The sequence below is a fragment of the Tripterygium wilfordii genome, chromosome 22, assembly GCF_013401445.1.
Source record: "Tripterygium wilfordii isolate XIE 37 chromosome 22, ASM1340144v1, whole genome shotgun sequence".
NCBI lineage: Eukaryota > Viridiplantae > Streptophyta > Magnoliopsida > Celastrales > Celastraceae > Tripterygium > Tripterygium wilfordii.
This window is the reverse complement of record NC_052253.1, coordinates 2876127-2979780: the sequence shown is the minus strand read 5'-3', so window position 1 is coordinate 2979780 and position 103654 is coordinate 2876127. Positions and strand designations below refer to the sequence as shown.

At 37.1% G+C, this 103654-nt stretch overlaps 11 protein-coding genes and 1 pseudogene across 19 annotated transcripts; 8 read left to right on the top strand and 4 right to left on the bottom strand.

The window, feature by feature from the left end:
* The first annotated feature begins 255 nt into the window (after nucleotides 1-255).
* Nucleotides 256-16278, top strand: LOC119990718 (phospholipid-transporting ATPase 3-like). 2 transcript variants are annotated; one of them, XM_038836788.1, is made up of 27 exons: nucleotides 256-679; nucleotides 1708-1773; nucleotides 3158-3219; nucleotides 3984-4065; nucleotides 4277-4387; nucleotides 5390-5467; nucleotides 5594-5690; nucleotides 7274-7380; nucleotides 7793-7858; nucleotides 8181-8302; nucleotides 8416-8500; nucleotides 8587-8664; nucleotides 8770-8886; nucleotides 9135-9284; nucleotides 9387-9491; nucleotides 11036-11178; nucleotides 11713-11814; nucleotides 11910-11973; nucleotides 12065-12277; nucleotides 13022-13187; nucleotides 13288-13367; nucleotides 13479-13718; nucleotides 14092-14313; nucleotides 14390-14557; nucleotides 14712-15074; nucleotides 15164-15270; nucleotides 15731-16278. In XM_038836788.1, the coding sequence occupies exons 1-27, from the start codon at nucleotides 500-502 to the stop codon at nucleotides 16035-16037; spliced, it is 3681 nt and encodes a 1226-aa protein (XP_038692716.1). In that variant the 5' UTR covers nucleotides 256-499; the 3' UTR covers nucleotides 16038-16278. The 2 variants fall into 2 exon arrangements, with proteins under 2 accessions (XP_038692716.1, XP_038692717.1); XM_038836789.1 differs by lacking the exons at nucleotides 256-679; nucleotides 3984-4065 and having other exon boundaries at nucleotides 1721-1773.
* A 112-nt stretch (nucleotides 16279-16390) lies between these two features.
* On the bottom strand, nucleotides 16391-20089 carry LOC119990720 (5-formyltetrahydrofolate cyclo-ligase, mitochondrial). Of its 2 annotated transcripts, none has more exons than XM_038836790.1 (7): nucleotides 19786-20089; nucleotides 19423-19560; nucleotides 18268-18432; nucleotides 17417-17458; nucleotides 17264-17309; nucleotides 16786-16856; nucleotides 16391-16694 (listed from the first exon to the last, which is right to left on the bottom strand). In XM_038836790.1, the coding sequence occupies exons 1-7, from the start codon at nucleotides 20051-20053 to the stop codon at nucleotides 16558-16560; spliced, it is 867 nt and encodes a 288-aa protein (XP_038692718.1). In that variant the 5' UTR covers nucleotides 20054-20089; the 3' UTR covers nucleotides 16391-16557. The 2 variants fall into 2 exon arrangements, with proteins under 2 accessions (XP_038692718.1, XP_038692719.1); XM_038836791.1 differs by having other exon boundaries at nucleotides 18268-18418; nucleotides 19442-19560.
* Nucleotides 20090-30168: 10079 nt separating this feature from the next.
* LOC119992237 lies at nucleotides 30169-31768 on the top strand. Its single transcript, XM_038838923.1, has 2 exons — nucleotides 30169-30572; nucleotides 31737-31768. Exons 1-2 carry the CDS (start codon nucleotides 30277-30279, stop codon nucleotides 31759-31761), a joined length of 321 nt encoding a protein of 106 aa, XP_038694851.1. The 5' UTR covers nucleotides 30169-30276; the 3' UTR covers nucleotides 31762-31768.
* Nucleotides 31769-37251: 5483 nt separating this feature from the next.
* On the bottom strand, nucleotides 37252-39421 carry LOC119991803 (glycosyltransferase family 92 protein RCOM_0530710-like). The gene has a single exon (XM_038838278.1). It carries the CDS (start codon nucleotides 39197-39199, stop codon nucleotides 37451-37453), a length of 1749 nt encoding a protein of 582 aa, XP_038694206.1. The 5' UTR covers nucleotides 39200-39421; the 3' UTR covers nucleotides 37252-37450.
* A 2384-nt stretch (nucleotides 39422-41805) lies between these two features.
* LOC119992166 (TORTIFOLIA1-like protein 4) lies at nucleotides 41806-46517 on the bottom strand. Its single transcript, XM_038838830.1, has 5 exons — nucleotides 45562-46517; nucleotides 45208-45325; nucleotides 44274-44845; nucleotides 42935-43422; nucleotides 41806-42294 (listed from the first exon to the last, which is right to left on the bottom strand). The coding sequence occupies exons 1-4, from the start codon at nucleotides 46372-46374 to the stop codon at nucleotides 42949-42951; spliced, it is 1977 nt and encodes a 658-aa protein (XP_038694758.1). The 5' UTR covers nucleotides 46375-46517; the 3' UTR covers nucleotides 41806-42294; nucleotides 42935-42948.
* A 7531-nt stretch (nucleotides 46518-54048) lies between these two features.
* LOC119991130 (paired amphipathic helix protein Sin3-like 4) lies at nucleotides 54049-63313 on the top strand. 3 transcript variants are annotated; one of them, XM_038837360.1, is made up of 24 exons: nucleotides 54049-54380; nucleotides 54553-54718; nucleotides 55209-55391; nucleotides 55496-55679; nucleotides 55766-55864; nucleotides 55950-56096; nucleotides 56198-56465; nucleotides 56697-56833; nucleotides 57111-57186; nucleotides 57268-57297; nucleotides 57784-58052; nucleotides 58153-58307; nucleotides 58664-58791; nucleotides 58921-59175; nucleotides 59432-60109; nucleotides 60254-60339; nucleotides 60670-61311; nucleotides 61412-61512; nucleotides 61616-61754; nucleotides 61865-62017; nucleotides 62126-62289; nucleotides 62377-62488; nucleotides 62598-62773; nucleotides 62961-63313. In XM_038837360.1, exons 2-23 carry the CDS (start codon nucleotides 54639-54641, stop codon nucleotides 62748-62750), a joined length of 4239 nt encoding a protein of 1412 aa, XP_038693288.1. In that variant the 5' UTR covers nucleotides 54049-54380; nucleotides 54553-54638; the 3' UTR covers nucleotides 62751-62773; nucleotides 62961-63313. The 3 variants fall into 3 exon arrangements, with proteins under 3 accessions (XP_038693288.1, XP_038693286.1, XP_038693287.1); XM_038837358.1 differs by having other exon boundaries at nucleotides 54050-54380; nucleotides 54555-54718; nucleotides 55950-56108; XM_038837359.1 differs by having other exon boundaries at nucleotides 54051-54380; nucleotides 55950-56108; nucleotides 60673-61311.
* An 806-nt stretch (nucleotides 63314-64119) lies between these two features.
* On the top strand, nucleotides 64120-70052 carry LOC119991878 (pyruvate dehydrogenase E1 component subunit alpha-2, mitochondrial-like). Its single transcript, XM_038838391.1, has 8 exons — nucleotides 64120-64932; nucleotides 65023-65102; nucleotides 66610-66687; nucleotides 68273-68368; nucleotides 68464-68535; nucleotides 68616-68669; nucleotides 68801-68866; nucleotides 69558-70052. Exons 1-8 carry the CDS (start codon nucleotides 64230-64232, stop codon nucleotides 69600-69602), a joined length of 1194 nt encoding a protein of 397 aa, XP_038694319.1. The 5' UTR covers nucleotides 64120-64229; the 3' UTR covers nucleotides 69603-70052.
* A 1946-nt stretch (nucleotides 70053-71998) lies between these two features.
* Nucleotides 71999-78223, top strand: LOC119991709 (protein WVD2-like 7). 5 transcript variants are annotated; one of them, XM_038838123.1, is made up of 10 exons: nucleotides 71999-72152; nucleotides 72716-72846; nucleotides 72923-73668; nucleotides 73812-74360; nucleotides 74464-74528; nucleotides 75687-75783; nucleotides 76066-76137; nucleotides 76235-76284; nucleotides 76345-76372; nucleotides 76440-76550. In XM_038838123.1, exons 3-9 carry the CDS (start codon nucleotides 72994-72996, stop codon nucleotides 76367-76369), a joined length of 1533 nt encoding a protein of 510 aa, XP_038694051.1. In that variant the 5' UTR covers nucleotides 71999-72152; nucleotides 72716-72846; nucleotides 72923-72993; the 3' UTR covers nucleotides 76370-76372; nucleotides 76440-76550. The 5 variants fall into 5 exon arrangements, with proteins under 5 accessions (XP_038694051.1, XP_038694048.1, XP_038694049.1 ...); XM_038838120.1 differs by lacking the exons at nucleotides 76235-76284; nucleotides 76345-76372 and adding an exon at nucleotides 77717-78223 and having other exon boundaries at nucleotides 72734-72846; XM_038838119.1 differs by lacking the exons at nucleotides 76235-76284; nucleotides 76345-76372 and adding an exon at nucleotides 77717-78223 and having other exon boundaries at nucleotides 72000-72152.
* A 1007-nt stretch (nucleotides 78224-79230) lies between these two features.
* LOC119991043 (formin-like protein 4) lies at nucleotides 79231-82069 on the bottom strand. Its single transcript, XM_038837225.1, has 2 exons — nucleotides 80830-82069; nucleotides 79231-80731 (listed from the first exon to the last, which is right to left on the bottom strand). Exons 1-2 carry the CDS (start codon nucleotides 81927-81929, stop codon nucleotides 79426-79428), a joined length of 2406 nt encoding a protein of 801 aa, XP_038693153.1. The 5' UTR covers nucleotides 81930-82069; the 3' UTR covers nucleotides 79231-79425.
* Nucleotides 82070-84928: 2859 nt separating this feature from the next.
* Nucleotides 84929-89387, top strand: LOC119991154. Its single transcript, XM_038837388.1, has 7 exons — nucleotides 84929-85463; nucleotides 86396-86536; nucleotides 86618-86983; nucleotides 87157-87399; nucleotides 87817-87909; nucleotides 88644-88844; nucleotides 88957-89387. The coding sequence occupies exons 1-7, from the start codon at nucleotides 85143-85145 to the stop codon at nucleotides 89167-89169; spliced, it is 1578 nt and encodes a 525-aa protein (XP_038693316.1). The 5' UTR covers nucleotides 84929-85142; the 3' UTR covers nucleotides 89170-89387.
* A 1143-nt stretch (nucleotides 89388-90530) lies between these two features.
* On the top strand, nucleotides 90531-92010 carry LOC119991157 (metalloendoproteinase 2-MMP-like). The gene has a single exon (XM_038837389.1). It carries the CDS (start codon nucleotides 90793-90795, stop codon nucleotides 91882-91884), a length of 1092 nt encoding a protein of 363 aa, XP_038693317.1. The 5' UTR covers nucleotides 90531-90792; the 3' UTR covers nucleotides 91885-92010.
* A 131-nt stretch (nucleotides 92011-92141) lies between these two features.
* Nucleotides 92142-94860, top strand: LOC119991156 (annotated as a pseudogene).
* The last annotated feature ends 8794 nt before the right edge of the window (nucleotides 94861-103654 follow it).

The window sequence follows — 103654 nt, the reverse complement described above, 5'->3', positions numbered from 1 at the left end:
AAAAATATCAGTGCACCAAAGTTTCAGGTTGCTAATAAAGACGTCATCAATGTTCATTTGACTATAAAGGCTCTATCGTGGCCCACGTGGGCAGACTAAAATTCACGCGCCTTGGTGCAAGTGGTAAGATCGTCGCGAATCACGTCAGTCAATGTATCTAATAATTGGTTAAGGCAAGCACAAAAGAGGAACGCCGGGTTAAACGAATAAAATTATAAAAAAGAGCACGAGGAAAAAAATGGACGTTACTGCCAAAACAAATTGAAAAATAGTAAAGGAAAAAAAAGGAAAGGTGAGTCGAAGCAGAGACGAGGTCCTCTCTCTCTGTTTCATTGTCCGTACCATCGAAGTTTCTCAAACCAACCGCAAACGAGGAGACGCTGTACCAGGCAGAGAACAAAAAAACCGATCCAATATTCTGTCGTCAATTGCTTGGATTCGCTGATTTCCGTTTGTGTTGTTGTGGTGGTGGTCGTGTTGTCGATAGAAGAGGAGGAAGATGAGTGGTGGATGGGATAGGGTTAGGACATCGAGATCGAGACTGGGCGGCAGTCCTACAGAGCCGGACCGGACCGGATCATCTCGGACGGTTCGACTAGGCAGAGTCCAGCCTCAGGCGCCCGGTTATCGGACCGTCTACTGCAATGATCGCGAGGCCAATCTCCCCGTCAGATTCAAGGTTAGTTTATAGGTGTATATAGACACACAAAAGCACAAACTCATACGTAAAAATTACCTAATTCTTGAAAGAGGAATTAAATAGTCACGTGAATTATTGGTTTCTGACAAGCAAAGATAGCCCTTTACATGAATATTATCTGTTATTAGGTTGATAGTTTATGGTTAGTTTATGGAGTTGTGAAGTTATTTGATATTGTTTGTATATAATTTCCCCATTGCATGACTTTAGGTGGAGTCCCTTTAATTACAATTTAGGCTGCTTCCTCCATCTACAATTGCCTTCTTAGGCTTGAAATTTTAAAGGCAACTATCAGTAGTCCATTTGAATTGTACCATAGGAAATAGGCATGGAGGAAGGAAGAAGTAAGTGATTGCTGGTTCAGTTTTTGTGTAACAGGGGACACAATGAAGAAGTTTGTTCCACTTTTGACATCACTAAATTTTTTGGATACTGCTGGAGAGGCAGAAAAATGCAACTTTGATGAGCTTAGGTGACATGTTTGGAGAGAAGGAAAGCCAAGAACGAGGAGAAAATTGGAGCTTCAATATTGCTGTCAAAATATGTGCGTCTGTTGTCTTTCTCCATGAGATGTAAAAGATGCCCTTTTATTAAATCCTAATAGGCTACTGGCCGCCAAGGCCCAAAGCTATAAAAAATATGCGCAAAATAAAATTTCTCAGAAGTAGTGATTCTAAGAACAACAGAATAACAAAATAAAATAAATTGTGGTCAATCATCCAGCCGCAAAGTAAGTGGTTGGGCCATCTTTCTTCGTTGTCCTTAAACATACGCAAGTGGTCTCAATCTTCCATCCACACCAAATATTATGCCGTTTAACCACTTGTAGAGAAATATTGAGATCTTTTTATTTGTTAATTACTAGTGTAAAAAAGCATTTGATTGATGGATATGCTTAATGTTGTTTACCATATGCTTACTGTTGCATTGGCATTTGTGTAATTCGTTTGTATTTGTTTCCAGTCACTTGATGCTGATTTTAGTTGGTGTGGGTTTAATTGTTTCAGGGAAACTCAATATCGACAACGAAGTACAACTTTTTTACTTTTATACCCAAAGGGCTGTTTGAACAGGTAAATTTTCTTATCGATATATTTGATAGCCTTGGAAACAATGTGCATTAATTTCTTTTCACCTAATTCACCTGAATTCTTAGTTAGAAGCTAATGTATAACTGTCGGGCGTGGATGACCCGAACTTGCGCACAAGTTGCTATCTCATATCAATTATGGAACGGACAGTGAAGTTTGTGAGAATGAGAAAAGTTAGAAACATCATAGGGGATGTAGATAATTGCGTTTTGATTGAAATTTCAAAGGTGGATATTTGGTATCCTCAATTTTATTTTGTAGAAAAAGCACTTCTATGTAGAAAATGATTAATTGGATTGACGAACTATTTGTGTATTGGAATTGTTGTAACTGTTCTTGTTTCGCTTAGTTCAAAAATGTTCTGTGTTCCTGGAAAGGGCTCCATCCCCTACATTTTTATTTTCTTTCTAATAGCTTCTGCAGGCTCTATGTCCATTCTTTTATTCTTGTGACACTAACTGCTGTCTGTAGCACTGCTTTTCACTGACCTTGTTTCTAAGGGTTCTTGCAAAGGATTTTAAGCAATTAAGGTCAAATCAAAGATATGGGATGACTAGGGTGTTAGGAACTCAATATTAGGGCTATAACGCAGTAGGAACATATCTGGGATCGCTGGAAAAATAAAGAAAATGAAGAAAAGAAAAGATAGATTACCTGAGCATCACCCCCAGGGTTCCTTGGCATCACACAATTGAAAAGCAAATAACTTGCTGGAAAATAATCATAATTTTATTCATCCATGATAGTTGAGAGATTAGTCCTTATTCTTTAAGGATTTTGTACTCCTAAAGCTACTATAACTCCTAGAAAGTAAACCTAATTCTATTCCAACCATGACATATTAAAATAACAGGGTAAAAGAATAATAAAATACTTATTAGTAATAAATTCCAGTGTACTTAGAAAATTCCGACAATACACCTACTTAAGAAAACATTACAAACTCTGATAAACAACTAAGTTAAGAAAATGTAAAACATAAAATGTAAAAATAAGAATTAATCCTAGAGTAGGATGTATAAACTCAAGGAACTCTTTAGCTCCCATGTCATTTCAAGTTGTTGAATATTTGCAACTTTTTGAAACTGCAAGAAACAAGCTTCATAGATTATCAAAAAAAAAAAAATGACGACCAAATGGAGCTTTGTTGATTTACTATTGTAAATCCAAATATCCAATGCATGCTTAATCTTTTTCCCCTTAAATGGGTTGTAAAAACTTTATTGTCAATGGTTGTTTAGGGAAGTAGTCTGCATTTGTTCTAGGATTTTGAAATTAGCTACTGTCAGCTATATGCATTTGGTCTGAAATGTGATTTATCTTGGTTATTTCTGTTCCTGAAGGAATTAATTGTTTACTCTGACAGTTCCGGCGAGTGGCCAACCTCTACTTTCTTACAATCTCAATTTTGTCATTTACTCCTGTGAGGTATGTTAACAAAGTGCTGTTAACTTTTTTTTTTCCCAAGCATGAGTGGGTAGGACAGGGAAAATGTGCTCTGTAGTTTGATTGGACGCTTCTTGTTGTCTACTGGATATGTCTAGCATGGTTTTGCAACTAACACACTTAGTGTTTGATTAGCTCGTTGATTATTTGGATCTATGTTCTTGTTTTGTTATTATGTAATTTTTTCTCATTTAAGTTATGCTGTACCGAAGTTTTGACAAAATGGTTAATCCTATTGTTTGATGTAGATATTAGGTGTGTGAGCATTATAAACAATATGAGAATTGCTATTTACACTATTACTCCTAACAAGGCCTTGTGTTTCACGCATTAAATATTTCTTGCTTCTCTAGCATTCTGGTGTCTGGAAAAGTGGACTTCCATCCCTTTTTTATTCGACATTTTTATTCTTAATAAATTTTAGTTACATCAGAAGCTCTTTCCATAGTTTTTAAGATTTTCCAAATTCAAAATGAAGATTTAGATAGTTCTGAGGGTTTTGGTTATTCTTCTTAGGGCTTTTTAAATTAATGCTCTTTAGGTGTATATGAGTAACATACTAGGTATTCCTGTGCATTTATATACATTTTCAACTGCGCTCTTTGGTGCTTATTTGTTCATTAGCTTCGAACTTGCACCTGCATATGGAGTCTTGACGCTTTGCTGCCCGGTTAATGATAATATTGCATTTTGATAAATGAATGGGTAAATGAGTTTAAATTGTACAATTTTTTTTGATCACGCAGTCCTGTGAATCCTGTTACGAATGTGGTTCCTCTGAGTCTGGTGCTTTTTGCCTCTCTTGTTAAGGAGGCATTTGAGGATTGGGTGAGTAATATAGTGTATTTTTTGTGTACCATTCGCTTTATGTTTTACCTTTGTTCCTTCCATTAATGGCTGATGTATAAGGCATACTCAGTACCTCATCCCCTTCCCCTCAGTTTTTCCTCGGTTAGCTTGAGGTGTAGCTTTATGTGTTTTGGAAAATGAAGTAGTTGACTAATTGCAAGTGCTAACATGTACTTCTATCATTACACAGAAGCGTTTTCAGAATGATATGGTGATAAATAATAGCCCTGTAGAAGTGCTCCAAGATCAAAAGTGGGAGACCATCCCCTGGAAAAGGTTGCAGGTTGGAGATATTGTGCGAGTGAGTATGCTGCTCTGTCATATTTTTGTTTGTGGGATCTTTGATATGTTATGCTTTACTAAATATTTTTCAGTAAACTCTTCTTTCTGCTAAAAAAGACTAAATATATTGTTTTTCTTGTTGTTGAAGAATTGGTTTTGAATATGTGGTAGATTACAGTGGGCACATTGTGATTTATCTTTAGCTTTGTGGTTCCATCATATTGTTATGTAATAAATGAACATACTACTATATTATTCACCATTTTTACTTTGCAAACCTTTCTAACTTATCAGCTTCTGCAACATTGCTTTGTGTGAGTGTGTGTGTGTGTTGGGGGGGGGGGGGGGGGGGGGGGTCGGTGTGAATAGGTGGTATTATACATTTCTGTAAATTATGACTTGTTCTCGTCTTCAAATTCATGATTAAATTGGAACGGTATTGACTATTGAGAAGGACTCATCAAACATATCTTAATTTTGTCGTTGCCATGTTCAGGTAAAACCAGATTTGCTTTGATGTTTGCACTAATGTACTACAAACCTGGTTGAGTTGGAATCCGTGCTCCTCTTACCTTTTCATTCGTGTGGTGGAGATAGTTGTTTACGTTTATTGCATTATTTGTCTTGATGCTCATTTTTTAACTTTTGATTGAAGGTTCATGTCTAACATTATCCAATCCTTTATGTCGTTGCTATTGTGTATGCATATATATGTCCTTGAGAGTGTAGTTATTTGTTGATCCTTTTTCTTTTGATTCTAATTGGTTTTATACTTTTATCCTGCATGGCTAGATAACTAGGTGGGAGCCATGAATGGGGCAATTAACTGTATACTACTAGAAAGAACTTTCCAGTAACTTTTATGGATATTGTTGCTTCATTTGGCTTTTGTCAAGGGTTTTTGATAGAGGATTAAATAAGAATAATGAAAATGGATGATAGTGTTTTGTCTTAGTCGATTAATGATATTGAATACTCTCAGAAAGCATTACTCAGGTGCTGAATTATATATTGGCTGTAGATTAAGCAGGATGGAAGCTTTCCTGCAGATCTAGTTTTCCTTGCCAGTACAAACCCTGATGGTGTTTGTTACATTGAGGTATCATGCGCCTTCTCATTTCTTGAATTCTTTTCCTAGAAAGAGCTAGAGTTGTTGTTTGATAGTGTTATTTAATCATTCATAGTTTCTACTTTCTAATATTCATTTTCCTTTTTTTTTTGTCAGACTGCAAATTTGGATGGGGAAACTAATTTGAAGATCAGAAAGGCATTGGAAAAGACTTGGGATTACTTGACCCCGGAGAAAGCTGCTGAATTTAAAGGTTCAGCGTTTTCTTTGATTTATTCGTCAGTTTCAGTGTCTTTTTCTACAATGGTTTATGTATAGACAGACCCTGCACCACATTAATATCATATTAAGGTTAAGTAAGTAGAAGCTAATAACGACTTGAATACAGTGTCTTTGGTCCTTTGCTTTCCTTGGCCATTTTTCAAGGCATTTAATGTCTGTTGAAGAAGTTGGTGGTTTGCATACTGTCTAGCAACTTCTGTGTGGTACATGTGTTCTCATACATTTCTTGTATGCTGCATGCATGGAATCATTTGATTGGCTTTTCCTTTTATTTTAGGCCTGATGATAATTATGGGCTCACAAACTGAATACTGTCTCCCATTTTGATATGTTAACTGTGATACTGTAGTCCATAAGACAATCTTATTATAGTTCATGATGGTTAGAGAATATGAGAGAAGCACTAGCACATACTTTGGGGGCATCTCGTTTACTAAGAACCAAGCCTGAGTGGCACAAGACGGCTGAAGTGATTTTCTTTCTTACTTGAGGATTTAGTTTATTATTTCTGGGAAAAACAGTAATAGATATTTTGTGTTTCTTTTGGGTTAATGGTTGGCAATTTTGGTGGTGAAATAAAGTGAGAAAAATTGGAATTTGGGGCTATGAAAAGTAACCTGTAAACACTATTGGGAAATTGGGGATTTCAGGCTTATTGAAGTTCAGGATTTTTGTCTATTCGGTTTCAGCATAGGAGAATCCAGTACATACAGTGGATTAAAATTAATTTCTCTTATGGATTCACTTTCATCTATCCCGTCTTCCGTCATATTTGAACCTAAACCATGTGCCTTCTCTCCAATTTAGGTTTCTTTGCCCTTGATAAAACAACTGTGTTTTGTTGTTTCACGAGTGTGTCCTAGTTGCTACTTACTACCAAGTGCTAGCCACTGCGTTCTGTGATCTGTGATTCTATGTACTTGTAGTTTTCATGTACTATCTAATGTGTCACGAAATATTTTACTAGAGTTTGATCTTTTATAATAATTATTTTTTTTCAGGGATGCTATATCTTTTTCATTTTATTTTTTATTCCAATAGTCTTTTTTTTTTTTTAAATACCACAGAGAATTACGCTTATGATAGGAATCGATTCCAATAGTCTTTTACCAAAATAGCAACCATCATTTGTTCAATGTGGTAATCGTTTTTTACCTATCCGGAAATCTACTTTGAAACATGTTTATGGTAAACGTTGATTTAAGTCCAGCAAGTGAGCATACATTTGTAATTTTCCTCTTCGGGTTTCTTCGTAAATCTTATATGCATGCTATTTCCTGTAAGACCCTCAAATGCATACAGTCAACTAAGACTGTGTCGGGTTTTATTTTACCTGTAGCATTAGGACTGTTTGGGCTACATTCAATATTGTGATCTTCTATCTAGTCTTTATTCTTTGCCTTGCGGTGGTGCCATTGATTACTTACATAGACAGCACAAATATGTTATTGATCTTTGCTTGATGAGTTGTAAATTTGTAATTCATATGATGCATACAACTATGAGAATTACTTTTATGTTGTACTATTACAAGCATTTCTTGTACTTTTGCAGGCGAGCTGCAATGTGAACAACCAAATAATTCCTTGTATACTTTTACTGGCAATCTTATAATTCAAAAGCAAACGTTGCCTCTGACTCCCAACCAAATTCTTTTGCGAGTATGCTCTCTCTCTCTCTCTTCTGTTCTTTTGTTTTTCCCCTTTCTTTCTTTCTTTCTTTATTTGTCCTGTGCTTTTACTATCAGTTCGGTTTGCATGTTCTCAGCCTCGTTTGTGTGGATGCCTTCTCTTAAAACTTTACGCGTTCCTTATTAGCATGCAACTTTAGCTCCTTGAATATCTGCTAGGAATCTGATAAAAGTTGATTGGCCCAAGATTTTATTTTGTTTCTGGGGTGATTGTAGTTTATACCTCTTTCTGTAGAAACTATTGTCTCTCCTCTCAAGCCTTTCTTTATATTCTTTTGCTCGCTGATATTCAGTTATCTGTCATCCGATTTGGTTAGTGTCTACTCCCAACTGATCAAACTACTCTGGTATATTCTTATGGACATTAGCTCTGTGTTTTCCAGGGTTGTAGTCTCAGGAACACTGCGTACATTGTTGGGGCTGTTATTTTTACAGGTCAAGAAACAAAGGTTTGTCTTCACAATGGCAGTCTTTTTTTATATCATTGATGTCTACACCTTCCTCGATGTTCTTGTTTGCATCTAATGTGCAATGGAAGTGATGGGTATAGTTTCTTCCGTGTTAAAAAATATTCTGGAATTTTATAGGAAACTGATGTCATCCCTAGCTTAATTTTTACATCCTGATTGTTATCTTATTTTGATGTAACAGATGGATGTCTTGATTTGACTTATGCCTTTTTTTGTGCATTAAGTAGACTGTTCTCTTGCCATTTAACAGTTATTTTTCCTTTATCTACTCGGTGGTCTATGTGTGGTTGATTAACTGCAGGTTATGATGAATGCCATGAACGTTCCTTCTAAAAGGAGTACATTAGAGAGGAAGCTTGACAAGCTTATACTCACTCTTTTTGGCACTCTCTTTTTCATGAGTCTAATTGGAGCCATCGGCAGGTTTGAGAAACACTATTATATCACTCCAAACATTCTCTCTTTTCAAAAATTATTAGACATTTCTTCATGAACTTTCATGGGGATAATATTTAGTGCTATGTGGAAATCTGCAGTGGTGTATTCATAAATCGCAAGCACTATTACTTAGGTCTTGATGAACACGTGGAAGATCAGTTCAATCCTAACAATCGATTTCTGGTACTATTTGCATACTACAGTTACGCTTTTGGTTTTATCGTTTCCTTTCTTTTTCCTATGCTGATGCCTATTTTTGGTTACTGCAGGTTGCTATCTTGACCATGTTTACCCTCATTACTCTTTTCTCAACTATAATTCCTATCTCTTTATATGTTTCCATTGAGGTATGCATCCTAGCGTAATATAGTTGTTTTTGTCCGCTATGTACTGCATACATAGTTTTGCTGCATATTTTTGTTCTGCGAATAACTTATCAAGTACTGTTTCAGATGATCAAATTTATCCAATGTGCTCAATTTATCAACAAGGACCTACACATGTACCATACTGAAACAAATACCCCTGCGTTGGCCAGGACATCGAATTTAAATGAGGAACTTGGGCAGGTGGGGTTGATACTATATCATGTTTATTGAGTGTAATGCGAGAAGTGTTATTCATTGTACATGGTCATTATCATAATTATTGCATGTTGTATCAGCTATTTAACAATCAAGGCCGTGTCTTTCTGTTTATTTTATTTGATCTTTTGATTGGTTAGTTAATTTTTGTAATTGCCCTTCAGAATCTTGAGTATGTCCCATTCAAAATCTTGAATTTGTCATTTTATAATTTATATTGTTTCTATGGTCAGGTGGAGTATATATTTTCTGATAAAACCGGAACTTTAACCAGAAATTTAATGGAGTTTTTTAAGTGCTCTATTGGAGGAGAGATATATGGATCCGGAATTACTGAAATAGAGCTTGGAGGAGCGCAGCGGAAAGGAATGAACGTCCAAGAGGCATGTATTGCATTTTGCATAGCACTGTACTAAAGATCTCTTTTGATGGAATTAAACTCTTTACATGTGAAATCAGGATTAGTTTCACTCGATTTGTTACAGGCGCAAAAACCAGCTAATGTTGCATGGGAGAAAGGTTTCAATTTTGATGATGCCAGGATTATGCGAGGGGCTTGGAGGAATGAGCCTAATCCTGATATTTGCAAGGTAGTATCTTACTTTAGTCTATCTGGAAAGAGTGCTATCTAGTTGTTTCATTTCTCTTGAAGTCAGGTTATTGACTTGTGCTTTATTTGAATCAGTTTTGACAATGGTGATACTTTTCTTGATTGTCATTATTACTTCTTATGCTGTCTTGGTCAAGTTGTTATTAAATGCAGTATGAAATTTCTACCAACTGGTGACATTTTCACTTTATTTATGACTTCTCAAAAAATTCTCTTTTCTAAAAGCGTTTTCTGCATTTAAGAATGTATGTGAAATACATTCTTGTCTTCCCCAACCATTCTTCCACTCCGTGTGGCTATTTCGTTGCCCTCTTGGTGATTTAGGACAGAACAAAGAGACAAACTAACATGCATAAAATACACAGGGGTTTGATTTTGTTTTTATTTTTTAACTTTACAACTAATTTATAGAATAATCTCTCTGTGATGAGCCCTTGTTGGAACTGGGTCATATGTCTGAATAAATGAGTTTTCATAATTAGTTCTAGATACTGATTTATACTTGAGCTTTTGAAGGTTCTTTTATGCGGTTATGAGTAGCTAAATAAGAGATTGTGAAGAGTAGTTCATTTCCTAAATTTGTGGCATGTTTTTCAGGGGTTAGAAATGGATTTTTTTTTGGATAAATTGTGGGGTTATGTGATGATTGGGGAAGAAATATCGGAGCTGTAGGATTTTTTGAGTTATGGTTCATCCAAACTTATAAACTATTTTCGAGTTAGGTTTAGATCTTCTTTAACGTTTATTTGAGTTAGTATTATTGTTGGGTCAGTCTTATAGGGTTTTATTTAAGTTTTAGAAGCAAGACTATTGTCTTAATTTCTAGATTAGTTAGAAATTCGAAATTAATTATTTATTAGTATTTTATTCGGATATTTTAGGAAGTCTATTGCTTGTTCAACCAGTAATGTCTTTTCGGAGTAAGGCATTTAGTAGGAAAGTTATGATTTAATTAGGGTGTTCAAGAGTTTATTAACCTAATACAAATAGGGCTGTTAAGACTTTTTGTTAACAGTTTTTTTTAAAAATTTATTATTATTATTTTATTTTTTTTATCAACGATAATAAAAAAATTTCTGTGGGTTTAAATCCTAGAGACTACATTGAGTCGATTATTATCTGTCCCTTCTTCTAATCTACATGCTCCTATTCTCGATTTGGCTATCCTTATTGTCGTCTATCGTTTTTCCTGCATCATTATGTTATTATTTTTTTTGAGGGAGGGGGAATCGAAACTTGATTTCATACAAGTTATAAGGAGCAGACCTCCACAAGGCCCACTATTGCTCCTTAAAAATGTATGGAATTTACTAGCTTTATTTTTATTTGTGTCCGTTCTACCTTTGCGTGGGTAGAGAAGGAACCTTTATGCCTGGTATTTGTTGGGGAACGTATTAGCCTTTTGTTAATATTACACTATCTGTTAAAGCCAGAAGTGACTGCATTAAGCTTTATTTCTGTGGTTTGTGTTGTTCCGAGCTGTATACTAATTTTCAAGTAGTCTTAATGTTACTATTTGTGTAGGAATTTTTCAGATGCCTTGCCATATGCCACACTGTACTTCCTGAAGGTGAAGAGTCCCCTGAAAAAATTAGATATCAAGCTGCATCACCAGATGAGGCTGCTCTAGTTACTGCTGCAAAGAACTTTGGTTTCTTCTTTTATAGGTATGCAATCTTCAAATTTCATTTTTATGCCTGGTTGAAGAAAGATGATTGATATTACTGGATTTTTTTTTCTTTTTCTTCATTTTCTTTGAGTTACAAAATAGGGTTGATTTGTTGCTGTTGCTGATGAGGCAGTTTGCTTAATCCCTGGAAAATACTTTTTCCCATGCTGGTCGCAGTTTTCTACGCTGCTGAAATATGGTGTCAGTAAATTTTCTTTTGTTTTAGAGGACTGATAGATTATCTTGGAGGAGGGTAATGTTGCTTGGAATGCCATCAAATACCCCATCTATAGGTGTTGTGGTGAGAGGTGAATTGTAGAGCTTTTGTTGCAACCGGCAATCTCCTCTATTGCAGTTCTCACTCCTTTTTGAACTTTATTCAGGGTCTTATACTCTGGAATTCACCGCATTGGGAGTTTTTTATATGCCATTTGTGTTGGGAAGTGACTTGTTCATCAATGTTAAATTTTTGTATGGTTGTTAGTTTTTTGTATTCCTGTTTGCTTTGAGGTTGATAAAATTGTTTGTGTAGGCGTACACCTACCATGATATATGTTCGTGAATCTCACTTGGAGAGGATTGGCAATATCCAAGATGTGGCTTATGAAATTCTAAATGTTTTGGAGTTCAACAGGTGACTTTTCTTATCTTTTTTTTTTTTTGCTGCCAGGGATTCATATAAGTACATTGGTGATGGCACTAACTTCAGATTTCTTGTTGAATATATAGCACAAGGAAACGCCAATCCGTTGTGTGCCGGTACCCTGATGGGAGGCTTGTTCTGTACTGCAAGGTTAACCTTTTTCCACTTCTTATCTTGGTCGAAATTGGCAAAACACAGCTGGTATGCGAGATGACTGAACCAAAAACTTTTTTTGTTTCAGGGAGCTGATACTGTAATATATGAGAGATTGGCTGCTGAAAGTGATAGTATAAAGAAAGTAACCAGGGAACACTTGGAACGGTTTGGAGCTGCTGGATTACGTACCCTTTGCCTAGCCTATAGAGATTTACATCCTGATTTTTACGAAAGCTGGAATGAAAAGTTTATCCAGGCTAAATCATCTCTTAGAGATCGTGAAAAGAAGTTGGATGAGGTATATGTTCTTATGTTCTGTAAGAGCATCTGCCCTTTGTGGGTTTTCCTTTCTTTCTAAGCCCTTTTTAATTACTTGTGAAGGTGTTGTTGCTGACGCTGTGCTCTTGATTTTCTTATTCATTCATCTGCCTTTCTTTTTAGTGGAACATTGTGTTTTATATCCATGGAAAAAGTTCATTTCTGTGCTATTTGGATTTTGGTTTCTTATGATTCCTTACCTGTAACACAACTCCTCCTTCTTGGTTGCTGTTTAGCCCTTGTTTTTGGTGGCATATATTTGTCTCTGTAGAGAGACATGGCATGGCATATCCTTTCTGCTCATATTTGACAGAACTTTTCTTCAAAAGATTTATGCTGATTCCCTTTCTCTTTTAAAAATAATTGATACACACAAAAACTTCTATACCTATTAACATTTGTTAGTGCCAAACTAGTGAACCAGATGCTACTTCACCGATGTGATTGCCAGTATGGATGACTTATCATTTATCTTTGTATGTCTGTGTATTTTAATGTTCTTTTTAATATGTGAAATCTGTTAATGCTTAAGTTTCAAAGTACCTGGCATTTATAAGCAGTTGAGGTTTTGTTTAGTTATTAATATTATTATCTCTGAGTTGAAAATTCCTCATCAATTTTATTTTTGAATGAGTAAGCTTAATTAGTGTACAGGTGTTTTCTTTATCCTTTATTAGGATATCAGTCGATTCATCAGCTGATATACATTACGAAACTTATGCAGGTGGCAGAACTCATAGAAAAGGATCTTGTTTTGATTGGGTGTACTGCTATAGAAGACAAGCTTCAGGAAGGAGTACCGGCTTGTATAGAGACTCTTTCTAGAGCAGGGATTAAGATTTGGGTTCTAACTGGTGACAAGATGGAAACAGCGATAAACATAGCTTACGGTGAGTCAGTTCCATGTTTTTTTTTTCCCTTTACCAAGATCAATTCTTATGTGCCTTTTTATTGAGCGTTTTTTTTAATTCTCTCTTCAATTTCTTGCAGCATGCAATTTAATTAACAATGACATGAAGCAATTCATAATCACTTCAGAAACTGATGCAATTAGAGAAGTAGAGGATAGGGTGAGAATCATTTGTAGCCATTTTGTTTTTGCGGCTTACATTCATGTATTGTAATTATACCTATTTTGATCACATTAATTAATATTGAATTAATTGACTTATTGTCATCAGGGTGACCAAGTGGAAATTGCACGCTTTATCAGGGAAGAAGTCCAGAAACAACTGAAGAAGTGTCTCGATGAGGCACAGCATTATTTACACTCTTTATCTGGAACGAAGTTATCGCTTGTGATTGATGGAAAATGTTTAATGTATGCATTAGACCCAAGTTTGAGGGTGATGCTTCTCAATTTGAGCTTGAATTGTAGCTCAGTTGTCTGCTGTCGAGTTTCTCCTTTACAGAAAGCACAGGTTAAGCTAATATTTCTTGTTTCTATGAGCAGTTCTTATCTGAGTATAAAACGTCAAAATGTGCAAGTATGTTGGAGTTTGATGCTACTACTGTTGATAAAATATGGGAGTTTTTCATCTGGCACTGAATTTTGCTTGAGTTGGTAGAGTTGACATTCACATTTTCTGCGCATGCAAATTTTCCCTATACAAGTCCATGTCACTGTGTTAGAATAATAGATTATCTTTAGGATTATTGTGACTATGATCTGGAATGGTGTCGTCAAATTGTTTAAATATCTTATAGACAAAATGAAACCATGAGTGAGAGTTGACAAGAATTGTGTTTGAAAAGTTGGAAGTCATAGCTATGTAAGCATTTCCTTGTCTGCAGGTGACGAGTCTAGTCAAGAAAGGTGCACGAAAAATAACTCTTAGTATTGGAGATGGTGCAAATGATGTTAGCATGATTCAAGCTGCTCATATTGGCGTTGGAATAAGTGGTCTGGAAGGGATGCAAGCGGTTATGGCCAGTGATTTTGCAATTGCCCAGTTTCGATTCCTCACGGATTTACTTCTTGTGCATGGGCGCTGGTCATATCTTAGAATATGCAAGGTCCAAGTTTTCTCCAACTGCAAAATCTTTGTTAATTGTATCTTTCTGCAACTCTCATGACAACACATCAGTGCAGGTTGTGACTTACTTCTTTTACAAGAATCTTACGTTCACCTTGACCCAATTTTGGTTCAACTTTCGTACTGGATTTTCTGGGCAAAGATTCTATGATGATTGGTTCCAGTCATTGTATAATGTCCTGTTTACAGCCCTGCCTGTGATCATTGTTGGGCTTTTTGACAAGGTAGGCACTTTTTAAAACCTTTTATAGCAGGAATAAATGCAAATGCTTTATTGTTTTTTGGTGAATGTGTCTAGAGGCACTATTTCAATTTTTAGACCCATCGGTACTTTTGTGCAGATGAAAACACGCTTTATTGTTTACTGTTTGTTTCCAGGACGTCAGTGCTTCCCTTTCGAAGAAGTACCCTGAGCTATACAGGGAGGGAATAAGGAATATGTTTTTCAAATGGAGAGTTGTAGGAATATGGGCTTTCTTTTCTGCCTTTCAATCCCTGGTCTTCTATCACTTTGTGACCACCTCCAGTTCTACTGGAATGAATTCGTCTGGCAAGATGTTTGGTCTATGGGATGTTAGCACAATGGCCTTCACTTGTGTTGTGGTAACTGTAAACTTGCGTCTCTTACTGATGTGCAATTCGATAACTAGGTGGCATTATATTAGTGTTGGAGGAAGCATTTTATTATGGTTCATATTCGCCTTTGTATACTCAGCTATTAGGACCCCATACGATCGGCAGGTCAGTCATTTTAAGCAGTTGGTGTCATTTGCTCATGACAATATTGTTTATCTAGATGCTGACTTGCTAATTATTTACTTTGGCTGCAGGAGAACCTTTATTTGGTCATATACGTATTGATGAGTACATTCTATTTCTACATCACACTCCTCCTTGTCCCTGTGGTTGCTCTTTTTGGCGACTTTGTCTACCAAGGGTAAGGTTTAAAGGTGTAACTTGAGCTACATCATGCATTTTTCAGATAGAAAATGACTATCTTATTCTGATGCTTAGTTTAAGTTTTATATTTCATTAGTTCGTTGCAGATACTACTTAAGCACCTTAGTCCAAGAGTCGTTTTAACATTTCAATGCAACTGGCTGGAAGAGGAGAGGTCTTTCTTTAAGAGTACTCATGATGTAGTTTTTAAAATCATGATGTAGTTTCATTCAAAAAAATACTGATGTAAACTTCGTTTAGGATTGAGCAAACCAGAAACCCTAGACCCCAACTTAATCCCAAAATCAAGAATCCTAGGACATAAGAGTACTCATGATGTAGGTTGTTGCTCTTATGCAATTTTATTTTCAATAAATCATTTGCTTGCTTTGTTTTGTGAAGATACACGAGAGGAGAACATGGCTACGTTGATTTTAACTTTTCTTATCTGGATGCAGGATTCAAAGATGGTTCTTCCCCTATGATTATCAGATTGTTCAGGAAATGCACAGGGATGATCCTGATGATAATAGCATGGCAGAAACGCTGGAGATGGGGAACCTGCTCACTCCAGCAGAGGCAAGGAGCTATGCCATATCTCAACTCCCAAGAGAATTATCAAAGCATACTGGCTTTGCATTCGACTCTCCTGGGTACGAGTCATTTTTCGCTGCACAGCTGGGTATATATGCTCCACAGAAGGCATGGGATGTCGCCCGCAGAGCTAGCATGAAGTCACGGCCAATGGTACCCAAAAAGAATTAATCACCGAAAGTGAGTTACTGTACATTCTTCTTTTTTATACAGAGTTTAGAAAAATATGTAAAATTAGGTGTATTATTTTGTTTTCGTTGTTTCCCCCCTTTTTTCCCTTCCAATTTTTTGAACTCCATCTTATTCCGCCCGAGGAATCAGTGGTTTTTAGGCTTGTTACGAATGTACAGATACTTTATCAATTTAAAACGTACATGACAAAAAATTCTATCATGGCAAGTCAGTTTAGTTCTTCAGATGGCAGATGTTTGATCGTTGATTTCTAAATGATTAAACGAAATCATTAAATGATATCTTATTTATATTTCCTTCAAAAGTTAAATCTTGCTATCATAGGCCAAAAATCCAATTGAAAACCTGGTTATTAAAATGGATTTCCAATCATCCCACACTAATCCAAAGATACAACAGACAAGTAACAATACTTTCGGCACTATATTTCGATAAAGCCAGCATCCATTTTAAGAAATGAGAAACCTTTAATGAATGGTGGAAACAGAGATGGAGTCATTCAGCGATTCCACTCCAGTGCTGCGGGGCTGATGGGCATGAAACCAGCTGGGGATACAAGAGCATCCACAGGTACATCAGAGGGAGTAACTGGTATGGCTTCTTCCTCCAAGATCTGAAGAGAATATGATACTGCAACTGCATCCAGATAACACGAGTAAAATCTCGGTGCTGAAAGTTCTGATTATAGAGAAATAGAACTATTAACAGTGCATATATATATATATACCAAGCAGAGGCTGCTTCCATTTCTGCTGCGTCGCCAGCTCTTGGTATTTCTTCAGGAACATATCATAGTAACTTCATATTCCACCATGCAACAAAAACAATGTCGTAACATTAAATCACAATCTTGTAAAAGATGCAGTCAAATAAGCAAACAGATCAATTCTACATCTATATTTCAAGATGGAAAGTTCCACCATGACACCATTCCATGTCCAACCTGCAGAAACATATTTATTTCTATAACATATTTATTTCTATTCGTAATGTATTTTTTTTAAAATTTTTATTCACTAAATTGATTCATATGGTGCCTTCCTAGATAATTTGTTTTTCTATAATAAATATCCCTCCATTATAAGATTTCAACAAAGTTGGGAGAAACAAAACTAATAAGCATCACAAACGATATAATAGCAGCAATGATGCCAAGATCTTCAACAATGTCATAAATCCAATAAGCTAGATATGCACCAACTCACCCCCCACCACGGCCCAAACGCCTTCCAGATTTGTCAAATGCAAGACCTGGCAGGACAAGACACATTCCAAAACATTATGTGGTCAGCAGGATAATCGAGATACATAGCTTCCCGAATGAGTAGGTGAGCAAGAAAAAGGTGGAATACAATTACCTGGTACGATGATCAAGTCAACTGGATCTTCTGCCTGCATTACTGCACAAAAATGTCCATAAATAACAACCTTTCCAGCTCCAAAGTAACATGGATCAAAACTATGAAAGCATGACGTATTTCCTTAATATTATGTACAGTGCAAATTTAAAGGAAAATATGTCAAGCACGAGCACAAACTAATATCAGAGGACATCACCACCACATTTCATTGTACATCAATACTATGAACCTATACTCTGGATATTATCCAAATCCTGTATCAGTTCAAGTCGGATAAGTTCAAAAACATTTTGTTTTTAACATTCTACCAAAAAACCCAACATAAATGTTACTCCAACAATTTCTGCCTTTCAAATTTGAATTGCCTGAAAATATAATGGACAGAAATCGAGAAATGTTGCAATTTTTTAAGGTAGAAAATGGTTCTTGTGATCCAAATGTTGCTATTCTATCAAAATGGAAAATGTGCATGGGACTAACACACCACCTAAGAGCCAAGCCTCAATGTGAGTTTACTAACTTCTGATAGGCAACTATCAAGGGACACACTTATTGAAATTAAAAATAGTACTTATAAATGAAGTCGTGGCAGTTAGACGAATGCCTACCTGATTTAGAACTTTATTTATAACTTGTTGACTTAAATATATAACATCGCAAAAGTCTATATTGGATAAACTAATATCAAAGGCATTATTGACCAGGACTTATGCAGCCAACACATAGTGGGAACAAATAGAAGCTTAGATGATGACAAAAGAAGATGGGTATAGCTAACATCTCAAATCAGGGAAAGCAAAATAGACTTAACAATAGCTACAAGCTGAAACTTCAAATTAAAAACCTACCATCTTCGCGTTGATTCCCTTGGAAATCTACCAAAGCTGGCTCCAAAATGTTCATGGAGTTTGCAATGAGATCTTCAAGACTTGATATTTTGAGCATTCTCATGTTGCTGTTTCTGTCCTCCACTCGTGGAACATAAAGCTTTCTCTTGGTCTGAGCATCACAATCTTGAGTTGAAAGTTAGCTATAAGGACCTCCAAATGTAGATGAAATTACCCATTACAAGAATTTTTTGTCATAAGTAAAATTTTGGAAAGGTGTCTCATAAACAACAGGTGAAGTTTCAAGGATGTTTTCTAACATAATTGTGGTCATTACAAAGGCCGAGCAAAGGAAACACAGAGTCATCTACAAAGTTGACATTAACACCATGATTCCATTCGACTTGAAGAAGGGAGAGTGACATAGTACAGCGAAAACTATGGTTTTTCCAAAGCTGTTTGTTATAGGAAGTGTAAGAAGTGCATTGGGTTTAAAGTGCCCATTGTACAAGTAATTTTGCTCTTAATAGGAAACCAATAAGGCTGAATTTAATTAGGTTTACCTTGGAAAATAATGAAAAAATATAACTGCATTTGGTTTGTACCATCTTGGATCCCTGCTAATAAATTTTCATTTTTGTAAGATAAACAGCTCTTGTGCACAAGGCTCTCGCAATGGGCGGGGTTATGGACATGTAGGATGTATGTAGACCTTACCCCACATAATATGTGGAGAGGTTGTTTCCAGAAAGAAAATAAAAATAACTATTTAACATATAGTAAGTTAGTAACTCCAAAAAAAAACTTAAGATTATTTATGGCAGACTATATGATCTCAAATAGAGAAACCAAATGCAGACCCAATATTTTGAGCACTTATATCTAAATCGCTCTCCCATGGCTGGAGAAACTTGACCTCTAGATTTGCAGCAAAAAGAGTAACGAGATTCGTGTTTCCACGAAATAGCTGAGCAAGTCCACGATTGATGCGACTTTGCACTCTTGATTATGATTATGAATATTCAAACAGCCTAATATTTCATAAACAATCAGGCAATTTATTGCAAAGATATCCATAAGATTATGTGACATAATCATTCCAACAGGTGTGGTTTAGAATTTTAACGCAGGAGATTAACGGGCTGTATAGCTTGCGGGAATGTGGAAAGAACACACCTTTGGGATCTGACAATACCTCTGACACAATTCTAGATGTATCAACCTCCCTCAAAGAAGCACAACTTATATATGCGCACATGCTCTCACTAGCTCTGAACCATGGAGCTTCCAGAACAATATTCTGAATTGCATTATCTGAGAAAAAAAATTAAATGCAAAAATCGTATTCCTCATTAACCACTCTTTAGCATTAATGATGCAAATCCTAATTAAACCTTTTGAATTCATAATCAGCAACCAATTTGTGGCATATTTTTATCCAACAAAGATTTTCATTGCCAGAAGTACTAAAATGACTATAACCAATGCTTTCAGAGCAAATAAAACATCAAACGCCTTAAGGAAAACTAAAACAGCTACCTTCTTGAGATCTCTGAATAGGATCCATGTTCTTGAGCTGTTTCCTTAATCTGGATCTGAGAGAACGCTTCTGTTGAAACAAGGCATCGAGAACGCGGGGATCAAGTGTGTGCTCGCTCATGGCTGCGATATTACGCACGCTAATGGAGTGAGGTGGGAGGAAGGAGTGAGCAACTTTGGACGATACTGGCGTGCTCGGGTAAGCAATCGGCGGCACTAACCCCGTCGCCTTACTTAACAGCATACGAGCTTTACAGCGACGGAGCATCCTCCGCGCTTCCTTTTTCTATGCGATGTTGGGCTAGAAATTATTTCTTTATTAAAATAATAATAAAATATTATAAAAGAAATTAGTTTTTGAGCTCAGGCCTTGGCGTTTGCTAATGGGCTTTTCTATGGACTTTGTTGTATGGGTAGTAATAAAGTGTCATATTTTACCTAAATAAATAAATGTATTGTGTATAAGTTATGGTTAATCTTTTTTCGAGAACCACGAGTAACTCAGATGACACTCATGTGTTTAGTATCTAATAAAAGTCTCGAGTTCAAGTCTCCTCATCCTCTTTCCTTGTAATAAAAAAAATTAATCTTTCTTCTCTTTAAAAGTATAGGTTTTGAGAAAAATCTCTATTATTTTAACAAGCATAGTTCTTAAGTAAAAGTATAGACTTTTAAAAAAGTCTTTAATATTTTCACAAATATATTTTTTGAGTGTATAAACAATTCACGAACATAAAGTTATATTTCTACACCTACTAATTCCAATTTAAAAATAATCAAATACATAAACTGTAAATGATATTATTGAAATAAATATTATATTAAAAACAATAGACAAGTTTTTGAATATAATTTTTTAATTTTTAGCAAAAGAACCAATATTGGAGAAACTAAAATATCATCTTATTCAAGAATCATCCTAGAAGTACCTTATGTTAACCAAACTAGCCGTGAACCCATGCAATATATAATGTACAGGATTTTATATACTAATTCATTTAATTTTAATTATATTTGATTTGGATTAATTTGTCTCCCATTGTTCTTTGTTTTTAATTATTTAATTAGTTATTTCCCCCCTTATAATATGAATATCCTGCTAGAATTTTATAATAAAATTCTTCTGTCAATGAGTTAAAAGGGCATGCTTCACTATTTTTAACTTTTTTTGAAATTATTTTCTAATTCTTTTTAAAGAAATGCAATAAAGAATTGATAAAAATTATAGTTGTAAAAAATTTCAATTAATACTAAAATTTGAAATATGATTCTATCATCTTATAATATGCTTTTTAGAAAATTCATTTTTTATTTTTTTGAAAAGTATTACACTAAAAAGAAAGCAAGAAGACTTGTCCCATAAAAAGGTATCCGAGGGAACATGTCTTAAGGGCCAAAGGAACTTGTCTATAGCATAGTTGATAGGAAAAAAAAATAATTGCATATATATAATCTATTGGTTCATATAGTACAGAATCAGCACCCAAATTTGTTAGCTTATGCAAAGTTAGTTTCTTTGCACCCAAATTAGTGCGACCTTTCCCATACTTGTTGTGTACGACTCTATAAAAGAAGATTCTATCTAATACACTTATATTGAATGATAAAATAACTCTCATGTACAAGGTTCACGGCGTGGGCAGCGGGTCGGATCAGATATGTGCACAATCCTAAACCCCACATTATATATAATCATATATACTTTTTGTTGACCATCTACATAAACAAGATCATAGAACATGCAATATATAGCTAGTAATCTTATAATATACCCCTTTATATATTCAGTCAATTCTTGTGTTACAAGAGCAATATGTAGGAAGACTTCGAGGAACAAATGTAATTAAAAAGAATATTATAGAAAAAGAAAATCCAATCAGATTGACAAGACCATCACAATCCTGTTCCTAGTACTGCTGGGGATGGTTGCCAACTGGGCAACTGATATAAGTCATGATCAATTCCTGATTGGATTTGATTCTAAACTAACTTTTCATCTATATATAGATAACATTTTCTTATATGGGACAGGTCTTTTCAGGACAAACTGAGGAGAGACAACAGAAACTAAGTAGAAGAAAGATTAGCAAAAGTATTAACAACAGAACCCCGTCAACATATCGTCAAGCCACCTCCTAACCTCGTCCTGATTCATCAATGGCATAACACCAGACCATCTACAAGTTAAAGCCAAACCAGCCAATTTATGAGCCCATGTATTAGCCTCTCTGTACGTAGATATGAAGAGCCTCACAACATTTCTTAGTATTAATAAATACAAGTGCATATATTTTAATGATTCCATGTCGCGGATAAGGATAATACTTGAATTCCTAAAATACTTTTATCTTAAAATTGAATAAGGAGATATGATATACACATCTTCTTCCTCTTTTTTGTTCTTTTTAATAGGATAATCGCGTGCATGCATTTGTTTTAATGATTCTATTGTTGGGGTATCACATGTTCCAAATCAAATGGTGAAAATATAGTTCCGCTATTTAAGTCCATATAAGAGAATTTATAATATATATATAGTCAAACTTGATTCTCTCAATGAGAGCCTTATTCTCAGCCAACTTTGGCTACCCGAGAGTAGTTATCATTGTTGAGAAAAGTTTTACATCGTTAAAATATATATTTGATGGATAGTATATAAGCACATGTTTTCTTTAACTTACTAAAACGTGTTTTAAAAACATGAAACTAGAAGGTCCAATTGTAAACCTTATTATGGGTTGAGCTTGGACATGAACTTGAGAAATTTGAGTAAGGGAGTCTAGTGGTGTTTCCTAACAATGATCATTATTTTTTGATATTAAAATTGAAGAATATTTATCTATAGAAATAATATGTTAAACAAGAACTATTGTGGCCTAGTGATAGCAAACTTTTTTTATATATATATACTTACTGATTGTACAAGGTATAAAGTTGGATTCTCATTTCTCAGTAAATAAAATTATAACCTCATATATAATTTATAAAAAAAATAAATCATCGAACAACATAAGGCGGCGCATCTCAAATACTAAAATTATATTTAATACCATAATAATGGAGCTATGACATGTGTACTTAGATAGGCAAAAATCTGAGAGTAAAAGTTGTTGAATGGATTACCAAATCATGATCATTTACCTTGAACATGAAGCTATTACAGAGACTAAGCATCGATGCTTCCAACACTAATCTTCTTTTATGTGTATATATAGATATAGTACTGTATATATATGTGTGTGCGCCCGAGATTCAGAGGTCGTGGATGAGACAAAATGTGCCTTATTCTTTGGCAATCAAAAGCAAAACCACCAGCTTCTGTCTCCATCTCTATATTCTATATATATATAAAAATCATTTTTGTGTGTTCATATAAATCCTAATTAAATACGTAAAAGAGAGTACATATATTGCCGCTACTAAAGAGTGGTTGAAGTGTTGAAGTGATTACAGCATATATATTATGTGGACCATACATACATACTGAAGATTTAATATATTTATCAAACTTAACCTCTCAATACAATGTTGTCTTATTTATATAACCTAAGGACAGCTGGTGTCCAGTTATATCAAAGCCTAAGGACAGCTGGTGTCCAATGATATCAAAGTATATTAGTTACAAAAATACCCACTGAATACATATATAGATATATGTCTAATACGCCCCGTCAATCTGGACGTGGTGGAACAATGGACAGATTGGTCCGGAGAGAGATAAAACGAGATGAAGCAAGGCCTTTGGTGAAAACATCTGCAAGTTGATCCCGGGAGGGAACATATCGAACAACAATATCACGTTGCAACACTCGTTCACGAACAAAATGGTAGTCAACACTAATGTGTTTGGTGCGTTCATGCAAGATAGGATTGGCTGTGAGATAAGTGGCACTGATATTGTCACACAAAACCTTGACGGGTTGGGGAAGAGAAACCCCTAAATCACGTAGAAGATGGCGTATCCAGATCGTCTCAGCCACAGCATAAGCTAATGCTCGGTATTCAGACTCAGTAGATGATCTGGACACGGTGGGTTGCTTATTTGCTCTCCAGGAGATGAGATTTGGACCAAAAAATATGGCATACCCACTGGTTGAGCGCCTACTATCTTGACACCCAGCCCAATCCGCATCAGTGTAGGCTGTGAGAGAAGGAGTTTTGAAAGTGCGCAAGTATAAACCATGATGTTGGGTGCCTTTGAGATAGCGAAAAATTCGCTTGACTGCCTGCATGTGAGCTGATCTTGGAGCATGCATAAACTGAGAAACAACATTAACTGAATAAGCAATGTCAGGTCTGGTCATGGTTAAGTATTGAAGAGCTCCAACCATACTTCTATATTCAGTAAGCTCACAAAGTAACTCACCATCCAAAAAAGATAAAGGAAGTTTACTAAACATGGGAGTTTTGACTGCCTTAGAAGAAGCTAGAGAAAAACGATCAAGGAGATTAGAGAGGTACTTTTGTTGACACAAAAAAATACCATCAGACTTACGAGTGGCTTGAATGCCAAGAAAGAAGTGAAGATCACCAAGATCTTTCATGGAGAAGTGAGTGGAGAGAGTGATAATGAAGGTCTGAATAAGTGTAGAATTATTACCAGTTAAGATAATGTCATCCACGTACAATAGAAGCACAAGAACATCTTTGGAAGATCGAAAAATGAACATAGATGTGTCTGATGTGCTACAAGTAAAGCCATGAGAAATGAGAAATGTGCTAAACCGGTGAAACCAAGCTCGAGGAGCCTGTTTAAGACCATAGATGGCTTTTTGTAATTTACACAGATGATTGGGAAATGTGGGATTTAGAAAGCCAGGAGGTTGTTTCATGTAAACATCCTCAGAAAGATGACCATGTAAGAAGGCATTTTTGACATCTAATTGACGAATGATCCAATTTGCCGATAAGGCAAGTGAGAGGACAAGTCGTATGGTTGTAGGTTTGACAACCGGGCTAAAAGTGTCATGAAAATCAATGCCAGGACGCTGATGGAAACCTTGAGCGACCAAACGAGCCTTGTATCTCTCAATGGAGCCATCGGAGTTATATTTAATTCGAAAAATCCACTTACATCCCACAATATTTTTAGTGGCATCAAATGGAACAAGAGACCAAGTGTCATTAGCTAGCAAGGCATTAAATTCCTCAACCATAGCTTTATGCCACTGTGGATCCTTAACTGCTTGACTATAACAAGTTGGCTCAACACTATTGATAGTGGCAGCAAGAGAGGGAAGATGTTTTGATTTGGAAATTCCAGATTTAGAACGAGTGATCATTGGATGACCAGATGATGGTGGTGGATTGGGTGGCAGCACCAAAGGAAGAGAAGAATGTGTAGAATTAGGAGGAATTGTAGGTGCTGAGGGAGTGGTCGTTGTTTTAGTCATAGCGGTAGTATGATGAAGAGAGGAGGTGGGACTAGGAGAGGATAGTGGATGTGATGGAGAGGGATTGGTAGGGGGAAACAAGGCCTGGTTGGTATTAGGCAAGGATGGAACAAATGAAGAATAAGTGGAGGTGAGACATGGGGAATCAGACCGGGAAGAGGAAGAAGTAGAGTGTGTGATGGTAGAGTAGGGAAATTCATTTTCATGAAAGACAACATGACGACTGATATAGACCCGACGTGTGAGAGGATCCCAGCAACGGTAACCTTTGTAATTTGTAGCATACCCCAAAAAAATGCATGGAAGAGATCTAGGAGATAATTTGTGTGGGGTAGTAGTACTCAGGTTAGGAAAACAAGCACAACCAAAAGTTTTGAGGAAAAGATAGTTGGGCTGTTTGTGAAAAAGCTGTTGAAAAGGGGAAATTTTGTGAAGAATTGGAGTGGGCAGACGATTGATTAAATAGATAGAGGTAGAGACAGCATCGGCCCAAAATTGAGGTGGTAAGTTGGAGTCAATAAGTAGTGTTCTTGCCATTTCAATGATATGACGATGTTTCCATTCGGCCCTGCCATTTTGCTGAGGGGTGTGAGGACATGATTTTTGGAATTGAATTCCAATGGAGGCAAAATAAGTATGAAAGGCACTGTTGTCAAATTCCTTTCCTCCATCACTTTGAAAAGTTTGAATTTTACGACTGAAAAGATTTTCAACTAAGAGCTGAAAAGTACGAAAGCATTGAAACACTTCAGACTTAAATTTCATAAAATAAAGCCAGGAGTAACGAGAATAGTCATCCACAAAAATTACATAATACCGATAGCCTACAAAAGAGGAAACAGGAGACTGCCAAACATCTGAATGAATGAGTTCTAATGGGGCAGTAATACAATGGTTAGTTGCTTGAAAAGGGAGGCGTTTAGATTTTCCCATACAACAAGATGTACATGAAGCCAAAAACTTTGGAATTTTCAAAGCTGAGCATGTTTGCCGAAGAGTATCTAGGACAGCAGAATTTGGGTGTCCAAGTCGGCGATGCCAAGTCGAACAGGAAGGAGCAAGAGAAGAGGTAGCAGCAAGAGCAGAATCAAAAGGTTGAACAAGTCTAGAGCTGATAGGGTAGAGGTCGCCATTACTGGTGCACTTGAGGAGAGGGATCCCTGTTGTCTTGTCCTTAATACAAAACATAGAACCATCAAAAGAGACAACACAGTTATTATCTTGGCAAAGTCTTTTGATTGAAAGAAGATTATAGGAAAGACTAGGCACATGATAAACATTGTGAAGAAGCAAAGGTTTGACAGGAGTGTGAAGAGTTGTTGTGCCAACTTTATTTATATCAAGCAATTGTCCATTGCCAACTAAAACTTTTTGAGAACCAGTATAAGAAGATGAGTTCTGAAAAATACCTTCATTGGGAGTCATATGAGTGGAAGCACCAGAATCAGGATACCAGACAGAGTCAACAGAGTCACCAAAAGACATAGCCGCAAACGAGCGAGGAAGTTCCGTGGAGGTGTAGGCAGAGTTATAACGATGATGACACTGAATAGCTTTATGACCAGGAATCTCACAGATTTGACAAACATCAATACGAGGGGAGGGTCCAAGAATACCAGCTGGGAAAGATGAGTTTCCTGAGTGTCGCTGAAACTGAGAAGTAGAACCATAACCTGAATTTCCTGGACCAGAATTGTAAGAGCCCGGATGTCTGCCACCAGAGACATTGGTGCGACCAGAATAGGCGGGATTATAGCCTCTGCCACGGCGTCCGCGTCCACCGCGGCGATAATTGCCACGACCTCGATAAGAGGGTTGTTGATCCGATGAGGTGTTGGTGGCAGCAAGGGCTTTTTGATCCAGAGAAGAAGAAGAAGTAATATCCTCCATGCGCAAGCGCCGATCTTCATAAGCAATGAGCCGACGTCGGAAGTCTTCATATAAAATATCACTATCAAGATTAGAGATCATTGTCACAAAATCTTTGTAATCAAGGGTCAAACCAGCCAAGCCTTGAGCAATAAGATCAGTATCTGTGACAGAGAGATCAAGCTCACGGAGTTGATCAGCAAGAAATTTGAGTTCTCGACAGTAGACTTCAGCAGATTTGGTGTCTTTACGAAAATTATGGAATTTTTGTCGAAGCTCCAGTTTCCGAGCCATAGAGATATCACGATATCGACGATGGAGGACAGTCCATAAATCTCGTGCTGTTGTGAGCATGTGAACATCAGCAAGCACCGAACGAGAGAGTGTAGCATGAATCCAGTTGCGAACTGTCTGGTCTGTGCGCTGCCAAAGAGAATGAGAAGGGTTTGGCACAACTTGGTGGTTGATAGAAGTCAAAGTTGGAGAGGGACAAGGAATGGTTCCTTCAATAAAGCCAAGTAAGTCATGTTGAATAAGCAGACCACGGATTTGGCTGCGCCACAAGGAATAGTCATCAGAAGATTCCAAAGTTGTGGAGACAATATGAGTGACGTTGGGGGAAAAAGTGGTAGAGGGGATATAAGAAGAGGAAGTGTCAAATGAAGGTGTTGAAAGAGAAGTTGGGAATGGGAGAGGAGAGAAACCAAGGGAGGGAGCGGATAGTGGGGAAGAAAGATAACCAATAGGGGATCGAGCAAGAGTGGGTAGAGGGAAAGAAGTGGTTTGAGCTAGGGAAGGGAGAGAAAATTCAGGTGAAGAAGAGAAGGAAATAGGAGTTAGCATTGTAGATCTGGAAGGATGTGGACTGTTGACCTCTGTGGTGGCCATAGTGGAGGAACCTGATGAAGAGGATAAGAATGAGGCGGCGGAAGCCATGTAGAAGAAAACCCTAAAGGGAAGCCTCTGATACCATGAAGATTTAATATATTTATCAAACTTAACCTCTCAATACAATGTTGTCTTATTTATATAACCTAAGGACAGCTGGTGTCCAGTTATATCAAAGCCTAAGGACAGCTGGTGTCCAATGATATCAAAGTATATTAGTTACAAAAATATCCACTGAATACATATATAGATATATGTCTAATACATACATACATACATATATATATATATATATATACAGAAATTCTCCTATGTGGACCAAAAGTGTGGACCAAGTTTGTGGACTTGTTTTTCAACCATAGATGTGATGGGACCCATAATAAATGTGTGGCCCCCACCTATGTTGTGATTGATTACAACCATTAGATTTTGGTCCACAAACTTGGTCCACACTTTTTGGTCCACATAGGAGAATTCCTCTATATATATATATATATATATATATATATATATATATATATATATATATATATATATATACATGGCTGCAGAGCCGCAATAATTGTGAAGTTGATACAGGATGTCGACACATGGTGATCGAATATCATCAACCCAAAGTGTTGTGTTTTCAATATTAATTTTACATTTTCAAATGAAGCATTGCGAATGACGGCGTATTATTAATTAGGTATATACAAGTACATGCACGTTTTATACTTTGTTTGTTTATATATATATGTATGTATGTATGTATGTATGTATGTTTAGATTAGGATTAATAGGAAAACGAATTAAGAATCTCTTTCTATAGAAGAAATAGTTTTTGAAGATTTAATTTGTACATAAAGAATCAGTGGGAGAAGCAATTACAGTTTTGTTTTCTTCTGTTGGGAGGAATAGCCAGAACCATCTGCATGCCGTCCCAATACGTAGCTTATATATAATTAGTTAATGGTATTCCTTGTATATACTATTTTTGTCTTTTACTTTTGTCTGTGGATGATGGTTAATTAACGTAGTACATAAGTAAATGATCGAGTTGACTGAGAATGAATATTTTCAGATGGAGACCAAAGTTTAACTCTTCATATTTACACCTTGTAAGCTGCAAATGTAGATGAGAAATGTGGGGTAGTCCAAATTCTTGGGATATACATAGAATAAAAGCACATATTTTCCTCGTATGAAACAACATACCGGATAATTACATGCCCTTTGCCTGATGAGGAAGACTCCAAAAAAAAATTAAATGGATATGTGAGTTGAATTCAATACCACTTGATTTTTGAGAAAAAAATTATCTTGATCCGTCTAATCAACTCTCTTGGAGTAACATGATCAAACACTTGATTGATTTGAAATTAGAGCTTTTAATTTACTTTTTTGGTAGGTAAATGAGAGTGGGGGCTCGAACTTAGATACCACTTAATTCGAATACATGTCTTAACCATTTATGTTAAACTGTCAAAATAATACATAAAACTTGTTTTAAAATATAGATTATAAAAGAGGATGCAGATATAACAAAAACAACAAGGTTTCCCAAATGACATATCAGAAGTTTTACGGATTTTTATTTTTTCCCAACTATCCCAAATACTAATTAAGATGGATGCGCACGATTTAATATGAATCATGTGGGGGTCATGATTTACACGGATCATGTGCGTAAATCTCAACATTTGAAATGACTAGGACAAAAACGAACAGGGATTCTTAGCATTTTCAATGACATATTGTCTTTTAACTGACCAGAGGATTCCCAATCAGCGTATCACAATCAAATCACCGTATTCAACGTGTCCACTCTTGAGCATGTAGTTTGGAATTTCTATATCACATCTGGTCCTCCAATGACTTCCCTTTCTTCATGGGCAATATAAGATAAAGCCTTAAAAGGGGATTATTGTGAGAAGCTTTTGGGGGTGGTGGTAACATTAACGTATATATGCATGTGTGTGCATGAAAATACGTACACAAATCAAAGCAAAAAGAAAGAAAGAGAAGCAGAAATAGTATTGGTATTGGTATAAAGCAAACTAAGTTCCCTCCATGTCACATTCGAAACCAGCTAAGCCCCTTCTTTTTTATTCTCTCTCTCTCTCATATATATATATATATATATATATATATATATATAGAGAGAGAGAGAGAGAGAGAGAGAGAGAGAGAGAGAGAGAGAGTGTAAGAACAAGAATCGCTGTTGTACCTATAAAGATAAAAAGAAATCCCAAACTCCCTAAAACCCATAAACTGAAGCAAAAACTTTGCCTTATCTCAATTAGCTCACTCTTCCTTCTCTTTCCTTCTCTATCTCTGTAGAGAAGGGAGACATAGAGGCATGGGTAGTTGCAGTTCTAGTTATTGGGTTTTCAAGGTATTATTAGTGGGATTTTGTTGGCTTCTCTTGGTTGGATTGATGATGCAAAGTAATAGTGGAAGAGGAAGCACAAGCGGCAGCAGTAGTAGCAGAAGAGCACTATTAATGGGTCGAACAAGTCCGAGGCAACATAAGGAGGTGGTGATGGGGAATAAAGAGAAGCAGAAGAAGGAGCTTGTTTATAATCCAGAGTTGAATCTCAATTATATGATGAGCAAAAGAAGAGTTCCCAATGGACCTGACCCCATTCATAACAGGTATTTAACATAAATATACTGTTTTATATACATATATGTTATCAAACTATAACATGCATGGAATTCATGTAGATGTTGCAAGTATTAAAGTCTTGTTATAAATATGGAATTCACTTGTTTTTCTTAGTTTTACACTATATCCACCTCAAAAATAAATTGGAAAACAAAACAATTTTGCAAACATATCATGCATGTTTCAGTTTCGTAAATTAATTTAAGGCTTATTTCATAACTACGTTCTGTCAAATCATATATATATATTTATAACCTAAATCATGAGAGTTTTGTTTTTGTTATGTATATAAGTGTGTGTGTGTGTGTGTGTGTGTATGTATGTATAATTAAAAAATAAGATATTGTTACACTGAATTACATATATAAAGATGCTCTAAAATCCCTCACTCATTAACCTTGCGGGAAAAAGAAACATAAAGTGATCTGTCCCTTGTAACTTTATTCGGTCCCTGTTTCCTCCTAAACTTGTTTATACTTTATTGATTCAAAGCTAACCCAACATTTTATTTGATTTTGTTCTCCACATTTACGAGACCTTTAATTTAACCTTTTGATGCTGGCTTTCTCCTTTAGCTTTCTTTACCACCTTTACTAGTTAATATTATTATATGATGTCTATTATCGTAAAATTAACTTATGCAAACTTATATATTAATCACATAATTAGAACATTTATTCAATTAGGAAAAGTTCGGTCATGAGTAGTTAAATGGTATTAGTTAATTATAATTTGCATGAAACATCCTCGTATTGCAACCCTCCTACTTTTTAAGAGCTAAGCTAGAGGTTGAGCGGCAAGGAAAATCTATCTCATGTATTTACCCCAAGTTCAAATCCCCCTCTCCACCATTAAAAGAATTATTTATATTAAAAACTTACACTTTTGTTATCCCACATCGGAAAGATGTGTAGATTATTCCTTCTTATAAGGACAAGTCCACCCATTTACAATCAATTAAGCTTTTTCCCAAGCTTAATGAGTTGAGTTTAGCCCACTTACTAGGCTTTGGAAGAACAAACCCCCATGAGGGTAATCCGATGTATCTATAAGAATCGGAATAGCAAAGTGAACAATATATATAGTTGGGTGTGGATCTCTAACAACTTTGCGTGACAACTTTTTTTAATTATTTTGTATTTATTTTTCAGAAACCGACCGCCGGGACGAGCATAGCAATATATCAGAGAGCTTAATGGGGAAGCTGGACTAGTGCATGGAGGAGACATGGTTTGGCATATGTATTTATAAAGCATGATTAATTAACCTCCTGATTCGATCGAATATATTTGAGAATTTCAGAAGACAAGTCTTTTTACGTGGACAATTTGCTAATGGAGGAGAAGAAGCTTGACATGCACAAAAAAAATGGCCTTACAAAGATTCTAGAGAAAAAGGTGGCTAGACTGACTTTCCAGAAACTCAAATCTACTGTATTAGTGTTGCAGTGTACAAGAGTACGTACTTTTTGTTTGTTTGTTTGTTTGTTCGTTCTCATGTACAATGTATTTGACTACATGTTCAATGTGTACATGTGTGAGAGAGAGAGCTACTGGTTTGGCTTCAATCTTTGGCTTTGAAACATTAATTTATATATATGTCGTGTTTGTTATGATGGTTGAATCCCACATCAATGCCCAATCAATGGGTTAATAAAGTCAAAACCCTTAAGGTTTCTGCCCTTAATAATTGGGTTAAAGAAGAATAAAATCGTGTGAGCTTGATGTATTCACGGGAATCGAAGATAATATTATTAATATGTATGGGAGTGTAGATATGATACGTGTCGTCCTTGCATCTTGTGTTGGCTAGTTTTTGACACTAGATTCATTTAATTGTTGGTGTTCCAGGACTGTTCAGGACGTTGGTCCATTCAAACTTGTTAACTGTATGTGATACTTATACCAAATTAAAGTGCATGGATGATGATAATAATTATTATAAAGGGTGCCAGAAAACATATACATACATATATGTGTGTATATGTATGTTCTTTTCAAAGTGAAATTCGAAAGAGTTTCACTCGAGGCTTTTAAGATTTTTCTCTCTTTTTTTTTTTTTTTTGTTCTCTGTTTTGTTTTGATTGGATGGGTGTAAAGTAAGAGACTTTCAAATGCAGGCAATTTATTACCATAAAAGGAAAAAAGGAAATCAATATTCGAATCATTACTTTTATTTGGCATGTGCATTGCAGACTGTAGGCATCAAAAGTCAGAAAAATCTTAATTAAGCTTTCAAATTAATTACATTGATAAAATAGTTATTCCAGAGTTGGTCTACTTGATTAAGATATGTTTGTTTTATTCTCTCACTAGAGTTCAATCTTTTACGAGGGCTTGTTCATATACTGGTTTTTTATTGAGTAGTTTTCACTATAAAAAGAAAAAAAGAATCATCTATAGCTCAATCTGATAACGGAAAAATAAAGAACTATCAAAAATAAAGAAATCTAAAAAGAAGGTAGAATGATCAAGAAAAAACAAAAAAGAAACTCTCAAATCAAGTCTATAATCTCCAAATTAAATCAATAACATCTCAATCCAGTCGAGATCGAACATTTCAGTGTGAGACAATTTTATCTTTAACACTCCCCACACTTCTACACTCGATTATGCGAGGCCTAATAAGTGAACATATGGGTTAGAGTTCTTGTGGTACCGCTTACTAAAAACGTTTTATGGCAAACAATAGAAATAGAGACCAATTTTTTTATTTAACCCTAGAATATATCGATTTGTATTTTTATAATCAAGGAATAATGGGTCAAAATCCATATAATTTCGGGCTTATTCCTCAATACGTTGACTAAGTCATTTTTTTCCAGTGCAAAAAGAATCATGGGTCAAAACTCATATAATCTCTGGATAATTAAATTGTCTATGTTATATAAGTTTATCTAATTAATGCACAATTAAAACATAAAAACTGCGAGTTCCCATGTAAAAAAAAATCACTATCCCCAAATTAGCAGTTGGGAGATTTGCATATGGGTTCACAGGTGGAAATGATTCATTTCTAGCCAACTCGGTTATGTCTAGATAATTTAGTCTTCATTGATAAACTATAGTTTTTAAACTCGTATCATATCCCTGATTATACCGTGAGAATCGGATCGCGAACAGAAATCCGCATACGGAGAATGAGAGAAGAACTCATCATTTTGGATCTTGTGAAGTGTGTGGAAGGGTGTAAGACGAGAGACCGGGGGAGAGTTTGTAGAGGGGAAGTGGGGAGAAGAAATTAGGGTTATGTATTAAAGTGTGTTTGAGGGAGGACTTGGATCCATTTTTTCATTAGTGGGCCTGTGTGTAATGGATCCTTGAGTAGCCCCTTATTTAGCCCAGATAGCTAAGCTCGTCTCTGGTTCATGATAGAAAGAAGCCCGCAAAGTCCAAGATCACATCTCACGAGCATACATGAGCCCAAATACTTGAAAGCCCATCCACTCATAAGCTTGAATGAACGCCCAGTCCGCTAAAGGAGCAGGCAATTAAAAAAACACTCGCAGCCCACATGCATTATGCATACGTGAGCATTAAGATCAAAGCAAAAGATAGCCCATTTCGCCCTTGACTGAAGCCCAAACAAAAGCCCATCTCGTAATAGCCTCATACTAGTTCCAACCGCCACCAAAGCCCAAATCCTCTAGGCAAACTCCAAACCCCACATTGTCCAATACGGCATTCCACATAATTTTATATGTATTTATGAGATTTGAGTATGGAATTTTGTTTACTCATTTTTAAATGGGTATATGTTTCCCTCCTTTTTCTACTAGAATTGGAAATCCCGTATTTTACATATCCATATGATGTGAGATAGAAGTTTGGCTCAAACTACTTGAGGTATTGTTCGCTTTAGGCCTAAAACCCGCATACTCCGACTTCCATCTCCCGATCAAAGTTTTCACTCTATGCTCCTTTAATTTCCAATCCAAAATGGAAACCAACAGTATAAAAATTGAGCAATTTATCATAGTAGATATTTCACACTTTTGTTGTTCTTAAAGACATTTGTCTCATATTGATGTAACTTAGAAAGAAATGCAAGTCCATAACAATATTTTCCAACTTCATTAATTAAGAAACAAGAAAGCACTTGGAGTTTGATCCCAAAGTGAGATAATATTCTAATTAGAATGTCGTCTTCACATAGGACTAACAACAGTACTCAGAGAAAGCAATGACGCCAGGAAAAAAGAAGAAAAAAATCAAACATTATAGAAGAATCATGTCGAAATTAGGTCATGTCCTTTTTCAATCATTGATGCACAACATACATGGTAAAAAAGATGAGAATCAATGCTGCTAGCTTTAATTTGAAAAATACACGTAAGGCATGAAGGTATGGGATTGAAAGGTAGCTTAATCTTGCATGAGTCATATTGTGGTCCTGGTGGAAAGATATATATATATGCTTGATGTGTTAGTCTCATGACTGGCATTGAGATTATAGCACAAGTTTTTAAATTGACCATATCAGCTTATCTCTGTTCATCATCAAAAGCGGGTGGCCGGGCATGGCGAATTATAAAGGAAGAATCAAGAAGAGGTCGTCGTTCTGCGAGAAATCAGTGAAGTTTGTGGTGAACATGGTGAAATTCCCAGCAACCAAACGAAGTTGTACAGTCTCTGCAGGAGTAAGCTTAGTATCATCAATGGCTCAACTTCCAGAAGACAACAAGTACAACAGATTGACCAACTCGAATCCTGATCTTACTGAATATTCAATACCGGTTTTCCACGAAATCGATGACATTGATGCTAGAGCTTCTGACTATATTACAAGAACTCATGAGAAGATCAAAAGCAATCATCACGTGAGTTCTGCGACAATCAGATTTATCTAGCACAACTCAAGTAGTGCTATTTCAGGTATATATACATATACATACACATACATATATATATATATATTATATATGAAAGGAAAATTCTGTAACTCAAACATAGGCAAGTGTATGCATAGGGTATGTATAATTAGGAGCTACAAGTGTACGTGTGATTTTATGATTATGATATCTTATTTCTTCTAATTGTACAATTAGTATTCCTCTGTGATTACTGTTGGGGCAGATTCTACAATCGCATAATATTACAAAGGGCCACCAGTGATCTGCGAAATAAACACAGTGATTATCAGAGGTCTGTGACACCAGTAACGGGAAGATGTTGTCATGGTCGTCGTCCAAGAGTCAACGACAATATAGTGACATACAAAAGAGACGGTGTCATAGTATTTAGGACTTATATCTGCTTGTCGTGTTGTGATTAACGTTGAATAATTTGGATGACGATTTTTGCTCCCCGACAATTGCTTAACTGCAATGGTCAACGCAATTCTGCAATCAAATGGCCTCATTGAGGTTACGAATAGAAGAAGTCTTGGGAATTTGCTGCGATGTTTGGTTCAAGAACATTTAACGATATGGGATCAACTTCTACCACACACAGAATTTGCATTTAATTCGTCCGTAAATCGTACTACTGGTCGGAGTCCATTTGAAGTGGTGTTGGGAAGACAACCCAGAGTTTCATTTGATTTAATACCCCTTTCTTCACCACCTCATTGTAGTGTCGAAGCCAGGGGGTTCACTGTCCATCAAGAGGTTCGTAAGAGAATTGCCGTGCAAAATGACTTATACAGTACCATTAATGCCAATCAACACATGCGCGAAGAAACCTTCTCTGTAGGAGATATGGTGTTTGTTCGGCTCTGACCTGAACGTATTCCTCTAGGGACTTATCACAAACTCCATGATCGGCGGATTGGACTTTCCGTGTGGTCAAGAGAATTGGTCCGAATGCTTATCGTTTGCTCTTAACCTCCGCTCTTGAAGAGCAAATCACGGATTCTTTGACCACTAATTTGTCTTCACGCGTCGGGCTGACTATCACTAGTTTCTTTTCCATTGGGCTGAAGACTCTTGGAAGAATTTTTTTTTTTTTTCAAAAGGGGAATTGGGAGAGGTAGGACTCAAACCCACGTCTTAATGGGTGGACCGTCGCTTACATGTTAATCCCGTTCAATCATGGGCTGGTTTGCCTTGGGACAAGGGAGAATGTTGATGAAGTGGCTAAGGTGAAACCTTATAGAGTCGAATTTTTTATTGAGGGTGGGAATTGGTGCAGGAGTAATGCGGCCAAAGAAAGCTACGAGCTTCAACAGATGGCCCAAACATATCCAGCTCTGACCTTCCTTATATTAAGGCTTGGGCCTTATATTAAGGCTTGAGGCTACTGCGTGGATACAACAATATTAATCTGGGAGCCTGCATATGCTAGAAATCAACGACGTTAAATGGGGAGCCTGCAAAGATCTTTTCTTTGTTATGATATCTTTTTTGGATTATTGAAGAAAGTAATTTGTTGCCAAGGAGTGATTCCTGATTTAATAATCTTGGAGAGTGATTCTCTGTTGTCTTGTCCTGTTTCTTTTCCTTTTGTAGAGCTGGTTCTGTTGTGATTGCAGAGCTGATTCACATCATTTTCTGCCATGAGCTTTCATTAGTAGGAATATAATTGGCATTGTAGAAATCAAGGCAGTGTATCTGATCGCTGCCAGCAGTCGCTACTTCAGATTTCTTGCTTTTGAAATAGGGATTGTACTTGTTTTAAAAGAATGAATTTAGTGTGATGGTGATGAACATAATTGGTTCTCAAAATAAAAATGGAATCTTGTAATGAGATTTCATTTCTAGCCAAGAATTTACAGAACCTTGTAAAGAATTCTTTGCATATCTATCTTTCTATAAGAATCGAAGTCGAATACAAAAAAGAAAAGAAAAGAATGAATGTTACAAGTGTTGTCACTCTTTACACGGGGTACCAAATAAGTTGCAAGCACCCCTAGTTTCTTCGAATTGTTACCTTAAAGACCTCTCCCAGGGCAAGAACCCAGTTGCTGCATCAGCAAAGTTGGCCAAAACAAAGTCTCTAAGGCCAGTGTCCCACACTTCACAGAACCTTCTCCCCCAATCTGGAGGTTCAACAGCCTCAGTTCCCAACCCAGGTGCCCTATCTTTTGAACCTTTATTTTGATCCTCTTGCCAGTCAACAACATAACTAGAAACCCTTCTGTAAAACTTGGCTTTAAAGGTCTCCCATGCCTGGTATTTGTAGTGGTTTATGACAGCAGTTGTTTCAGGTACATTCAAATACCTGAATCCCACCCTGAGCTTAAAGTGGTGCACTATGTTAAGAAGAGAAAGATCAAGTGCTTCTGGACGAACAATAGATTTGTGTCGCTCAGAGCTTTGTAACCGGCAAGTGTACCCTGCGGTGACACCTTGAAGGGGGTGAGAGCTCAACCCAGATGGTCCAAAGCTATGGCAATCTGTTCTTATCTCAGCAATTGTATTTGATGATGAAGAGTAATTCGCAATCAATGATCGCAAACCATTTTGACTTGAAACCACTTGTCTTCCACCTTGAGGAGGGAAGAAGAAAAATTCATCAACATCAAAGAATCCAACCCACTTGCATTCACTTCTTGCTCTCAAAGCACAGTGCGAAAAACCTGCTTCTTGGGATTTAATCCACGGCCATACATGCCTACTAACGTTATAATTCTTCAATTCAAGCTCATCGATCACCTCTTCAATCCCATCATCGCTATTGTTATCATAGATAAACCATCTGTCAACACCAAGCCAGGCATGGTACATAATCCATTCCCTAAGTGCAAAGGCTTGGTTCCAAAGCATGGTGCACGCACAGAGTTCATACTTTTGCCCCTGAATTATCTTCGAGGACTTCAAATCATGAATTCTAGCCATGGACGGTACAGGCACAGCATCGTTGGCGTGAACTACTGTGACCCGAACCTCCTGAGCTTTATCAGCATTGTTTCGGATACTGCGAGGCAACAGACACCGCACCACCTCCTGTGCAGCCTTAATTGCCTTGGCAGTAAACACAAATCCTTGGTCTTTCTCCAAACTCCCAAAACCAAATTTGCAGAGAAGCTGCGATGGATTGGATTCTCTATGTGGCCGAAGGTTTAATCCTTTGACAAAGACGAGTACAGAATTTCCATCTAAGGCCGCCACATACGCCAATCTATCCCAATAAAGAACCGACTGGTTCTTCACCATCTGCCTTGACCAATCAGCATCAGCCACGTCGCCAGTCCTCTTCAAAGTCACCAGAGAAGAGTAATTCGTCCGCGGCAGAGGACATCTCACGATTGACTTATGCTCCTGAAATTCATCGAAAGAGAAGGCGCGTTGCGAGATAACCTGTCGATTTACCGAATCGTTCGAGTAGTACAAACATTCCAAAACTAAGCTCTGATCGATGATTTTATCAGAAACTATTAATAACAAATGATCCGTGAACACGACCCGGTCCTCCACTCTTATAGGCAGCTGTATATTAGTATTAATACTAGAAGAATCTAGAACTAGGCGGCTCAACGAGAGTGACAGAGACGACGATACACGGACCGCAGGGTGAAACGACGCCGTATGAAACGTAAACCGATGGGAGCATATGAAGAATAGAAACACAAAGGTGGTGGAAGAGAGCAGCAGAGACCTCAGAGACAATAACTTCGTGTAAGCATAGGACCTGTAGAAGCGCTTTCGCTTGCGCCGCTGCTGCTCAGACTCCATGGAAAGACTAAAGAGCGGTTGTTTGTAGGATCAGATCTGAGGGATTCACACAGATCTGGAACGGACACTTGTTTTAATCATGCAAGGGAGCGAGAGTCTTGGGATTATCATTTTGTTATAGTGTCGGGGAGAGAGAGAGAGAGAGAGGTGTGGAACGCGTTTATTGGGGTTGCCGTCACCGGTCAATGGTCTACGGCGTCCTCTGGTCTGACCATTTTTCCCTGATTTTCGTCAATTGAGACGTCCATGATAGCGCGTGAGAAGGACGTGTTCTCTCTCTACTTACCGTTAATTGTGCTTTTACATATCATTAAACAATTGAAAAAAAGAAAAAAAAAAAGAGGAAAAATACACCTTCACCTGGCCGCCCATGTTTGTGAGAAGAAAGATTCTCCCTCGAGTATTTTGGTAAAATACACTTACCCGCAACATGAATTAATTAAAAAATATCAGATTGCATTATATTATATTTGCAATGCTCCGACGTTTAAGTCAATATATATTTCGAATAGTATATGAGAGCCATCACTACCCTCTAGTTAATCACAATTCTACGTTGAAACTTTTTTTCTTTCAAAAGAGTGACATTTCATCTGCTTTGCTAGGATTGTGAAGTATCCTTTTTATCTTTAATAAAGTTTATATATATCTATATCAACATATAGATCATGTATATGTTTGACAAAGATACAAAGATTAATGGTGGTAGAAAATTGTGAGCGAGTGGTTGAGTGGGTGCATACCAGATTACGACTTAATCAAGGGCGGAACCAGGAATTGGAGTTGAGGGGGGCTACTAGTAGTTGATGGGGGTCCGGGGGCAGCGCCCCGGAATTTTTTTTAGAGTTATTTATGACATTATATCTATTTAACGCATAAAATAACCGTAAAACATTAGTATAAATACACAATTAAAGTTGATGAAACAAAATACCTTACACAAAATACCTTAGTTTATTAACTCATAACTTGTATAATAAGAAAGAGAATGATTAATGGGCCTAGCCTCTATTTATGTATATATATATATATATGTATAAGTATATTTTTTTTTTAAAAAAAATCTGCACTGGGCTGTAGCCCAGTGCAGTCCCCCCCAGTTCCGCCCTTGGACTTAATAATGATATAACAGCTTGTAATCCTCCACTCATTTTATTTTCTGTGTACTTTAATGATTGATGAGATATATATACACCCTTCACCAAATAAGATTATCTTTTAACAAAAAAGTAAACTAAAAAAGTGGTAAGATAAGGTTTCATTTCCCAAGTTCCCACAAAATAAAAAGAGAGAGGGTGTCTCTTTGTACTTTTGTCTTGTCATAGTTTAGGTGATGAAAGAACCTTCAATAGTTCAATGTGACATGCTCTAATACTCTTTCTTTCCTTTTAATATGATTAGAAGAGTTGGCATCATTATTTGAGCAAAAATATCGCAGGTTCCAAAACAAATATTTAATGAACATATTATAAGCTCATGGCATATTTAATTTAGTAAGAAGCATTTTAAAATCGTGAGCCCTTGAAGCTTTGTGATAGATTGGGTTGGGAAAGATATCCATAGGTGTTTCATTAACATCATTTCACTGGTTAATATTTATTTTTCTACATACGCATCACTTTTGTGCCTTGGGAAGCAAATTTGAAGTGCTATCAAACTGTTAAAAATCCAATTTTGTTCTACAGGTAATTAAAGCTTTCAAATCTTTAATGGGTTGTATTATTGTTTTAAAAAATTATTAAATTTGTTATATACGAATAATCTTTTCATCTTTTCAAGAATAAGATGTAAGCTATACATACCTCAATCATTGCAAGCATGTCATGTTGGTAATTTAAAAGCCTTGATCCAAAACCTTAAATTTAGAATCCAATCGAAATTAAATCTCATTGTTTGAGAAGATGAGATTAATATTAATATAAGGATGGATTAGTAATTAGCGCTGGCAAAGTTGGGTGTTTTGGATATTACCACATAAATTAACGCACCATATGAGGTGTCTAATTTATGCGCATTGCCTGCCCCATATTCTCTCCACTACAATTTGCCGAGGCCTCTACAGTTTGCTTTTCTATTTTTTTCATATCCATAATTTATACATCCATAATGTGTCCATAACTAGGTGATATTGGGAAAATGTGGGGAGCATAACTAGGTGACATGAGGAAAAATGTGGGGAGCATTTAGAATTACATGCCACCTAAATTATGAACAATTATGAACATATATCATTTTGATTTTTTAAACTAAGTTGCTCAAGTCATACACCACCTTACCACCGACAGATGTGAGAGCCGGCTCAAGGCAGCCTTGATTCATTTGATAATTATAATATCATTGCTTTGTAGGGCATCTTTAATCTGTCCTTTCTGCTGCCTTCTTGATTTATGTTGTTAGATCACAAAAAATAATAAGTTGGGAAAAAACCTAGCTAGATTGTGATCACAATATTCTATTCTCACACAAAAACTTTGTTAATAACTTAATTGCCCAAACTCCCCTCCAAATGCCAATGGCAGGGTTTACAAATTAAGTTGCATTCTCAATCAGCTTTGTCACTTTAGCCTCTTCGAAATGCAACATATAGGATATAGCTAGCTCCCAAAGACCCAACTGTTGTTGTCCAATGGACTATAAAATTTAACTTCTCAGGCCCATCGCTCAAAGAATAGACTCTGGGCCTTCACCAACCCACATTCTTTTGCTTGGGCAACCCCCCAGGCTCACGGGCAGAAAACAACTTTTATGCCAATGACATGGGATAATAGGATGCCAAATTAACAACATATGACACAAACCTTCTATCAACACAAAGTGTTGAAGAACAAAAATAATTACATGTTATGCAAAAGCTTTCTGCATTGTTAACATTGGACGGACAGTCCTGCAATCTTAGATGGTCTAACCTTGAAATCAATCAAATCGCTGCAGTGAATATCAGAAATTTCATATTCAAGCACCTCCACTTCGGTCTCAGCTAGCAAGCAGCTCCTTCTTCAAAAAGCCTTTCGTTTGATGACAGACAAAATGGTGCTCATCTCTCAGACACGATTCTGCAGAAAAAGTACTTCCATTCGGATGATGGAGCAGGAAATCTGAGAGAGAAAAATGAGCACAATCAATAAATTCTCTAGGAGACTATAATTCCGGGAAATAAAATATGGAACCAGCATGTCATCCCGCAACTTGGACAATGGTGATAAGGACTTCTATGAAGATTTCAATTATTTTATTTACTTGTGTGCCCTTGAGACAGAATATAATGATGACTAAACTTGCGCATGATATGGGAATATCTCATAGAGTCTTCCTCAATAGACTATTTACATAGTAAAAACTAAGAATGTGCTGCTAAAAAAATGGTAAATTAATACCTGAATCAATGTACACTACTACAATGAGATCCCACAAAAATGTACAAGAAAGTTATAATTGACAATACAAAAAGAGTTCATTACCGATTTCAAGGATGTGGTTTCAGTAAGAATAAGATGTGTGTAAAATAGTAGTATATGTTTCTATTTGGACACGACTCATGGACCATACTGCAGGATTTGAGATATTCAAGAGGTATGGGAAAAGTTTTAGTGTAAATTTTAATGGAAACATTGGTATCTCAAAATAACACAGAGAGTGTCCATCAATCAGTCAGTTGTCAAGCATTTTGAAAGATGATATAATAAGTAGATTGCAGAAGTGCAATACAAGGCAAGTGTGGGTAAGATATGTAATTACCTTCTGCTTGGGTGCTATGGTGCTGTACAAGTAAGTGATGAAGCTCCATCAAGCCCAAGGATACCAAGGAATTGTGGTGTACCAACATCAGTGATTTTTCCTTTTGATATAAAATTTGGATGGGGAGCTGAATTTCCACTGGAGTTGCTGCGATCATCTGCCAATGGGTTCATGATAAATCCCTCCCTACTTCTGTGATGAAAACTTTGGCCATCAAGCTTGTATATTTCAGAGCTGGCTTCTTTAATCATGCTGCCAGAAGAACAGTATCTAGAAGTGGAATATCGACTTCCCGTCCTCCTCCATAACTTGGGACTCAAGAATTCTGCACCAGGAAGCTTGCAACAGATGTTCTCTGAAGACTCAGGGTTGGGAATTCTTCCATGTGATACTGCCAAGTCATATGATATTTCATCCAATGCCTTCTCCAGGCCATGAACACGGGTCTCAAGAGAATTGATCCCACTCCGAGAACTGCCAATGAATCTCTACATTCAAGTATCAACAGGAAGACAGGTCAGCATATAGCTTTTTTTACTACTGTATCGGATCATAACAATGTGTTCTATAAATCAAAATATGCAAGAAGGAATGCAAGTTTTTCTCAAGGCAAGATCAAACAAAAAATGTAGCAAGACCTAGCAATCTTAACCTATTGGCTATTGCTAGGGAATAACCAGACTTATTGCTCCTCTAGATGGGCATGTAGAAACAAAAAATTGATGGCAACAAATAATTAAAATTACATGTCATTACTTAACAGCCACGTCCTCACCATGAAGACGGAAAAGTTGAGAAAGGGCTTCCTTGGACCATAGCTAGATGAGGGGCTGGTTTGGCGCGAAAAAAAGGTTAGGGGCTCAACAGCCCTTTCTTTGATAGTTCAGGGGCTTCCCTGATACTTATCCCTAAACAAAATTATCAAGAACACAGCATTCCTATTTGATTAGTTGAAAGTTTTTGGTTCAGTAATCTTCTATAAACTCATGTTTGTTATTTTCCAAAGTTAATAAAGATTTCATTGTTAATTTTATTACTAATCTTACCAGTTAATTTAGTTGACTAGTTGAATTGATATGTTTATCTAAAAGGACTGAATTAACTGTTGTGTTTATCTTTTATTACACCAGAAGAAAGAGGACTCCCCATAAATCATAAATACATCTCATTCTTCAGAAGCACAATTAAGGATAATTTCTTACAGAAATGCTGGAATCAGTTTGGGAATAGAAGCTTTCATTGATTAACAATACAAAGAAACTAGAACCTTATGGTGCTACAATTAGGCCACATCATTTATTAACAGAGAAAAGGACAATGTCAAGCTTCAGTAGCATACCTGCAGAAGATCCAATAGACTGGATTGCTGGTTTTCAATCTGAACAAGCTGTTCCCGGATCAAAGAAAGATCCTCAGCATCTTTTTGGTCCGAGTAAACTTCTTCCATATCATTGCTGACCACATCTGAACAATGGTTATCATTAAAGGGAACCACCCGAGACCCAGATCTCAAACCACCGAATTTATGCATCTTGTCATCACGGATACTACTAAAAAGTACTTGTTTTGTTTGTGTGGTAGAATTCTCATTGTTCACATTGTCTACAGGCTCCAGAATTCTGTCTTCACATCTTTTGAAATTGTCTTCACAAGCTGCTGTTAAAGATGGTGACTGGGGTCCAGTAATTTCAATTTTCCATTCAGAGGATTTGTTATGATTCAGCTTACGGATTGCGGTTGCGTTTGAACTTCTGCTAGTACTCAATGGAGTACTACTTCTCTTAGCAGTGGTCACAAATGAGTCAGACGGAGGGGACCTGTTTGTGGGGATAGTTTTCTTCTGCGGTGGTGTTTTGAGACCACCATCATCAGAACGTTTGGACATGGAAAGGGAGCATACTTTTGCATTATCTGGACCACAAAAGAAACAAGAGAAGAAAAAACAGATGTCATCCATTGACTACCAACATTATATTAGCTTCTTATCTTCAAAGTCGAACTAGGAAGACAATGTCAAAGACTATAGCCATAAAAATTGAACACTCAAAATGAACCAAAAAATAAAATACGTAGCAAACCCCACAAACAAAAAGAACAAGAGCATTTCCTAAAACAAGCTTCCCCTATCTTTGATGCAGAATTTTGGTATGCATCATCAACATATTATTATGTCAAAACAGAAACTTTAGAAGGTTCCAAGTGCCAGGTGATAATTTTACCAGTTGAAAAGAATTAAGTAATAGCCCAAAGAAAAAAAGGAGGGAGATTCTTACTTGCTGAAGAAGAAGATCTGGATTGAGATGGAGGCAAACCATTCTGCAGCTCCTCAATACCAGGAATCTCCTTCCACAGTTCCAAAGTGTGATTCATGGTCTCCCGCACAACCTTTACCTGGTAAACCAGATCCAGTCAGATCAAACTTCTAAATATCTTTATTAAGGAGAAAACCAAAGGGGAAAAAAAATTAAACCCAAAAGTCACAACTGCTGCATTTCTTCAGGAAAAAACAGAAGAAAACAATCTCGAGGACTAGAACTCTATTCTGCAACCCCTAAAGTATTCGTGTTTAGTCAATTTCCAAATACATCAAATTTTGGAATTCTTAAGTTCAAATTGAGAAACAATACCTTATCAAACCTTCTACTCTCCAGAGCATTCATACACGCCGCCTTATACTGCTTTGCCAATTCCCTTTCTGCCACCGCCAGTTTCTCCAACGCCTCCGCAGCTGCCTTCCTCGCGGTCCAATCCTCGCTGCTCAAAAACTCCACTACACACGGCACCAACGCATCCAATATACCCTTACTCGTCGCTCCCCCAACCCCAACAACACTCCTTATAACCCCCAAAACCGCCGCCTTCGCCTTAAACCCCTGACTCCTCATCAGCTTCCCCAACCTCGGCAACAACTTCCTCAGCTGCTCCGTCTCCGGCTCCGGCGCCACCTCAATCGCTGCGGCCAAGCACATTGCAGCACCGACCTGCGAGTTCAAATCCTGTTCGACCACAAGAGACTCTATCAACGGCTTCGAAATGACCGAGAACGGAGGCGAAGTAATCTGAGCCGACATAGCGGTGCAGGCATCAACGCAAGCTGATCGAACGGAGGAATCGGAGTCCCTTAATCGTCGCTGGACGGTAGAGACGATCTTAGGAAGGTGAGGAGAAAGTGAATTCCCATGAGAAGTAATCATTACGGTGAGGAGATTCACGCATTGCGTACGAACGGGGGACCTAGAGGAGGAATCAATGGTGTGAAGACAGTTGAGGAATGGAGAGAAGGAGTCGGAACGAAGAGTGCGCGCAATAGACTCAAGCTCTGAAGTGGCCAAGGCGAGAGTGTCGCGGTCGGAGAGCTTGTTGAGGCTGGTGAGGACGCGGTGCCTGAGATCGGTGGTTGAAGAAGGTGGAGGAGTTGAGGGTTTCGTGTGTAGAGGCATTGTTACTGTGTCCGCATTGAGTGTGGAGAACAGGAGAAGTGAAGAGATTTGGCGCGGCAGAGAAGGGGAAGGTGAATGTGGGGGGTGTGTTAGTTGAGAAAGTGAAGGGAAGGGGTTTTTAAATGCTGGAAGGGAGAGGCCGGGGGTCAAGGCCAACTGCCGTTGCGGTTTTTGCGTGATTGATCGCTCGCCCTCGCTCTCCCTAGTATGAAATTAATTTATACGTATTACTAAATTATTTTATTAATCTCACTAGAAAAGAAAACAAAGATTATATATGATTACGTCCAAAACTTGATTGATCTTCATGTGGTCGGGTTAGCTGTCAAGAGGTGACATATTGACTATTATTGACTATTGGATCACGGAGATGGATATCAGGGATGCTTCGACACTCAAATTAGATAAAGTGATATTAAAAGAGTTGAGTTGCTCGGCATTCAAAACTCTCTTTATAACAATCAAGAGTTTAATATCGTTTACATAGTGTAGAGGCATGTTTTATATGAGTACCAATATTCCAATTATGGTAGGAGAAGATAGAAGATCTTTCCCTCACTAAGTCTTGGGAAGATTTTCTAGATCCCATATTGATTCTTTTCCTAATAGGAGTTTGATTTTTCTAGGACTCTTTTGTTTCCTTTGGTGTGGTCACCCAGGGTTTTTGATGTGTTGCTTCTCGATTTAGTGAAGATGTCTTCTTAGCTCGGCCACATTGCACGAGTGCGCTATCTAACGGCTCTTTGGGTATCGTTTGCTTGGTTATGTCTTGATTGGCCGCTCAGTGACAGCATATATGTTAATTAGCTTGATATTTTGGTGTCACGTGTCATATCCCTTTGTTGCGTATTGTCATTCGAGTGAAGGGTATTTTTGATATCATCAATATATTTTCTATTAGGTATGGGGTCAATTTCAAAATTCTTTTATTAAATATTAAGTGAAATAGTATAGTATTGAATGCCGACATGGCCAAACAGAATGATACATCATACATGCATATGCATGTGTGATTTGTTGGATTGGTTATTCATTTCATCATTTGAAATGGATTAGATTGACTTAGCTTTATTTGACTAGGGTGAATTCCAAGTCACAGAAATATATAGCGAGAGAGGTTTGATTCACTTTAAATTTGATTTCGGATAGCTCGTTTGGGTGGGATTTGAATCTTCTCTCGATTGCCAAAATCTATTGCTAGACCCACATGTAGTCATATCATATGCATATAAAAGGGTTGGCAGCAATGGCAAGCTGGCTTGCTATATATGGACCGGGGGGTTATACTACTAATACACGGCAATGTAGTTATCAAGATACTTATTTAGATATTGACTTTTCCACTTCCACGAGATCATGGATTTGAATAGAAGAGACAAAATATTTTCCCTTAAATAAATCCACGAAAAGAGGATAGACGAAGGTTTGTAGAGTTACCACAGAGCGGACAATCACTACATGCAAACATGCATCCACAGTAGTATATATGTATATCATCATTTACCCTTGGAATACTATACCCATGCCACATGAAGAAGCAAGTATACATGCTGCAATTATATGATAGAACCATTAAAATAGAATAGAGAATCTCAAACTTTTTTCCAACTAAAAAGAGTCAGCGGAAACAAAGCCAAATTAAGTTGGTTGGTGTTAACAAAAGTAGAAGAAGATGCCGCCGTGAATTTAGTTAATGAATAATGATAGAACCTGCCTGCACATATTTAGGCTAGGATGAGAAATGAATTATTAGAAACTGTGACAAGTAATAATGCAATAATGACATTTTTTTCCCCCTAATTTAAAGGGATCGAAGATGGTGACAAGAAATAAGTTAAAAGGAGGATCCATGTGACCCCTTCCTTTTTTTCTTCTCATTTGATGCCAATTGATTTGGCATTTTTTACGAGTTGTGCTGTTGTTATCATGTTGCAGTGTTTTTGCTGTGTGTTAAGTTGGCTTGTTGCTGGAGTCATAAGAGTCGCAGCCTGTCTCTTTTTTCCTACTTCTACAAAAGAAAATAAAGAAGTGACAAACTTACAAAAGTGATTTTTTTTTGTTGTGAAGACCGTATATTCTATATCGGCAGGGTAAGTCCCGACCGAGTAATATATATGGGTAAGTCTATCCTTTACATAGTTACATTTCATCAAGGCTATTTTTTTTTGACTAAATGAGTTGGGTTTCAACCTCTGATGTATCAACGGGAGTCGATAAATCTAAAACAAATAATATTGTTGCAGTGTATTGACGTGTATAAGGGTGTGAATTTTTTATTTGTCGTAGCATACATATTGCCACCGCAGTATACAGTCGCACAAGGCGACCCACTAATTATTAAGACTGGGCGGAAAAAGGGAGAGATGTACAAATTGGAATGTTGTATAAAATTGCGACAAGAGACTAATAAAGTTAAAAAGTGAGAAGGTTGATGGAGTGCCCGATACAATCTAAGGGAAATTCATGATTGTAACACAATTTCTACTTTCTATTGGTTCAATCGATCAAGAATTGAACGGAAACTAGGGTTAGAGAAAATATCTGATTTTTTTTATATAATTTGACAAAAACTGCTCTCTAATGAGAGTTCACAAACTTAAATTGTAAAACCAAAACAAACCCAAAAAGAAAACCTAATTAAATAAAAGATAATAAACAAAATTCCAAAGAAATCGTAGGCCTTCCATGAAGAATTCTTCCTCAAACAAGAGCAATCTGCCTTCAGGCTTTAGCGTCTAATCCTTTTTTCAGCACCCACTCTCGGAAGAACACTCTGGTCACGCAGCATCAGAGAGGCTAACACGTAATCAACACTATAGGAATCCTCTAAGTCCATATATGGAATTATTATCATGTTTGGTAGGCAAAAATAAATAGCCATAATAGTATCTGTATAGCTAGAATAATGATGAGCTATGATAAGGATATGGGCAACAAAGAAAGGTAGATGAGGGCCAAAAATTTATCCATTAATGTGTTGTTTGACCGAGAAGCTGCCTAGATCCCATCAGCCTTGTAGTCCTCTTCTCATTGGATTGCTAGGCCTTCACATGGAGAGGGGACTGAGGAGGCCAAAAATATGACCAAAACCATCGAATTCCTCTGAAAGGAGACACAATCACATGGTCCAGCTTCAGAGTTTGTTTATTTATGCACACATCAGTATGGGCAAATTTTTTTTTTTATTAGACCCACAAAAACATTCCCCTATATGTGCCACTTGACATTTTGATCTATCTATAGTGTAATTAGGGGCTTGACTTGGATGGTCCAATGAAATTTCCACTTCAATTGTCTTGTTCTTATAAATCCTGTCCATATCTTGGATCCTATACATTCAATATTTGCAATATATAGTACTAAAAAAAAAATTTGCTATATATATATATGGATGCCTTTTTTTACGTCTAAAGTATTATCCACTCTTGGATATTCTACGAGTTTTTTTACCCTCTCACAGTTTTATCAGAAAATAATTCCGCCTCCCCTACTGTTAGAACTCATAACCTATTTAGTTTGAGAGATTAAGTACCAATTTTACCATCTAAATTGATTGGGTATATACCATATATTTTCTGGGTACATATACAAATCATGTATATATATATATGGAGAGAGAGAGAGAGGGCACAGAAATAAAACACAACTTTCTTGGTTTGTGAAAATTTTGATGGTGACTTCACATGCTAGAGCATGAACCCCCCATCAAAGAAATTTATCAAGGTTTTATTGTGAACTTCAAAAATTTCCAGCAAGTTAAATAGTAGTAGAAGAATTTTTTGACACGTTATGACTTTGCAAGCAATGTGTTGGGGAAGCACATGCTAATTGGATTTTTGTGCACATGCTAATTGGAGTTTTGCATCACGCAAAAGGTTTATTATGCTTGTGGGCTAGCTAGGTTGCATCACTTTTAAGTACAAACGATAAAGAGTATAACCTAATGTCTTTTAGATGAGTGTCCGACCTATATATAAGCTTATGCGCGTTCATGTTGAGAAAAGTCTTACAATCGTTAAAATAAAGATCTAGCGGACACTTTATAAACTCATGAGTTTGCTTAATTTAGTAAGACACGTTTTAAAACCATAAATCTTAAAAGGCCTTTAAAAAAATGTGATGGGTTGAAATTAGAATTGAACTTAGGAAAGCGGATAGTATACAATTGTCAAGTTTGGATGATGAAATTCATTGGTGTTTCCTAACCGTATAGGTCTCCCTAACAATGTACCCATCTCACTATTAGGGATTTACGTGAAGGTAAGGTCACAGAGTTTTCTTTGGTAAAAAAAAAGTTTGATAGAAGAATCTACATTAATTTAGCCCGGACGGACAAGACTATAATGCAATGGTCTATGTACCCAGAAAAATAGGCAAAAATGTGTTACATGCAAAGTCCCTCCAAATATAGTGGTCTTCTGTCTATTAATTGAAACAATGTCGTTTGTGGGTTTGTCTATGCAAGGTGAAGGGTCCACCCTATGTATGGTTGGCTCCATCGATCATATGCTTCATACTTTGTTAGTTATTTTCCACATTCAAGATGCAGGTTCAATCATGGTCTGGTTTTTGGCTTATTCTAACTTTCTATTCAAATCATTATTAGGTGTTTGTTTGGTTTGCGGTATTCAGTTTTTCAAGAATAATACTCTTTTTTTTTTGTCAATGATTCTTATGTTTGATTGGTGAAATCTTTAAAATCTAAAATTCTATAATGAAAGTTGGATTCCTCCAAGGGAGGAATTTTCATTTCCTCCAAAAATAAAGAAATCATTGGGGAAAAAAAAACCCACATAATCGAACAATATCCCATAATTATGTATTTTAAATATGTTATTTTTTTATATCATTTCAAATATCCCACAATAAATATATTTTTATTTTTATTTTCTTACTTCTACAATTTTAAATTTGAATATTCAAACTATAGTATTATTTTTTTAAATTTAAATCTGTCATACAATATGAAATAATTATAATTTTTTACTCTAACCAACATGACCAAGTCAACCAATGATGTTAAGAAATTTGTATAAGAGTGTGATCCAAACATTGACAATGAATGAGGGACGCCAATAGGAAAATATGCAAACCAAACACTTTAAATTAAAAATAAAAAAGAAGAAGAATTAAGCACTGGTATTTTTTTTGTCAGTTTCTAATTATGCTTGTGTTTACCGATAATAATTAATAAACGGGTTGTTATTACAAAACAACATGTGTGTGTGCTGGCACAGTAGTGGCACTGCTGAACTTTATTAATATTTAATTTCATTAGAGTTATAATAATTAAACAATTGAAGGGTATCCATCAAATTAATATATGAATAAAGTAGACTTGATGTTAATAGTACATCCTTAGTTTAATTGTGAGAAAGGTTGTAACCAAAGAAAACACAATTTAATTGCTAATTGGATGAACGCTATCATGTCTTTGTTTGGTAATTAGGTAGACAAAGCTAGCTTCCCAACTAACAAAGATATGATGATTAAGACCTCTCACTTTTCCTAATCTTTTTTCTAAACTAGATCAATGATTTAATTAGTTCATATTGTAATTTTTTTTAATTGAGGTAACTGTGTAATTTTTGTTTTTCATAAATTTTACAGAAATGATCGAGATCCCTGCAGCTGATATCTCAATTATCTCAGCTACTGAGTTGTCAAACTCTACAACTATAGATAACTGGGATACCAACTATTGAGGTTTTTATCATCTTTTTAAATTTTAAGGTGTTTGAATCGTCAGTCTCTCACAAATTTCTCAATAATTGTAGAGTCTAAAATTTTAAATCTAACGGTCAAACTAAATGTCATGTCACATATTCCTTATTTTTATCCAAACATTCATTCACATATATTTTTGATTTTTATTTAAAAACAAATCGATGACTTGGCATCATATGAACCATCAGATGAGAACTATAGATTCTAAAACTCAAGAGGAATTATAGAGTCGCCAAATCACATTCATAAATAGTGAGAGAAAAAAAAAATTAATCTTAGAAACGATTGGACCTGAAAAAGCATAGAAGAAATTAAATAAATTTATGGGTAGCCCAATCAGACTGATGGGCCTTAGTTAGGCTCCCACAGAATATCTGAGCCCAGTTTAAGTCATTTACTCATTTTCTCATCAGGTTAGTGGGCTAAAATAGTTGGCCTAATACAACTGGGTGCAATCCCCTGGGCGGGACTTCGCTAAAACGACCAAAAGTTATGGGTTGGAATGGCTCTTTGATTTGGGCTTCACTTGATGTGGGCTTTTAAATTGGCAATTATGTTAGGCCCAGCTCATATCATCCCCACTTGCTCTTTCTTCTTGCTCCTTTAAATGGCAACCACACTTCACTCTTGCGGATATTTAATTATTTGTATGACTTAAAAAATGTAATCGAAGACTAAGCCCATTATTGTAAAATATTTTGATAACTCACAAAGGTTGAATAGTGTTAATACAGTAATTTATATAGACCAAAAGCCAGTGGTTTCGATTATAACTCACTTGGGGGCTCAACTAAGCAGCAAGAGTTCGGGAGTTGTGCCATTGAAATTTTTTTTGAGATTACTCTTATGACATGAAGATAATCACCAACAATATTTCCAAAGAGTATATCACAAACAGAACCAATAAATCACCATAAAAACAATTAAATTAGAAAAAACGAGAAAGAGTCAATGGTATGGGCTGAGTCTTGAGGAGGGAAGAAGACGAGCATAATGGAATATAGGTCAAAGCTATAACCCAAGTAAAATCTCAAGAGATCCATGAGCTTTTGGGTGTTGGCTGTTACCCATTTTAGACCTTTAATTTTGTGTGGAATCGTTGGGCCGTAAATTTTTTCATGGAGTCTAGCCATTTTGTCAAATACAATGATTTCACTAGGGATGCACTAAATCCGCCTACGCCAAAAGCCCATAAATATGTGACTCATACCTAGCCATGAAATTTTTCAAAGAAGAAGCAGCAGCTAATCATTGTAAATTACTATAATGGCTCATCTAGTTAAACCTAATTTCATCATCATCATCATCTTGAAAAAATCACTAAATTTACCACCAACCTTCCATATACTCGTACCAAACCCAAACACTTGAAAAACCTTCAAATGTTATAAGGGTGTGTTTGGTTACACTTCTCAAAACAATTTTCTATTTTTCAAAATTAAAATGAGTTTGAAGATTTGTATGGATGAGTATTTTTAAAAATTATTTTGTAACATTGAAAACCATTTTTAGTTTTCAAAAACCAAAAAACCAAAACTAATATTTGATGTTTTGTAAAATTATTTCCTCTTTCTCCATGCAGAATTCTCTGTCAAATGAATTTTATTTCTTAAATTGATTTTCAAAATCTAAACTTAAAATCAGCATTTAAAAACAAAAAAACAAAAGTATTTTCAAGCACACCCTAAAATTCCACCTTCCTGCCCTAATCCCTAGTATTCAAAAGCAACACCATAAAAGAAGCAATTTCAATCACAAGATGGCATAAACCTTACAATAATTTTTCACTCCCCAAAAATACCCCTCAAGTGTTAACAATTTCCCCAAATTGCCACTATTAACAAGTCTTGCCCTAATTTTTACAGAACATAATGAGTCAACCGGGTATAGCCGGTGACATTATACAAATATTTCATCGTTACATGTATTTCACCTCCTTCTGTTATATTTTTTTCTTCTTTCTTTTGTAGAGAGAAAAGGAAGCACTCACTCTTCTAATTATCATATTCCCTCCTTGAGAGGTCGTTGATATTCACGTATAATCCTCTCTCAAGCACAGGTTTTTTCTTTCGTTGTGTTTGGAAGAGAAAATTAGAAACGATTTGGTTTTTCTCTTTGTGTGTGTACTGAGCGATCCTTCTTCTCTGCCCTTTGTAATTTTCGCTCTCGCAATTTCCTGCTCAGAATTTCGTCTTTATTTCTCTGTCGTGTTGCTTTGTGTTCAAGTAATGTGAATTACTTGATTGCTTCGGTCGTATTGCAGGATTCTTTCCTGGAAGGTGATCTATATTTTGTTTATTTAATTTTTGAAAGCTTTTTTTTTTGGTCTCGGTTAGATCTGGTTTGTGTTTGTTGTTTGAGTTTGAATGAGTAGGTTTTGCCGGTTTTGGTTGTAGAATTTTTGGGTTTAATTGAAAGTTGAGAGCATGATTTGTTTTTGGTGTTGAACAGAGAGAGATAGAGATAAAGAGAGAGAGAGAGAGAGAGAGAGAGAAAGAGGGAGCGGGAGAGGGAGATAAAGTTTCTGCTTTGGAGAGATGAAGAGGTCGAGAGACGATGTTTACATGGGCTCTCATTCTCAACTCAAACGGCCGGTGGTGTCTTCTCGCGGAGAAACGTATGTCTTATCACTCTCTCTGTTGCTAACTTCAATTTTTTTTGGGGTCAATTTCCTGACTGATTATCATCCTTTGTGCTGTTAACTTTGAGATTAAGCTTTACAATCGTACGATGTTTGCTTTAGACCCTTTTTTGGCGTAGTTGTGTGAATTAATTACTATTCGTGAGATGAGTTGCTGTTCAGTTTGACGATCGTTGTATAAGTCGAGGTTTGGATGAAGGTTTTGGTCTTTTATCAGACCTGTGAAGAAAGATCAGGCTTTGTTATGGTTTTCTTGATAAATTCTGTCTGGATTTTCATATCATCCGGGGTCACTGAGGCGAAAATAAAATTATTTTCTTGAATTTATAAGTGCATAAGTAATTTCCTTTATTGGTAGAATAGAGATTCAATGAAGTTCCTTTTTCTCTATGAAGTATTTAATTTGCTTGTTGATCTGACAAATCTTTTTAATCTCACTAAATGATTTTTTCGTTGGGCAATTAAGGTCTGGTCATGCGCATTTGATGGGAGGAGGTGGAGGAGCAGCAGCAGCAGCTGCAGGTGCACCACAGAAATTAACAACAAGCGATGCTTTGCACTATCTCAAGGCAGTGAAGGAAATATTTCAAAACAATAGAGAAAAATATGATGACTTCCTTGAAGTTATGAAAGATTTTAAGGCCCAAAGGTTTGGACGTTGTTTACAATATGAGGAATTTCAGTTTTTGACCCTACAACGATATTCTTGTAAATTTGGTTTTTATATGATGCCGGTTTTATGTTTGATTGCAGAGTTGACACTACGGGTGTAATAGCTAGGGTGAAGGAATTGTTTAAAGGTCACCGAGAACTAATTCTGGGTTTCAATACCTTTTTGCCAAAGGGATTTGAGATTACTCTTGCATCTGATAATGAACCTCCGCAAAAGAAGCCTGTTGAATTTGATGAAGCTATAAATTTTGTCAACAAGATTAAGGTAGAAAGTTTTGTCATGTTAAATTCAAGATGATACTTTTTTTTTTCTTTTTGCCTAACTCTAATCTACGAGCTATACATTTGCAGACAAGGTTCCAAGGTGATGATCGTGTTTATAAATCATTTTTAGATATTTTGAACATGTATAGAAAAGAAAACAAATCCATCAGTGATGTTTATATGGAGGTATGTTAATTGCACTTCCCAATTTTTCTTGCAATTTCTGAGATATTGGAGTTAGGCATATGTTAATAGTAAGTTTCTATTGCAGGTTGCAGCACTCTTTGAAGACCACACTGATCTGCTAACGGAGTTTAGGCATTTCCTACCTGATACTTCAGCCGCAGGCTCTGTGAATTACATTTCATCTGGTAGATTCCGAGATAGGAGCTCTGGCATGCCTGCAATGCGGCAAATGGTTGTTGACAAGGTTTTTCCTTTCATTTTACGGATCTATGTGACTTTCTAATGTCATGTTTATGGGCAAGCTAATGTCTTGTTTATGATCGTTGTTTCCAGAGAGAGAGGACGGCTGCTTCTCATTCTGATCGTGATCTTAGTGTTGATCGCCCTGATCTAGACCATGATAGAGGTTTGATGAAAACAGAAAAAGAACAGCAGAGACGCGGTGAAAAGGAAGAGGATAGGAGAGATGACCGAGAGAGAAGAGACCATGAGAGGGATGATAGGGACTTTGAGCATGATGGCAATAGAGACTTCAATATGCAACGGAAATGGAAACCTGGTCGTAGGCCTGAAGGCTCCATGGGTGAGCAATTGCACCAAGGTAATGGTGATTAAAACTTTGGAGTGCAACCTGCTTCATCCGCTTATATTGATAAAATCGGTCTGAAAAGTGATTTATGTATTTTGCTGACTCTTAATTTTTGCTTCCCTCGCTGTTTTGGAACTTTGGATCATTACCTATCTCTGTTAAAAAAAAAATCATTACCCATCTCTCATTCCAAATGTAAGAAGGAAAGTTATATGATATGTTGACTTGCTTGATACATCGCAGGTATGATTAGCCAAGAGCTTGCTTTCTGTGAGAAAGTGAAGGAGAAGTTACACAATCCTGATGATTACCAAGAATTTTTGAGATGTCTTCATCTCTATACCAGAGAAATAATCACAAGATCAGAATTGCAATCTTTGGTATGAATTAAAAAGATATCAACTGATTCTGTCATTGAATCTCATTATTATTGACATGTTTAATATTATTGATGTTTTACTATTTGTTATCAGAACTTCATTTAATAATAAGTTTGGTGTTAATGCTAATTTCCAGTTTTGGCATACTCAATTTTTTTTTCCTGAAATAAGAAAAAAATGTTTCCACAAACATTTATCATGGCTAGTATATTGAGTCGAGCAAGCACAAGGAGATGCTTGAATATTGCTAATAATTCGGGGTATCTGCTTGTCTCAGGTGAGTGATTTACTTGGAAGATATCCAGATCTTATGGATGGATTTAATGAATTTTTGGCCCGCTGTGAGAAGAATGGTAATTGTCTGCAAGAAATGTCTTAAGTTATTTTCTTTGGTTTTGGATTATTGACACTACTAATTGAGTACTGTACTGCAGAGGGCTTACTTGCTGGTGTTGTGAATAAAAGTAAGTAAATGATTTGGTTTCTTTGTTATTTTTAGCTTAGATTTCATATCAGCCCATAATTAGAGTTTGCTTGGGACCAATGTTAACACCCAAGTAAAACTTACGGTATATGCAGATTCAGAGTTGTAGTTAGATAAATTTTGATACATAAAGCACCACTGCAACAAGTTAGCCTACCATCTCAGTATGGTTGGATTTTGGACACTACTCAGTCCAGTGTCTGTTTACTTTTCTGAATCTGGAAAGTTGGTTCAACGTCAAATTTGGAATTTGGTAAACTTAAAGAAAGCAGAGAGTTTAGCTTTCTGTCGAGATAAAATTGTCACAGAACATTTGTGCAGTTCTTTTTCTTATTTGCTTAATTTCTTTTTCTGTTTGTGTATGTTCTGAAACAAAATATGCTCCATGACCTTTCAAAAGAAGCTGTACTCTGATATAATCTTTGCTAGTAGTTTGTATTTTTGTCTAATGGTCAGTCAATTGCAGAATCCTTGTGGATTGAAGGATATCCTCCACGATCTGTGAAGGTAGAGGACCGAGATAGAGATAGTGAAAGGGATGACGTGGTTAAAGTCAGAGATCGTGAAAATCGGGAGAGAGATAGACTTGACAAATGTCTTGGAAACAAAGAGCCAGGTGGTCCCAGGATGTCTTTGATTTCCAACAAGGATAAGTATGTGGGAAAACCTATTAATGAACTTGACCTCTCAAACTGTGAATGCTGCACTCCCAGCTACCGACTTCTGCCGAAGAGTGTATGCTAAATTTTACCCACATTTTTACATCATTAAGAGTTTTCTGGGATGTTGATTCTCTTACATAGTTATATATTGTAATTATGTTTATACATTGTAGTATCCAATACCATCTGCAAGCCAAAGAACAGATATTGGTGCTCAAGTATTGAACGATCATTGGGTATCTGTAACTTCAGGAAGTGAGGATTATTCTTTTAAACACATGCGGAAAAACCAGTATGAGGAAAGCCTGTTTCGATGTGAGGATGACAGGTTAGAGCTTGCCTAAGTCTTGATACCAGTGCGTGTTTAGATTTTGTCTTGAGTTTATAATGTAAAGGTAACATGAAGCACAGGAAGCAGTAATTCTTAGCCCTTCCTTTTATCTGTGAATTTTAATGGCACTGATTTTAATTTCTTAGTTTTATATTTTCCTAGTTAGCCATGCAATGTTTTGCTTGATACCAAAACTTAAGTTCATCACAAATCACCATAGTGCTCTTTTATGCTTGGGTTTTGGTTTTTCTTTCTGCACTAGTTTGCAAGAGTTGATTTATCTGTTACACATTCACTTTTTTATTGACTTTGTTTAGCTTTGGTAATTGGTGATATTTTTATTTCATCATCAGGTTTGAACTGGACATGTTGTTAGAGTCTGTGAATGTGACAACTAAGCGTGCAGGAGAACTATTAGAGAAGATCAACAACAATACTATCAAAGCAGAGAGTCCAATTCGTATTGAGGAGCACTTTACAGGTTAGAAGTCCATTGGTAACTGATGATTCATCAGGATGCCCATTTCTGCTGTTTGGGACACTGTCAGCTCATCTATTGGAGGATTTTTTTTTTCCCTTGATTGCATATTTTTCCCATCTGTTCTTGCAGCTCTAAATTTAAGGTGCATTGAACGTTTGTACGGTGACCATGGTCTTGATGTGATGGAGGTGTTACGAAAGAATGCTTCCCTTGCTTTGCCAGTTATTTTAACTCGCTTGAAGCAGAAGCAGGAAGAGTGGGCTAGGTGCCGTGCTGATTTTAATAAAGTTTGGGCTGAAATTTATGCGAAGAACTATCACAAATCGCTGGATCATCGTAGCTTCTATTTCAAGCAGCAGGATACCAAGAGCTCGAGCGCAAAAGGTAAATTACAACTTGGTTTCTTGTTCCCAGTTATTGATTAATATAATATAATTATCTAAAGACGAGCTTCAGACCACTGCTTGATTAAGTTGCAGATGAGGTCCCTTCTCTGTTAATACATGGAATAATATGCAGTTGTCTCTGTCTCGAGCCCTTTACCCCAAGTTTCAGAATAAGAAAAATGCAAAATGCGCAAACTCAATTAATTTGAACCATATGCTCATCAACTTATTGCTCTTTATCATGTATCTTACAGCCTTATTGGCGGAAATCAAAGAAATTAGTGAGAAAAAGCGCAAGGAAGATGATGTGCTTCTTGCTATTGCTGCTGGAAATAGACGACCTATTATTCCGAATTTGGAGTTTGAGTACCCTGATTCTGACATTCATGAAGATATATATCAGCTTATCAAATATTCTTGTGGAGAAGTTTGTACAACTGAACAATTGGATAAAGTAATGAAGATTTGGACAGCCTTCTTGGAACCCGTTCTTGGTGTTCCTTCCAGGCCTGAGGGTGCAGAGGACACTGATGATGTTGTCAAAAGTAGGAACCATTCTGTGAAAAGTAGTGGGGAAAGTGATGGAAGCCCTGGTGGTGATTCGGCCATCATAAATTCCAAACCAAATCCTTCCAGAAATGGAGATGAAAGTACTCCACAAGAGCAATCAAGTTCTTCAAAGGCTTGGGTAATAAATGAAGATAATGGACCTAAAGTAGTTGGTTCTCTTGATGCAGATCAAACTCGTAAAAATGATACTTTTAGTTGTACTCACCACCATGATAAAGTGCAGCCTAATCCAGGTATGGCTGGTGAAATTTCAGGGGTCAGTAAAGAAGTTGGCTGCAGTGAACGATTGGTCAATTCAAATGCTTCACTTGCCAATGGTGCAGAACAAAGTAATGGGAGAACTAAAGTGGAAACCACATCAGGTTTGTTGAATGCTTTCAAACTTGTATTTTTTCTTTAACCAAGGACTCAACGACCTGTTGCCATTTTATTTCATCTTTTTAGTTTTTGCATGTCTTTCCTTGAATTGTTGGAAGACATTCTGAAATGCAATTTTATGTTGCAAGGGCTTGCCACTCCTTCCAGAACTTGTAATGGCACCATTGAGGGTGGTACTGAGTTGAGGTCAAATAACGAAATTGTGCCTTCAGAGGTATGTGCTGTGCAGTGTCATTGTCTTCTTGATGTATGATTCTCGAGTTAGAGGAGTTTTTTGTTATCCTGTCACAATACTGTTACTTTTGCTGAGAATATGCTGTTTGACCTTAGGATTTTCAAATGACTGCTTGCATGCTTTAGCTTATATCTCTCTCACTTGGGCAAACCAAGGCTTGTAACCCCTACTTGTCAGTCAAGATGTCAGTTTCTGCTGACAGATTTGATGTTTTGCACCTAAATCCTTTTAACAATCTGTAGCTTATTGTCATTCCAAGGCTTTGCTATTGTGAATTCATGCTGAACTATGAGCTGTTGACTGATTCAGCAGGGTGGTGATAGTGTGCGACCAACTATATCCACCAATGGGATGGTGCCAGAAGGTACCAAAACTCATAGATACAATGAAGAATCTATTGGACCATTTAAAATTGAAAGAGAGGAGGGTGAATTATCCCCAAATGGAGATTTTGAAGAGGACAATTTTGCAGTTTATGGAGAAACTGGTTTGGATTCTTTGCACAAGGTAAAGGATAATTCTGCCAGCAGGCAGTATCAAACGAGACATGGAGAAGGAAGATGTGGGGAAGCAGGGGGAGAAAATGATGCTGACGATGAGGGTGAGGGTAGTGCTCAAAGATCATCAGAGGATAGTGAAAATGCTTCTGAGAACGGTGATGTTTCTGGAAGTGATTCTGGTGAAGTTGAGGAATGCTCTCAGGAAGAGCATGAAGAAGATGGAGGCCATGATGAGCATGATAATAAGGCTGAGAGTGAAGGTGAGGCTGAAGGGATGGCAGATGCCCATGACGTTGAAGGTGATGGAACACCATTACCGTTTTCGGAATGTTTTCTTTCGACTGTGAAACCTCTGGCAAAGCATGTCCCTCAGGCATTACATGACAGAGAAAATGGTTCTCGGGTTTTCTACGGAAATGATTCTTTTTATGTGCTTATAAGGCTACATCAAGTAAGATAAATTGACTTCTGGTTTATATTTTATTGATCTTCTGTGTATTTTTTTTGTGTATGGTTGTTTTATTCATATTCTCACCTTGCTAATTTGACAGGCATTATATGAGAGAATACAATCTGCTAAGATCAATTCGTCTTCTGGTGAAAGAAAATGGAAAGCTTCAAATGATTCAAGCCCTAATGATCTCTATGCGAGGTGATTTTTCTTGTGGAAATTTTGGTTTTTCTAGCATCTTAGGTATTAGTACTGAATGTGATTATTTTGGACCTCTTTTTTTTCCCCCCTTATGTTTTGGCAGGTTTATGAATGCACTTTACAATTTACTTGATGGTTCTTCTGATAATACAAAATTTGAGGATGATTGTCGAGCTATCATTGGAACTCAGTCATATGTCCTATTCACATTGGACAAACTGATCTATAAACTCGTCAAACAGGTATCACTTTTACAATGCATATTTTGGTCCATTTCTTTCCTCTTGTCTCTCTCAAATATTCTTTCTTTCCTCTCCTTGTTTTCTGTTTACTTGATCTTTTTGTTACATAGCTCCAAGCAGTTGCAGCTGATGAGATGGACAGCAAGCTTCTTCAACTACATGCCTATGAAAATTCAAGAAAACGTGAAAGATTTTTTGATGCAGTTTATCATGAAAATGCCCGTGTTCTTCTTCATGATGAGAACATATATCGTATTGAATGTGTAGGTTTTTGCTGGTTTTGGTCTTGTTTATTTTTCCTTTTTCTCGTTCTATCAAATAGATAATTCTTAATTTGGGTCACTATATATGATATTTTATTTTCATTGCAGTCTTCTGTGCCAACCAGTTTGTCTATTCAGCTTATGGATTATGGGCATGATAAACCAGAGGTGACTGCAGTTTCCATGGATCCTAATTTTGCAGCTTATCTGTACAATGACTTTCTCTCAGTTATTCGTGAGAAAAAAGAGAGACCAGGAATTTTTTTGAAGAGGTGTGTAGGTGAAGGATGAAGATATATATCTTATTTCAGCTACTCTATTGAGTTGTTGTGATATCCAAAAATGTGCACTGTCTGCAGGAATAAACACAAATATGGAGGTGCTGATGAATTTTCTTCCACACGCCTAGCCATGGAAGGACTTCAAATTGGTAATGGGTTGGAGTGTAAGATAGCGTGCAATTCATCCAAGGTAAGTTCTTGGGTTTTTGGATATCGTAAGAGAAATTTGTACATACAGTCGTGCTCTTCAGTTTATATCCCTACTATCCGTGAATTGATGGAAAGTCCATGCATGATAGGTCTCGTACGTCTTAGATACCGAAGATTTTTTGTTTAGAAGGAGAAGGAATACGAAAAGTTTGCAGCAGAACAATTCTTGCCGCAATCAGGCAAATTCTTCAAATGGTGGCTCAGCTAGAGTAGAGCGGTTTCACAGATTTCTATCAAATTGACAACGTTCTCTTTATAACCTTCCGTAAGTATTCTGTATATACAAAAATTCTATACTGAATTGGTTTTTGTTTGTTTATGTTCTATCTCATCCATTTTTGTAAGTATGAAATACAATTAGGAATTCATGAGCTTAAATCCAATTGCTATGGTGTTCAGACAGGTATCAATTGAATCGTTCTTGATTTATATGTGGTGTTCATTTACTGCAGATGCCTTTGCTCCGTGGTGCCTTTCACACATATATGTACACAGCAGCTACGGCACCTGAAAGCATAAAAGCTTTTGCTGGAACAATCTTTCCTGTATTCTCATATTCCTGTCTCGTGAAGCAAATAATGTAAGTTTTGTGGCAAAATTTAGCCACAAATCATGTATATAGAGGAAATATCTGATGTAAAACCTAAAATGTGGGTTTATTTCACTTGGTCATATATTTGTGTCCAACTTTCGAAAGGATTCTTTTTTTTTTTTGACATTCTTTTGTTTAAGGTGGGGTGGAGGAACCGCAGTTCTACTATACATTACTTCGTTTTCTTAGCATTATGAAATAGCCTTTGTTCAACTGTCGATTATCAATCCAAGGGCATTTGGGTAACAAGGAATGATAATCCTTATTATACACACCTTTGACATCTTCAAACTCTTTCTTTCTTTCTTCATACCCTTTTGCCTAGCCCCCTCCTTCATGTCCGCTGCCTCCTTCGTGGTCGCTAAGGGTTCTTGATAAGCGGTGGTCAGTTTGGGTAGCAGCAGTGGTATCAGTGTCGTTGCGTATAAACCCACCGTGAAATCAAAATGAACCACCATTGCATAGAAATCAAAACCCATCGTGGAAGGTCTGGTCGCGACTTTCGTAGTTTGATCTGATCTATAGTGAGAGTGATTCTTAGTTATTTTGATTTTGTTTGGCTTTCCTGTAGTGTTGAATTTCTAGAGGTTTATCAGCATAGTAAATACTAGTGGTGTTCTTGTCTTTTTCGTGTTCCAAAAAAAATCCCAGTATTGCTTGCATCAAAATGAAATCAAACATAGGCCACGGCTTCCAGATCGTTGATCTGATCCCGCGCGGTGGAGGTTGTGTAGGGACGACGGCGATGGTGGGATAAATTATATATTCTCCCAGTGACTTAAAGTACCATCATCAAAAGCTCTTTGTTTATGTACATTGTTGGGAGTCGGGCACGACGATCAGTAACTTTAAATAAACTCTAAATATTCAAGCTCGTGTAAAATGTGGATGTTAAATACCATTGTGTTTATGCCCGCTATACCAATTTCTTGGCCATAAACACAAAAGTCAAGCCCACACTTAGCACCCCGAGAGTGACACATACTAAAGAATATTATTATCAGTCACCAAACAGAGCCGAATAAAATCAATTTCCATCTTCCACCATATAACGACCCACCAAACCCCCTTCATTCCCCCTTAGTTCCCAAACGCTATCGCAGATCGCCGAGCCGTTACGACAGTCGAGATGGCTCTATCAGCCCTCGTCGCCTCTGCTTCTCGATCCAATCTCATGAGACCAGTCACCACCGCCTTAGCGAGCTACCTGTCTCCCCGCCGCCCCATCTCTACCGACAGCAAGCCTCTTACGATCGAGACCTCCATGCCCTATGGCTCTCACAATTGTGAAGCTCCCTCACGCTCCGTCGAGACCACGTCGGAGGAGCTTTTCTCCTTTTTCCAGGACATGGCAAAGATGCGCCGCATGGAGATCGCTGCGGATTCGCTCTACAAGGCCAAACTCATCCGCGGATTTTGTCATCTCTACGATGGCCAAGAGGCCGTGGCGGTTGGCATGGAGGCCGCTATCACCAAGAAGGATAGTATCATCACTGCGTATCGTGATCACTGCACATTCATTGGGCGTGGTGGGAGTCTATTTGAGTTGTTTTCGGAGCTCATGGGGCGCCACACTGGCTGCTCTAAAGGAAAGGGAGGTTCTATGCATTTCTACCGGAAAGAGGCTGGATTCTATGGTGGTCACGGAATTGTTGGAGCTCAGATACCTCTGGGATGCGGCTTGGCTTTTGCACAGAAGTACTCCAAGGATGAAAACGTGGCATTTACATTGTACGGAGACGGAGCAGCTAATCAGGGACAGTTATTCGAGGCTCTGAATATTGCCGCACTTTGGGATCTGCCTGCAATTTTGGTCTGCGAGAACAATCACTGTATGGAATGGTCTTGAGCAAGTTCCACTTTATTCATATTTCGCCAATATTCTTTCTTCTGATATAGGTGATTTTTGTGCGGTATGATAGATGGGATGGGGACGGCAGAGTGGAGGTCTGCCAAGAGTCACTCTTATTATAAACGTGGGGATTATGCTCCTGGATTAAAGGTGAGACGCGATTTCGGAAATTTTGAACCACTGATGTTTGGTTTAAACTGTTGAATTGCTTTGTTTATTGATTGAATGAATTTTAGGGTAAATACAAATAGGTGCGACAATTAACAAGCCTCCGGGAATTATCAGAGTTGTTGGTTTAAGTATTACTACTTTTCACTATTTTCCTTTGATTTCCAATTTGAGTGATTTCTTTGAGCTTTTTTTTTTTTTTTTTTGGATTGACTCTCTTGCTTTTCCGACTGGTTTTAAGTATCTTTTTAGTCAAGAAGTGCTAAATTTATCTTCCATCTTTCACATTATCTTTTGAATTCACCTTTAAGAATATCACAGTGGCCCATCTTATCAGAAACCTCTGATAAGAAGGATTTCTTTCAAAAAACATTTACGTAATGTTGAATTACAGACGACTACTTGGTTTGTTCTAGATATTTGTAAACTTTATATTAAATGGTATATCTACATTTTAAAAATTTGCTTTGCAACTGATGACAATTTTGTCCATTGAAAACTGTATTTGCTTAATTACTCATTTTATACTTGCAGTTAATGCAAAAGCTCCTAAAAATGACTTCACCTAAGAGAATATTTGATCCCTTAGCCTCTCAATTTCATAGTGTTTGTAAGTTATAACCAAACACATATTAATGGATTTCACAATTAAAATTGAAAGACTAATGGATTCCACAATTAAAATTGCTTTCAAGTTTCAACTCATTTTCCACAGCTGCAACACAATATTGCCCAAATATTCCTGGCAATGGGCAATCAAGGAAAAAGCTTTTCATGGCCAAAGGTCTTTGGATTATATCAAATAGTAGAGATAGGCAACGAATGGCTTTAAAACACATCCTATTTAGTTATGATATGCATCTGATCTGGCACTATTCATTGAATTGATTCCCACAAACATTCAGTAGAATGTTTGTTTCCTCATCTTGGTGTTAGTCTTTTACGTTGACCTTTTCCCTTTGGTTGTGAAATGAGGTAACGTTTGTGGAGCATTAAGTTGATTTTCTTTCTTCTTGACATCTACATCAGTTTTTATTCAGAATTGGCATAGTACCAATTTAAAGGTGCAATTTTTAAATGTTCCTACCTGAATGATGCGTTTGGTGTTTTTGAACTTTTTTTTTTGTTTGTGTCTACTTCTGAAACTCCTTGCCTGAAAGCCCTACAGCCCTTTTTTTGCGAATAAGTGGCCTATTTTCTACCTGCATGTTAACCCAATTTGGAGGAACTTACTGTTTCTAGAGGTCTATGTTAGGTTTTGCTTGTGTGTTTTTGTGCTTTCAAAGACTTCACGTTTATCATACTTTTTTGGATAGGAATTCCTGTCATTTTTGTTGTAGGCACTTGATGTTTGTCTTGAAATTGAAGTTATAATTTATTTGTTTTTTTTTTTTTGAATATACGACCTTACATATTCAACTGTCATCTATACGTAAATTCTTCTTTTATTTATCGTACTTTATTTGTTGCATTTCTTCCTCTGTAACAGGTTGATGGTATGGACGCTCTTGCTGTGAAACAAGCCTGTAAATTTGCTAAGGAGCATGCTTTGAAGAATGGACCCATTGTAAGTTTGTTGTTTTCTTCTTTCTAGGTTAGCTGCTGATATGTTTTATTAAAATTCTCTGTGCAAGCCATAGTTTCTATCATTTTATTGGATTCAAATCCAGATGTAGTCAGATTTGAATGGGATATAACTTATTCCTAAGCTCTATTCAACCAGATATCTGGTCCAACTATTTGATCTGGATCTAGTTTACTTCAAGTCTGAACAAATATTCGACAAAAACTTCGAAAGCTGAAAATTTTAAAGAAGAAGAGAACGATACAGAGTTTTTCTGTAATTCACCGAATTGTAAACTTTGGCGCAAAGTTCTTTAGAAAGAGCAAAAATGTCTCTATGTTTTAACTCCAGTGAAATATCAGCTCTTTAAACCAATAACCAGAACACAAAATAAACAAAGAGATTCAAGGGAGAGTACAGGAAAGGGGGAAGAACAAACACCTTTTATATATAATGTTTTTGTATCATAGAATTCATACTCATGTTTGAAATAAGACTAATAACTTACGGAACAGATTTAAAATTATGGTCTAGATCCAATTCATTGACATGCATAGTTGGTACTGTTCTGACTTGTTAGTCTAATGGTCACCAAACTTTGTATTTTACTCACTCACCAAAAAAAAAAAGTTGGAACTATCATGAAACTTTAAGTACTCTACTCTTCTCGTCTCTTTATCATTTCTTTTTTTCTTCTTTTTTTGCTCATTGATCTTCTTACGGGCCATAATATTTGTGGATTTGAGTTGTTTTTATCATGTTTCCCACTTAAATGGGGAGACATGAACCTGAGATCGTTACTATGTAAGATAATTCAGTACATATGTTGTATGAGAGGTGAGTTCCAAAAGAGTGGAGAGTGTCTTAAGCACTAGGCAGTCACCCCGTTGCTTGAGAGCCAACCTATAGCAACAATACTGATCAGCAGAATGAATTATAAGATTGAGTCACCTGGATCCTTCTCGTGCCTGATCCCAAATCTGGTTTCCACTAGGCAGCATCCCAAAGTATGCTGGTACTATTCTGAGATTTTCTTTGGAGGGTATATTGCATATGTTTCGTATGATCCTTGCAAAAACCCAATAGATACATGGAATAAAGTTGCTACGTGTAGGAGTTATTGTCAATGTGGATTACTAACAGATTAATTTCAATTCCCTGAGGCTTTGTATTCTCTGTTGTCTTGTTTACCTTCGAAAATTCAGTCTCCTCTAAGGCATTAGAGAGGCAAACATGTCAAATTAATTAGAACACAGATTCCATTCTTGTTAAACTGGAAAGTCTTGCTTCTGTTTTGGTCATTTGGTAATTCTGAACGATGTGAGGAAAAAGGAACCTTGGCAGAACATTTGCTCAGATTTGAAGTTGTGAATGTCATCTTGTGCTTCATAGTTCGTATGTAGCTAGATATTTCACATGTAATTTATATTTGCGTCTACTTGAGCTTTTTCCTGCACAGTTGATTGTTAGATGTGAACTGCTTTGCCTGCTTTTTTTTATCAAAAGAAAATTTAATGTAAGATGCTATTGTCATCATACATACAATAAAAGATGATGGGTTGCTCTTGACTATGTTACGTGTGTTCAGATTCTTGAAATGGACACTTACAGATACCACGGTCACTCCATGTCTGATCCTGGAAGCACTTATCGCACACGTGATGAAATCAGTGGCGTGAGACAGGTTATTTCATGATATTTTCTTGCATGTCTTCTTCTTCTTTTTTTTGGTTTTTTGGCGGTCCATGCTTAAAGTTTTTTTGGTTTTATGTCTTCTAGGAGCGTGATCCAGTTGAGAGAATAAGAAAGCTATTATTAGCTCACGATATAGCTACTGAGAAAGAACTAAAGGTATTGTCTCTCTCTATCTTGAACTCACGTGAGTTCTCTGACTCTATATTAGTGATTGACGTTAGCTATCCTATTTACAGGACATTGAGAAAGAAGTGAGAAAAGAAGTAGACCAAGCCATTGCTCAAGCCAAGGTGAGAAGCACGATGCAATTTACTGTCATTTTTGCAAAATTCTTTGTATGAGTAGGTTCAATTGCTTAATGTATCTAGCTTTTGTTTCTAGTCCTTGTGGTTCATTCATGGTGCAATTTATGTGTTCACAGGAAAGCCCGATGCCGGAGCCATCTGAACTCTTTACGAATGTATATGTGAAAGGATTAGGAACTGAGGTAATGATAAGTTACCTGTGCATCTTTTAATTATTTTTTCCCCTAGTCATATTTTGTTCTTCAACCAAGAGGCTACGCCTATTGTTAATTAAGGTTATTGCTTCAAATGGCTTTGCAAACAATTTAATTGGGAAATCTCTAAAAGGATTGTGATTTCTCTTCCAGCAGAGATTCTAAAAGGATTTTTCCCCTAGTCATATTTTGTTCTTCAACCAAGAAGGCTACGCCTATTGTTGATTAGGTTATTGCTTCAAATGGCTTTGCAAACAATTTGATTGAGAAATCTCTAAAAGGATTGTGATCTCTCTTCCAGCAGAGATTCTTATGATATGGCTCAATGGTCTGTTGTTATTTAATAGATATCTCCTTGGTTGTTTTCTCGCATAAGTTGGGCAGAATAGTTATCATTCTCATATTTAAATAGTAGCAAGTAGCCATGTGAAGCAAGAAATATAGACTTTGTTTTGATTTTGAGATGTATATCAATAAAACCATTTTCTATAATAGTTTTTTCAATATATAATTAATGCAAAATATATGCTTGGTGTGTGACCGTGCCCAGCAAAGTTCACTGTAATTTTAGTAGAGGGTTACTTGTAGGATCTTTTGTTCATCTTTCAACTAATATTAAGGGCTTTCTTTTTTAAGAAGAAACTAATGGCAATGTCAATTTCATGCATCTCAATTGCAGGCTTTTGGAGCAGATCGGAAAGAAGTTAGAGTTAAGCTTCCATAGATTTCATGTTGTATTCGAAGTTGTCATCAACCCTGCAACACACTGGCTATCCAGATCCATGAAAATTGTAACACAATAAGTGAAAGATGGTGCTCTCATGCTCTCATCTATTTGATTTTTTTCCATGACGATTCTTCTCTGAGTCGTGGGCCATGCCACATGTTGGTAGTGTAATTTCTGGAATATAAACTACGATTTTTGCGAGTGATTGGATAGGTTGCTCTTGTGATCCTGATTCTGGGATACATGACCTATTGCTCTTGAATACTCGGAAGAGTTCTTTGGTTCAAAATTGAAAGTTTCTGAATGTACGTATCGAATTCACTGCTTCTCTCTCTTTCTCCGTATCTGAAAAGCGTGTTTTCTTTGAAACGCTACAGTAAATCCGTGTTGATTGTTTCGGTTTGGTTACCTTTTTTGTATTCTTCTTTGCTTAAAGAAGTTTTTGAACCGACTCTTTCGATTCCCTTTGTAATTCTTCATTTTTTCGAAGCGAATCAGTTCTGTATAGCCATTATTGTTGCTCAAGGGTTTAGTTGGGCGAAGCTTTTTGAAAGTAGCAGATATATTAATAGAAATGGTGGCAGTAGAAATGTTGGATAATTTTAGTATCAGATATGCTGCCTGAATGTTGGATAGGTGTTTGGATGAACTTTTGATGTTAACATTTGGGTTATGTAACATATTGTTATAAATTACGTGCAGGGGTATTTTGTATAGAATAATGTTTGAGATCCTCAAAATGTGATCCCAAAAGACTCCTATTTAATGTGGAGTGTTGGATGTGAAATGGACCCTACATGTGTGTTTTTAATCAATGGTTATTTTAATGTCACATAGATTTGGGGGACTTTTGGGGGTCAAATTTTGGGGATCTCTAACATTGTCTTTTTGTATATTAGTTGTATTTGTTATATCCAAACATACAAATTAATTTATAAAATTAATATAATGAATTTAAATAAATTAAAGATAGTAATAAATTATAAATTAATTAATCAATTATCAATTTAAATAAATTGAATTTATTTATTTAATGAGAAGGATTTTAATAATAATATTCCTTCATAAGTGGAATAAATTTCACTTGCAAGTAAGGATATATTTGACATATCAATAATTGATTGGGGACGAAAGAGGAAAAAACTAGTTAAAATTTGTGAAATTATATAAAGTTATAGCATTTTATAAGTAGTAGAAATGTTCCCAAAAAAACTATTGGAATAAGTGTCATGAAATTGCTAAGCAGCACGGACACGCCAAAATGGGCTCCGCGCCCGCACTGAGTGCGGCAGGGACGCGGATGCAGCTGGGACACGCCGGATTCGGCTGCGACTCGCTGAGAGAGAATTTCGAAGCACAATTTTGTTTGTTTCGAGGAGAGAGAGAGTGCAGGTGGGGTTAAATTGTCAGAGAAGAGGGGAAAAAAACATCATTAAATGATGCATGAAAGACGGATAGACTGAGACAGAGAGGGGCATAATATTATAATATTTAATACCTTTGACTCATGGACAAAACTCTCTCTGTATTAATTGGTTTCAAGTTCCAACCATCTCAATTTTACCTTTTTCCCTACTAGCTCCCCAGATTCATCATCAGTTGGTTTATTTACCATAAAAGAAATGGGTGAGAGGGCTGGAGTTCTAACATATAAATTATAATTATAAAAAACATATTTTTTTATTAGCCGAGTAGCCCCGCACCCGCATCCTAGATTCTTTGAGAATTTACGAATCGATGTATCCCCGCACCCGTATCCCGTGTCGCCGTATCCGAGTCGGTGCTGCCTAGTGAAATTGTTATTCGGACTTTGGATGACTTGCAGCATTTATACTAACAAATAGTATAAATAGTATAAATGCTGCCAATTATCCAAACTAAGCTAAGGAAATCTGTTTTTCCAATAACAATCGCACAGGAAATGGGAGGTTTCAGGTTCGGCGCTGCAGTGTTGTTTGTTTCCTCTTCTGTTCCCCCTTTCTGCCACGGGATTCGGTCCTTTCCGACTAAGGAAATCGGCGATGGCGATTCTTTGTCATTATGGTCCGACGAGCGATTCCGATACTTTGGGACTATTGCTAATGGGGGTAGGAGAGACACAGTAAGCCTGAAGTGGGTCCGGGTCGGGTTTAGCTAGCCGATTAGGATATTGCTTGTTATTCTCAAATGGGCAACCCCAAAAGCTCTGTTTTAGGCCCAAAACGAAATCATCTACTGTGATGGGGATGGTATGGTTATCCTCCATTCTGGACACTTGCTCCATAATGTTTTTTCATTTCATTTTTTAGTTCAAAAGAAAAAGGAAAATTTAATCGTAGCCGTAGGTGAGGGTCCGGGACGACTCTTGAGCAAGTTAAACATTAATTAATTCAGAGAGCTGTGCCCTGTCAGTCTCTCACTCTCTCCCCAGTCCCCACTGTATTACTACTTTTTCTATGTGGGCCTTCCTTACCTTCTATTTTCATGGCTGATCTGAAATCTGATCGCTTTCTTGTGGGTGCTTGGTCTCTCTCCTTCAAGTCTTGAGTGGGTAATCCTAATCTCTAGGTACGGATCGTCAAAAGTTGAAATCTTTCTTTAATCACTGCTTCCACTCTGGTTTGTTAGATCTTCACAATATGAACCAAGTAATCCTTTTTTAATTTTTTTCCCTTTATAATGCCAAAAGCTGTTATTTTTTTTGTGATTTTTCCATTTTCGCAATGATTCAATCTAAAGGAACTTTTTCTGCTTTCACTTTACCTGGAAACTGTTCTAGAAGCAGAAAAATTCGATGATCTTTGCCTCTTTGGTAACAGCAACATGGGTCAGCTGCACTTTTAATTATAATTTTGTTTACTTTTACATGTACATTTTTCTACTGTTGATGATTTGGGATTTGACAGTTGGGAGTTTGCAGAAATATAGGAACAGACAAAGGTCTCATTACTTTGTAAAGACGAGGAGATAATAGAATTATAGAAAAAAGAGTAGGGCACAACACTATCACATGCCCATCTATGATTTTCTTTTTGATTGATTGCATTTTTCGATTCTTCTTTTTGTCTCTATTGTAAATTACTGATTCTTGTGTATCTAGGAGTGATCTAATTAACTGATGACATGTCTAGTGTCCATGCTTGGTACAGGTCATTGTGTAGATAATTCCATATCTTGGTGCTGTAGCTTTTTCCTAATTATACCCTGCTGTTGTATTTTATTGGGAGAATCAATAGCGGATACTCCAAGTCTTGAAAATTAGGTACACCTGCTTGTCATTTAAACAAGTTGTCCAAATCATTTTGTTTGTGCTAGATTGTTGATTAATTTCGATGCAGGATTGCTTATGTTTCTGGATGGAAATGAGAAGTCTTTGGATTTAGAATTTTGTGTGATATAAACAAAACATATGGGGGAGACAGCTAAATCCAATCCTGTCCTGGAAGTGTCTGTCTCATTTGGTAGATTCGAGAATGATGCGTTGTCTTGGGAGAAGTTTTCATCTTTCTCTCCAAATAAGTACCTGGAGGAAGTAGAGAAGTGCGCAACACCTGGATCTGTGGCTCAAAAAAAGGCTTACTTTGAAGCCCATTATAAGAAGATTGCTGCTCGGAAGGCTGAGCTAATGAATCAGGAGAAGCAAATGGAAAACGATGCGTTGAGTTCAGATCATGATCATGATCATCAAAATGGTAGAGATCTGGTTGGTAACAATGGCGGGATTGCTCTTGGATATCATTTAGGTGACATCAAAAGTTCTGCAGAAGCTGGAAATGAAGAAGTGAAACCAGACAATGATAGGAGTAACACTCCTGTCGATAAGCCAAAAGAGGACAATGAAGTCAATGTTGAATGTCAAAGCTCGTCGGTTCAGGAAGTAAAAGAGGATTTGGATAGCGTTCCTGATAGCCTTGAATTAAGCAAGCCCGAAGATATTATTTTCAGAAAAGAATCGGAGGAAGTGCCTTCAACAGGGTCTCAAGGTAATAAGGAATTGTCACAGCAGTTGGGTGATGAGCTAGAAACTGCTATAAAGATTAATGAACAAAATAAGAAGCTGGATAACCTGAAGGAATCCCAAAAGGTGAATGATACTGCTTCTGAGCTGATAGATTGTTACAGGAAAATATTCTTTCATTTCCATTGTCATGTACACATGTTTCTCTTGAACTTCAAATCTTTTTTTATGTCTGGTGTCTCGTAACATTTCTTGTTCTGTTGACATAGGTTACTCCTATTAGCAAGGACAGAAATATGACAGTGCTCAAGAAGAAAACAGCTTCACCTTTGGCTAAAGCACCACAAGATTCCACGCATAGAAAGGCAACTAAAGCAGCACAGATATCAACCCCTAAAGCATTGGCTAAAACATCACAAATTTTGGCCCCAAAAGTGTCAGCTAGAGAACCAAAAATTTTAACTCCCAAAGTGTCAGGTAGAGCACCGCAATTTTCAACTCCGAGAGTATCAACTAAATCACCTTATATGTCAACCCCGAAGATGACAAAACCAAAGACATCTTCAACTGCGATGTCCGCCTCAAGCAAGAATTGTCAAGTAGGAGAAAGCAAGAAAATGACATCTAAATCCTTGCACGTGTCCCTTAGTTTTGATCCTCTAAATTCTGGGCCAGCATTGGGTACCACAGCAAGAAAATCTTACATTATGGAGAAGATGGGAGATAAGGACATTGTCAAAAGAGCATTTAAGACATTCCAAAGCAATTTCAACCAACTGAAATCTTCCAGCGAAGAAATATCTTCAGGAGCAAAACAGGTTTATCATCTTTTGCTGTTACCTCTATAAAAAGATTATTTAGGATGTTAACTTGTTGAATATAAATTCTATTGCTTAACTTGTGTTCCAATTTCTTGAGTAGATGCCTGTGAAGGGGGCAGCTCAAAAGGTCTACACTCCTACCATACCAAGAAAAGATATTGAAGGGTAACATTTATATCTCTGCCTTTTTGTGCTGATGAGTATGTTGATCATTTTATTATAATCATGAAATTATGCAGAAAATTTCTGTGTGCATTATATTGATCTATTCTTGGAAACACATTCATCATTATCAAATTTATTGAGCTTTGGAAATTTATTTCTCTATGTAAATTGTGATGACGCATAAGGAAGCTAGTGGGAAAAGATGAAAGCTCTTATTCATGAGACATAACTCTTTTTGATGTGAAAGAATGTATTTTCTTTTTTTGAACCATAAAATGATTGCATAAATTCATTGCATACCATTCAGTACTTGTGTTCCATCATTCCTAAGCTATTCTTGAAACATAATGTGTTTCTTGAAAGCATATATGGTCCACTCATAGCTGATATTACTTGGCAAGACATCCTATGACTATGATTGTTTCATGGAAGGAAGTTGGAAGATTTAGTTCATGCTTTCAATGGGAAAAAGAGAAAAATGGTGACATCAACAGACTCGGGTGCTGCTTGAATTGTCATATATGCTGTTAAACCATTGGTTGTCATTTCATCCAAATGAATCTAAATCCAAGTTTCAATAATTGTTGCCTTTTTGAAATCAAGGCATTTTACATTTGATTTGTTTGACCACTCTCATCTGTATGAACCCTAACATGCTATCCTCAAACTACCACCAGCTACTTAACGAATGCATGTATGGAGAAGGTGAAGTTTACTAATTTTTCTCAAGAATTATATTTAAAATTAAGCTATCATGGTATCCTGGGATTGTCATACTTATATGTGCGTTCTTTGAATGGCTTATTTATTGGCTTTCCAATGTTCATGGACACATCATCTCTGTCATTATTATCTTGAATTTATAACAATAGTAGTTATTTATGGATGACCATGCATGGATGACTGCTACTATCCATTGTTTACTCTGCAGGGGTTGGTCCAAAGTGGCTCAACCTTGTAGAGGTTCCAAATTCTCAAAAAGAAATGTTGCGCTGCATGATTCTGAATTATTTGAAATCCAGTTTTTTGTTTAATTGGCTCCCAAGTAGACAAAGGGTGTTTGAGAGAATGTTTCTGGTTCCCTGAGCTGCATACCCGCATTCATGCGGACACCACCTCTTTTGGAATTTGAATGGGGCATTTTATATTTTTTGACAGGTCTCTAAAAGCAGGTGGTCTGGCTAAAAGAACAACTGAGGCTGCATCATCCTCTTATGGATTGGGAACTGATCAAAGGGTAGAAAAGCAAAGAGAGGTATGTACTGGTCATGCACCACCCTAATCTCTCACGGAATTTTTTTTTTTGGCAAGTAAGAAATCGTTACAAATGTGAGGGGCATACCCCAAAGCCCACGGCCCAAGGACAAAAACAAAACAAAATAATGAGACAAGGCCCATGGGCCAATTACACCAGGCCTACGGCCCAAAGCAGACCAAAAAGATAAGAAAAGCCTAAGGCCCAGCCGGCCCAATCTCAAGATACAATGGTAACATCTTAAAATCCACATTTCTAAGCATATTTTTCCTATGCATACAGTTTTTCAAGAAATTTGAACGAGAATCCAATCCTAACAAGGCAAGGAATGCACACATTCAAACAAAATCAAAGGTTAGTTCTGAATTTCATTTGTTTTCTCTTTTCAAGGCATTTCTGTATTTCATTTGTTTTCTCTTTTGAAGGCATGATTGTTAGTTGTTATCGTCAGTTTGCTTGGATGAATTCTTTCAAAATATCCAAAGAATACAGTAGAGCTCTTCTGGTTTAGAATCCTTGACTTAGCAATTCCTTGCGAATGTTGAATTTATCCTACTGACAAATACATCTGATACCATTATCATGAAAAGTAAGATCATTTTCATTTCTTCTCCATAATTGGCGAATGTTAGCTTAACACCCTACGTATCAAACAGGAGGAGAAGGCATCTGAGATTAAAATGCCAAGACAGAACCTAAATTTTAGAGCCACAGCTACTTCAGGATTCTATCTTGGTCAGAAGACATCAAAAATTTCTTTGGATAAGGTATTTTCCCATCTTTGCATCCTTCCATAGTTACTCATGATTCCTGAATATGTTGATCGTATGATTATGCGGTAAAGAGATAACTACAGTTTTCAGCCTACTGGGACATACTGCGTTTAATGTTATATTCTGGTTATAGATGGTTATCTTTCCATCAGAAGTTCTCAACGTTAATTGGCTGAAATAATAGGCTAAACAAGTATGAGAATTTTATTTTCTCATTTCAGTGGAAGTAGCAGTAGTTTATCTAAGTCTGAGGTTGTCACCGCGTTGTAGATCAATTGCAAGAGACTTGGACATGCCTTGGTTAAGGGTCGGGCTTATTTTTGTCAAGTGGGGCATGGCAAACATGAATCATGATGACCTCTTGCTGTTAATTACACATTATTTGATTTTTCTTATCAAGGAGTATAATAAATTTGTCCTATTGAATAAAAATTTCTACAATCAAATGAAGTTTTGAGGCATAAAAATGAACAAAGTAAATTTGTTTGGAGGCATAAAAACGAACAAAGTAAAATTTGTAGCCAATGTTGTCTATAGGTCATTCTGGATTAATGCCTTAAAGTCTGCTTGAGAGGATAATCTCTATGAGTTGCTTTCTCATTCTCGGTAAACTCTTAGAAGCATATATTTGAGTTCCACATATAAAGAGATCTTTAGACTCAAAAACAATCTGATTTAGAAACTGAAATGAGTGATAGTAGAGTGTCCCTCAACCACTGAACTTTCACCAATTCATCTAATTTGGTCTTCTTACCCCAAGGCCCAAACAAGGTTATTGAATAAATGCTCTCCTCATTTTTATTTTTATGTAAGTGGATTTGGATCCTTTGGTTGAAAAGTAATGCCATTACATGCTCACAAGCACTGAAATTTAAACTAAGATTGATTTTAGTTATGTCTTATTCTCACTAAATGAGCTGCAAAGCTTTTTGTTAGTCACTCCAGCTTTCCAAGTGCCGAGTTAAAAAGAATCTCTTAAAGAGAGCACATCTTACAGATTTGTATAGTTTTTCTCGAAACATATTAAAGAACTATAGACATTCCAATAGACATTTTTTGGCAAAAACCATCATTTGTTCATTGATATCTTGTCAACATTTTGCTCACATGATCAGTGAATTTTTTGGTTTTTCATTTAGATGTAATTATGGTGTATGCAGGAGGGTTCGAAGACGCTTGGGTTATAAAAATCATGCATGCTTTTCTGATAAAGATTACACAATTCCTTCATCGGATCTAAATGCTGGAGATGTAGTACATCTATCTTGGTGACTGGAATTGAAGGACAACTTGAAAGGAATTACTATCAGGTGAGGAACCAAGCATTGTTATAGTGTGTGAGCCATTTGCGAGTGATGGGTGTATTATGCATGGCTACAACAAATCAACCGATATGCGATATCGAGTTGGTCTTAGCAAGGCAGGTTAATAATTTGAAAGGATGAGTGGGTTTGCAGCATTATTATATGATTCACTGATTATTTCATTCTTGCTGCACCTCTCCCAAGCTGTGTTGTAGAAAAAACATCTAGGAAACTTTTGCATGTAAATTAGTAGTAGACACTGACAGACATGTATGACCCTTTTGAATTGCTAACGAGGAAAAACTCCGCTTACATTGTGAAGGAACCATGTCTGAGTTTTTCTAATGCGAAGCTGATTGGTAATTGTGGAGTTATTGAGGTTGATGAGTGGCCTTGTACATACAAGGGGTTGTGACCAGAACTGCTACAATTCTTTAGGAGGAGAAAGGCTCTGATCAAGCTCAAACCGAGCTAACATGAGTGATTCGGGGTGGTGTGATGAAGGAACACTATACTTAAACTTGTTGATTCGAATCACGAATATGCTGTTGAGGACAACGTCAATGACATAGACAACTTAATGAATCTATTCTGAACAGCATCACTGACTCGAAAACAAATAAAGAAGATAGAAACCATCTTTGCACCGATCTTCATCAAAAAAAAAACATACAATGTCAACCCAAATATACAAACATCCATGCAACAATCACATCCAACAATCATAAATATACATATGGTACCAACATCTAACAACCATTCAAAGTACTTAAAATCATACAATTTGTAAAGTCCAATTCTCGCTCTCTTCCTAGTATGCGGAACGGTGGCGGAAGATGGACCAGCCTCGTCTTGACTGAACTGTGAATGATGGCTAGCGGAATCGAAGTTAGTAGCACCATGCTCACGACCACAATGCCTATGCTAGACTTCTTCTATATCTATGACCATGTGCTGGCAACCCTCCACCCGCACTAATGCCTATAGTCTTATCAAGATGATCTCGGGAACCTCATCCAAAATGTCGTGACATGTGAGCATCCAATTACGAGCTACCACTACAGTTTTATCATTCATTGCATCACGCAAAGTAGTTGCGGCTTTCCTCGTCCCGTAATTGCCAAATGAGCCTACAAAATGAAAATCAAATGATAAAAAGTAATTGAAACATTGTCATATATTTTTAAGTCTCTTCTTTGGACCATATTTATTTGGATTCACTGCAGGCTATGACATCAAAACACCATATTGAAATGACAAATGCCATCTGGGTATGAATCTCCTAATTTAGAATTCATTTTGATATTATTGCTGAACTACCAGGCAGCATCTTCACAACAAAATATTTGCCTAATCAAACAATGCTTTGAAACATTCATCATGAAGGATGAGCTTTATATTCATATGACAACCAATTAATGTCAGCATTGTAACTGCTAAGGACATATAATGTTAACTTATCAGTCAAGTATGTCCAATGATGCAAGAATTTAACAAACATTCAGGCAAAAATTCATTCATTTTTATGTACATGAATCGATATCCTATTGTGCAGTATACATGTTTTAGGTATCAGAGTCTGAATCACTAGAACTGCTTCTAGATTTCATGAAATGTGCTGGCAAGTTGGGGAATCTTGTTGGCGTCCTTGGTGGGGGTGACTTGGGCGATGATGATCCGGATCCTGGCATTGTTGTCTTCCTCCGTTGCAGTTTTCGAGCAATTTCGACACAGACCTGATCAACCATACTCAAGAAATCCTTAATTATACCAAATAGTTGTAGTGGATGTGCCTGTTGATCCTTTGAAGCACTTGCTTGATAATATTCTGTTGTTCTTTGTACATGCTTCATTACCTTCATTTGCTCTTCTCTCACCACCTGTAATTCCTCTTCTGCTGCTTCAAGAAAGCCTTTCATCTCCCTCACAAATCCTCCATCACATTGAGTCACAAGCTGCTTAACTTCTGCAACACGGGATGTGAGAGCGGAGCAAGTGACTGCTAAGGTGTCGTAGTCCATTGCAGCTGCTTTCTTTACATTAGAGAATTCGGAGCTTAGTCCTCCAACAATTGGTAATCCTAGCATCGTATATTCCTTCTCGCGTTCGTCTTTGGATGCTGAGTTCGTCTCACTAATTATGCTGCCATAGCTGCTCTGGCTGCTGCTGCTGCTGCGACTCAAGCTGCGATTCTTATTGAGAACACAACGTTTTCCTTCCGATCGTACTACTTGTTCTACAACGAAGTGGAGTAAAGTAGTCTTCCCATCAGTGCTTTTAACATCAGATAGCTTCTGAAGAGAAGTGAGTTTGAATGCTTGAGCATTCCCTCTGGCAGTACCTGCATTCATTCGATTTCCAGCTTTGAGAATTGCTTCGAGTAATTTCATAAAGAGTCTTTGACTTCGAAGCTCTTTGCAGGCTGCTTCAAGTGTTTGCAGAGATTCCTTGAGTTGTGAAATTTCCGACCCGTAATTTGATCTGAAAATCATGGCATTGAATCGAGTAAAAGCTGATGGAACAGCTTTGAGGAGATGGTAGAGGAAGCATTCAGCATCAGCAAGTCTTGCAATGTCTCCATTGAACTCAAGAATCTGGGATTGTTCTTCGTCAGTTGGAGCAATTCTTGTGAGCTTTTCAAGAGTTTCCAATTCTAAACCATGACCTTCATTGAGTGCATCAAGAATTTCTCTGCGAGAGATGGACAGAGATTTGATTATAATCGCAGTGTTCTGCGATTTCCGCGGATCAAGTATAACAATTTGTGAAGGAATAGTTGGTTTTTTTGAACTGTTGTCTCCTCCTCCTTCAGGCGTTTTTTTACTGGTAGCAACATATCCAAATAGTGCTTCCATTAGGTCTCCATCAAACCTGTAATCAACATCAGCAAAAAATAAAGTTTCAGAAACCATGGAAGATAAACATGAATTAATGTCAAAACTTATAATCTGTGTGACTTCAACAGTTACCTGAAAGAACCATTATCAATTTTGTCCCAGACCATTGAATGATCACCATTAGGCTTCAGTTTATCCCAATGCAAGGGCTTCAATTTCACTTGGTCATTACCACTTCCTGCCATGCTTGAAGACTCTCTTACTTTACTCTCACTTTGCAATGCTCTACGCACCGGAGGTGGTTTGGAGGAAATAGCCCTGGGTGGAGGCGGTGGCGGTGCTGGATTTTTCTTTGCAGGAACAGGTGGTGGAGGAGGAGGCGGCGCTGGCGAAGGAGTTTGATTCTTTGAAACTGACATCGTTGATTTGGATGCAACTGGTGGCGGAGGAGGTGGCATTGGTTTGGATGGAACTGGCGGCGGCGGAGGAGGAGGTGGTGAAGGAGGTTTCACGATGACCTGGATCGCAATCTCTGTTGGTGCAGCTGTAACTCGGAACCGATCATCCACCTCTGGTGCAATCTTATTGTAAGAAGTAGACGATCTTCCGTGAATTAAAGGGATTTCTTGTATTCGTCGATTTCCTCCATGAATGATTTCTTTTTCTTCTTTTTCGACGCCGTGTTCTGGAGCATGAAATACTGATTTCTGGAAACCGGAGTTCCTCTGATGATCAAATTCAAGCTTTTTCCAGTAAAGCACATCCAATCCATTCTCATCAACAATCAACCCCTTCACATTCCCATCAAATCGTCTAAACTCATCACCAACACCACCACCACCACCAACCACAGCCTGAGTGCCACAGGAACCAGTCTCTCCACGGCGTTTTACAACACGAATCAAAAAGAAGAGCATAGCAAAAACAACAAAAGTACTAGCAGCAGTTGCAGCTACTGCCTTTGCAATGGTTCTGTTCGACGTTGAATCTTGCTTGGCAACAGGGAGTGGCGCCTGCGGCGGTGGTAGTGGTGTGACCGGAGGCGGTGGAGGAGGAAAGACCTGGGTGTTGTTTGGACTAATTGGTGATGGTGATGGTGCTGGAGATGGGATCGGAAATGGGTAGAAGGTTTCAATGTTAACAGGAGAATCGGATTGGCAAGAAGAGAAAGGAATGAAGAAGCAGACAAGTAGTAAGACAGAGAGAAGCCATGGCTGAAGTTTGACAGCCATGAAGGAAGGATGAATATGAAGAGAAAAGATTGGTTATTTTGTTATAATTTGTTTCTTTGCAAAATTGGGTGATGGAGATTTGTTGATCGTCCCCTGCTTTTGGGTTTTGGTTGCTGACGGTTTCAAAGAGAGTAGTAGTTGTTTCCCATTTAGTTTCTTCTGTTGGGGTTTGGCGGGTTTTAGTATGTCATATGACTACAATGCCCCTTGATGGGATTTATAAAGTTGGATATTTTTGGATTTTCAGAGGGGAAAAGGAGAGGAATTTGATTTTAGGGGATATTTTTGATTTTATCTAATTGAATGAATGAGCTGTTTGGTGGGTTGGGTTGGGTGGGATTGGGGTGGATATAGTTTACTCTGTCAGACCAATCCTAATCAGAAATATTATAGTTTATATTGGGTTGAATTTATCTATCTATCAATTGATTTCTTGAAATAAATTAAGAGAAATAACAAATGTCTGGTTTCAATGGAAATAAATTCTCATACCCCATTGTCAATACCGACAGTTGCTGGGCAAAGTAGGTCTTGAATGGTGTTTACAAATACTCTAAAAACCCACCCGAACACTCAAAAAATTGAATCCCGAATAATTAGATGAGAATTGTATAAAATTTGTAGACTCCGAGAATTGTAGCTTCTAGATCCTTGAAACAAGTAGAGTCCTTCTGTCTTACATTATAAACTAGAGAATTACCCGGCTCAAAAAAAGCTTAAATCTCTCACAAATTTTAGATAAAAATGTCAACAAGGCCTAAAATAGTTGGTGATGTCATTGACCTATGTGACTTAGTCCAAGTGTAATGCAGTAGTTGACAGAAGCAAACAAGAGATCTGGTCGTGCTCCCGACCCAAAGCCACTGAGAAAAGAAGACGGCTAAGTCAAACCATTAAAAAAACGAAACGCTAGTCAAACAATTACCCAATTTGTAGGGGATTCAGAGTGCTTTTGTTGTGCAGAGTGTTGAGCTTTCTCAATCATGGTTTGGTCATCCAACAAAGATAGATACAGTCCAGAATAATGTAATTTGTAGTGACGAAAACATGGTTCAGGCCCATTTTCTTCTGCATGAATCAAAGCCCGGTCAATTCTTTTGATTGATGAAGCCCACAGCCCATTCTTTGCGTAAGTCCACTATGATCGCCCATGGACTATACGAAAGCAAGCCCAAAGCCAATCTCAAGTATGACAGGCTGACAGCCATCCACTCTACTTTTACCGTTCGTATTACGCGCATGACAAGATGCTATATCCACATCATCTGATCTCGGGATACTTGCCGTCCCTATCCCCTTGTCACCTTGTCTACATCATTGGCTAGCCATAATCCCCAAAGTTGGTGAGATCATTTTTCAAATGAACTGGTCTAAATGGGCGACAACGTTAGTGCCGCTGTTGAACTGTTCAAATGTGTAAAAAGTCTCACATCTAAAGATGTGGGCACTCATGCCTTATTTATAAGGCTAAGCCCACCTCTTACCACCAACAATGCCTTTTCCTAGGCTTGAGTGGGTTGGGTCTAGCCCACCTGCTTGGGCCTAAGGAAAAACAAAGTCGTGCGGGCTCGATGTATCCACTGGAACCGGACAACCAAAAGCGGGGGTGTGGATTTACAACATGGTATCAGAGGAATTCGTTCCTGTTGGACATGACCTCTACTCCACTTGTTGGGTCTGGCATAACCCAGCCCACAAGTGCGGGGGAGTGTAAAAAGTCCCACATCTAAAGATGTGGGCACTCATGCCTTGTTTATAAGGTTAAGCCCACCTCTTACCACCAACAAAGCCTTTTCCTAGGCTTGAGTGGGTTGGGCCTAGCCCACCTGCTTGGGCCTAAGAAGAAACAAAGGCGTGCGGGCCCGATGTATCCACTGGAACTAGACAACCCATATTGTTGGTGTGTATGAGGGTGTGGATTTACAACAAAATGTGGGTATGACCAGCCTTCTCGGAACTTTTCACATAAATAGAGAGCTAGTCATTTCATCAAGAGCCTTTTCATAAATCTTTGCTGAGCCCCATAGATGAGGTCAACCCACATTGCATCAGGCTTGTTGTCATTCTAGTTTGGTTTTTCATCTTGTTGTCTTGTCTCATGGGGCTTGCTTCCAGCATGATAGGAGTGTCGCTCCCTTCAACGCTCCTCGTCCTTGTGCAGATCCCTCTTTAGGATTCGCCTCTCATACTCACTTTTGGTGTATGAATGTCTGCCATTATCCTCTTGCTTCCAGTCCGACTTCTGATCTTATGTTTGCCATGTAGAAATTTCAACTTGACTCGTCATGTAAATATATCTCTTCTCACTATGGTCGCCAAAATATAGTAGACAAAAATTATACCATCTTGGCCGAACACTCCACGGTACAATCCTAAGCTATTCGGTTAAAGCCTATTTTGGTCAGTGAGTTTGACAATCGTTGTTTGAGTGTCGGAGTCACAGACACTCAAGTAAGTCTCAAGATTATTACTAGTATAATAATCACAAGTAGTGCTTCATAAATTAACTCGGGGGTGTCTCTTCTTTTTATAGTGGGAGAATTAAATGTATCTTTCCTGTTGTTAGGCTAAACTTATGAGATGATTATGCCACATCCCTTAATTCACGACTAATTACTCCCTGAAGTCACGACCATCATGATACGAGCTGGACAGTGTGCGTCCCCTACCACACCATTGTCATATGCATAATAATTCCTCACATGCCTATCCAATGGAGGTCTGACACGTGTCCCTCATTCATCGTTCCCCCGTAATTAGTTTTTATTTTGAATGATGATATTTTTAAGGGGGAAAAAAAACACTTTGCCCTTCGCACATTAACGTTATTTTTAAATTTAATTGGCCAAAAAAAATAGATGCATTATCTTTTATTTTTTATGTAAAAAAGAAAAAGAAAATACTCATTCTTCTAGTGAAGGTTTTCAGTTGAATATTCAAAGGACAGAGAATAAGGACGATGGGCCACGTATGCACCTCTCCACGTTGACGTGGGAGAAAAATAACGTATCCTTCTCGTCCTCAACTAACAAAACAAGCAGACTCAATTGAATTGATTAAACCTAAAACTATCAGAATCACCAACCCAAATTCCCCAAATCCTTCTCTCAATCCATCCCAAAATCCACATGGATCATCAACTCTGATACTTTCGATTCCTAAGAGTTTCTCCTCTTTCAGGGTTGCACCGGCAGAGGCCCTACTCAATCGCCGATGTCTCTCTCCTTTCACTCTCGTTGCTTACTTGTCCTGTTTTGCTTCATAGGCTTTGGTTTTGATTTTGGGCAGGCGTTCAAAGTCCCTTTTACAGTTAAAGATGTGCTTCCAGTCCTGCCGCGTCAGATTTCGTGGCCAGTTTTGAACAATTTTCACAGTGCGGTCGATTTGTTGCCGTATTTCGTGGGATCGGTGACCCCAAATAATGAATCAATCGAGTGGAAAGGAGCTTGCTTCTATGGAAACGAGGCACGTCTTGAGTTTACCGAAGGTGATCGAGATGATACGGGCTTGGGCGGCGGCGTTCTCTATCTCAAGGTTTGCGCTATCCCCTACTCATCGAAATTGTGGGTTTTGAGCCATTGTTGGTGTAATTATGGTTTTCATTTGTCAATTGTGCCTTTTGTATCTTTGCTTTTGAATTACTTTGTCCTTCAGATTATGCTGGTGACAGTTATCTAAGAACTATAAGATTTGTTTGTATTGTATGTATATATTATATAATACAAGTTAGGAATTAGTAGCTATGTAGGTGTTTGTTTAAATGCGACTTAGTAAATCGGTTCCAAGCGCTCTGAGCCTCTGACAGTCATATATGAACCGTAAGACTTGTTTTTCTCCTCAACTACATTAGCTTTTTTGTGCAAGACATTACCCATGGGAGGGGAAGGACGCTCTTTAACTTAGAAAATAGAGAAGCAGTGCCGGAAACACTGAATGGGAAGAGGAATTTGGGTAGAGAGGTGGTTTGAACTAATCAAACCGTTGACAGAAACTGGCAAAAGTTCTGAAAGAATTATATGGATGAGGTGTCATGGTGTGCCCCTGCATGCTTGGAATGCAAAGTTCTTTCTGAAATTGGAAATCTAATGATTACCAGAATTATGATTTCTTCTCCTTTAAAGGCCATGCTCAATAAATAAGTTATGGCGCAGTTGCTTCACAAATAAAGGTTTTTTATTGAATGAAACTAGGTAAATCAGTTCAAATTGCCACTGTCGATATTTGTTGCTAAAGTTGAACCTCTATCAAGCAAAACGAGTAGAAAAGAAATGGTTGAAAGACATGCATGTTTTGTTATTGTTTTTAATTTTATATTTTTCAGTTTGTTGGGTAGAAGAAAAAAGATATTTGGCGGATTGTTGGTAGTGCCTTGGGAAAAAAAACTGTTTTAGTTTTACTAGTTTCCTTTGCTGGACTTTTGTTCCACGATATTTTATTTTTCAATAGATCAATTTTCTTCTTTTCAGACATCCGAAGCACACAGCTGGACCTGTATGGATCTCTATGTTTTTGCTACACCATATAGGATTACTTGGGATTACTACTTCTCTGCTCGAGAGCATACATTGGAGTTTGATTCTTGGGAGGAACCTGCAGAGTTAGAATATGTATGCTTCAGCTATTTGCATGTCTAACAAAAGTTAACGCCTTTGTTGCATCAAATGACATTCTCCCTCACTATTGAGCAGGTGAAGCAGCATGGTATCTCTGTGTTCCTCATGCCATCTGGAATGATGGGGACCTTGTTTTCTTTAATAGATGTGTTGCCACTATTTTCTAATACTGTCTGGGGTCAGAATGCTAACCTTGGTTTCTTGGAGAAACACATGGGTGCGACATTTGAAAAGCGTCCTAAGCCTTGGCTTGCAACTATTAATCCTGAAGATGTGCATTCTGGGGACTTTTTGGCGGTATCAAAGATTCGTGGTCGGTGGGGTGGATTTGAGACATTGGAAAAGTGGGTGACAGGGGCATTTGCTGGTCATACAGCAGTTTGCTTAAAGGACGAGATCGGTAATCTTTGGGTTGGTGAATCAGGACATGAGAATGAAAGGGTGTGTAACGTACAACATAATAAAATTTAAATATAATAAGCGTACTGAAAACTGAAAGTCTGGAAATAGGTAGTGAAGAAATTAAGCTGAAAATATTACTTTACATCTGTATGTGTTTAATTCGAATGGTTCCCTGGGATGGAATTGTCTTTACACTATTTACTATATTACAGGGTGAAGAAATTATAGTCGTGATTCCTTGGGATGAATGGTGGAATTTCGCTTTGAAAGATAGTTCCAATCCGCAAATAGCCTTGCTTCCTCTTCATCCTGATCTGCGTGCAAAGTTCAACAACACTGCGGCATGGGAATATGCTCAAAGCATGTCAGGCAAACCATATGGTTATCACAACATGATATTTAGTTGGATTGACACGATTGCTGACAACTATCCACCACCTCTTGATGCTCACTTGGTATTCATCGTTGTGACCATTATTTTTTATTAAAATCTAAATTACCAATTGCTTAATTGTGTCACACCTTTTATAGACAGCAGATTTAATAACTTTTTTGGGACATTGTTTACTATGCATACAACTTATGTTGGCATGTCTTTTTGTTTTCCTAGAGCATGATACTTGGCAAACAGGTTGGGGATTAAGTCTTTCTGCTTTACCATGATGTATGCTCATTGCATGAATGATATGCTTAAGCGTCTGCATGAACGATATGCTAAGTGTCTGTATAAAGGATATGCTCAAATGTGATGAATGTCTTGGCTTGAATAGTTTATGTAATTCCATATATCTGCTTTCTGCTTCCTAATATATTCTCGATATGATGTTGGCACTTCGCAAATATGTGATTGAGCTGGTCAATTCTGATTTCAGGTTATTTCTGTCATGTCTATGTGGAGTAGAGTGCAGCCAGCTTATGCTGCAAATATGTGGAACGAAGCGCTAAATAAACGGTTGGGAACTGAGGTATGTGTTCATACACTTTTCTTCATTGCTCTTTCCATGCTTGTGGGATACAAATTGGTCTGCATTTGATATAATTTTGAGTTTGCAGTCTCTTACTTTGATTTGACATCCAAAACTGTCATTGGAGCCAAAATCTTTTCATGCTGCTATCTTTTATTTAATATGTTGTTTTTTGCCTTTTTAGGGGACGTGAATCTAAAAGTCCCAGGAAGAAGGGCAATAGAATCAATAATAGATTTTGCAGCTTTGTTTTTGGGATCTAATGCTTAAGGGAACCACATATATAACAATACTTGCCAAATGAAAAGCTAAAAATTATAAGTCTTTATCATTGGTTCTCCTTTCATGTAGAAGTGGCTTAGTGACACATTTTAGAGAACAATGCTGTATGAGACTCAGGTATAGGAACAATTACCAATGGAAACTTGGTTAATGTGAGTTTATTTGGTGACATTAAACATGAAACCTGGTTTCTTGAAATATAAGGTTTTTGAATTTCTTAGCTTTTGGATATGTGCTTACCAATATATAAATTCGGCTATCATAAGAAATTATGCAAGGATCTAGATCCAAGCATGTCTAAATTGTTCGTTTGGAACTTGAGGTAACACCTTCAATTTTCTACCGTGGCCTCCATTTTTCTTTGATTTATAATTCTCTTATTTGCATCAAGCTTATATTTTTTTTATCTGTTGCGTCACTAACATTGTGCTGCACTTTACCTGCTGTTTCAGGGTTTAGACTTGTACGGAATCCTAGCGGAGACTGAACGGCGTGGCCTAGCTTTCGATCAATTACTATCCATTCCAGAACAAGATGAATGGGTCTACAGTGATGGAAAATCGACAACATGTGTTGCCTTTATTCTTCAGATGTATAAAGAGGCTGGAATTTTCAGTTTCCTTTCAAACTCTATTCAAGTAACTGAATTTACAGTAAGTTATAAGTGTTTTCTTTCTTACCTTTGTAATTATTACTTTTTTCCCCGGGTTCTTTTGAGGTAGTACAGTTATAACATGGCTTAATTTTTTTTCCCTTTTCCCTCAGATTCGTGACGCATACATGCTTCAGATCTTCGAGAATAACCAAACACGCCTGCCAAATTGGTGCAACAATGGGGATGGTCGGCTCCCGTTTTGCCAGATCCTTGGCGAGTACTGGATGGAATTGCCCCAGTATAACACCATAAAGCCGTATGCCAACATGAATGAGAACTGCCCATCTTTACCCCCCAGCTATGATAGGCCTGTAAGATGTTAATATGTTAATTTGAACCGCCCAGGTTTGTTATGGTTTTCCCACGCACATTGCATATTGCCAGTTAAGCTTGTGATAAGTTATTACCAATCTCCTTTAAGCATCTGTCCCAAACAATTCAAAAATATGTTATTTGTTGTTCCCGTGTAACCAACTTCAGATATTCCTGCTGTAAATATATTTATACTATCCTCTTAATGAGTGTTTCTTAATTCCTACCACCTTTATCTCCCAACAGTTTTATTTTTGTGTCGGTGAATTTGAAAGTAATGTAATATAAAGGTAAACAATTTCCATGCACAAAGCTTTCACAGCGGGTAAGATTGGGGATAAATGTGTGGATATGTTATTTTCATGAATTGAATATGTGACCAAATGTCTTAATGCCTCTTAGCTATATAACATTGCTTTGTACTTTTGTGTATAGTTGAAACATTAGATGCAGATTTGGAACGAGGAAAAAACATAGAGCATCAATCCTTGTAATCGGTGAGTTTCTCACTTATAATCTTCTTCGACATAGTGAATACTCGATCTATGCTGTCCGTCGATGTAAGTTTTCGCTGAACCAAGTAAACCTTTTGTGTTCTTTACCGCTTTGATTTAGTTCTCTACAATTGTTATGCCTTGGATTTGTTATTAGTTTGGTCAATCTATTGTGTACGCACTGTCTTTGGATTGATTTCTGTACAACACAACACAAAACACCCCACACCTTATTTAGGTATGGGGATGGAGTTTGTAACCTTGCTCATAAGCTCCACCGAACATGGTAATTAAATGCCAAAAAAAAAAACAATGAAAGTCATATGTGTGCAGAATAAATTAGGGCTAACCGGCCTGTTAAACAATTCGTTAACAATTGGCATATATATGAAAGACCATTATAAGTTATATCGAAATTGAACTTTGATTAATTCAACCGTAATTCAAAGGTTATGGTTGGTGCAAAATATATAATCTAAGATGTGTATAAAATTAATGGTTGACTTTAAAATATTTCCATAAATAGTTTCATGGTTCCAACTTGCAACTACTATTGATAATTGAAGACCCTATTATTCCAGATGAATATGGACTGCAACCATCCTATATTTAACGATTTACATCTTACACTTCACAACTTATTTGATATTTGGTGAGAATTGAACGATCCATGTATCAGAATTTACATGGAGCAAAGATCATAAAAAAGACGATACCATTATTCCATTCATACTACCACGTCAAAGAAACGACGACGTTTCATGGAGTTTCCGGCTTTGACGAGGTGGGTCTTTCTGATTTCTATTTCTTTCAGAAAAACAAACGCAAAAGCATCAAAAAGTCTTGAGATAAACCAGCAAATGTTAGTCATCACATAAATGTCCGCATTATTCCAGAAGAACAAACAAACAACAATAGGATTCCTACGCCGTCTCATTCTCCTTCGCTACGAAACTTCCACAAGTTTATTCAACACATTCAAAGCGGCAATTTCAACACGCCTTCACAAAATGACTTTTCTACAAATATTAATCATATTTATAGTTCTCCTAAACTCGCCGGCTTCAACCTCCTCCTCCTCCTCCTCTTCTTAAACTCTGTCAATTCGCCCACTTTTGCAAAGTAATAAGAGCACACGAAATGAGAATACTTTGTTACTTCTTTGCAATTGTACTGTCAATTTCATTAGTGCCGAGCTCAGCTCACTTCTTCCCCAACATATCGTCACTGCCTCCGCTCCTCCGGAACATCACCGCCGCTGCCGGTCCCTGGGATGCCTTCAAGAAACTCGTTGACTGCAACCCTGGTGACAAGATTGACGGATTAGGCAAACTCAAGAAGTACTTTCAGTACTTCGGTTACATCCCGAATGCTCCTTCAAACATCACTGACGACTTCGATGACTTGCTTGAATCGGCAATCAAGACTTACCAGCAGAACTTCAATCTCAATGTCACCGGAAAGCTCGATGAGCAGACGATGAATCACGTCACCATGCCGCGGTGTGGCAACCCGGATATAGTCAACGGTACGTCCACGATGAATTCTGGTAAAACGACGCCGTCTAATACTACCTCGTCACACCTTCACACGGTTTCTCACTACACATTCTTCCCTGGCATGCCGCGTTGGCCGGTGAGCAAAAGCGAGCTGACCTACGCGTTTCTCCCGGGGAATCAGTTGGAGGCGGATGTGAAGAGCGTTTTCACACGCGCATTCGAGCGGTGGTCGGAGGTCACCACCTTAACTTTCACGGAGACGAGTTCGTACTCCCGCGCCGACATCAAGATCGGATTTTACAGTGGGGACCACGGAGATGGGGAGCCGTTCGATGGCGTTTTAGGAACGCTGGCCCACGCGTTTTCGCCTCCGAACGGGTGGTTCCACTTGGACGGAGACGAGAATTGGGTGATTTCCGGTGACTTGGCGGTATCAGCTGTGGATCTTGAATCGGTGGCAGTGCACGAGATCGGGCACGTGTTGGGGTTAGGGCATTCGTCAGTCGAGGAGGCGATTATGTATCCGACAATATCGTCCGGGACGAGAAAGTTGGAGCTGGCCAGCGACGACATAGCTGGGATTCAACAATTGTACGGTAGAAATCCGAATTACAACGGTTCGGCGGCGACGCCCTCTACAGAGCAGAGGGACACCAATGGAGCCTACGTTGAGGGTTCTATGTGGGGCCTAATTGTGTTGATGACCGTCGGATTTGTCTTCTTGTTTTTGTAAACATAGGTCGACTTTATTAGATTACGATTTTCTTTTTTTGGCCACCCACATACAGGGATTTAGTATTTTCTGATTTTATCATTTTAAATATTTATAATATATATATTTTTTAATTTACATTTGTTATTCAGTTCCAAAGCTACGATGTCTACAATCACAAATTACAACATCACAACTGCCAGAATTGCCTTTGAAGGATATAGCGGCTTTTACCCTCCTACGATGTTCTCAAACAGCAAAATTAATGCGACTGTAGAAGGCGAAATCTGTGATGGAAATAATTCGAATGGAAAGAGGCTCAAGAATGGAACAAACACATAGGAGGAAGAGGCCCGGACTTTATGGTGGGTGGACAAGGTTTGAGTTTGCAATTATTGGCTTACCACACTTGGTACTTGATTATAGACATCGTAGCTTGATTTCCACGACCAGGAAAATAAGGCGAGGATCCAGCCCGGACCTGAGATTTGATAAAGAGAAACCAAAGATTGGTTGGTTCTTGAAGAAGCATTGAAGGGAATGTTGTGATGAAGGAGATCTAGGGCTGGAGAGTGAGTCGAGGAAGAAGAAAGGAGAACAACGGAAATGACCCATCAAGCTGACTGGGATTAAATTATCCACGTGTCGAGTAGTATTCAGCGGAGCATTCACACCACGTCATGCTGATGACGTGGTTGCTCAGCAATCACCGAATATTTTTCATATGAAAGAGCGTGGTTCTACCTCCATATGACACTGTGATGCAAGTCTATTTTTCTGTCCTGTCTTGAACCAATATGAGAGACTTCCAAGTCCATCCTGTATCTCATTGCAGTCTCTGTTTCGCCATCTTTTTCTTTTCTCTTGCCTCTGCCACTCGGATTCTTTTGAATTGTCTTATATAAACCGGACCGCCGCATCCGCATGTCTTGTTTTCAATTCTGTTTTACTGCAGGAAAAATGGGGCTCCCTACGTGTCTGCCAACTTATGAATTAGAAAAAGAGTCTCAATCTAACTCTAGCCATCTTCACTCAGAATCATCAACCTCCTCTCTCGCTTCTCAACCCAGTCTACCATCTGTCCCTTCACTCACTCCACCATCCCAACAACAAGAACAAGTCCTCTATGCACTCCACAACTGCATAGCCTCCCTCAACGGCCACTCCTCCTATGTCTCTTCCCTTGCTTTAGTAGGAAAATTCCTCTACAGTGGCTCTTCAAATAGCGAAATAAGAGTATGGAGCAGAGACCCTTCTTCGATATCTTATTCTTCAGCTGATAATGTAGTAACCACTAGCAGTGGAGGAGTTAAGTCTCTAGTAGTTTTAGGAGATAAGCTTTTCAGTGCCCATCTAGACCACAAAATTCGTGTATGGAAAATCGAAAACACCACCTTAATCCCGAAATTCAAGTGCATAGCCACACTTTCTACAGTCAGTGACCATTTGCTAAGGTGTTTCTGCTCCAAAAACCATGTAGACGTCAGGAGACACAAGAAAAGCACCTAGGTATCACATAGACTCCGTATCCGCACTTGCAATATCAAGAGATTGTTCCCTTCTGTCTCTACTGCATCGTGGGATAGGACGTTCAAAATATGGCAAACCTGTGATTTTAGATGTTTGAAGTAAGCGGCGAAGGCACATGATGATGCCATCAATACCATGGTAGTATTGTTACGAGTCGTATCCCATGATGTATTTGTTTATACAGGTTCAGCAGACAAGAAAATAAAGGTTTGGAATAAGCAATCAGGGGAGAAGAAGCATTCACTGGTGACTACGAAGGAGAAAACAAGTCAGCAGTTAATGCTTTAGCTTCTTAGTCCTGATGGGTCTGTATTGTATTCTGGTGCCTGGGATCGATCAATTCTTGTTTGGGAGAAAGACAGGAGCACGACTGGGAGTGAAAATAGAGAACATATAGTTCTGACCGGCACACTTGGAGGACATAACAAGGCAATTCTGTGTTTGGCAGTTGTGTCCAATTTGGTATGCAGTGGATAGGCTGACAGAACTGTTAGGATTTGGAGGAAAGGACTTGACAGGAATTATTCATGTTTGGCAGTGTTAGAAGGGCATAACATGACGGGGATGCAAGAGTAAGACATCAAAGCAAGTCCTAGATAACATGATCGAGCAGACCAATATTGTGTCTAAACCTAAAGAAGAAAATTCTACAGGTAAATATAACAGGCAAGGATTACGAACAATATACTTTAATGTCATAGTGCAATTTGACTAAACAAATGTCACTAATCTATTTTGTTCTTTGACTAAACTAATGTTTTGGTGGAACTTCTAAAGATTTTATGCGTTTAATTAATTGCAAGTTGGGTGCAAGTTAGGTTAAAAGTCATCTCCCAATGCCTGTATTATAGATCCACCCCTCCTTCCAATTTAAACATATTTATTTATGTTATCAGGGGATATTACACATGGGTCTTTTGGAGACAAGATAACCCTCTCCACCTTCTGTCTACCTACAGATAGAATGCTAACATTCTCAACCCTCGTTTACTTTATAGAGACAGCAAAGAGATCCCAACTAGTTGCTTTGTATGCACATTAGCTGCTGCCAAGTTAAAAGGTAAGACCAAGATAGATATGATCTTTTCATCTCTTGTAATTAAAGTTTTTAGCAATATTTGGAAGGCTACATCAAAATCATGTTGAGTTGTGTATCGGTGCAAGATGACAACAAACTTTATCCAATCATATTACCATTTATTTATGGTCATAAACATAAGGTTTTCTAGACATGTACAGATAGGATAAGCAATATGTTCACGAAAAGAAAATGGCAAGAGTGATGAACATCCTATAACATCATCAAAAAATCACCATTTATTGCATGATACACTGAACTTAAAAAATTAAACAAAAAAAGAAGGTATGGTATGGGGACTACCTGTTGAGAGCCTGCGCAGAAAGGTTCTTCACTCAACTGTCTCTTTGCATCTCCAACTTCCTTATGAATAAGTGAAAAGCGAGCCAAAATCTGAGGTGCACAGTAAGTAAAGAATGATAAAGTAACAGGTGAAATTGCAGTTTGGCAGTTGGTGGAAAATTGCAGAGCATTGGGGAGTAATTTGAGAAAAGAACCAACATCTGTCCAACAATCAAACACTTAGGGTGCATGAAAGTAATGGATCGTTACTTTCCCCAGTTAAAATGCAGTAACAAGTATTACTTACATGGATTCAGCACTACCATTCCTTCAAAACAGAATTCAGACTATGTACCTGAACTCGGTCTCTACTGCGCCTAAAACACAGGTCTAAGAAACCAACAGTGTGTAAGACAAATCTGGTGCTCTCACATTGTCATACAGTGATATCAGTATAAACAAGATTTGTTATATGCTTCCATCAATAAGTACTAATCGTTGGGAAATATAACTCAAAACGTAACACAGATCCATTCTCGCAACGAGATTTCACTACAATTCCCATCAAAGGTGGAACGGATTGTTATTGTAAACGCAGATAAACATTATCACGCCCTCGGTCTAAATCGATTCAACAACAGCAATCAGAGTGGAGAATAATTGATCCCCAAACGTTGTAACTTTTACCAACTGGAAATATAAAATACAATTACAGTTAAAGCACCTTGGGTGGCGCTCTCACAAGCTGCTTCTACCAAAATTTGAGAAATTCTCATCTGGAAAGATCGCAGTTTGCATTGAAAGCTAAAGAATCGTTTAATCAAGCTTGGTTGGAAACTTGGAATGGCTGACGATGAGACATTGTTGTGATTTGGAATGCCAAAGTTGGAGCGGATCATGATCGACTTCGTCGGGAATTAGGGCTTTTTCAAAATTTGGCGGATCATTCATTCATCGCTGAGAGAGTCGGAGACAACTAAACTAACAAAACTCGATTATTTCGTAAGGACTCGGCCCAAATTAGCTCCTTTTGGGCTTTAAAATGACGTTTTCGGCCCAAGATTTAGTGCGAACTAATAATCCATCGTTTTTAGTGTATTTCTTGGTAAGAAATCAGTTTCTACTTTCTAGTCAAATTGTTAGGAGAGCTTCAAATTGTCTTGGAGGTGTTGCTTGGATTCTTATCCCACACTCATATTTAGAATTTTTTATTGGTTTGTTTGGCATGATTGAGAAATCAATTGAATAATAGCTTAGTTGTGAATTTCTCTGGAGTCAAATCATATGGATTTAAAAGGTTTTGAATTTGATTATTACAAGAAGAAATACTCTTCTGATCACGTGCTGAGATTCGATCCAACATACCCGTTGTCAAGTGAGAAATTTTTGTGCACACAAGCTTGACGGCCAAAGTTTATGCCCATATCAGATGGTTAAATGATAAACTTGTATGATGTAGTTCTCGATTAAAAAAAAAAAAACTTTGAATGAATGATACTGTCTATTCTACTAACTGAGCTTAGCTTAGAGTTTACTCGTCTAATTTTTATAGATTTGTTTGGTATGCATGATTTACTGTCTATTGTGCGAGCTGAGCTTATGAGTTTTCTCAATGCAACCTCGCTCAACTAGTTTCTATGGGTTGCTTGGCATGCATGATTTACTGTCTATTGTGCGAGCTTATGAAATTTACACTTAATCAATTTTCATAAATAAAAGTTAATATTGAAAATTACCGTGACATCTAGCATGTCTATACTAGCACTTTATATAGACTGGAAGAAGAAAAAAAATACAAAAAAAAAAAGGTAGAAAAATATTTTTAAATGGTATGTATGAGAAAAAGAAGAACCAATGTATTTACAAATCGAAGAGTATGCAAGTAAGCTGTCATGGCATCTTGAGGAGCCCACTCCAGCGAAGAAGCAAGAAACGGAATTATGAATGCAAGATGCCTCAAAAAGTGAAACCTTTTTTAAGACGGATTTTCACTATATAGCTTGAATTGAATATGTAATTGATGCTCGATGACAATGAGAATACATAAGGGTTGAAAGTATTTGGATGGAAATCAATCTATGTAGGTAGGTAAACAATTTTCGTACATAAGATTACTAGCAGAGTCGGAGATAAACATAATATACGTATATCGTACTCTACATAATATATGAACAAATTCTTTTTAAGAAATGATACTAAAAACAATATCCATGTAGGAAGATAAATAAACAATTCTCGTTCGTAAAACGTTCAGACATATATACAAATTTGATCCCTACATAATAATATATATATATATATATGTGTATATGTATATATGATTCCAAGAAACGACAATAAAATTTGAAAAGATGAGTTGCTAAGGACGAAGTTCATTTGCACTTTCACGAACACAAGCCGACAAATAAAACAAGAAAAGAAAGAAAGATCCCAAAGTCAACTGATGATGTTTTTGACTTAATTTCTTACAAAGCTCACATGTGTTGTTTCACGGACATTCTTTCTTAACTTTAACCCAACATTCTCATCGTCACCGCAAATTCCTCGGTGTGCACGTCAAGTTGAGACCCACATCACAATTAATCTTCATATCAATATACTGTCCTCTCTCTCTCTCTCTCTCTCTCTCTCTCTCTCTCTATATATATATATATATATATATATATATATATATATATATATATATATATATGATGAGGCAGTGGAGGGTGAGAATTGACCAAAGCAAGCATGACGAAAGCTGAATGGAGGGGCAAAATATTCAAAACGATTGGAGAAGGAACATTGATTACATTTATCACATCTTCCATAGGATTCCAGCTCGTAGTATTCATAATAGAGAGGTGGAGGTGGAGGTGGAGGTGGAGCCCAAGAGGTTGGCTAGTTGGGTCTATATCTATACGTCCTCAATAAGCAAAATCATTCATTTGATTCCAAACACGGTGACTTTTTGGTTGCTCTAGAATATGCAAAACCATAATCATTACACCCAGAGAATGCTTTGGCATCCCCTTCTGTTTTCTTTTCCTTTTCAAACGAAATAGGGACCCTTGCAATAGTAAGTTTGCACAATCCTTCTACAGCTCAGTCCATGCTTACATATATATAAATTTTCTATTTCATATTGCAGCTCTCTCTATATACTATATATTTGGAAATATTTTCCTTTTAATGAGAACTTATCCAAGAGGAGATAATTCATCCTGAAATTTTTATATGGAAAATTTATGATTAGCGGTACGTCTCAATACATATAGAACTATCCAACAGGAAAAAAATCAAATCAGGGTGATGTCCTCGATCAAGCCTTGTTTGAGATATGAAGCTCTCTGATTTTGGGGTTTGTTTTGATATCAAATCAAAGAGAGAAATAATGAAGCTAGGGTTTCTTTGTGCTACAAATAGTCCTCCATATAAAGAAGAAGAAGATGATCTGATAAAAGAAGAAGAAGAATAAGATGATGATGATGATGATACGGCTACTTAATCCTTGATTAATGCGTCCAAACAAATTCCACTTTTCTATACATGCATGCCATAATCTTCTTTTTACTGCCATAGAATATACCTCATCATATATAATTCATGTGATGATTGAATTATATTCCTGTCGTTGTGTTTGTAATCTCTTGAAAGTTGAAAGTAGAATCTTATACCAAAAAAGAAAAAGAAAACTTCTTGAAAGGGTAAATGGTTTATACAATTTTAATTGTATATATATACATGCGTTAACTTTTGTGTCCATTACAAAAAGAAAATAAAAGAAAAGTTACCCTCTATAATTGCACCCAATGTACCTAGCTAGTGTAGTGTGACAATACGTCCATTCAACTGAAAAGAAGAAGGCTGTTTGCCTGTTTGCTTATGCTACACATTGCCTTTAATTTCTTTTTTCTATGAAATGAGTGAAGCACATCAAGATCATGTGCCTCATAATTGGCCTTTGTGGACCATCTTGGTCTTGGGTAGGGCTTTATATATAAGAGTTGAAGCACTAGAAGAATAATGAAAAAGTTATTACATTTCAAGTATCAAAACTTTATTAAGAGTCAAACTTAAAGACTTAAAAGTTACTAGATTATCTTAATTATCTCTTGCCCTAATAGGATCTTTTCTGGGTGACTTGGAATTGCTTCAAACGCCGCAATTCGTAAAACTTTCTTTTTATTTAGTAGATCAATTTTGTTATGGATGGTAGATTAAAGCTCCCAATCTTGCATGTTAAGTGGGTCTTAATTCTTTAATTAAGATGGTATGAAAAAATGATTAAAGAATGTAATCCATGGAGCTTTGAAATTAGTAATTAGATTCCAATGCTTCCACACTATGAGCTTTTATTATGATATGCATGGAACCTGACAAACTAAATCTCTGCATGAGAGATATGTAGGCGTAAGCCCAGATAATCACAATTACAGTGAAATACAATGATAAACAAATGAACACGTAATTAGCAGAGAAAATTAATGATTGATTTGAGTCTTTTGAAGGCCACGGATTTGGCATTTTCAAAACTCTGAATCTCGCAGATTCTCTTGCTAATATGTTTAGACATGTGTGTATATATATATAGCTCGAAATCCTATTTAAAGAGATGCATATAGAGAAGGAGAGAGGTGGATGTGGATACTTTGGAGGTGATTAACAGCTAGATTTTGTTACTTATCCAATGACCATGACCCACGCGCGTTAGTCAAAATCACTAAAAAAAGTAAACAAAGTTTATACTACTCTCTACATATACCTAGGAAATGGTCAACACCAACAGTATTCACAGAAGAACTATGACTTAACACTCATTTCACATGGTTTTATGTGATCCATTAATTGTTTATATATTCATATCTTTCTTGGTCCTATAGGGATCAAGATCAACCCATTATAAGGGTCAAGTTCAATCCAGTTCAAAATACAAACGGGTTAGACCTAAACACTAAATCCACAGAGACAAGGTCAACAAAACCCATCAAGTTTAAAGACCAAAAACATGAAGTCCAAAAGGACATGGTCAAACAGACAATACAAAACCGATACATTTAACAGGCCGATCAAACGGCTGAAGGATGAAGCCGAAGATAAGGCAATTCCACATCGGCAGTTAAATGTCTGAAACTGCTTTAAACCTCGTCAACTGCTGCAAACCTCCTCAACTGCAACGAATTGACATAATTGTCCAAGACAAGTATAAAAAAGAGATAGTCAGTAACGGAGAAGGGAGGAGGACACACTTTGAACTTTATTTCTCCTTTTATATTTTCTCTGTATCAACGATATCAATAAAATGATACATTGTAATTCTGTACCGTGGACCTAGGCTCAAAGCCAAACCACGTAAATCTCTTTGTCTTGCATTCTATTCTCTCAAATTACACACAATACATTTTCGGTTGTTGAATTATTGCATCAACAATTCCCTTCCGAGAAAAAATTAGTTTACAAAATAGGCAACCTAGGTAGGTAGGTAGCTAATTAAGTTAGATTTTTGTATATTTCTAAATTGGTTAAAGATGAATCCTTCAAACCAAGGACCCAGTTTGATCTTTCACGTTGACATCTTATGACTTACCAAGGTCTTTGACTGTTTTGGGAGAGTGGGTGTATATCCAAATACCTAGGACTAAATTATTTTTATTTTTAGGCAATAGGGCAAGAGAAAACCAAATAGACTTTTAATGTTTTCAAAAGAAAACTATTTGGTGGGTGGGGTTCATTATATAATTGTGTCTCCATGTGAAAGAGAGAATAAATGGCCATCAAGGGCCGGGCTACCAAAGAAAGATAAGTAGCACGCAAATCTTTGGCTTATTACCACTCATTCTATTCAACACACCATCATCATCATCATGTCTTCCTCTTCCTCTACCTTCTTCCTCTCGTCAACATCATTAGTCCCTCACTTTCTTCTTCACCACTACTTTTACTATCTATCAACCCCATCAAAATCACCCTCCAAGTCCAAGAGTAGATCAGCAAGGAAAAAGAAGAGAGACGTAGAAGTTTTGTTCTTCCAGTTATCAATATGAAGATGAAGATGAAGATGAAGATGAAGATGAAGAAACCCTATCTTCCACCATGAAAAGGGTTTCTTTTTCTTTTCTTTTTGAAACTTTCCTCTCTCTTCTCTTTGTCGGGGAATCGAAGCATCACGGTCCGATTTGTTTCCTATTCGTAGATCGATCGATCAAGCATATATATCTACGATCTACATATAAGTTTGAAATAGGTTTTGTTCTTATGGATTAATTTTCTTTGATTTGCTACTTTTGTTATGTGGGTATGTGTGTTTTTTGCCATAATTAAGCTAGAGAAATATGACTCTCTCTCTCTTTCTCTCCCTCTCTCTCTCTCTATATCGTCTTTCTATCTTGAAATAAATGTTGAGAGAGATACATGGCTTTTCTTTGTTTGTTTGCCAGTGATACCATTTTGGTGCAAGTTGTTTAATGTAGCAAATGAGAGACCCTGGTGATCTGAATTTCCACTTGTATATATGTATGTATGCTCAATAAATGCTCTTCTTGAGAACATGAGCAGTTGAATAATCATGTTATTTATATATATATATAGATTAGTCCCACTATCATGTCATGTGTGAATATATACGCGTGCGTATATTTCTATTTTGAATATCAATAGCTCGATTTCTATTTCAATGCAAGTACCAGATCTATAATCATGGATTGCTTGTACATCTCTGGAATTAGGGTTTGATTTTTTGGATTGCGATTTAGAAGATATATGTATATATGTGTGTGCGTGTGTGTGTGTAATCTCGCGATCTTACATAAATATTTCTATCTATAGATATCTATATATAGAAGTATGTTAATCGAATTTGTTAACAGGAAAAAAAGAGAGTTATATGTATGATGAGTTTGAATGCTTCACTACTGGTGTACGTGTGAGTACTGAGTATATATATATTTAGTCCTACTAATTTACAGTTTAAGGAGAGAATCAATTTAGATGATCAAAGTTGATTAATAGTACGTGGTTCTTTCTGCGAATATATACACACACACACACATAGCAGTCATATATTATTAACTAAATGTGCATACATGTAGTGACTGTTTTAGTTTATAATTGTTGGACCTTGTTGAGCCTCTAGCTAACTCAAGTGTTGGATACTTATATATGATAACCAAGAATTATGTGTGTATGTGTGTGTGTGTATATATATATATATATATGTTCTCATCTTTGGGTGTTCTTCTACATTAATAATTAGTGACTTGTAGCCTTACATGCATATAGATTAGTGCCTTTTTGATAGCTCATCTATTCTTCTCCACAAAAAAAGAGGTTTGGTAGCATGAGTTTTTGGATGTTGTGAAGATTCCATAATTTTTTACCACAAATAATTACACTGTCCTTTGTGGGAGCTGGGGGTATTACTGTGAAGCTTATTGCATGTAAAACATATATATATATAGCTGGGTATATTGATGTGGTATTTTTTTTTAATCTTAATATATATTCTCTCTCTTAATGTTTGTCTATATCTATCATATGATGAAAATATTGGTAATTTACAGATCTTTCAATACTTATTTTGATGAAGAATTGTGGCTAGAGGCTTATTTAGATGGAACAATTAGTTCCTCCTCATCTTTGCAATTACTACTTTGTTGAGAAAATTTTGACTGAAAGCGTCGTCTTTATATCTCTTCCTCAGTGTTACTGGATCTGTGGCCCCTGCATGCTTAACTTTTTGAATTCAAAGAATATATATATAAAAATATATATTTATATATATTCCGACAGACTAGATGTCAAATGGGCCGCAATAGGCTGTAAATCTGGCTGCAACTTTCTGGATCTTCAGTGATTTCTCCACAGGGGTCATAACCCTTCTCCTCATGAGTTGGGGTTGTAGATATTTGCGGATTTATTTGTGCATATATATATATATATATATATATGCTACTGAATCATACAAACTTAATTGTAAATGGGTTTTGCACGCAATTCTTGTTAATTTGATAAGAAAGGGTTGAATTTGATGGATTGGGATGTATTTGGTGAGTAATGTTATGTTAGTAGGCCGGTCTAATACTAAAGAAATTAAGGTGTGATGTTATACCTTAATTTTGTGAAATTATTCGCTTGAACACCTACTATTTTCAACCCATAGACTTATTTGAGGAGCCCAAATATGAAGCTCTTACGGTCCTAGCTAGGTGTCGTGGTCTGCTTCTTATAATATCATGATTTTTCAGATTTTGTATGAGATATATACAAGTATTTTTATTCTCTTGTATGTTGAAGAATATAAATACCACATCGGTTGGCTAAGTCTCAACCTAGTGGTATATAAGGATAAGTTCATCCCTTACACAACAAGGTCTTTTTCCTGAGCCCAGTGTATTAGCTTCGACCTGTAGTAACTGGGTTTGTTTGGGTTGCCTCCTATAATAATTGGGCTAGCTCATGCTTTTTTTTTAATAGTATTCTTCAATTATAAATTGCAATCTGCCTCTATATGTGAACTCTTGATACATTTAAATTTGACGTGTACTTTTTTTTTCCTCTAAAAGTAGTTCTTGTAATATTAAGAGTGTTTGTTATGCTAATATTTGAGAGCTTAATCGACCACTAGCACAAATGAAACCTTGTTATTAACTAGTACAAGAATTTTAAAATGGGATTGATGGTGTTGGCCATTTTAATGGCATATGTTACACTTTTTTTTTTGTAAGTACAAAAGATGTTACCATTAGAAGTTTGCCCTTTATACATTCAATATGGGCGTAAATTTGTATCGTTAGGCTAGCGTGTACAGAAGTTTCCCACTTAATAATAGACTAAGTTAGGTCAAAACTTAGCGCATGACCATAAAATCGAACTCAGAACCTTCTGATTCCACTTGGTTTGACTCATAGAGATTCACAACTAAGT

Coding starts and splice junctions, on each gene's coding strand:
- LOC119990718 (XM_038836788.1), top strand. CDS start 500: ATGAGTGGTGGATGGGATAGGGTTAGGACATCGAGATCGAGACTGGGC. Junction 8,303..8,415: donor CTAATTGGAGCCATCGGCAG/GTTTGAGAAACA, acceptor GGAAATCTGCAG/TGGTGTATTCATAAATCGCA. Junction 9,285..9,386: donor AAGGAATGAACGTCCAAGAG/GCATGTATTGCA, acceptor GATTTGTTACAG/GCGCAAAAACCAGCTAATGT.
- LOC119990720 (XM_038836790.1), bottom strand. CDS start 20,053: ATGCTCCGTCGCTGTAAAGCTCGTATGCTGTTAAGTAAGGCGACGGGG. Junction 18,433..19,422: donor GGTATTGTCAGATCCCAAAG/GTGTGTTCTTTC, acceptor TTTCAACTCAAG/ATTGTGATGCTCAGACCAAG. Junction 16,857..17,263: donor CGTTTGGGCCGTGGTGGGGG/GTGAGTTGGTGC, acceptor TGGAATATGAAG/TTACTATGATATGTTCCTGA.
- LOC119992237 (XM_038838923.1), top strand. CDS start 30,277: ATGGGTAGTTGCAGTTCTAGTTATTGGGTTTTCAAGGTATTATTAGTG. Junction 30,573..31,736: donor CCTGACCCCATTCATAACAG/GTATTTAACATA, acceptor TTTATTTTTCAG/AAACCGACCGCCGGGACGAG.
- LOC119991803 (XM_038838278.1), bottom strand. CDS start 39,199: ATGGAGTCTGAGCAGCAGCGGCGCAAGCGAAAGCGCTTCTACAGGTCC.
- LOC119992166 (XM_038838830.1), bottom strand. CDS start 46,374: ATGCCTCTACACACGAAACCCTCAACTCCTCCACCTTCTTCAACCACC. Junction 45,326..45,561: donor AGAGTAGAAGGTTTGATAAG/GTATTGTTTCTC, acceptor CTGGTTTACCAG/GTAAAGGTTGTGCGGGAGAC. Junction 43,423..44,273: donor GTCTATTGGATCTTCTGCAG/GTATGCTACTGA, acceptor ACTTGAATGTAG/AGATTCATTGGCAGTTCTCG.
- LOC119991130 (XM_038837358.1), top strand. CDS start 54,639: ATGAAGAGGTCGAGAGACGATGTTTACATGGGCTCTCATTCTCAACTC. Junction 56,834..57,110: donor GATCAGAATTGCAATCTTTG/GTATGAATTAAA, acceptor TGCTTGTCTCAG/GTGAGTGATTTACTTGGAAG. Junction 58,053..58,152: donor ACCGACTTCTGCCGAAGAGT/GTATGCTAAATT, acceptor TATACATTGTAG/TATCCAATACCATCTGCAAG.
- LOC119991878 (XM_038838391.1), top strand. CDS start 64,230: ATGGCTCTATCAGCCCTCGTCGCCTCTGCTTCTCGATCCAATCTCATG. Junction 68,369..68,463: donor AAATCAGTGGCGTGAGACAG/GTTATTTCATGA, acceptor TATGTCTTCTAG/GAGCGTGATCCAGTTGAGAG. Junction 68,670..68,800: donor AAGCCATTGCTCAAGCCAAG/GTGAGAAGCACG, acceptor ATGTGTTCACAG/GAAAGCCCGATGCCGGAGCC.
- LOC119991709 (XM_038838121.1), top strand. CDS start 72,994: ATGGGGGAGACAGCTAAATCCAATCCTGTCCTGGAAGTGTCTGTCTCA. Junction 74,361..74,463: donor TATCTTCAGGAGCAAAACAG/GTTTATCATCTT, acceptor TTTCTTGAGTAG/ATGCCTGTGAAGGGGGCAGC. Junction 76,138..76,439: donor ACATTCAAACAAAATCAAAG/GTTAGTTCTGAA, acceptor CGTATCAAACAG/GAGGAGAAGGCATCTGAGAT.
- LOC119991043 (XM_038837225.1), bottom strand. CDS start 81,929: ATGGCTGTCAAACTTCAGCCATGGCTTCTCTCTGTCTTACTACTTGTC. Junction 80,732..80,829: donor ATTGATAATGGTTCTTTCAG/GTAACTGTTGAA, acceptor TGTTGATTACAG/GTTTGATGGAGACCTAATGG.
- LOC119991154 (XM_038837388.1), top strand. CDS start 85,143: ATGTCTCTCTCCTTTCACTCTCGTTGCTTACTTGTCCTGTTTTGCTTC. Junction 86,537..86,617: donor AACCTGCAGAGTTAGAATAT/GTATGCTTCAGC, acceptor ACTATTGAGCAG/GTGAAGCAGCATGGTATCTC. Junction 86,984..87,156: donor CAGGACATGAGAATGAAAGG/GTGTGTAACGTA, acceptor ACTATATTACAG/GGTGAAGAAATTATAGTCGT.
- LOC119991157 (XM_038837389.1), top strand. CDS start 90,793: ATGAGAATACTTTGTTACTTCTTTGCAATTGTACTGTCAATTTCATTA.